Here is a 144,179-nt window from a genome sequence, read left to right on the forward strand (position 1 = left end):
AACTATTCATATAATGTATAATCTTGAAGGAGTGTTACATAAATAGAAAAAAAAAATCAGAGATATTCATTAAAGTTTTGTATGTTCCAATAGGTTCTTTTGTGAGGCCAACAGCATCAGATGATTATAGTGGCTTAAAAAACAAAACAAAACTAAACACCCTATTGCTATCATTTGAAGATAATAGTGCCAAGAGACTTAAATGGTTTTATGGATCAAGATTCTCATTTACAACCTACTAAACATACATCCCATAACCCTATGTAAACTTAGTCTGGAAGGATTTATAAAGCAATAATGATGTAAGGAGAGACAGTGTGACATAACCGAAAAAGCCTGTTTTCAATTCCTTGCTTTAACATTTACTAGGTATGATCCTGAGTAACCATCTGTGTATATTTCCTCATCAACAATATATAAATATTTGCACAAAAATTTCAGTGTTTCCAGGCATAAGTGAGGCACTGAAATGTTAGATTCCTTTTCTTTTCCTTAGGGTTATTTAGATATGTAGGTGTAAAAATGCCTGACACATAGTAAATGTAATAGTCACATACTATCTTTCCTCCCTGCAGTTTTTACAGGTCCACTAAGACGTATTAAATAACTGTCAGACTTGCTTTTAATTGCTAGTGATATAATCACCTAGAAATCTTTGCTATTAACATGGCTTGGTTGAGCTATCTTAAGATAAAAAGTGAATATTAATGATGCCTTTAAGAATGTTTTGCCCTTGGGTCACTGGTGAGGATGGAAACATAAGCATCTTAAACATTCTTCCCATTTCAACATAGCCTGAGTAATACATGCAACTTTATATAACTACTGCTCCATTTCTTATAGCTCTGTACTTTTGAGCCATGGAATTAGCTCCTACACATGAGGTAATGAGGGTCTGCTTCTATCTAGTTACTGATATGCCACTTTATGGTACCTTCTCTATGAACCTTGATCATTTTGTATTATAAGTGATCCTCTAAACTTGGCATTTTCACAACACTGGTTATAGATGAATCAAAAATTAGCATTTGGCTTACCTTGACCAGGAATCCTCCTAGCTTCAACACCTTTGGATTACAGTTTAGAAGAACCAATACCACAAACCACAGCACAAGGGCCAAATCTGGCCCGTATTCTCCAAATTTAACTGTATGTTGAGGATGGCCTGACCAGGTGTCAAATAAAAGAACAGTATGCATGTATCTTTTATCTTTGTACCATTTGTTGAGAGCAGAAACAGAAACTTCTGTTGTGACTGGGTTTTAGTTCAACAATCAAAATGAAACATCAAACCACTTCTAGGTAAAGGAGACCCAACCAGGGCTTTATATACTTCTTGAATATCTTAGGTGTCTATTTAACTCTGTGTTTGTGTGTGTGCGTGTGTGCACATGCACAAAATATTCAAGGAGGTATTTATAAAATTCAACTTATATTCCTACTTAAGTCTCTGTAGCTGCCTAGTGAGTGACTAAAGAGCCACTTTAAGGAATTAAGAAACAGCAGCCTTATTTGTTAATAGCCCCAAACTGGAAACCACCAAAATATCCTAAAATAGGTACATGGTTAAACAATCTGGTACATCAATGCCATGGAATACAACTTAGCAATAAAAAAAACACAAACTACTGATATATATGGTAACTTGGATAAAGAGATCTCAAGGGCATTATGAGTAGAAAAAGCTAATCTCAAAAAAGTCACATATTGTATAATTCCATTGCTGTAACATTCTCATGACAAAATTATAGAGACACAGAACAGACGAGTGGTTGCCAGAGGTTAGGGCTGGTTGGAGTAGGTGTGACTCCAAAGGGGTAGCATGAGGGAGATCTTCATGATGATGATAGCTCTGTATCTTGACTGCAGCGATGGTTACCAAAAAAGTGATAAAATGGTACAGAGCTATTCACACCATTGTACCAATGTCAATACCCTGGTTTTGATACTGTATTATAGTAACACATGAGGAAAAAATTGGGAGAAACTAGATTAAGGCTGCATAGGACCTCTCTGTACTATTTCTGCAACTTCCTGTGAATCTATAATTATTCCAAAATAAAAAGTTTAAAAAAAATCACACACTTACATACACAAGGAAATATAATGACATAAATGAAACATAGTCAATTTTATTCAAATTCTCCAAAACTTATGCTAAATATGTTAATTGTTTATAAAATGTTTCACCTTTGTATAATGGTTTTATTATTTCACCTTTCTTTTATAGTTTTTTCATTTTTTCTGTACAGTTCTTCAGTAGAAGCCAGAGTCCTGAGTTGCCCAGTTAGGAGCCTAAAATACACAAAGAGAAATCAACAGGGTGAAAAGAAATACTTTCTGAAAAGCCAGTTTCAAAAAAAAGTGATACTAGCAAAGTTTTTTAGCAATAGTCCTCCCAAACCATTCTCTAAGATTTTAACAACCTCTTCAATTACTAAATGCGAGGTGTCTCAGAACAACAACAAAACACACCAAAATACCATCTGATACAGTTTCTCACCAATTATAAAGTATGACAAGGACAATATCACCAATATTATAACCAAAATCAATACAAATTGATCCTTAAGCATACGGAAACAACCATTACATAAAAGTTATTTTTCAGGCTCAGTTATTCTGGACTTGGATGGAAAAGGCAAGGACAATAATTTCCTAATTCTTCCTTCTCTTTTACAACTGAAGGACTATGCTAAGGACAAAATCTGATGCTAAAACTTCAATCAAATGAGATCTTTGAATGTGCCTCAACAGTTTCCTAAAAATGTCCTACCCTCCAGTTATACATAATCATAATAACTAAAGAGCCTTAGAGGTAGTTTGGAATCCCAAAATTACAAGGCCATACAAATTCCTTTAGCATGTAATATGCAGGATTTCTACCAAAAAGGGGGATATATTTTTCTGACAATTAAATATGACTTTCAGATAAAATAAAATTTTATAAAATCAATACATATAAGATCAACATTTTTACAGAAGTAGTTCTTTAGATTTACTGAATAAAAGGAAAATGAATTTCAAACACTTGAGAGATAACACATGTAAGTTATCATCTGCCAGTATCAAAATGATGTGTTAAAAACACTGAGGAAATGAGATAATGAAGGCACAGGAAGGGTAAAAGAAAAATAACCCAATTATGGTTAAAACTAGGAACACTTAATTTTTTTTGCTGCCTTAACTAACACATAATACATCTAAGAGAAACCTTTTCCATTTAGTAATTTCTTAAATAAAATGTTTATAGCCCCAAAAATACAGAATCAGATACAACCAAAATTAATTTGTTCTCAAATGAAGTCCATATAACAATTATATTACATTATTGCTAAATCCCAGACAGAAGAGAAGATGTGTGGTTCTTACCTCTGATCTACTGTTCTGATTAAGTTTCTTCTCAATATTCATGGCCAACATCTGGCTTCTAAATGAAAGGCTTTTGGTCTTTTCAATCACTTGCTGATAGGGTGAGACTGCATTGTTACCCATAACCACATGACCCTACAATGAGACAGAGGGAAACTGATCCTGTAATGTTAACAACCAAGTTTCTCAGGTAAGTCATGAGGATGACATCACAACCTACATGTCTGTTGCAAATATTTTTATGCACAGAGATGACAATATTCATCCAACAACACAAAATAGGAGGTTGCTGTTGCCTTCAGAAAATTATTATACATTAAAACAAAAATTCTTAATAGAATAAACGTCCTAATAAAAACTTCTCCCCAAAGTATCAAATAATCAGCAACTGATATCTAGTATTTTGCACAGATAACATAATACTCACTAATTTAGAATCAATCTTGGCATCCAGTCTTGCATTTCTAATCAAATTTACAATCCACCTTTCAGCTTCTTCTGGAGTCATGTTCAGTTTATCTGCCAACATGCTAATGAAAAAAGAAAAAAATGACATTAACTGGGTCTAAAAACTTAGTTTCACATACATAGTCTTTGACCTATGCTCTGAATAGAAACTTTTAGGTACTTATGGGTCACCTTCTCTTAAATATTATGAGTCTTAAAAGTGCACTACTGATGTTTGTGCTATTATCTTGCACCATTCACAATCTATCTCATTTCACCAACCAGACTGTAAGATCCTTGAAGGTAGGGCCCCATATTCTGTATTACAGAAATCCTATTACAAGGAACATCAGTAGTAAGAATAATAAAATGTAACACGTAACTAAAACTCAGGGCCGCTACATATGTTTGTTATAAATTCTAAGGACACTCCCTAGAACTAGAACACTATATAACCTAAATGACCACTGAATTTAAGGGAAAAGAGACAGACACACATACACAGAAAACCCGAAAGGAGAGGGGGAGGGAAAAAGATGACAGACACCAAGACCCTGATCTAAAGCCTTTGATGTCATCAACCAATCTGCATTTTCTAATTTATGGTCAGGTTGAAAAAGAGGCCACTGCAGAGCTTAATTTATCAGGACTAACACAAACACAAGCCTTGCTAGTAGGTAAGCCAGTCAGTCACCTGATGAAAGAGTATCTACATATGCATGTACAGTATTTGGAAGGATGGTATACATATATGCATATACACAGGTGTTAGACACAAACATTAACTGTCCCCTTTTACTTGTCTTCACTGAAGATATTGCACACTTGCTAGGCCTTTTAATGTTATCACTGGTTTAATGAAAAAAAAAAAACCTAGAATATCAGTAACAAAATAATTCCTTAGAATATTATAAACTAAAATTCCTGATCTGATTGCATTCCCAATTTTATAACATAAATATTCAAGACATTGCCAATCATATAATTATGTAATTCCGGAGCTCCCAACCTAAAAGTAACCAATCAAGTTAATAAAAATACCTTTATGGGAATAATATAATCTGTGCTATCCCTATTTTATATGTTTATTGTCAAAGAGAAGAATTTCATTCAAAATGTAAAAATTAAGTTAGGCTATCAATAAAATCATTACACACTAAATTACAAACTAAAGCTATGAAGACAATCATTTAAAATTTATCCCTAAAATATGCTTGATGTTAAAAACATGATGAGTATGAGCCAACTCAACCATAAAACTCCCTGGATTTACATGCCAAATTCTGTTGTCTGTCTTTTTATGGTCAATTTTGCTGTAAGTACACATTCTCAGCAAACACAAAGAACAATTAGTCCATGACTACTACTTCAATTTCATGATCAGGTTTCATCTTAGTCTCTTTGTTACTGCTCTCTAACCAAACCTTATTTTATGTAAGCTACTAGAAGTAGGGAAGTGTGTCATTTTACTGAAAGAACCAGGCTTTTTTTTGACTAGGAAATATTCCTGCAGCTGGTGTTTCCTGTGGCTTCCCAATAAACTCCTTGTGTTTCCTGCAGGTACTTGACTTAGAGATGTGTAAATTTCATTCTCCTGGGCTTCCCTGGTGGCGCAGTGGTTAAGAATCTGCCTGCCAATGCAGGGGACAAGGGTTCAAGCCCTGGTCCGGTAAGTTCCCACATGCCGTGGAGCAATGAAGCCTGTGCGCCACAACTACTGAGCCTGCGAGCCACAACTACGGATGCCTGCGTGCCTAGAGCCCGTGCTCCGCAACAAGAGAAGCCAACGCGATGAGAAGCCCATGCACCACAACGAAGAGTAGCCCCTGCTCTCCGCAACCAGAGAAAGCACGCACACAGCAAGGAAGACCCAACGCAGCCAAAAATAAATAAATAAATAAATTTCATTCTCTTCTGTGCTGCTAAAGTAAGCAACTGCCTAATACTTTTATCTGAAGCTGCTACTCTAAAGGTAAAGAACATATTTTCCAAAAGATATTACTTTATCGACTCTTGTAACAATTTCTCTTTTGTATGTCTCCTGCATTCCCCCAAAATACAACTCTTTAAAGTGAGGTCAAGACCATTTTACTCTGAAAAGCACAAATGAAAATAATTTATACTGAATATATTAAAACTCCAATCTTCAAGATCTCTATATACTGCTTTTCAAAACAGACGTTATTCCTAGTAGCTACTAATTGTGTATAGCTGGTTTTATACAGATTTTTAAAAATTATAATATAGAACCTGTTTATGCAGGCTGTTTACATAATTAAAATTATAATGAAACATTCAGTCTCAAGTCTAAGTTACTGATCAGATTCCTCTTCTTGCTGCCTATAACAAACTGAGAAGTCCTATCAATTATCTCTTTAACCACTGCCTGTAATCTAAGTTCCCTACCAAACTACTCTCATCTTGAAAGACTCTCCTCTTCACCAACCAGACTAAACCTCTCTGTTCATTAAACATATCATGTTTTTAACCACTTCAGGACCTCTGCACATGCTGTGCCTTCTGCTTAAAAGGCTAATCCACCTTTTTCTTCACTAAGCTATGTGTTACATGGCTATCAGCTAAAACAGCACCCTCATCAGCCTTCCAAGACACCTCTGCCAATCATGACAGATCTGTTTGATGCTTTCATGGCCCCCTATTTTTTTCAGAGCATTCATAGAGCTGTAGTTGTTTTATTGAGTATCTGCTTTCATGATAGACTGTATATGTACCCCAAGAGCATGCATCATAGCTTCTTTGTTCACTGCTATATATCCAGCAATTAGCACAGTCTACAGGAGGCAATTAAATAAATACTTATTGTCTGATTCCTACCCTAGTCACTACCCTAGGGCTCCATTACTATTTCCTAATTTTCTAATTAATCTACCTCGAGTCTCTCCTTAATCTATTTTACATAGTTGTCAGCTTAGCCCTAAAACCCAACTACCAGTTTATTCCTAAATTCCTTTCAAATCTTTAATAGAGCCCTTCTACCAAAACAATAAAATTCAAACTTCCAAGTTTCTCTTTCATGGTTCTCTACAATTTAGCTACAATCTACCTTTCCAGCCTTCTCTTGTTCTTCCTCATGAATACCACACACCAACCAAATCATTCATTCAACGAAATATGAACTATGTTAGATGTTTGTGACAACATACAGTCTGCTCCCCACTTTCATAAAGTTTAAAGCTGGAGACTGGGAAATAGGGGACAATCACCTAATACCCCAAATATATAAACTATTTTTAGTGTAAGGATAAAAAAGTGAAAGGAGCTATGTGAGTGCAAAAGGGTTTAACCAGTTCCAGTCTGGAAGTTTGAGGACGGTTTAAGTAAAGCAATATTTAAGGTCAAATTTTAAGATAAAAGAAAGAAAATTCTATGCTGTATAACTCTACCTAGAATTTTCCATCCCTCTTTTTTCTTTACATACATATTCTAAGTCTCATATTCCATCATGGTTAGAGCAATCTGGCAACATGCAGCAAGACCCACAAATGTCTGCATACTCTGACCCATAATCCCACTTTGGGGATTTACTGTTTTGCAATGTGCTTGTTGATCCTTTACTTTTAAATCAAGTCAAAGAAAAACTTGAAATAAGGTCCGAGAAGTATCAGTAAATTATTGATGGTATCTCAGGTTATCTAGGCTACCAGTCACTCTGAGAATAAGTAAGAGAACGTGGCAATAATCCAGTTTCTTTCAAGTAACAGGAAAATATACACAGTAAAAGTAATTACATAATAGAAATCCTCAAAGTCCACAATTCTCTTACATTCTACTGATTTTATGAAAATATTAGTAAAGGTTTAAAAATAAAAATTTAATATCCTATTAAAGCTTAAAAAAACAAACTTGCCTTAAGCTATCCTACACCATGTTAATTTTGTGTTTTTAAAATAATTTAGTTTATCAATAAATTAAAAGACAAAATGTATCAAAAGGCAGAATTTCTGAGAAAAATACCTAATTCAATCTAGGTTTCAAACTCAAAAATAACTTCCAGATTATTTAGATTACACTAAAAATCTCAACCCTGTCAGTAGGCAGCTTAAAGAAGATATTTTAGGCTTAAAGACTTATATTTAAGACATGACACCATAAAACTCCCAGAAGATAACATAGGCAAAACATTCTCTGACATAAATCATACCACTGTTTTCTTACGTCAGTCTCCCAAGGCAATAGAAATAAAAGCAAAAAACAAACAAACAAAAAATAACCAAATGGAATCTAATCAAACGTAAGCTTTTGCACAGCAAAGGAAACCATAAACAAAACAGAAGGACAACCTACTGACTGGGAGAAAGTATTTGCAAATGATGCGACCAACAAGGGATTAATTTCCAAAATATACAAACAGCTCATACAACTCAACAACAACAACAAAACAACCTAGTCCGAAAAAATGGGCAGAAGACCTAAACAGACATTTCTCCAAAGAAGACATACAGAGATGGCCAATAGGCCTATGAAAAGATGCTCAACATTGCTAATTATTAGAGAAATGCAAATCAAAACTGGAATGAGGTACCCACCTCACATCAGTCAGAATGGCCATCACTAAAAAGTCTACAAATAACAAATGCTGGAGAGGGTGTGGAGAAAAGGGAACCCTCCTACATTGTTGGTGGGAATGTAAATTGGTGCAGCCACTAGAGAAAACAGTATGGAGGTTCCTCAAAAAACGAAAAAGAGTTGCCATATGATCCAGCAATCCCACTCCTGGGTATATATCCAGACAAAACCATAATTCAAAAAGATACATGCACCCCTATGTTCACAGCAGCAATACTATTCACAATAGCCAAAACATGGAAACAACCCAAATGTCCAATGACAGATGAATGGATAAAGAAGATGTGGTATATATACACAAAGGAATACTACTCAGCCATAAAAAAGAATGAAATAATGCCATTTGCAGCAACATGGATGGACCTGGAGATATCATACTAAGTGAAGTCAGACAGAGAAAGACAAATACCACATGATACCACTTATATGTGAAATCTAAAATATGACACAAATGAACTTATCTACAAAACAGAAACAGACTCAAGGACAGGGAACAGACTTGTGGTTGCTGAGGTAGAGGAGGGCTGGGGGAGGGATGGACTGGGAGTTTGGGATTAGCAGATGCAAACTACTATATATAGAATGGATAAACAACAAGGTCCTACTGTATAGCACAGGGAACTATATCCAATATCCTGTAATAAACCATAATGGAAAGAAATAAAAAAAGAATATATATACATATAACTGAATCACTTTGCTATACAGCAGAAATTAACACAACACTGTAAATCAACTATACTTCAATAAGATAAATTAAAAAGACATTTAAAATATTTTGTGTAAATTCCTTATTCCCATCTTTTAGTTGAAGAGCTCTCCTCCTCAAGTGACACAACAACATGATATTGAATATGTTAAGTCAGTAATACATAAGACCCCAAGTAGCCCAAGCAATCTTGAGAAAGAAGAACAAAGCCGGAGGCATCACACGCCTTGACTTCAAACTATATCACAAAGATACAGTAATCAAAACAGTATGCTACTGGCATAAAAACAGACACAAAGATCCATGGAACACAATAGAGAGCTCAAACCCAAGCATTAATTTATTTATGACAAAGGAGGCAAGAATACACGATGGGAAAAGAACAGTCTCTTCAACAAACGGTGTTGGGAAAACTGGACAGCTATATGCAAACAAATGAAACTGGACCACTATCTCACACCATGTACAAAAATTAACTCAAAATGAATTAAAGACTTGAACATTAAGACCTGAAACCAGGGCTTCCCTGGTGGCACAGTGGTTGAGAGTTCGCCTGCCGATGCAGGGGACACGGGTTCGTGTCCCGGTCTGGGAAGATCCCACATGCTGCGGAGTGGCTGGGCCTGTGAGCCATGGCTGCTGAGCCTGCGTGTCTGGAGCCTGTGCTCCGCAACGGGAGAGGCCACAACAGTGAGAGGCCCGCATACCAAAAAAAAAAAAAAAAAAAAGACCTGAAACCATAAAAAAAAAAAAAAAACACAGGTAGTAAGTTCCTTGACATAAGTCTTGGTGATGATTTTTTGGACCTGATACCAAAAACAAACCCCAAAACAAAGGCAACAAAAGCAAAAATTAACATCAAACTAAAAAACCCCTGCACAGTAAAGGAAACCATCAATGAGAAGAAAAGGCAACCTACCAAATGGGAGAAATATTGCAAAATATTGCAAACCATGTAGTTAAGGGGTTAATACTCAAAATACAGAAGGAACACATATAACTCAATATCAAAACAACAAGTAATTTAATTTAAAAATGGGCAGAGGATCTGAATATTTTTCCAAGGAACGTGAAAAGGTGCTCAGCATCACTAATCATCAGAGAAATGCAAATCAAAACTATAATGAGATCTCTCACACCTGTTCGAATGGCTATTACCAAAAAGATAAGAAATAAGTGTTAGCATGAATGTGGAGAAAGGGGAACACTTGTGCACTGCTGGTGGTAAAGTAAATTGGTATAGCCGCTATGGAAGACAGTATGTTAGTTCCTCAAACAATTAAAAATAGAACTATCATATGATCCAGCAATTCCACTTATGTTTATCCGAAGGAAATGAAAACACTAACTTGAGAAGATATACCTAAACTCATGTTCACTGCAGTATTATTTACAACAGCCAAGACACAAAAGCAACCTAAGTGACCATCAATGGATGAATGAAGAAAATGTGATACATACACACACACACACACACACACAGAGGAATATTATTCAACCATTAAAAGAATGAAACCTTGCCATTTGTGACAACATGAAAGAACTTGAGGGCATTATGCCAAGTGAATTAAGTCAGATAGAAAAAGACAAATACCATATGATCTCATTTATACGTGGAATCTAAAACAAACAAAAAATGCTCGTAGATACAGAGAAGAGATTGCGGAGGGCGGCGGGGACTGGGTGAAGGGTCAAAAGGTACAAACTTACAGTTACAAAATAAGTCATGGGATATAATGTACAGCATGGTGACTATAGTTTAGAGTAAATCTCATCACAAGAAAAAAAAAATTGCAACTATGTGTGGCGATGAATGCTGACTACAGTTATTATGGTGATCATTTCACAATATATACAATATCAAATCATTATGTTGTACACCTGAAACTAATGTAATGTTTTGTTATATGTTAATTATATCTCAATTTATAAAAAGAAAACTACAACAAAAACTATCATTAATATCCTTAGCAAAATTAAAAACCACTGTACTATTGCATTCATAAAATAAGAACAGAATGCTATAAAGGAAAAATATTCAGAGAAAAGAGTGACAGAGGGCTCTTGGAAATTAAAGAATAACATTAGAGATTTGTTGTTTTTAATCTACAGAAGATTTGAAAGATGTTGAGAAAATATCCCAGAGTGTAGAACACAAAGACAAAGTGATGGAAAATAGAGAAATGATAAGAAAATTGGAAGCCTGGTCCAGCAGGTCTAATACCTGAACAATAGAAGTTCCAGAAAGAATAAACAGTGAACATAAAGAAGAAAGAAATAATTCAAGAAAATTTCCCAGAACTGGAGAGCATGAGCTTCCAAATTAAAAAGGTCCTACATAAAGAATTAAAACAGACCTAAACTAAGGCATATCATTGTAAAATTTCAGAGCAATGGGGACCAAAATAAAAAAGCTTCTTCCCCCCACATTTCTAGACAGGAAAACAAAACACCTGTATAGAAGATGTGGAATAAAAATGACTTCTACAACAAAAGCTAGAAAGCAAGAGAATCACATCTTCAAAATTCTGGAGTAGTTTTCAAATGAGAATACCATGCCTTGAGCAATACCACTACTCAAGTATGAGAGTCAAATACACAATTTTAGATGTGAAAAAATTTACCTCCAAAGTACCCTTCCCTATAAAGCCGCTGAAGAATATGATAATTACCAAATATGATAATAAACCAAGAAAAAGGAAGGCATAATGTCCACGAAACTGGAGCACTATCATAGTAGACAAGCTAAGGAAATCCCCAGAACAAATGACAAAGAGAGATAAATATGCACCTGGCAGAAAGAGCAACGAGTTCACATTTTTTTGAAGAAGATAAAATTAATAAAATAATCAATTTTCAGAAGAGATTTATAAACTGGCAAAGAACCTGAAGTAGAATTAATGAAAAAGACATTAGGAAGAACAATGAAGCAAATGAGGGAAAAGTGGCAATTATCAATTACATGGAAAATAAATACTGAATACTAAAACATACTACAGATCTACCTTATTTGAAAAAAGGTACTAAGTTAACTTAGCACGTATTTGGTGCTAAGTTCAGAAATCAACACACAATTTATAAAAGATTAAAAAGTTCAGAAAAAGTCCCATATATAAAAGAGAATTTAAAATGTGATATGGGTGGCATTTCAAATAGGTCGGGGGAAGGATAGTTTTTCAATAACTCATGTTGGCTAGCTATTGGGGGTGGGGGGAAACTATTCTCTATTCCCAAATAATCATTGATGGATTCAAGTAGAAGAAATAAAGCCATTAAGGTCCTAGAAAAAAACATATAAATAGCATATAAACCTATTATGAGAAAGAACTTTTTAATAAAATACAAAATCCAGTACCATAAAGTAAAAGCTTAGTAACTTTGACTAAATAAAAATATAAATCATTCCTTTGGGGGGAAAAAAATAGAATCCTAAGTGCTATTTCAAGGCATAGAAAAAATAAGTATTTCATTCTCTATTCAATTTCATTAATAAAACATATTCAAGACTCTTAGCACAAAACCAGATACTTTTCTTCTTTCTGGGAAGTAATTAAGACCAGTGGTCCCACTTAAGCACATAAAATATATAAATCTAAATCTAGAGAACCAATTAGGCTTTCACCAACTCTAGGCTGATTGTCTATCAGGTTTTCAATGACTAATCTTTTAGACAGTCTCCCTTTTCTGAACCCTCCCATAGCCCCTGCCCTAATATTAGTATCTTAACAAATAAGGATTTGGGGTCCAGCATTTCACAGGCATATGAATTACCTGTTTAAATAACCTGGCTTTCCAAATTTTATTTGATAAGCACAATTTATTTCAAATAGTATTGACTTTAGCATTAAACTATGGAAACTCTGGCCTGCTTTTCACTGAAGACTGTGGCTATTTAGCATATCCAAAGAGCAGCAGTCTTTTATAACTGTATGCTATGACAACTAATTAAAGAGTAAGTGTTAAGTGTAAACTGTGTTTAACTGTAAGATTAGGAGGAAATAGAAAGAAACCAGGAGAAAACTGAGAAAATGCTAAATTCTGTGTGTGACAAATGAAAATTCTCACTGAATTTTGCAACATCGCATTAGTCAAAAATGAGAGTATAGAGCTTCCCTGGTGGTGCAGTGGTTAAGAATACGCCTGCCAATGCAGGAGACACGGGTTTGAGCCCTGGTCCGGGAAGATCCCACATGCTGCGGAGCAACTAAGACCGTGCACCACAACTACTGAAGCCCACGAGCCTAGAGCCCGTGCTCCCAACAAGAGAAGCCACCACAATGAGAAGCCTGCGCACCACAACGAAGAGTAGCCCCTGCTCACCGCAACCAGAAAAAAGCCCATGTTCAGCAATGAAGACCCAACGCAGCCCAAAATAAAAATAAATAAATTTTTTAAAAAAGAAACTTCTGATAAAAAAAAGACAGTATATTACTTTATAGTTAACACAGAAATACAGTGATAATGGCTGTTAAAATGATTTAATCTCCATCTGGAAACACACCTTTTTATTTCTAACATCAGGAAGTATAATTAAGAATACAAATTGCTACATGGTAATAAAAACTTTAAGAAAAATATTAAGATCTAAAGTGTTACTTAATAAAATAAGCAAAGTAGAATGACTTCATAACTTAAATGCAAGAGCAGTTGGCAAATACATACTTTTGTGAAAAGCCAAAACTAACCCCCATAGGGAAATTATATTAATGTATGCTCCAAAATGTTTATCATACACATTCAAAATATTACTTCCATACTTTGCTTTTATCTACAATTGAAAACTGGTCCAAGACTTATTCTAGAACAGCTTTTAAATTTCAGACACACACCATATCTGATAAACTATTCAGCTATACTAAATTAAATCCCACCACAGTAATCTTTTTTGACAGATGTTGTATACTTTATGGTAAACAGATTCGAAACTTATCCCAAATCTATAGGGTTGTATATAAACCGATAAAAACATTCTTAATATGCATTTTTACAAAGATAAGACTATCACATGTGCTTACAGCCACTTAGTGAAGAATCCTATCAACAGAGAATGTTCCAAATCACAAATGGAAAGAGTTATTTAATAAACAACCATGCGTTTTATAATACTGAATAGCATTTGATATGCGTCTGCTGGGGGACAGAAAGGAAGACAGAGACAAATCTTCCCCGCCCAACCCTAGAAAAGATCGAATATCAAATAACTTTAAATTAATTAGCAGCAGAGATAGGCCAGCATAAACTAGTGAATGGAGTAATTTGTCATAATTAATATATGGTGGAAGAGTCTACTTAAATATATCCCATTTGGAGAATTATCAGAGTTCACTGAACCTTCAATCCAAATTATTCTCTGATTTTTCAATATACAAATAATGTCCATGTCATTCTAATTACTATGTATTTTTCTTCAAAATGCCTATCATAATTTGTAATCTTACCTTTATTTAATATCTGTTTCTTCCTCTGCATTTTAAGCTCTAAGGCTATGCTCCAAGAGGCACTCATTCACATCTGTAATATTTTCTTCTTCAACAACTGTACTAGTTACACTGCTCTTAACTAATTATATCTTAATGTATATCATATGTATTTATCCTCTTTAGAAAGCTGAACACTGGGCTTCCCTGGTGGCACAGTGGTTAAAAATCTGTCTGCCAATGCAGGGGACACGGGTTCGAGCCCTGATCTGGGAAGATCCCACATGCCGCGGAGCAACAAAGCCCATGCACCACAACTACTGAGCCTGCGCTCTAGAGCCCTACGGGCCACAACTACTGAGCCCACGTGCCACAACTACTGAAGCCTGTGCACCTAGAGCCTGTGCTCTGCAACAAGACAAGCCCCACCGCAATGAGAAGCCTGCGCACCGCAATGAAGAGTAGCCCTTGCTCGCCACAATTAGAGAAAGCCCCCGCATACAGCAACGCAGCCAAAAATAAATAAATAATATTTATTATTTAAATAAATAAATAAATTTATTTAAATTTAAATAAAAATTTAAATTAAATCTTTAAATAAATATTTAAATTTAAATAAAGACTCAACGCAGCCAAAAATAAATAAAAATAAATAAAAGCAAATCATATTAAAAAAAAGAAAACTGAACACTATCTTTTAAAAATTTTGCACATTCTTGAAATGACAAAATTACAGAAATGGAGAACAGATGAGTGGTTGCCAGGGGTTAAAGAGAGGTGGGAGGGAAGTGGGTATGGCTATAAAAGAGCAATTTGAGGAATCCTTGTGGTGACAGAAATGTTCTGTATCTGAATGTATCAACAACAATAATGATGGCTGTGATATTTTACTATGGCTTACAAAATGTTACCATTGAAGGAAACTGTGTAAAGGGCATAGGGGATCTCTTCATTATTTCTTACAACTCAAGGTGAATCTATTATCATCTCAAAATAAGAAGCGTAATTTAAAAAAAGAAGTTTTGCATCAGAGTTACTTAGAGGAGCTTTGAAAAATACAGATGCTGAGATCTCCCCCTCCCCACTCTGAGAATGCTTCATTTTTGGGGGGTTGGACCTGGGAAGTTTTAAACCAAATTCTCAAGCCTTGATCCCAGAGATTCTGATTCAGAAGGTCTGGGGTAAAGCCAGAAAATCTATTCTTCTTAAGTTTAAGTTGTTGGTGGTTTTTTAAGTTCTCCAGATGATTCTGATGTACAGCTAGGTTTAAAAACCTCTGGACTAGAGAACAATAATTTTTTCTATGGATTGTTTGAAGGTAAACATTAGCTATTTTGGTCATTATTATGGATTCCAAGTCCTTGGGGTCTGAATTAAGACATTTGTTGTACTTATAAAAGCCGAACTTAGATGCTTAACATAATTTTCAGCCATATTCCTAACCCATTAAAGCAGCTCTAAAAACATGAAGGGGGCTTCCCTGGAGGGGCAGTGGTTGAGAACCTGCCTGCCAATGCAGGGGACACGGGTTCGAGCCCTGGTCTGGGAAGATCCCACATGCCGCGGATCAACTAGCCCCGTGAGCCACAACTACTGAGCCTGCGCGTCTGGAGCTTGTGCTCCGCAACAAGAGAGGCCACTACAGTGAGAGGCCCGCGCACCGCGATGAAGAGGGGCCCCCGCTCGCCGCAACTAGAGAAAGCCCTTGCACAGAAACGAAGATCCAACACAGCCATAAATAAATAAATAAATAAATAATTTTAAAAAAACATGAAGAAGCGTAGCCCCCTGGACTGAGCCTATTGGCCACATACTCTCCACTATCACCCCGTAAACCTTACAACCTGAGATCTCACTGTTACTCTAAAAAGAATTATTTCTTTGTTCACATGAAGCTATACTTTATGCTCTGCCTCTACCTTCTTAATTCATTATATACTAAAAATATTAAATCACTGGTTTTTCACTTCATTACCCTAGCAGGCTGTAATTATGTGCCTAAGAAAAACTGGTGACCTGATGCAATGGTTCTCAATCCTGATGTGCTTTGGAATTATCACCCTAAATGGAACAGCATAGTAGCCCTATTTATTACACAGCATAGCATAGCATACACAGAAAATCTGATTCAGAAAGTTCGCAGTTGCTTCAGGGAATCTCTTTGTAAAATAAAAATCAAAATTCTACAGATTTTGCACAAAAAAATTAAACACTGTCTTATGGTTTCCATCTTTATCCTCTGGCTCAAGTGATAAACTAATGACAAATTAGTCTAAATCTGCTGTTTCTAAAAATATCAATTGCTCACAATGAAAAAGAAAGAATTTATAATGAGGGTGAAGACAATGAATGTCAGAGAGCTATTAGCTCAGCCTCTTTCATTAAATAAGCCCTAAGCTGCTTAATGTCTCTGAGCCTTCAGTTTCTCAGCTATAAACAGGGAGTTACAAAACAAAGGAGTTGTACTGAATCAGTGTTTTGTAAAATTGGGTTTCCAGAGTCAGAGTCGTATGGTTCCATAGAGTCAGGAGGAAAGCTGAATAGAGGTACAGGCTAAACAAGGTGAAGGGGCTCTTATTTTATCTGCATATATGTATACATAAATATGTATACTCATATACATAATATTGCATTTCACAACGAATGACATTTTAGGAATTGCCATGTATTCTTTAAGAGAATCAGATTTGTAAAATTATATGTCTGCTAGCTAAAGTACTACTAAAACAGGTCAAGGCTTCAACTACTATAGAAAAAGCCTCACACTCACACTGTAATTCTAACTCTGAGTAACCACTTCAATGACAATCCACTAAAATTAGGCAAGCAAGTATGGATGCCTTAGCAAAAACAAATGGCACTAAAGAAAAACTTTGGTCTACATACAATTCCTAAGAGGCAAACATTAAAGTAGCTTAGTTTTTAAACATTAAGGAGCATTTACCGTTCGACTTCATCTGTGGCCAAAGGGCACTGTTATTTTTCAAATTCTAATATGTAAAATTAGTTTCTAATAGGTTATGTAAGTTTCACAATTTTTTCCTAATAATTTCCTCACACAAGAGAAAATTCCAACTGAAATTCACCATAATTTTTCCATGTTTCAACATTTTAGAATGTCACAAGAGTTTACTATATGAGAATTCAAATATATAATTAAATAAAACAAATTCAATTAACTGAAATGATTACCAAATGTGGTCTTTTCAACAGCATTCCCAATTTACTAAGGACTAACTTCTTATTTGAACCCCTGTTAAAAACCATTCTAAAACTGGTCACTGCTCTTTTCTCCCTACGTAATGGTATAATAGTATTATTTTAAAAGGTAACTCTTTAAAAAGGTAACTGACAATCATAATACTGCCTTGAAGTTATCATTTTCAAAATTCATGCTTTCCCACACACATGGAAACTAAAGAAGATAAAGAAGGACTGTAGCACCCCGGAATTCAAACAAAAGCTAGGATTTTTAATAAATTACTAGGACAATGTTTCCTTTTTCTTCTAAATCAAAGAGAAATAAAATAAAAATCCAATTAACTGGAATCCTATTAAGTATAACTTTACAATAAATGAAAATTTACAGGAATTTAGAAGTAGAAAATACAAATCAAATCAGAGTGCTCTTACTTAATGCTGATACATTGATGGATGCGACAAAAAGTCTCAAATATGAAGAGACGGGCATTTTCAATGAAATCCTCAAGACAAGCCACCAAGAAGAAATCATTCACTAGCACCTATGCATGTAAGAAAAAGAAAAAACGGTGCTGACAAGCAATTTTGAAAAATTTGTCACAAATACTTTCTTTGTGCTTTACTCATTATTCCATTCACTATAATTCTCTCATCTATCACAAGTTGTACACCACAGCACTTTCTAGAACACTATATTCAAGTCTCTAACAATTTAACCAAGAAGTAAACGAATGCTACAGCAAAAAGAGCTAAGAACTGCACTGTTTCCTTGTTCCATTGATGACTTGAGCAATCTTGTGACAAGGCAGCTTTGTCCTGTCTCTATCCTACATAAATGTTCTGTAGATAACATATTTCCAGCTATTTAAGATAGTTACAAATGGACTAAAGATATGCATATTTTTGTGATAGTAAGTAGACTTGAAAATCTACAAAAGAAAAAAATTCAAAGGGTGGCACCTATTCCACAGATGGTATTATACTTAGAAGGGAATATTCTAACTTCAAGAATAGCAACCAAGTGCCCCACTGCCTTGGCAAGGCCTAGATACTTAGTATTACAATATACACCAATATTAAATAACAATGTCACATTTCACTGCAAGTACACAAGTTATTAAACTGGATTCTAATTTTGTCCAATGTTTGAAAATCACCTCTAAAGGTATACTTACATAATTTCCTTTTCCTTAGACAAATAAGATCTTAAGTCCTTCAACAAACTCTTCCAATTTTTGTGCTAATATCTGGGTTCAAAAATGAAACTGACAGCTAGTAACTTGTAGATTTGGTAAATGCCTTAAACAGGTAAATTCTTAGTTTCTCAAAACTTGCAAACTAAGTTATTCAAAAAAACCCCGTAAATCTAACTCTTTCAGTTGCTCTCACAGAACTTTAGTTTCTACCAACTAACAGAAGACATTGTAGTTAAAAAATTCACACTCTTAGCTTGACTGATTTATAGCAAATGATAAATACAATCATGAGAAAAATTCTGAAGATAGGCCTGCTTACGTAACACACTGGAATTACAGCTGTGATGGAAAATTCCATATAATCTTGCCCATACATATAAAATATTTCATATATTTACTAATTCAGGATAAGACATGTGTGAATTTATAAAGCCCCCATGTTTTAACAAACTGTCCTAACAAAAGGGATAGACTCAGGCAATAAGATTGAAAATGTCTGCAACCCAGCACATTTCTAAATAATCTGCATATTAAGATTAATAAACATTTCTGATATAATCACTTTAATAAAACCCTGCAAGGTTAACTTTTATAATATTCAAAATTTTAAGAATATTATTAATTTGTAAGTAAAAATTTGTACTTACTGATTCACATTCCCTTAGCTTTTTCTGAGCCCCATCAAAGTCAAAGTTAACATATAAGCATTCAACAAACTCTGTAATTGGGTCTTTATATGTGTAGGACTCCTGTAAAATTAAGTCAAAGGTTAAGTTGGATCTGATTCAACACTGTTTAGTAGACCGTCCCCAGAATAGCCCAATCTTCCTATTTTCTCCTCCCTTACCATTAATTTCTAACAAATTACCTAGTATTATCTTCTCAAAGCAATTGCTCATATCCTGATTGCAGGCCACACCTTAACCTTATAATGCCTTCCAGACCAAGTTCTCTAAATTCTCATCCTAGAACCATTCCAAAAGCTTTCAAATTCCTCTACTGCCAAAAGTCTCCCTTAGTTAATAAACAGTGATGAACTTCTCCAAGTAAAAGGGTATTCATATCTTTCAGGATAAAACTGTCTTTTTGTACTTAAATTATTCTTAGATCAAATAAATGTTTAAGTTCTTTTTTAACCCATAGTTACTGCTAAGAAATTCACTAAAAATCAATCAGTAGGGCTATAGCTTTTGTACAACTTGGGGACTATTAAAATTATATTCTATTTAAAGATCACTACTCTGGAACTATGTAGGTAATGACCTTCCAACAAAAAGTTCCAAGCTCCAGATCTCCTTCACCCTTTGCAATAAGAGCAACACTAATACACAATGCATATTAAGTATCTAACTAGCAGAGAGTAGTATTCATTCATACCACATCTACCATAAGTATATCATGAACTTAAAAGTAGTACATGCCCATTTGGGGTTCTTGGGCTCTTTTCTCTTCATGTATACTTCCCTCCTATTTTTAAACATTTTTACCTTAAGAACTAAGAGTCCTACTTTTTCAGAAAAAGAGGTTAGACTTAAAGTTTAGGCACATTTTAAAAATCAATAGATTTTAGTTTTTACCTGTTGAATAACTTTGACCAGATCTTTTAGCACTTGCCGGCGTTTTCGGACATCTTTGTTTGTTATGACTGCTGTGGTCAAATAGCGGAGAATATGTGGACACATTGTCTGAATTGCATTAAGATACCTAAGGTAAAAATGTAAAAGTTACTTAATATTAATCACTTACCCAGTTTTTTTAGATCTATAATCACCTGTGATTTAAAAAAAAACACGTGGGGCTTCCCTGGTGCTCCAGTGGTTAAGAATCCGCCTGCCAATGCAGGGGACACAGGTTCGAGCCCTGGCTGGGAAGATCCCACATGCTGTGGAGCAACTAAGCCCATGTGCCACAACTACTGAGCCTGCGAGCCACAACTAGTGAGCCCATGTGCCACAACTACTGAAGTCTGCGCGCCCAGAGCCCGTGTTCCACAACTAGAGAAGCCACCACAATGAGAAGCCCGCGCACTGCAACGAAGAGTAGCCCCCACTCGCCGCAACTAGAGAAAGCCCGTGCGCAACAAAGAAGACTCAATGCAGCCAAATATTAAAAAAATTAAGTTATAAAAGAATAAAAATAAAACACTTGAGCAGCCCATTAGATTGCACTGTTTCAGAAAACTAGGATTGCAAAAACTTAAGAATGAATACTATAAAGCAGCGGTTCACAACCTTTTTGGCACCAGGGACCAGTTCTGTGGAAGACAATTTTTCCATGGGAGGGCGGCGGGGGGGAGTTGGTGTGGTTCAGGTAGTAATGTGCTCGATGGTGGGGAGGGTTCAGGTGGTAATGCGAGCGTGCAAGCGATCGGGAGTGATGGGGAGTGGCAGATGAAGCTTTGCTTGCTTGCCCACCGCTCACCGCCTGCTGTGCAGCCCGGTTCCTAACAGGCCGAGGACGGGTACCAGTCTGCAGACTGGGAGTTGGAGACCCCTGCTGTAAGGGCCATCTCCTCCAAGAAAAAGTCTAAATGATGAGAATGCCAGCTGGTATTTCCCAATTTGGAGTGAGATGACAGACTCACTTAAGAGGTAAATAATCCTATTACCATTGTTGAATAAGAGGATTTTGCAAGGCCCTTATACATGCTGTCATTCTGTTTCAAAAGATTTCATTTCCCTAGAAGAACAAATGTGTGAAAACCTATGTGCAAAAAAACACTACTCAATTAGAGAATCAGGCACTCAACACAAAGAATTAAAAAAATAATTTCAGGAGATGAAAGACTGGAAACTATTTTGATGATCCCCAGCTGGCTACCCTCTGTCATTCAGTGTTTATCCTGTATTTCTCCTGCTCAATTTCCTTATATAGCTCCCCAATTTTTATCCAGTAAGAACCTCTGAGTACCAGGTACTATGCCAAGCTTGGAAACATTTGTCAATAAAGTCCATTTCTCTTAGTTAAATCTTCAAGTCCCAAAGTACCCATCCAGATCCATCTCCCACCACACCACCGACTGCCTCTTGCTTCCCTCACTTCTTAAAACTCACTCCATATGGACTGCTCTTCCAAACACATCCCTCTAAAGGCCTAAATTCTAGCCATCCTTCAAGGTCCAGCTCAGATACCTTATCTTCCAAGTTCTCCCAGACTGTAATGTTAATAAATCTTTATACTTTGTCATATTGCAGATTCCCCATAAAATGCTGTCTGAACTCTTTAGAGGACCCTAGAATCTGATAGTAACCTAACACTTAAATAAAATCTAGTCCCACTTAGCTCTCCCTAAATTTCCTCTAAAAAAGGTAAGGTATAAAAATAATCAACACTCACTTAAGAATAAAACAATTTCTAAGAAAAGATAACTACACAAATCAGCTAAAAGTTTCATTATCTGAAAAATTAAGCCTGAGTTTTAGGCAGAAAATTTTTTTTTTTTTTTTTTTTCTGTACACGGGCCTCGCACTGTTGTGGCCTCTCCCGTTGCGGAGCACAGGCTCCGGACGCGCAGGCCCAGCGGCCATGGCTCACGGGCCCAGCCGCTCCGCAGCATGTGGGATCCTCCCGGACCGGGGCACGAACCCGTGTCCCCTGCATCGGCAGGCGGACTCTCAACCACTGCGCCACCAGGGAAGCCCAGGCAGAAAATTTTAAATGCAATGTTCACTCAGTACAAGTGATTGCCTCAATATTCTTATCAGAGACATCATGTACAGCAGAGCATGACTGGTGTTCTTCATCAGTTTTGAAGTAGGTTATTTTAGTAGACATTTATGAAACTCATTCATAGATTTTTCCATACAAAATAAAAAATTGTAAGTTTATTTTATATGATGTTAAACATTTATTTTTACTTATCCTTTCTCTGTATCATTGCACCACGTGTAACTTCACTGTTTTTATTGGAGAATGACTTCCTTAAAAAATCATCTCTCTTACGTGAGTATATGGTAGGGGTTAGCAAAATTTTTGTAAAGAGCAGATAATGAATATTTTAGGTTCGCAGGTCGAGAGGCAAGACTGAGAATATTAATCAGGTACCTAAATAACCTAAGTAACAAGAAAACAAATTTCCAAAATATTTTACTGACAAAATGCAAAATATAATAGTTGACTATAATTTTTTATAATTCAGGTCTACTAATGAGAAGAATAAAATTCCTTTAATAGGGTAACTTTGCTTAACTGTGTTCAAAGTTAGAGATCCCTATCACTAAAATTTAATGCAAATGTTTATCTGTTAATGCTGATCTGTAATGAGATTTTACATATTTGACCTCTGATATCAATTGATAAGATTTTAATTGAGCATATTTATCACTTGGAAGGCTTTTATGGAAGGCTTTTACAGAATTCTTTTAAGTTCTTTTGATACTGCCTTTTAGCATATCATTACACTACAGATAAATTGCTTCTGTTTCAATTGCACAGTTAAATGAATTTTCAAATACAGAAATTTCCTTTGTATTGGGTTGGCAAAAAGGTTCAGTTTTTCTGTAAGATATTACAAAAAAACTCGAATGAACTTCTTGGCCAACCCAATACTTACAATGAGGTCTAAAACTTTCTGGAATTGTAACTTGAGCCCAAAAAACGTGTCCACTACAAACGTGTGGGAATGAGAGTCTCATTTCTTCTTTTAACTTTTGAAAGAATGGAAAATGTATAAAGCAGCTGGACATAGGATTTATGCTATGTTAGGCATTATCAAAGTGACTACCAGAGTATAAGTTTTGCATATAAGTACTGTTCTGATTTGTAATTTTAGGTTGAATTCAGAAACATTATCAAGTCTATAGCTTAACGTCCAGAGCCATTCGTGGCTTGATAATAGTGGTTGAGGGCAATTTTTTGTTCAGGAAAATTTCAGTCTTGCTCCAACCTCAAAAAAGTCACAACAAAACTTTGCCACTGCAAAGCCATCCTATCACTGTGGTAGCAGGAAAAATCAAGATATTCTATTGATCTGACAAAAATTCATGGACTGAGAACAGTTAAGTCCACAATAGCAAATGAAGTTCACTGTTGACACGAATGGTTCAGTAATACACCATGGATTCAAGAATTTTCCCCACAAAGTACCTGGAAATGAACAATGCAATGGATAACTATAGGCTTTGAACACCTCACATTTTCACAAGCTTTGTAAATCTGTTCAACTAATAAGCATTTTTCTCCTCCACACATATTTGCCACCAAAAGTTTTAACACATCTTAGCAGATTCCACTTCAGGCTGTACTAAATTAGTGTTTCCTCAATTTTGAAAACATTTTCACCTGTAGTTGTTCCAGACTATTCATAGAGGCATGTTCTTCAGTCACTTCAAATCCATCACTGACTCCTCAAGCCAACAACTAGCCATATTGGTAAACATCTCTCAACTCATCAAGAGCCCAGGAAAACCACTAAAAATCATATACTTTATATTTTAATTGACTACTGATGCTGCTCCCAACATTTTCAATTCTGAGGAGCTGTTCTCACCAAAAGGCTAAAAGTTTTAAACAAGTTCATTTTTTCTGGACATATTTCTTTGGCCACTGCAACTGAACAGAATTTAACAAAATCACCACTGGTAAATGGCTTTCCTTACCTGGTTAACAAAAGAGCCGCTCAGAAACTTACTTTGGTTGAAGCCTCATTTTCATTAATTTTTGTGAGGAAATTCTGCTGTGATGAGATCTTCTGTTTTAAATTTCCTAATTTTTCTGACAGTTGCTTTGTAATCAGTTGGGAATATTGTAATGAGTGCTTACAGTCTGGTTATGTAGATGTATACTGTATTCTCTTAGCATATCTACATTGTCAGTTCAATGCTTTGCTTTCTAATTTGAAACAAAATAATTCCCACTGCACTGTGCCTTAAAATTTATGCACATTTGGTACTTCCCTGGTAGCACAGTGGTTAAGAATCCTCCTGCCAATGCAGGGGACACAAGTTTGAGCCCTGGTCAGGGAAGATTCCACACGCCACGGAGCAACTAAGCCAGTGACCACAACTACTGAGCCTGCGCTCTAGAGCCCATGAGCTACAACTACTGAAGCCCACGCACCTAGAGCCCGTACCATGCAACAAGAGAAGTCACCACAATGAGAAGCCCGTGCACTGCAAGGGTAGCCTCCACTTGCTGCAACTAGAGAAAGCCTGCGCACAGCAACAAAGACCCAACGCAGCCAAAAATAAATAAATTAATACATTTATTAAAAAAAAATTTAAGCACATTTGAGTCCACTTTTCTAAAAGAAGTAAAATGTTGCAGTATAGTGATACACATGGCACTTGAAACTTTGTCCAGGTACAAGGGCAGCGTCACTGGGATTCAAAGAGCACTGAGTAGCAGAGTGAGGCAGGGAGAGTGCAATAATATATGATCTCTGTCACAACAATTCAACTCTGCCATTACAATCCAAAAGCAGCCAAAGATGTGTGTGTGTGCGTGTGTGTAGATATATCCATATATAAATGTGTGTTCCAATAAAAATTTATGGACACTAAAACTGTAATGGCATATAATTATCACATTGCAAAATATTTTTCTTTTCATTATTTTCCCCAACCATTTAAAATGTAAAAGCCATTCTTAGATTGCAGGCCATAAGAAAAAAGGCAGTGGGCCACAAGACGTTTTAGCCCATGGTCCATAGTTTGCAGACTCCTTGTATACAGCATTACCATGGCTGACTTCGAAACATGCTAGGGCAGAAGTGATCCTTCCTATGTATGTATGTATGTATGTTATGTATATAGATCAATATATAAAGGAAGGGAGTGGGGATTAAGGGTGATTCTGGGGACATTACCTTACTTCACACTCTTGTAGGATCCGTAATTATATATTTAGTTCGAACAAAAGCAAAACCATAGATATAGTTATTTAACAGCCTGTACATAACCATTGTGCTCTTTTGTTCTACTTCTCTTTCTTATCATCCATCTCCTTTCATCTCTAACAATCAAAATTTAAAAGTCAAATCAATTTTCATCTTCACTGGACTCTAACTTCTCGAGGTCTCACTGATAAGTGTTATATATTTACAGTGTGTTTAGCATGCATAATACATCTGTATTTAGCTAAGTAGGTTCTTAAACTACTTGTTATGTTATTTGTTTGGATTATAAATTAGGCAAGAAAGGAGGCTATACCTCCCCTATTTTTGAAATCTAACTTAAAATTAATTTTTCCTTTCAACAAGAGCTTCAGTATTTACTGTGTCTGGAAGTGTAATTTCATGATGGTTAAGTAAAAATGTTTATTCTTCCTCTAGCACAGCCCTGCTCTAATTGTACAATTTTATGGAAGTTTTTTCTACAATATTTTCTAATTGTAAGTCAGAACATTTAGAAATCAAAGGATAAGACAAAATATGCCACCAAATAAAAAATATTTAAGTATTATATGGGGGATACTATAAGGACATAAAGAATAAAAATTCTGCTCTCAAATATGCTTATAATCTAGTTGGGGAGATAAGGCAATTATAAGTTTTTTAAAAAAGACAGTAAATAATTAAATTCCAAATTATCAATATAAGGTAGGCACAATATACAGGATCTCATGTAGAAGTAAACCTGAGCTGGAGCTTGAAAAACAGGCAGGCTTTGAATTGGTACAAAAAAGGGAAAGGTACTCCCAGAAAGGCTTAAAAAATCAAAAAGGCAAGACTTAGTAGAACTGCAGAGGATGGATTTTTAGAGATCATCCTGAGCTAAAGCAGGTAAAACACCTGCATGAAAAAGTTTTCTTATCAGGAACAATTAGAAAATTTAGGAAAAATAAAGGCAGAGGGTAAATCAGGACAAATTCTAGACACGATCTAGTTGACTGTTAACAGTAAAACTTGAAATTTCTTAGGATATTTATGATATCTTTATTTAGAAAACAAATTAAACATTCTTTTGCTAACTGAACTTTGAATCTTTCTTTTTACAACTGGAGAGTAACTAGGGCATTGTATTACAAATGCATTCTTCTCCCTAATAGCATCTACATTTGGTGGCAAAGCCTCATCTCTAATAGCCTACGAACACTGTTCTAGCTTACACTTGATACTTTATCTTACATATTATATTACATTTAAAAGTTCAACATTTTTCAAATGTGTAAATCATCTCCATTTTGGATTCAGAATAAATTATGGCAGAAATGATAATATATATGATGTAAGAGACTTAACCTGCACTGGCATCTAAACTTTCACTTCAAGGACAAAAGTATAAATTATCTCAACAGTACTTTCGTATTTTAAAAAAAGCCTGAAATCACAATCTATATAAACTATCAATTTAACATACACTCAATGAACCACATTAAATTGTATTCCTGTGCTACTGGAAATTAAAAACAGAAAAATATGATACTTTCTCCATTAATACCTACTACCTATCAGAGACAACTGAAAAATGCATACTGACTGTAGACATACAAATGCAAATTACACACTTACTAGAAGCTATTCTACTTAAAGAATATGCAACCTAGGAAAATGGCTGAAACAATGATCTGTCAAGCCAACTGGGTGTATTCTCACGCGAAAAAAGTTAGAATCAAGCAAAAACCAGAATAAATCATTAAGACATTACTAATGAGGAAGAAAATACGATGGCAACCTGACCCTATGGCAAGTGAAAATGGTAAGCACCGTATTTTGGTGAAATTTTAAAACTGTAATACTACTGAGTTTTCTTTTTCACATTTTGCGAACAGGCTACTTCTGTTTAAAAAAAAAAAATAGTCCAAACGGCATCAGGGCTCTTATTGTGAGGATGAAGATGTTCAAAAATTGACTTATGGTGATGGCTGCACCACTTGGTAAACTAACTAAAAATCACTGAACTGTAAACAAAAAATGAAATCATCTGGTACCTTAGCACAAATCACGGTAGTGACATCATACTATAATAGTCACTGTTATTAATAACCACACTCTTACAGTTAAAAAAAAAGCCAATTTCAACTATATCTTTGATTAGGCAGTACAAATTATTAATTTTCAAAAATTTCAACCCGTGCATACTTATCTTTTTAATATTCTGTATGACTAAAATGGGAAGTGTGTAAAAGATCTTCTGCTGTACACTACAGTGTCACGGTTGTCTTAAGGAAAAGTACATGTTCAATGATTGAGTTGCAAGGTGAACAAGCTGCTTTTCTCATGGAACACTATTTTTACTTGAAGGAGTGACAGTCAAACCAAAGCCATTCAGACTTGAGTATTTGGCAGACATTTTCCAGATAATAAAGTTGAGCCTATCCTTCAATAAAAACAAATGATAAAAATCAGAGTTTTCAAAAAAAGGGTAAAATTTTGGAAAATCTGTATCTGTCATCAAGAGTTTGACTATTATCCAATACTTTTTGAAAAGCCTTTTCTAATGTGTTTAGTAGTGAAATTAATGAATGTGATTTTTTTGGTGTTGTATAATGGTGCTGTATATGTTGGAATACCTGCATAACTCCCTGAACCAGTATTTCCCAAACAATCAATGCATACGGTCATAAAATCATGCATGGGTAAAAGATCCATTTAAATTGCAAAATCAACCAATATAGTTTAGAATTCTAGTATAGTTTAGAATCCAAAAAACTGAATGATATGGTTTCAAATCCCACATTTCAGTACCTTTTAAGAAATTACTACTTGTTGAGTTCTGGTGTATGATCAAAAAAGGATATTCACAATTATCTGAAAAGGCTAGTAAAACACCTCTCTTTCCCAACTACATGTATGTGTGAGGCTTGGTTTTCTTCTTATCCTTCAAACAAAATGACATATCACAACAGACTGAATGAAAATCAGATATGAAAAAAAACAAGAAAATCTAGCTGTCAATTAAGCCAGAAATGTAAAGGTCTGCAAAAATGTGAAACAATGCCACTCATCACTAAATTTGGTTTTTTAAAGTTATTTTTCATAAGAATATATATAACTATAATCAATTTACTATTTGTCAATTAATAAATATATTTTAGAATTTCTTAATTTCTAATACAGTATATATATCAATAAATTTAGCCAACACATACGAAACTACACTCAAAAACTCTTAATAGTGTAAGAGTTTCAAAACTAAAAAGTTTAAGAACCATTCACCAGTAACAATAATATTGCCAAAGATAATTCTGATGTCAGTACTATTTTCTTCTCAACATCCAATGTTTTTTCTCCTCATTGTGTATATCTGATTTGGGTCTTGGAGGGGGTAAGAGGATCTTACTGAATGTTCTAATAGAGCTAGTCCTATTTGCCTCACAAAATTGGATGCAGAATATCTCCCCATGTACACCTAGTTCTTTTAATGCTCCAAAATTAGTAATTTCAACATTTACTAATATATTACTAATTTTATTTTCAGTGCCTTTGTTCCATTTTTCTGTACTTTTTACTCAAGTTTTTAAAAGTTGAACAAGTACTCAAAGCTATGAATTAATTTCTGAGTGCTGCTTTGGCAGGTATTTCATAATTATCAACATTTAATCTCTTCTTTGATTCAGTTACTTAAAAAACTTTTAATAACTCCTAGTTTTACTGTTTTGTGTCCGGAAAGTACATGCTATAAAATTTCTAGCTTTAAAAATTTATTCAGAGATTTTTAATGGCATAAGGTATTGTCTTTTTTGCATATGAACCATGGAAATGCAAATGAAGGCATTAAGCCTACTTGTAGAATACAGCTTGATAATTAACTGTCTTAATTCTAAGTTGTTATTTTAATTATATTTCTATGACCATGAACCTTTATCTTACTTTAAAAGTTAAAAAACAAATCTACTTTTTTGCATTGTTTTCCTTTATAAAAGTTTGATTTTTTATCTTTAACAAAATTTTCTGCAATCTCAACTGAACTACCTTTCTATTTCTAATATCTATAATAAATGATTCTACTAACGAATTAAATATATTGTTTTGATTTCATATAAGCCATAAGGTTGTCAGGGATTAATCCATACTGCTTCCCCCTTATTTGTATTATAGAATTTTTACAGTGGGCTTGAATATTTTCACTTTCCTTGTTTGTATACTTCCTTTCATTACTTAAAAATATTTTTAAAAAATCAGTTGAATTTAATGTTCCTTTCTGGATACATACGTAACTGCAAAAACTACAGCAGAAGGCTTCCCTGGTGGCGCAGTGGTGAAGAACCTGCCTGCCAATGCAGGGGACACGGATTAGAGCCCTGGTGCGGGAAGATCCCACATGCCGTGGAGCAACTAAGCCTGTGAGCCACAACTGCTGAGCCTGTGCTCTAGAGTCCGCGAGCCACAACTACTGAGCCTGCGCGCCTATAGCCCATGCTCCGCAACAAGAGAAGCCACCGCAATGAGAAGCCCATGCACCACAATGAAGAATAGCCCCCGCTCGTCGCGACTAGAGAAAGCCTGTGCACAGCAACAAAGACCCAATGCAGCCATAAATAAATAAATAAATTTATCAAAAAAAAAAATTCAGCAGAGTGAGTCTACCTGTAAGCAGTAGCATGGAAAGCCAATGCCTAGGGATTCCTATGACTGAGTTCAAGAAGAGCTGTCCTTATCGATCCTTAACCCACCTACTAGGTATCAAGATTAGAGCCAACTATTACAGTATCCAATGTTTGAGTCAAATCTGCTCATTCAGGGAAGGCTCTTACTCCCAGCCATGATTCTAGGGATATCAATCAACTCATAAGACAATCGTACAGGCTGTATTATTCAGGAGGGAGGCAAAATACTACATAATAATGTTACTTTTAATCTCTTGAATGCATGTTCGATTAATCTCCATAAATACTGAGAAATATACCCTTAATTCTTGAGTTTGAAATTCTCATCAAACATCTCTTTTTATAAGATGCACGGATAGTTTAACATTAAAGATAGGTATGTAACTATTTTATATTCACCAACATCCCCAAATTTCTTGCAATGTTTTACCAATCATTTTTCTGGGTCCTCCAGATTCATCCATTATTGGTATGTCTCAACTACTGCATAAGATTGCAACTGTCAGTATCACAAATAAAAAAGCCTCTTCTAAAATATAACGGTTGCCCAAAGGGTGCATGAAAAAGGTACTTCTCAAGAATCAGAGTATAACAGAAATAAAATGGCCCTCAGAGGATTAAATAAACCATGCACCAGAGCAGAGAGAGATTAATCAATTTAGTAAGAGAAAACTACCAGATCAGGAAGACTTGAGAAGAACTTGATACAAAATATTAACATATTTAAATCAACATAGGGGGACAGGGAAGGAAGATAGGAACAAAGTGAGAGATACTGATATGAAATGGAATCATAAAAAGAGAAGTAAAAAGCAAATCTTGGAAATGCCCATCCAAATGTTTAGGGTGACATAACATGTCAAAAAATGTTCATGATCTGGTCCTTATGACAAGGATATTCCTATTGTGGAAATGGAAATGTTAACCCGAAGCTTAATCTGATGGTGCCATGAAACATTCCAGTCACATAAATTAATTTTCTATTCTGATTCCAAATATTCATAAAGGAATCTTCTGTATTCTACAGAAGATTCTATGTATTAAACCTATAGGGTCAGAACAATCTGGCCATGTTTCACGTACTTAGTCCTCTAAGCACTTCTCATTGCAAATAATGATGGCATTCTGGTTTTATACTCAGTCTTTCTGAGGTTGGTTCAGCTTTGTTCTTCACAAATCAGCCCCTAGGATACTGTAAAAATAAAGTTGCATGCTTCCTATACCAAAAGTCAGAACAAAATAATACCACCCTTGTAGGATCTTACTTTAGTACACAGTGGCTTTTCTTTTTTAACCTTTCCCAAGAGTTTTTTACTTAATGCAACATATGGACTACAACTTATATATAACTTTCCAGATTATAATCTATCATAGCATCCAGCAAACAGTAAAACATATAGCTTTAAAATTTTTAGATTTCCCACAAAATAGGGTTTCTTCAATAAAGGAGGAACAACAGCTCAGACAGAATGAAGCTTTTATGTTCACATTAGTGAATAATATGAATCTAGAAGGCATACTTGAACATCTCTAATAAAAGAAGAAATAACTATAATACCATGTAAATTACAAAATCTTCTCTCTTATAATTTACATTTAAAATTTAATGCTGGAATCACCATCTTCTACCTCACTTAATGCCATGTAGTTTTGTTTTTTCAAGGGAAGACCGAAATAATTTCCTATTACGAAAACTTCTTTGCCTGTGTTCAGTTTTAACAAATTGGACCTGCGTGTCATGCAAATACTAACTAAATACATTAATACTGAACTTAAGTTGTGATGTTAATACAAAAAATAAGCCAAGCATATTTCTGATAAAAGTGCTTCTATTTGACAGATTCAGGCGAACATTTAGCATTTAATGCAGAAAACACAATTTAAACCATTTAAAAATGGCTCCCTGGGACTTCCCTGGTGATCCAGTGGAATGCAGGGGTGTGGGTTCAATCCCTGGTTGGGGAGCTAAGATCCCACATGCCTCGTGGCCAAAAACACAAAAGCAGTATTGTAACAAATTCAAAAAGACTTTAAAAAATGGTCCACATCAAAAAAAAAAAAAAAAACCCCTCCATTTCTACATTTAAATATCACTGGCAATTCTTGGTTGGCAAATATTTTTCATCTGTATCGCCACCAACAACTTCATTTCTCTTAAATTTAAAGTTCAGATGATTATGTTAACAACTTAACTGAATAGGTCAAATATTTTATAGTCTCAAAAATCTTACTACATGGAGTATTTAAAGAACATGTTTATTCATGTGACTCAGTTTAGATGATTATATTTCATCAACTTATATAAAAATATCACTAACGTATTATTACCTTATTTTCAAGACTTAAAAAATTACAAAAAAATTTAAAAATACACTGTTCAATGTTCATTGATTTTCTATTAGATGGGTATTACACCATCTATTCCTAAACTATACTTCTGTAAATTAAATATGCATTTTAGAAAAAAATGTTAAAATCTTAATTTGACAGACAATAAGCAGATATCAACTGAAATGTATTAGGACCTCCATCTTAAATTGAGTTAAAAATAACAAAAATATGGCTCAAAGTGTTATGTGAGACTTAACCAACAATGCAGTCAATAAGTCATACCAAGAATACAATCTTGGGCTAAATTAAGTATATGTACTGGTCATAGGAGCTAATATTGCCACTGTAATCTATACAATCCTAGAATAAGCTTTCAATTTTAAAGATCCAGATTTTTAAAAAGCTGTGGATAAACTGGTGGTTACCTAAGAACAGCAGCCAAAATACTAAAGAATGTGACAAACTACATTACTTAATAAAACTAGAGATATTTAGCCTGAAGGAAAGAAAAATAAGGAAAATTATCTTCAAGTATCTGAAGTATTTTCATAAAGCAGTCTAGTTTTCTGTTGCTCCAACCAAATAAGAAATAATAGAATATTCAGAGGCATTGACCTCAAATGGAAGAATAAATTTTTAAAAATGATTTCTAGCTAATAGTAGAACAGTCTAGTTCATAAAGCAGCGAATTTCTTATCACCAAAAGCTGGATGATGGAACAAAGATATAAAAGGAGTTCTCTTGGAATGTGTATCTTCCTTCCAAATAATATGGCCTAGAGCCTTAATTCTAAAGCTTTAATGTATACATGAATTACCTGGGTTCTTCTTACGTTGAAGATTCTGATTTAGTTCTTCTAGAATAAGGCCTGAGACTCTGCATGATACTGATGCTGCTGGCCCAGGGACCAAACTTAAATAGCACTTTAAAGGGCTTAAGAGTATACTTTTTATCAAATAATTTACTTAAGAGTTACATGTAAGCTTTTTCAATTAACAAGCAAATCTACCACATGAAGAGGGGAAAAAATGTGACAACAAATTCAAATGTTAGAGAGAAGTACATTTTAAATTTTAAAAATCGTATTTGATTTCATATAATTAAAGTCAAAACTATACAGTGAAGTAACTTACTGTGGCTGGTAAAGGAAGAGATCAATAATGTTATCACGCCCTTTAGGGTGATTGAAGAAAACAAACAGAGACCAATGAATGAGCCATGTTCGCTGCTGAAGAGACTGAAGTGGAGAACTCACAGACTAAAGGATTAAAAAAGGTATACATAGGAAATATTAATATATGAAAAAGATGAAAGGGAATAAACATGCCTGATCTCAGAATTTTATTTTAAATGAGAACCTTCTAAAGCGTGCACAGTGATCATTATGATCAAAGTCCAATCCCCCAGACCACTCTACTCTCTGCATGACCCCTGACATTCAAAATTTCCCTGTTCTCAGAGACAGATTCAACAATGTCCACTAAGCCATTTTTACAGAGGCTCCAAGTTATTATACTTATTTCAGAAAACATTTCATAAGCAAGGACTAAATTAAACACTTCATAATAAGTTTTATTAGACATTAATAGTAGATGAAAACTGTCATCTTCTGCATTAGACTTTCAATAATGGGTGGCACTAAGAGTATTATGTCATTTCCACTGGAACAGATCAAAGAGGCACCACAGCTCTAAGAGCCAAAAGAAGTTTGACAGCTTCCTTCAAGGAGATTCAGTAAAACTAATCAAGCCACTAACCCACTGTGATTTTTATATCAGGTCAACATTTTAGTTTAGTCTCCCTCCCTTTCCTCCTTCCTTTTTAAAGTACACAGTGTTCTCCTTATCAGAAAGTATGAAGGATACATAGAAATTTCAGAAAATCACCCTGAAAAAGTGTAACTCACATTATTATCTATGGTCTCTTTTAGCCGTGTAAGGTCTTCCATGGCTGCATCCCAATTCTGCATTAAGATTTCAGAGGCCAGTTTTCCCCAGAGTGAACTCAAAGCATTTCTATCTGTTGCTGGAACCTGTTTAAGCAATCATAATTAATTATATTCTGAATACTCTGGAGGAAAAAAAGATAATGTATATTTTATACCCTACATATCCCTCGGGCCTACTAAAAGATCTATAGCACTCTTCCCCAAACTCCAGTTATATAAGCCCTTATTTGGATCACACTGGTTAAGCTGATTCAAATAGATTTCATTTAACTTGATTTACTAAAAATACTCAGGTCTTTGATAGTCAGTCTAGATCAGAAGATAAATAACTTAAAACTAGGATACAGCACCAGTGTTTTAGTGTAACCCATTTCAGACCATTTATACACAATTAATCAAATTTTAGGGACTCAAAACTTTGCAAACAAAGTTAGATTCAGAGGCAATTTGCTGCTAAAAATTCCTGGAGTGAAGATGTGAAAATCAAGAATTGAGTGTCTCATCTAAAATTTAGAAAAATTATTTCCAGAACAAAAAAACTTCCAAATTATGATATAAATGGAAGAGGTCATAGAGAGAAAAAAAAGCAGGTCTACTGGTTAATAACATTAATAATTATCAAAGGAATATGTACTGAGAAACAGAAGTTCATTTTCTTATATAACCCTAAAACCCTGGAAGGTAAATAATAATTTTTATCCCTATTTTAAAGAGGGGAACTGATGCACGGAGAGCATAATTTGTTGAAAATTATACTTCTAATCATAAAAGCTATAAAATTTCATACTGCAGTCTTAACCCTACAAAAAAGGAGGAATGAGGGTCACTCTATCTCTTCTTGCCATTGATGCAAGTGGGTCATAAACCCAAACACCTATAAGGACTAGGCTAATAACAAAAACAAGTAAAGCAGGACTCTCAAAACAAGGCAAAGAAAGTGGATATAATGACTCTGAACTGTGCTAAAGCAGCAGAAGCAAGTGAGGGTACTGGAGGGAGAAAACATTTCTATACCCCAAGTTGAAATTTTGAATTTTTCACTGAAGCACTTACATGGTACTATTAATTGTAAAGTACTATTGGTACATATTATAATTACAAGTTAAATAAAATCATATGGGCAGGACTGGAAATCCAACCACCAATAATTCTGGCTCTACCACTTACTATAAGCAGCTGAACCATCTGTGCTTTAGCTTCCTCATCTATAAAATGGGGCTAGTAACAGAAGCCACCTCAGTTGTTGTATGACTTAAATTACATAATACATGTAAAAAGATTACAACATCATCTGACACAGGATAAAAACTTGGGAAATGTGAGTCATTACCACAATGATAATGAGAATAGAAATGATTATATCAGAGTATTATAGGTTGCCTAAACTATGAGGATCAAAATCATACCTAAGTCAGACTCTGCCTATACTGAAATTCTTCCTTTGATGTCAGTAATTAATTCAAATGTACAGGAAAACACTTTAGCAAACTCTCAGAACAGGCAAATAGTAGAGACTAAATCTGCAAATTAAAATTTGTAACATAACCATGAAATCACTGGTTCTTATTATTATTACAATGTATGTCCACAAGAAACTTGTATATGAATATTCATGTCTTTATTTGAAATAGACAAAACCCAGAAGTAATCCAAGTGTTTATCAATAGATGAATAAACTGCAGTATATTCATAGAATGGAATACTAGTCAGCAATGGAAAGAATCAAACTTCTGATACATACAATAATATAAACGAATCTCAAAAAACTTGCTAGTCAAAATAAGCCAGGCACAAGCTTACATATATCATTCCACTTACATGAAATTCTAGAACAGACAAAACTAATCTACAGGGATGGAAAGCAGACCAATGGATGAACCAGAGATGAGGTATGACTGCAAAGGGGAACAAGGGGTCTTTCTGGGTAACAGAAATATTCTTTATCTTGATTTGGTGGTAGTTGTACAGGTATGTGCATTTGTCAAAACTCACCGAAATCAAAAAAACCTTATATAAAAATCTGTAAAATTATTGTTCAAATTACAAAGGATAAAACGTTTTATCCTTACAAAGAAATCTAAGTACTAATATTTCATTGAATCTAAGATGTCATCAATTTTATGGTATATTATTTTAGGTCAATTCAGGACACGTCCTAATTTTAGATGTTAAAGTGGGATAAAAATATATCTGAGAATCGATATGAAATAGATGTCTTTTACAGTGACATTATCAGAGTACATCAGATCCAAATCTTCAGTCAAGAGCCTAAAACTTCACCAAATCATCATTACTCAAGCTTTCTTGAGTCAAGGGAAAGTACCTTTAAATCGAATGGCAAGTACTTACAGTAGATAAACTTTAAATTCTGAGTGAAACACACACACACAAATATGATCACCAACAGTCCTAGCATCTTAAAATCACTTTTATTTCAAATAGCTGCTGGATGAGGAGAGGGGTTATATTTTGGAGCCAGACCGAAGGCCACAGTGAGGGCAAATTCTAACAAAATAATTACAATAGTTATAAATTAATAACTTTTAAAACAAAAATGTTCAAAAATTCCTAACAAATCTGCCCCACCATTTCAATTCAAATTAATGCATTTCTTAGAGCATGATTCAAAGAAGCTTCACAATCAAATAGGGTGCATTTAAGCACTTGGTGTATTCTAAAAGCCATGAAGTCTTTTAAAAATAAAAGTAGATTCTAGGGTCATACAGCTTTAATTTATACAACACTAACCTACAATAGGTCACTCAGAGAGTCAAATTCTAATCTCAGATCATAGTTACAATGGTTCTTTCATAGCTTATGTTTCCCTAACCATAGATTTAAAAGAATAATCAACCACCAGAAAAGAAATGAAAACAGGCCATTTGCAAAAAAGTAAAATTAAATAACTAATAAGCAAGAACATTGACATTATTTATCCCAAATCCAAAACAGGATTTTTATCTTTGCTATTAACAAGATTTCATTAGTGGTGTCTATCTTAATCAAAAGAAAAAGTAAATAATCCATTTTTAAACTTAGCTTAGTTAGCCTTTATCAATATGCCAACATGAAGTAACCAACTCCCACGTAACTCAATTGTTCTGTGGCACAAGATGGGACAAAAACTAAAATGAACTGCACCTAATTTTTGAACACTATCCAATCACTATATTTTGACTGCTCTTAACGTAAAACATTAATTTTGTATCCAGACCATGGTATTCAATCACTTAAACATCATTTGAGTTCCATCATAAGATCTGCTAGGCAATGTAAAAGCTTAAGATCAACCCAGAATTTTTTAAGACAGGAAATTTAATTAGATCTTTGTATTTTACAAAAGTAAATATAAAAACTCTGCAAACTTTTAAGTATATACCTATCACATGCAGAAATTTTCAGACTAATTATGAAACCATACTACATAAACATAATAATACTATTAAAACTAAAATATGTTACATGTGTTAGGATAAAAGCTTTTTGCAGCAGTGTAGCAAGTTTTTTAATCCCCAAAAGATTCATGCATACTACTCTGGCTCAAGTCCATGTCATTACAGTTGGCTCTTCATACCAATCTGCTTTCAAGGGTGGATATGCTAGAAGAGTTTCAATATCTGGATTTCCAGCAGTTACCTTAAGTTTCCATGTCTTAGCAAAATGGCACATTCACTCACTGACCAGCAACAATAAATTTACTGTGCTAGAACTCTAACATGACACTAAATCTTCATTCTCAAAATTCACTCCCAGCATTAACAAATGATATGAATAACCAACTCTTTTCATGTACCTGTAATCATATCAGGCTTCTGATTTTACAATCCTCGTCTAAGCTGTTTACATTTCCAAAGTAATCAACTTTTGCTCTCCTAAATCCTTCATAATATTCAAAGTAAAACTGATGGAATTTTCTGATAAGCTGCTACAAATTTAGCATCACCCATTACCTTCAATGCACTTGCAAGCTAACCACAGCTAAACTGTAAATTAAGAATTCGTTTACAAATGGGATAATTTTTTTTTCAAATCAAACTTGGAAATAAACTGAAATCTTTATTTCTTTGAAGGAAGGATGGTACTTTAAAAAATGAAGTTGTCTAAGCACTTTTTTTAAGTGTAGGATTTATTCGATTTAATAATACTGAACTCTTTCCTCACTTGCAAAAAAGGAAAATTTAATTTCCTAGAGAACAACCAAAGATAGCAGCCATTGAGTCTTTTCTTTGTGACTTGCAGGGCTAAAAGAAAAAAGGCACCAGAAAATAAGAGACAGAAAGAACGGACTCTTCCAAGGTTGGAAGACAAAAAAGTCCCTGTCTTAAAGAGGTCATTTCCCAACTTCTAGAGTTAACTAGAGATATCAGAGATGTAGGTACTTGCTTACTAATCCAAAGTAACAAATTATAATTTCTCAAATGAGACGCTAGTTAAAACAAGAGAATTTTGGTAACTTTAGAAGGCATTTATTAATATAATTACCTAAACAGAAGGCAGAATAAGAAAGAAATCTGTCAATGTGAAATCCTGATTTTTCCTTTGGCTTCATGCAACTCTCCTTCCCTAACAAACACAATGAATCTAGGAAACTTGTCAAGTAGACAAATGAAGAAAAAAAGGTTAGGGATTTTTTCTAGCAGTACTATTTAAACTCATCTACTCCCTACATAATGAAAAGAAATTGAGCTTTGTAGTCTAATACCTGAGGGCAGAAGTAAATAGAAAAACGTTACTATTAAAGCATAAAATCTTTTCAGATATCATTAGAATTCCACAGCTGTTTAGAACAAATTCAAGGAATACATGCAGCACAAAATATTGAATTAAAATTAGGAATAATAGATTTATTCAGTAAATATTAAGCACCCACAATGTGCCACTCACTGTGCTATATAGTAATACTATAACAAATCCACTACATGATAGAATTCTAATGCTAAAATCATACAATTATACATAAAATGAAAAATTAGTGGTTTCTACTTTTGGATTTCAAGGACAAGTTAAATCTCCCTCCAAATTTTGAGGCCCTGAAATAAGGTTTCCTATTTCTATTTGGTTTTGTTGAAAGTTTATTTTTTTCTCCTTTTGCCAATAACTGTTGAAAACTTAATGGACAGATCAAATCTACAGACATGTTTTAAGGCACCAAGGCAACCTACAAAAGAGAAGAAAAAGAAAAAAAAATTACTTACCAACACTCTAAAGAAGTAAAGATATTCTGCTGCTCCAGAGTAATTTCCACATTCATATTGGAATTTTGCATACCTGTAGAGTGTATCTAGATATTCCTGCCTAAACTAAAAAAAGGAAAAAAGCTTAAATTCTATTTTTTAATTTTGAGTTTTAAAATTCAAACCATTTACTCTTTCAAATATCCCCAGATATCAATTCTTTCAAAAGTTACTACCCTCTCCCTGCCCCCCAAAATCAGAAAAGCACATGACCGTTAAAATACATATTAGGAATTGTTGGATTTAACTTTCATAGTTCTGAACTGTAACAATACCTACTTTGTTGTGATACAAACTTGAATTACAGCTGAAGGTCTGATGTGTGAGTCCCTTAGCTGGTGACTGAGCTTAGACAACTACCAAGCATATGCATCCCTGTGAGGATTTTGTGATTCTGTACAAATAATGTGTATAGTAAACTTTAGTTCTCTGAAAAAACTGGCCCCCAAATTACACCAACTTTTACAGTTAACGATGCAAGCAAAGTGAAAGACAAAAAATCAAGAGAAGGGCTCTGAACCAGAACATTAACAAATACACCAAACATTCTATATGGAAACCAGAAAGAGTAATTTTGCAGTGGTCAGCATGTCTCTTGTTACAATAATTGTTAAATGAATGATAAAACCTGAATGCAAGTTAAAGAACTGATTATATACATAGCCTCACACTTTGAGTTAACGCAAGGGGAAGGAGACTGGGAGATGACTAGGAAAGCCTATAACAACATTCCTTTATATGGGGGTTTATGAAGGTCTTGGTAATGTCAAGGGCTACTGTATTCCACAAGGCAGCTTAATGCTATTGCTCAAGGTATTCTAATTCAAATTTAGTTCTGTTTTTACCCACTTGTTTATCCATCAGAAATATAAAATGCTAACTATTACATGATCATTCTGGAACAAACAATTTGAGAATTTCTGTTATCTAAAAAGGTAAGTATAAGGATATTATTTTCCAATCAGGACCAATTTTTAAAAACTAAAGTTTCAAAAACATACCAGGTATTATGTCTAATAACTTAATCTGGAAATTATACTCTTGTCAAGCCATGAATCTATCTATACAGCACTATTCTTTAATTAGCCTTACTACAATATGACAACTAAACAATTTTTTAAAAGACCACTTACACCATGCTTGTCTGCGAGGTAGTCAAACAGCATCCGACCATCCCTTAATAATAAAAAAACAAAAATTATTGTAATTTATAGACCACAGAAAACAAAACAAGCCTATTCAACTTCTATCTTATTACCCACATAAAGTCAATTTAATTATATTAATATTTAAACACTAAAAATAAAACTTCCGGAATAAAATAAACAGAACATTACATGTTTTGAACATAAGGAATAGGAACTCAAGGACAACTGCAAACTTAACATTTCACTTTCAGATTTCTTTAGCTCTAATTGAAAATCATGTGTTCTGCTTCACCACATGATCTAAGTTTTTTAGGTAATAAAACCAGAACATTCTGACTATTCTTATAGTGAGGTCAGTGAGGTCTACTTAGGTGTTAACCTACTGAGAATGGAATCTGTTCTCTTGAGGATACTTTTCTAATAGGTAATATATTCTTAAAATACGATAGAGATGGAAATAATGTACTATACAAACAAGCAGGAATTAATCCTGTACATAAATTTTGTCCCCCTCCACAATGTTAGTATTTCTCATACGGACAGTGATTTGGCAAATTTACAAGACTAATAAATCATGCCTAACTCACATGCTATCTATGCTACATACTCTATATGATCATTATTCATACCGAAGTGTCAAATAACACAATGTAACATTTTTAAAATTAGCTTTGCATAACTTGAGATGTTGGCAGCCTTGTAAAAGACAAATTGATGACAAAGACACCAAGGAACAAGTGACAGGTGGCAGAGTTGCCCGCCTTCTGGGCATCTGCAAAAATGAAACCATTTTCTTATGCTCATTGTAAGAATGAATACCGTGGCATGTCTTTTGGGAGCATAATTTTACTTGAAGGTTTAATGGGGAGGGGATATGTTACCACTAAAATTAACATGAACATATTATAATACTAAATAAAAACATGCATGAAATTTTAACATACAGAGATCTAAAAAAAAAACACTTAACACTTCCTGTAGGTCATAGTGAATAACTTTGTGTTATATGCCTTACACCTCAGGTATATAATCACTGTCCTCTGGCTGATACGGTATTTCTGGGAAAGTATGAGAAGTACAAAACTACATATTCAATGAAACTTTAAAATGGGGAATCGGCAGGGAGAGGTTATTACTTTGAAAATGAATAGGTTATAAATTAGATTACAAGTTTTTACCCCATTTCCATCCTTTCATTTATCTCCAATTTATTGCCTATTAAGCTAAAAGGAGTTATCTTTTCCTAATATTTAGTGAACAAATCTATATTCATCTTATTCATACCTTAATCCAATTATTTCCCAGTATTTAAGTGACTAGACTAAACTTAGAATTAAAATCCTAAATTTTCTGTTGTACCCTAACGTCTGGATTATTTCAGCTGTCCCTTTGTGGGCACTTACACGTGACTTGAAGGGCTACAATTACTCATGATATTCTAAGTGTATACTAGTATACACAGACACACAGAGATAGCTATATACAAGCTATATACATATATATGAAAATACACATATGTAATAGCTTTGTTAAGATATAGTTATCTCTGTATATATATACATACTATATAACATGGCACATTATAGTAAGGTATAGTAATTGTATAGTATTTGCTGCTTTTCTAAAACATACCTGGTAACACTTTCTCAAATCACAAATGAAAACTTAGAGCCAATCGCTCTAAAAATTTGGTTTGATGACATATCCTAAGAACTCAAGGTGCAACATGGTAAAATCCTAAACAATTCCTCAGGTGAATATATTGATAGAAAAGATTTACCACAATGGCAATATTCAATTTTAGTAGAAGACTATTTTTAAACATTTTTAATGACCCAAAGGGCTTCAATTAGTGAAGCCAGAGTAGGGTAACATGCTTTCTTTGTAAACTAAACAATAAGTCTACTTCTAGCTAAGAGGAAATCAGGAATAAAATATAACCATGTCAGCTCTATACTACCCTCATTGGGCTGAGCATGGAAGGATATGAGACAACGTAGCAAAGTGATAAAGTGAGCTCAGTTTTCCCATACATTGAGCAACCCATGTACTCTAGGTATTGCCCAGGCACAGTTTCTCAACCTCAGGACTAATGACATTTTGAGCTGGGTAATTCTTTTGGGGGAAGTGAGGGTACTGCCTGATGCACTGTAGGATGTATAGCAGCATCCCTGGCCTCTCCTCTTTAGATGCTGGTAGCACCTCTCCAGCTGTGACAACCAAAAATGTCTCCAGACATTCCAAATGTCCCCTGGGAAGGGGGGAGGAGGGGGGAGCGGCTCAGCATAATCAGATTTGGATTAACTGGTAAAGAAGTTCTAAAAAAAATTTAGTTATTAACATTTATAATTAAGGACTTCCTCGTCCCTACACAATAAAGATAAATGAAAAAAGCAGATAAAGTTATCTCTTAAACTGTGAACTTTTAGACTGGGTTACTAAAGTATGAATTAACATTTGTATTAATCCAGAAAACAGAATTTTTAGAATTCAAATTAAGGAGAGGTTACCTGAAGGCAACAGAAATAAAAGCAAAAATAAACAAATAGGACCTAGTCAAAATTACAAGCTTTTGTACAGCAAAAGAAACCATAAACAAAACGAAAAGACAACCTACTGACTGGGAAAAAACATTTGCAAATGATGCAACCAACAAGGGCTTAATTTCCAAAATACACAAACAGCTCATACAGGGAATTCCCTGGCAGTCCAGTGGTTAGGATTCTGCGCTTCCACTCCAAGGGCAAGGGCTCAATCCCTGGTCAGGGAACTAAAATCCCGCATGCTGTGGCAAAAACAAACAAACAAAAACACAACAAACAGCTCGTACAACTCAACAACAACAAAAAAACCCAATCGAAAAATGGGCAGAAGACCTAAATAAACATTTCTCCAAAGAAGGCATACAGATGGCCAACAGGCACATGAAAAGATGCTCAACATTGCTAATCATTAGAGAAATGCAAATCAAAACTACAGAGAGGTACCACCTCACACCAGTCAGAATGGCCATCATTAAATGTCTACAAACAAATGCTGGAGAGGGTGTGGAGAAAAGGAAACCCTCCTACACTGTTGGTGGGAATGTAAATTGATACAGCCACTGTAGAAAACAGTATGGAGGTTCCTTAAAAAACTAAAAATAGAGTTACCATATGATCCAGCAATCCCACTCCTGGGCATATACCTGGATAAAACCATAATTCAAAAAGACACATGAAACCCTATGTTCATAGCAGCACTATTCACGATAGCCGAGACATGGAAACAACCTAAATGTCCAATGACAGATGAATGGATAAAGAAGATGTGGTACATATAAACAATGGAATACTGCTGAGCCATAAAAAAGAGAGAAATAATGCCATTTGCAGCAACATAGACAGACCCAAAGATTATCATACTAAGTGAAGTAATTCAGAAAGAGAAAGACAAATACCATATGATATCACTTATATGTGGAATCTAAAATATGACACAAATGAACTACAAAACAGAAACAGACTCACAGACACAGAGAACAACAGACTTGAGGCTGCCAAGGGGGAGGGGGTGGTGGAGGGATGGATTGGGAGTTTGGGATTAGCAGATGCAAACGATTATATACAGAATGGATAACCAACAAGGACCTAGTGTATAGCACAAGGAACTATTTTCAATATCCTGTGATAAACCATATGGAAAAGAATACGAAAAATAATATGTATATATATGTATAACTGAATCACTTTGCGGTACAGCAGAAATTAATACAACACTGTAAATCAACTATACTTCAATAAAATAATTTTAGAAAAAAGAGGTTACCTGGTTGACTGCATTTGCCTTGTAGTTTCTGGATCTTCAAACATCTTCACAATAGGTTCAGTTTCTGCCTGAAGCTGTTTCAGTTGTGCAACAACGGTGGTTCTTTTTTCTCTCAAAGCTAATTAAAAATGCAAAGGAGTACTATAATGTTAAACTATATTGCTCACTATGAGGATGTCTCTGGAAATTTTTCAGTCTATCTAAATTGTGCATTTATTTATCCCCAATATACGCATATGCCAGGAGCCACCAACTCAGTAACTTCCTCAGATCCAATTTCTTCTTTCTAGCACTGCAAAGGCACATAAAGGAACAGTGAATCCTCTTCTTACTCTTAGAAGAAACTGAGGAATATACAGATACAGCCTAGGAGAAGGAGCTGTTGAGGAAACAATTATCTAACTCTACATTTCAGACACTTCATCCTCAGTGTTTTTATTTGTTTTCATTGAATTCTTTCAGGAGATTATCCCACAGTTTCTGAAGAGGCTCAGAGGGGTTTACATATTATTACTACAGGTTTTCAACTAGGTTGAATGGAATTTAAATCCAGTCAATAATTTCTCTTTTCACTTTAAATCTAGTTCTGTAATCTCTCAAAACCAATTCTATAGTTTCTTTTTACCACATCATGAAGTCAGAGAAAACTTGCACATAATTTACCCTGTTAGCATGTTTTAAAGTTTCACTAAGAAATAGTTTACTTTTTTACCACAAACCAAAATTTAAAGAGCTACTGTTCTTGCAGGGAACTATAATAGAAGTCAAAATAGTGATTATGTTTTATGTAATAATTTCTACATTATATATTAGAAAGTACTAATACTAGGAGAGTGTTTCTCAAACACAGACGGGATCTGTGATCAAATTTTGAGAAATGTCAATTTAAACAAAGTAAACTGTATTTCTCTACTGAGTTCTTATAATCTTTTAAAATACTATGTGCATAGTGGGTTTTTCTGTTTGCTTGTTTTAAGAACATCTATTACTACAGAAAACAAGGATTTCGAAATATACCACAGTAGTTCCCTAATTTGAGTGCTGGTCTTCAGCCAACATTTTCTGGTTAAGTAGATCTGTGGTATGGCACAAGAATTTGCATTTCTAACAAGTTCTCCCAGGTGAGCTGAGGATGCTGGTTCTGGGGACCATGCTTTTGAGAACCCAGATGCTTCAAGACAAAAAAGAAATCTCTAAGGCACACAAGATGCCAACTGAAAAAGTCAAAAAACTGCAAAATTCCCAGATAATTCTAAGGAAGCAATCTGATTAATAAGTACAACTTTGATGCTGCATACTATGAACTGCAGACATTTGATGACCATGTTTTAAAGTAGTTTCACACCTTTTACAGGGTCCCCAACCCCCGGGCTGCAGACCAGTTGGTTAGGAATCCAGCTGCACAGCAGGAGGGAAGCAGCGGGCAAGGGAGCAAAGCTTCATCTGCAGCTCCCCATTGCTCGCACTGCCCCCTGAACCATCCCCTTGCCACCCCCAGACCATGGAAAAACTGTCCTCCACAAAACCGGTCCCTGGTGCCAAAAAGGGTGGGGACCACTGCTTTAGAAGACCTGTAACCTTCATACTACCTTTCATCCAAAGAACTTTTAAATCATTCAAATAATTATTAAGACTTCTGGCTAAAGCACTTTTATAAATCACAAAACTTTTAATACACATGGCCTCAGCTCACAAGTCAAGCTTCAGATGTAATGACAAAACTTACCATGAGGAATATCATCAGAATAAAGGTTTTTGTATACATCCATAGCAAAGTCTACCATGTTGGTATCACTAAGAAGATCCAATTTCCCTTGTAACAATTCTTTTTCATTATATATCTGCAAGAGAAAATTACTTTCTAATGAATAAATTGAAGTTCCCTCAAGTAAAGTGGTTAATATTAAGATAGTGTACCTGGAAACATATGTCCTGAACTATTTTTTTAATAAAATATATACTATTAATTCACCCTCCTACAACAAAGGCAAGCAATCAGCCTACAGAGACATAAAATACTTTGTTTACCTAGCAACTTTAAAATAAAGGCAATTACATACCACAAAGCCATTCCCACCAACTTCATTTTTTAATGTGTCCCTACAAGTCATCAGTCTTTCTAGAACAAGGCTGTGAGTAAATAAACCACACCAACTCCACTGATAAGCACATAGTATTGTTGACTCCTCTCCACATTCAGGTAACTAAGAATCAACCCTTAAATGTTTTACCTTCTTAGCCTCTCTCACATCCACATGATGCCTACCCATTTCTCGTTGAGGTGGCCTCTCCTTTTTCCCCCACATACTTTTCCACTAAATAGTTAAAATCCTTTATAATGCTTCCCATCCACAGCCCTGAAACAAATTGGCACCCATTCTTTCAGTCAACCTTGTCATATCAGGTTTTAGCTTTTGCAAAGAGTTTAAGAAACATAATTTAACCCACAGTTCAGGAACCAAATAGATACATAAGCAAACTCACATAAACATGAAGTGTACTGAGCAATATGTTAAGGATTCTACACAATAGCATTCAAGGAGAGAGACAGTAACATAATTCAAAACAATTTTTAATCAAATAGTCAAGATAAGGTTTCAGCAAAAGAAAAGATTTTTGTACTAAATCTAATTTTGTCAAGCAAAGAAAAATGAAGGAAGATTATACATTTTACTACCCATGAAAAGAAAAGATAAAGGTGGTCAAACGGTACAGCCATGAGATCAAACCTGAACCTTCCAAACTACATAAAGAACTCCTACAAAACAGTAAGAAAAAAAAGACAATCCAATTGAACATGGCTAAAAGATTTTAATAGGCACTCAACAAGAGCACAACCAAATGGCCAACAAACACCAGAAAAAGCCCTCAACCGCATCAGTCATAAAGGAAATGTAAATTAAAATCACACTAAAAAAACTGGACAATACCAGTGTTGGTATAGTTGCAGAGTAACTGAACACCTTCTCTGCTGGCAGAACTACAACCACTTTGAAAAACTGTTCTTATCTTCTAAAGCTAAAAGATTCTTTAACCCAGCAATTCTACTCCTAAGTACCCAAGAGAAATGGGTACGTTTACTCAAAGGACATTACCAAGAATGTTCCCAGCAGAACTATTTGTAACAGCCAAGTCCTATCAACGTTAGACTGGATAAATAAATTGCAGTTATTTAGGATGTTTGCAACGTTTTATTTATTGATCTGGATGGTGGTCACACATAAGTGTGTTTCCTTTGGGGAAAAAAAGCATTTATATTTGCTCACTTTTCTTTTTTTTTCTTTTTTTTTTTTTGCGGTACGCGGGCCTCTCACTGTTGTGGCCTCTCCCGTTGCGGAGCACAGGCTCCGGACGCGCAGGCTCAGCAGCCATGGCTCACGGGCCCAGCCGCTCCTCGGCATGTGGGATCCTTCTGGACCTGGGCATGAACCCGTGTCCCCTGCATCGGCAGGCGGACTCTCAACCACTGCGCCACCAGGGAAGCCCAGCTCACTTTTCTGTTCACATATTATACTTGATAAAAAGTTAACTTTAAAAAAAAAAAAAGAAATTTTCTTTCAGTTTGCCCCACAGAAACCCTAATCTTAGGTGAAAACATCCTCTTCCTGGCATGCCACCTCTCCTCACCACTTCATCAATAGCTTTTAATTTGTAATGTTTCTCCCAACTGCAGATCCAAAGCATTTCTCCTCTGCCATCAGACCTCACTGGCCTCTTCTTAAATCTATATCTGCTTATATCATCCTCTCTAAATTTTATCTCATAGGCACATTTATTCTGTAAAGAAGAGACAGTAAGATTTTGTGAGCCAAAAAGCAAAAATCAAGGATACTATATATATAAGTACCATAAGAGAGAAAAGCTTCAATTTTCTTTTTGAAATAAAAAATATAATGTTATAAAATTTTCTGTAATACAGTTCTACTAATGAGAAGAATGGAATTCTTTTTGGGCAGGAAACGTTTCACTTAACCTGTGTACAGTTATTGTTCTATAATTGAGAAAGGTTGCAAATCTTCACCTGTTAAAAATTTTTTTTAGCTGAGACTATACAAAACAGGCAGAGAGGGTTGTATCTGGCTCACAGGTTATAGTCTGACAACACAGTCTATCAACCTCTTGAAAACAACTCCTACTTTTTAATAGATTAAAAATCTTCTTTTGACATCTCCTGCTATCATCCTCCACAAATCCAACATCCATACTGATGATTCTTTAAAACCCCAAGCCTTAAAATTCCTTTATCCCACAAATCATAACAACTTTCATCAGCTCATCTCTAAGACTTTTAACTTACATTCATCACCTCTTCCACTATTACCTCTAAAATGGTTCATCGCCCTCAACATACCCTCTGTTCTTTCTAATTTTTACATCACCCTATTTGGTTGTCACTTTCTACATTAGTTTGGATATTGTTTTTGGCTATTTCAAAGCCCTTCTCTTTAGCGGTTAACATTTATTCCATTCATTTTCTCCAACCAAATACAATCAATGTCTATCTCTAGCACTGGAAAAAAGTTCCCTCTTTTCTATGTTATGGCTAAGGTCACCTATAAAATGTTTCAGAACTAGGCAATAATGTTATTCAATCACATCTGTGCTTTTCTTTAATCAGCAAACCTTTTCATCAATCTCTAGATGGCATTTATTTATCACCAGCCTACCTCCACATGTTTCTATACTACTCAAATAAACTACCATTTCTCTCACTCCAAGAATGACCACTTATAAATGTGTGATTTCCAATCTCAGTTAGGCCCTCCAAACTTACCAATCCTTGCATTTGTCTTTGGTCAGTTTCCCCAGTCACGATTTCCAGTCTTTATTTCCCTCCTCAAAACCCCAATTGAGGAATTCCCTGGTGGCACAGTGGTTGAGAATCCGCCTGCCAATGCAGGGGACATGGGTTCGATCCCTGGTCCGGGATGATCGCACATGCTGTGGAGCAACTGGGCTTGTGCACCACAACTACTGAGCCTGCGCTCCAGAGCCCACGGGCCGCAACTACTGAGCCCGCGTGCTGCAAACTACTGAAGCCTGCGCACTTAGAGCCTGTGCTCCGCAACAAGAGAAATCACCACAATGAGAAGCCAACGCACGGCAAAGAAGAGTAGCCCCTGCTCACGGCAACTAGAGAAAAAGCCTGCACACAGCATCAAAGACCCAATGCAGCCCAAAACAAACAAAACAAAACTTAAAAAAACAAACAAAGCCAATTGAATGCCTCACTTCCCTCTCATATAGGATGGCCTAGCCTCCTAATAGAAAACACTTAGGAGTACCTACTCTGTCCCAGAAGGCTAAATACTTTATATGTACTATTTCATGTAATTTTTCTAACAACCCTATGAGGCTGGTGGTAGTACCAACATTTTATGCATGAGAAAAGGCTTAGTTAAGATGGGAAGGAGGGGCTTCCCTGGTGGCGCAGTGGTTGAGAGTCCGCCTGCCTATGCAGGGGACACAGGTTCGTGCCACGGAGTGGCTGGGTCCATGAGCCATGGCCGCTGAGCCTGCGCGTCCGGAACCTGGGCTCCGCAACGGGAGAGGCCACAACAGTGAGAGGCCCGCGTACCGCGCAAAAAAAAAAAAAAAAAGATGGGAAAGAAACTGTTCTCAAGTGCACAAAGGTATTAAGTGACAGAGCCAGGATCCTAATCCAGGTCCCAATTCAGTACCCAGGCTGCTAAACACTATCTGGCCTTCCACTTCACTTGAGAATAAAGAACACTAAGGTTCAAATATATATTCACTCATTTATTAAATTTAAATTAAATTATTTATTATTTATTTATTTATAAAATTATTTATTATTATAAATTTAAATTAAATTATTAAATTAAATTATTATTAAATTAAATTATTAAATTTATTAAATTTATTAAATAGTCATAAGAAGTCCTTATGCCAGACTCTATCTGCTGAGAACTCTATCTGCTGAGAACACAGCAAGGAAATAAAACAAAGCTCCTGCTCCAATGGAGTTTATATTTTCCAACATATTGATACTATAAATATATTCAATTGATACCCTCATGTGTCATGATCATTGACTATCCTAACCATCTAGCCTTCAAAACTCAACTTCAAGCCTCTCTTCCTCAGAATCCTTTCTGTACCTCTTCAATTTTGATAGCACTCTGCCACTACTTCTGACATTTATTACTCTTAGCCTTATAATTACAGACCTCTATCTCCACGAAAGGATGAGTTTTTTAGTGATGAGATGTCTGGATTTTATCTTGGATTTCTCACAATTCCACGGTAGTCCTATACTTAGTAATTGATAAATAAATACTCCAGCATCTGTCTTCCCCTTGGTGTATCACAGCCATCTTACCAACATTCTCTCCAAGGAAACAGGTTTTGAGCAGTTATTTTCCACTGATTCTCAGCTGCCGTTCACAGTTTTGGTCTTGCCCTATGAAAAACTAATTTACACTTACGTATTCCTCCCTTTCATCTGTCTGCATTGAAAAACAAAAGTGTAAAGACACATTACAAAAATATGAAGTTTGGCTAGTTCAGAAGCATAGAGGATATTTTTCTATTCCTTGATCTTTGGTAAATTATCCTAAATTATCCAAAAAAGAAACAGAAGGCAGACTGGGCTGTTTTATGCAAGTTCTACAATACAGGTTAAGTACATCCTATAAACGAAAAATCAAGACAAAAGCATTTCAAGATAAAGCTTTATATGGCAAGGCATTCTTGAATATTTATTGAAAATAAACTTTGCTGTTCCCTAGTATCATTAACTTTAGAGTTGTGTGTAGGTGTTTAGAAAAGGTTCATATGAATTTGAGGGTTATACCTATCCAATGAACCAAGGGAAAATTTGAAAACTTATCAGAAAAATTTAATGTTTATTTGTAGGGCTTTTTTGTTTTATTGCTGTTGGAACACACAAAATCTACTCCCCAAATCTAGAGTGCCCTAAGTAGACTTGCGGTTTAATCTGCTTCTAGAAATAGAACTCATTTTTCTGACCAATATTCTAATTTCTTCATCACAGTAATAATACTTTATTGTAACTATTAAAATATATCAATTTCCCAATAAACTACGGTATAACTAAGCCTAATATCTCCAAACTTTTAGGACTGAGATATTTTTAAATGAGGTACTAGGACCAAATACTTTTTCAAGATATCCGGAATGGCTCAATGAACATTAACAACCAATTCAAACCACTCGAAGTCTGTACATCTATACACTGAAAAACAACTCTTAAGATAAAATTACCGTCGGATTATTTTTTGGGTTCCCCTCCCCACTAGACAAAATATGCTACGCTTGGGCTTCCCTGGTGGCGCAGTGGTTGAGAGTCTGCCTGCCGATGCAGGGTACACGGGTTCGTGCCCTGGTCCGGGAGAATCCCACATGCCACGGAGCGGCTGGGCCCGTGAGCCATGGCTGCTGAGCCTGCGCGTCCGGGGCCTGTGCTCCGCAACGGGAGAGGCCACAGCAGTGAGAGGCCCGCGTACCGCAAAAAAAAAAAAAAAAAAAAAAAGCTACGCTTCTAGGAAGTGGCTATTTACCGAAACACCAGTTAAACTCCTCGCAAAGAACTCACAACTTTACGGAAACCAAAGGGCTAGATATTTAAGTGTAAGAAAATCATTCCAAACGATCCGGCAAGCAAAAACACAAAGCCAAGGTCACCCCTCCTACTGTGCCCAAAAGAAAAATTTAAATCTCTAACAGTCCAATTTGCTTCTCGAAGCCAGCTTTATGTTAAGCTCAAGCATTAATACAGGGAAGCCAGCCAATCGTCAACTTCCAAGAGGAACGATGCGGAAGTCCCAGCGGCACTGGCACCTCAAGAAGTGAAGCAGAGACCCCTCCCTTTCTCCCCTGAGTTTCATATTGTCACCTCACCCCTACTCACGGCCGAATTCCGCGGTGCTAATCAACAGGGACGACGCTTAACCACCAGCAGATCCTTATTGCCCGACTCGGGACCAAACTCAGGGCCGCCTCACACGTGGGTAAGGCCTAAGGCTACCGCCACCGCCTTTCGGCCTTGCCCCGCATCTCACGCGCTCCCACGCCTTCCTCGCGCTCAAAAACCCACTCACCTCCTTTACGGAGAGAAACTCAAGCAACGGAAAGACTAGATGCCGATCCAAAAAGTGCGCGATGCGAGTAGTCAAGTCGTACTCCGCCATCTTGCCAAGGAAAAGAGAAGTGTGCAGTCGCTAAAACTTTATTGATAGCGCCGACAAACGAACGGACAAGACCCTTACTGCGCATGTGCAGTGGTTAAACCGGCCAAAGGAAAGGGGCGGGGTTCAGCCTCGAGCGCTCAGGGAACAATAGCGCATGCGCGAGGTCCTCCCTCCCTTCCTCCTTTCCGGCAACTCTGGGACGGGGTGGATGGGCGGGCAAAATTCCTTTTGTTTGCAAGTTTGTTGGTGTCCCGCAATCCGTTCCGTTAACAAATACTGAAAACTCAGAATTGATTGCTGAGGCAATGTCATTTGTATTGGAGATGCGGCAAAGGACAAGATAATGAGGCCCCTGCTCTCCAGAAAATTAAGTACAAGGAGGAATAGCTGAGCTTTTATTTGGTGTATAGTAATCGTTTTGTAAGCATTTGTTAAATTAAGATGGGATGGTCTTCTAGACAAAAAACAAGTGAAATAATTTCAGATTATAGTAAAAGCCATAACTTGGTGTCAGGGGGGCAGGGAGGTGAGGGACGCGGTGCCAGTTTGGGGCTTTTCAATTAGGGTGTTTAGATAAAACTCAGGGTTACAATTTAGTCGAGGTTGTGGTAAGAGAAGCAGGTGACCAAAATTAGAGCCTGGGTTGAAACATGCCTGGTGGAAGCACAGCAAAGACAAAGTCCATGAGACAGGAAAGGGCTTGGTGTCCTTCAAAAACTGAGTATCCTACCAGACTGGAGAGTGAGGTTACAGACATGGAGAAGGGCCAGGTCTCCATTAAGGTAGGGAATGTGAGTATTTTATTCTAAGTACTCTTGTCTCCTTGTCGTCTTTCAGACCTCTGCATTTTGGAGTGCCTTTGGAGTGTCTTGGATCTTTTCACTCTCTAGGCCAATGCCCTAAGTGATGTCATTCAACCTAAGGGCTTTAAATGCAATCCACACATTGACAACTCCCAAATTAGAGCCCCAGCACAAACTATTAGTTAACAGCTAATAGTCCACATATTAGTTAACAGCTAATACTCCATATATCCAACATCTCAACATTAACGTGTCCAAAAGCAAATTCCCCATGTAGCTCGTCAAAACCTGCTCCTTTTACACTCTTCTCCACCTCAGTGAATGCCCACTCCATCTGTCCAGTTGTTCAGACCCAAAACCTTGGAGTCGTCCTTGACTTTTCTCTTTCTCTTATACTCTACATTGACTTCACCAACAAATCCTCTGGTTCTACCTTTAAAGCATGTCCTGATCAATCAGTTCACACCACCTACAAAGTTAATCCCTACTCCAAAACACCATTATCACTTGCTTTGGTTTTTGAAATAGTCTCTTCACGAATCACCTTGCTTCCCCTCTTTTCCTCCAGTGGTTTATTCTCCATATATAAGCCAGAGTGACTTTTAAAAGTCAGATTATGCTCAAAACCCTGCAGGCCTTGTAATCTCACTCAGAGAAAAACATATGTCTCAAAGTAGCCTAAAAAGCCCTGCACCATCTGGACCCGTTACCTCTCTTACCTCATCTTCTCTATCTCCTCCTCTTGCTCATTCTACCACAGCCCTAAGGAACCACTCTGTAGATTTTCCCATTCAGGACTTTCAAATGAATGGAATAACATGATATATGGCCTTTGGGGTCTGACTTTTTTCACTTTACTTAATGTTTTCAAGGTTCATCCAAGTTGTAGCATGTATCAGTACTTCATTCCTTTTTAGGTCTGATTAATATTCCATTATATGGACATACCACATATTATTTACCCATCCATCCACTGATGGACATTTGGTTTTTTTCTACTTTCTGGCTACTATGAATAATGCTGCTATAAACATTCGTGTACACATGTTTATGTGGACATATGTTTTCAGTTCTCTTACATATATATTCAGAGGTGGAATTGCTATGTTATACGGTAACTCTACGTTTAATTATTTGAGGAACCATCAGAGTATACTATAAGTTTGTACGATGTTACCACTGGAAGAAACTGAGTAAAGGGTACACGGGATCTTCATGTATTATTTCTTACAACTGCATGTGAATCCACAATCCAAATAAAAGTCTAATTAAAAAAAACAGTGACTCCTAGACTTTGGGCTTAAAAAACTGGATACCTACTGGTGACAGTAAAAGGTGGGTGGGGGAATGGCAAAGGAATATGTATGAGTGCTAAAATCAGGAATTCTGTTTCAGACAGAATAACATTCCTATTAGCTACCCAAGTGATGCTGTCTAGTATGCAAATGGTGATACTGGGCTTCCCTGGTGGCACAGTGGTTGAGAGTCCGCCTGCTGATGCAGGGGACACGGGTTCGTGCCCCGGTCCGGGAAGATCCCACATGCCACGGAGCGGCTAGGCCCATGAGCCATGGCCGCTGAGCCTGCGCGTCCGGAGCCTGTGCTCCGCAACGGGAGAGGCCACAACAGTGAGAGGCCCGCGTACCGCAAAAAAAAAAAAAAAAATGGAGATACTATTCTGGATCAGTTGATATAGTTGTTAATCACTTACCATCCGTGTAACCTTGTACTAGCTGTTTTCAAGGATTTGGGAGTATGATATGATCTCTGCCATAGTGTCATTACAGTATTGTTGGGAAAGCAAGGCTGAATTTCCATGAAGCAAAGAATAAGTGGTGGTATAGGCTGCTGTATTGTAGGGGATAGTCTTTGTAGCCTCTAAGAGGTGATAGCTGTAATATGAAGTTTCCTGTAAGCCCAGAGACCAAAGCTGTAATAGAATATAGACAGGAAAAGAGGAAGTTAAAGAGAGAAAAAGCAGGAACTGAGGCTTCCAGCAGAAGTGAGCCGCAGCAGAGGAAGGAAGGAAGCAGGTAGAAGTACGGAAACTTGCCAAAAAGGAACAGAGAGCATCTTTGAGAAGCAGTGAGTGATAAGATGCAATTCCATTTGATTAACATTTGGAACTTTTAATATGCCAGGTACTAATCTAGGTGTTAATGGGACTATATAATCCGTAAGAGCTAGTCTCTGGCCCAGGAGCTTTCAATCTAATAGGTAGCAATTATTTGTTCATTCATTCAGTATAAATTGAACACCTGCAATATGCTAAGCACTGGTCTAGGTCCTGGGAATATAGCAGTAAAGAAAACAAATTGCCTTCTCTAAAGAAGCTTATATTCAAGTTGGGGGAGACAGATAAAAACGTATTAACAAATACATAATTTGTCCAGTGGTGATAAGTGCTATGAAGAACATTAGGCAGGGTGAGAATGATGGGGGAAAGTTGCTAATTTATATAAAGTGGTCAGAGAAGGCGTCTCTAATAAAGTAGAATTTGAAAAGAGATATGGAGGAAGTGAGGGTGCCTGTGGCTGCCTAAAGGAGAAAAAGCCAGGTGAAGGAACATTAAGTATCAATGTATGGAACTGATTGAGCAAGGGGAAGTGTGGAAGAAGATGAGTTCAGAGAGGGAGTGGTGGGACAGATGACATAATGCTTTGTAGGCCACAGTAAAGACTTTGGGTTGCATTCTGAAGGAGGTGGGAAGGTACTGGAGGGTTTTGAGCAGAGAAGGCATATAATCAGTGTTTATGCTTTTAAAAAAGGCCACTTTGAGGGTTTGGAAGGGGGTGGGGGAAGAAGCTCATTCACAGAGAGACCAGTTAAGGGACTATTGAAATAACTCAAGCAAGAGATGATGGTGGCTTAGATCAGCATTGGTGGCTTAGGTAGCATTGAAAGAGTTATGGACAGTAGTGAAATTCTGAATATATTCCAAATGCATAGCTAGCAAAATTTGTGCATTAGATGCATTAGATGAGAAGGAGAAGGGTCCAAGATGCATTAGATGAGAAGGAGAAGGGTCCAAGATGACTCTAAGGTCTAGAAGAAATGAGAGGCCCTTTGCTAAGATGAGGAAGGTGTGATAGATGCATGTTTAGAGGAGAGAAATCAAGAGTTAAGTTTTGGACATATTATGTTTGGGATGCCTATTAGACACCTAAGTTGAAATACTGATTAAGCAGTGGTACATATGAATCTGGAATTCAGGAGAAAGGTAAGAGCTGGAGACAGAAGACTAGATCTTGTCAACCTCCTGATGAAATTTAGAACCATGGCACTGGATGAGATCAGACTGTGAGTATGTTGGGAAAAGAGATGAGGAGGGCTAAATCTTAGGCACTTCAACTTGTAGAGGTTGGGATAATTCAGATCAAGTAAAGACACCAGAGAAAGACTGGTCAGGAAGTGGAGGAGGAATGTGGAGGAACAAGAGAAAGTGGTGTTCCAGGCACCAAAGAAGGAGATTGGTCCAAGCACCAAGGAGCAATTAACTGTGTTAAATGGTATGGTTTGTTCAAGATGACAACTGAATACAGTAAGTCCCCTCCATAGGGACGAGTTCCATTCCGAAAGCACGTTCATAAGTCCAATTTGTTTGTAAGTCCAACGAAGTTAGCCTAGGTACCCACCTAACACAATCAGCTATATAGCACTGTACTCTAACAGCTTTCACACAAATAATACATAAAAAGCAAACAGACACAAAAAATAAAGAAAACATTTTTAATCTTATAGTACGGTACCTTGAAAAGTACAGTAGTACAGTACAACAGCTGGCATACAGGGGCTGGCATCGAGTGAACAGGCAAGAAGAGTTACCGACTGGAGGAGGGAGAGGAGGTGGGAGATGGTAGAGCTGAAGGATCCTCAGCAATAGGAGACGGAGGGCAAGCTGCAATTTCATTCATGCCTGACGTTGATGGCATAGGTTCTGGTTTCTTGCTGGATTCAATTCTATCTACCCTCTTAAAAAAAGCGATCCAGTGACGTCTGAGTAATAGCTCTTTTTTTCTCATCATAGATGACACGGTAGCACTGGATTGCACTCTGAACAGCTGCTGCAACCTTCCTTCATGTACCATTCTACACGGTCCTGTGCCTCAAAAACTAATAGTGCCTCCTCAAATAAAGAAAATCCCCTCGCCACTTCCTGCGTCATGAATTTCTTCAGTTCTTCAGTTACTTCTTCTTCCTCTTGTCTCTCTTTGTCCTTTCTCTGGGCCTCCAATTCCTGGCGCTTCTTAGCAGTACCAGCTACATCACCACCGCTTTTACGCTTGCTTCCAGACATCCTGGGCTTGAAATAAAGATACTGTACTACTGTACTCTATATAGTACTGTACAGTAAAGTACACAAAAGCACAAACACGTGTAGAGGATGCATGTGACAATGTACACCAGACATGTGAACTAACTTATGTGATTGGACATTTGAATGCACATTCACATCTTTGAAAGCTCGCAACTTGAAGGTTTATACGTAGGGGACTTACTGTGTTGCTCTTTGACTTTCTAAGATATGCAGGTTATTGATGACTTTGATAAAAGCAATTTCAGTGAGTGGTGGATGAAAGTCTGTTTGGTGTGAGCTCAAAAGATGGGAGGAGAGAAAGTGAAACACCATATATAAACAGATCTTTTGAGGAATTTTACTAGAAAGGGAGGTAGTAAAATGGAACGATAGATGTGGGGTCTAGGGAGCGTGTTTTAAAAGATGTGTGTATGCGGATAGACATGCTACAGTACTTACATAAATAACTATCATGGAAGGATAGAGTATTATGACAAGCTGTAGGGAATATGAGAAGAGCATGTGGTCCTAGGCAACTGGCTCCAAACGGAGATTGATTCTCCATGAGGGTAGAGAAAATGGAGAAAGCTTGGTGGATTGGATGTCTTTTGTATTGGAACTGCTGACTTTTAAAACAGATGTGGGAGAGAGCATTACAGGTGGTTCAGGAACGATTTGAACAGTAGAGAGACACAAAAACAGAAGAATATAAGAAATATCTGGGAAAGACAACTTGGGAAGTTGACTGAAGATTGAAGACTATAGAAGAGGATATGCCAGAAAACACAAGACCAGGGCCAAACAGCAGAAAGCTTATGTGAGGAATTTGAAATTCATCTGAAGTCATGAGGAGCCTTAAAATATTTTTGAATGTGAGAGTGTTTCAGGAAGGTAGTTCTGACTGTCGTGTGGACAGTGAATTGGTTAGGTGAAATGCAGCCAGGCTGTGGAAGATCTTCAAAACCAGACTGGGAAACTTGGATTTGACCAGATAGGCAATGGGAGCCACTCATTAAGTTCTTAAAGAGAAAAAGACATGAAGACAGTGGTGTTTTGTCCTTTACAATTAAACTGGAAGTGATTTACAAGAAGGATTAAAGTGGTGACAGATTGGAAACTCTGCTGATTTGCCTGGCTTTTCCCCTGGAATTTTCCTTGCTGGTTTGTGAAAATATCTTATTTCTTTTTATAAGAGAGATTTAGCCCCAAATATGGAAAATCTGACTTTCTTGCTTTAGTCTCTTCCTAGTGTTTCAGTTAAAAAGAGATATTACAGAAGAAAGACAGGCAAGGCCTCACCTGGTAGGATCTAGGTGGTATCAGGTGAAGACTTTCTCATACATTCATCAGATATTGATGCAACACTTTTCATTTGCTGATCACCATGTCAGGCTCTGGGGAAACAAAGAAAGGAAACCAATCCCAGCCTAAAAGGAATTTACAGTTTAGTGGAGGTGACAAGCATGTAAAATATAAAATAATCATAGCACCATGTGAGAGAGTCTATGCACAGAGTGTCCGGAGGAGGAAGTGATTTGCTGCCAGAGAAAGCTGGAGTTTCATGGGGAAGGTAACACTGGACTACCTCTACCTGAATAGATGTTTAACTGACTAAGAAAAGGGAAAAGGGGCTTCCCTGGTGGCGCAATGGTTGAGAGTCTGCCTGCCGCTGCAGAGGACACGGGGTCGTGCCCTGGTCTGGGAAGTTCCCACATGCCGCGGAGCGGCTGGGCCCATGAGCCATGGCCACTGAGCCTGCGCGTCTGGAGCCTGTGCAACAGGAGAGGCCACAACAGTGAGAGGCCCGCGTACCACAAAAAAAAAAAAAAAAAAAAAAAAGGGAAAAGAATGTTTTAGGCAGAGGGAAAAGCAGGCACACAGACTTGACCTTGAGTAAAAGCATAGTGTGATCAGAGACATTGAGAAGGTCTTTATGCCTAGAGGGTAGCATGTGTGATGGCAAGTGGCAGGACATGAGTCTGAGTTGAGGGGTCAGGGCTGAATTGTCAAGGGCTCTGTGAACTATGCTGAGGAGTTTAGATTCTATCCTGCAGGCCCTTTCTCCTGGTAACTCTTTTATCATCTGTCTTTGACACACCTTCCTCTGTCTTTCTAGTTCAGGCTCTGATCATCCCTCACACAGACGGACTATTGCAATAGTCATCCAAAGGGTCTCCCTGTCCCTAGCCCTGCACCCATCTAGCCTGTCCTCCGTCCTGCTGTCCTGGTGACCTAAATGTACATCTAACCTTGTTATGAACTGAATCGTGCCCCCCTCTCCTGAAATTCATATGTTGAAGCCCTAGCCTCCAGTACCTTAGAATGAAACTGTATTTGTCGATAGGGTCTTTAAAGAGGTAATTAAGTTAAAATGAGGTCATTGTGGTGAGCCCTAATCCAATAGACTGTGTCCTAATAAGAAGAAGAGATTAGGATAGAAACATGTACAGAGGAAAGACCTTGTGAAGACACAGGGAAAAGATAGCCATCTACAAGCCAAGGAGAGAAGCCTTAGAAGAAACAACCCTGCCAACATATTGATCTTGAACTTCTAGCCTCCAGAATTGAGACAAAAAAATTTCTGTTGTTTAAGCCACCTAATCTGTGGTACTTTATTTTGGCAGCCCTAGCAAACTAATACACTCTGCACTTCTAATTTCATATAGTATAACATAAAAACATCTTAGCACACTGTAGGATGTTCTTTAGAACTTTATCTCTCCAGAGCTGTACACCCCTTCCATGCTAACTTCTGCTCGAATAAGCCATCAAGTTTTTTGCTTCTCTACATTAAGAAGTGAGAAATAGCCCCAAAAAGCAACCTACTTCTACACCTTAAGGAACTAGAAACTGAGCTCAAAATTAGCAGAAGAAAGGAAATAATAAAGATTAGAGCAGAAATAAATAGAGAATAGAAAAACAATAGAAAAGGTTAACCAAACTGAGAGTTGGTTCTCTGAAATTGACAAACACTTAGCTAGAATAACCAAGGGAAAAAGAGAAGTCCCATATCAACAAAATTATAATTGAAAAAAGAGACATTACAACTGATACCACAGAAATACAAAGGATCATAAGAGGCTACTATGAATGACTATATGCCAACAAATTGGACAACCTAGAACAGATGGAAAAATTCTCATAAATATACAACTTACCAAGGGAGAAATAGAAAATCTGATAGACCAATTACTAGTAAAGAGATTAAAACCATAATCAAAAAACTCACACAGGGGCTTCCCTGGTGGTGCAGGGGTTAAGAATCCGCCTGCCAATGCAGGGGACACAGGTTTGAGTCCTGGTGCAGGAAGATCCCACATGCCATGGAGCAACTAAGCCCGTGCACCACAACTACTGAGCCTGCGCTCTAGAGCCCGCAAGCTACAACTACTGAAGCCCACGTGCCTAGAGCCCGTGCTCCACAACAAGAGAAGCCACCGCAATGGGAAGCCTGTACACCGCAACGAAGAGTAGCCCCCACTCACCACAACTAGAGAAAGCCCGTGCACAGCAACAAAGACCCAACGCAGCCAAAAATAAATAAATTTATTTTAAAAACATCTCCAACAAAGAAAATCCCAGGACCAGATGGCTTCACTGGTGAATTTTAACAAAAATTTAATAAGAAATTAACATCAAACCATCTCAAACGCTAACAAAAAATGAAGGGGAGGGCACTCTCAAACTCATTTTATGAGATCAGCATTATCCTGATACCAAAACTGCAAGGCACACCGCTAGAAAAGAAAACCACAGGCCAATATCCCTGATGAATGTAGATGCAAAAATTCTCAATAAAATACTAGCAAACCAAACTTAGCCACACATTAAAAGAGCCATTCACCATGATCAAGTGGGATTAATCCATGGGATGCAAGGATGGTTCAGCATATGCAACTCAGTTAATGTGTTACATTACGTTAATAGAATTAAAGGAAAGAATGATATGATCATCTAAATAGATGCAGGAAAAGCATTTGGCAAATTCAACATCCATTCATGATAAACACTTTTTAACAAGTTAGGCATAGAAAGAACATATCTTAACATAATAAAGGCCATGTATGATAAGCCCATAGCTCAATGGCAAAAGGTTGAAAGCTTTTCCTCTAAGATCAGGAATAAGACAAGGGTGCCCACTTTTACCACGCCTATTCAACATAGTAGTGGAAGTCCTAGCTAGAGCAATTGGGCAAGAAAAAGAAATAAAAGGTATAAGAATTGGAAAGGAAGAAGTAAAATTGTCTCTATATGCAGATGACAGTGATTTTATAGACAGAAAATCCTAAAGACTCAATCAAAAGACTGTTAGATTTTATCAATGAGTCCAGTAAAGTTGCAGGATACAAAATTAACACACAAAAATTAGTAGTGTTTCTACACACTAATAATGTAATTTCTGAAAAAGAAATAAAGAAATTGATCCCATTTACAATAGCATAAAAGATAATAAAATACTTAGGAATAAATTTAGTGAAGATGTGAAAGATCTCTACTCCGAAAACTACAAGACATTGATGAAAGAAATTGAAGAAGACACAAATAAATGTAAAAGCATCCTGTGTTTATGGATTGAAAGAATTAATATTGTTAAGACAACAATACTACCAAAAGGCATCTATAGATTCAGTGCAATCCCTGTCAAGATTCCAATGCTATGTTTTACAGAAGTAGAAAAAGACACTTCTGAAATTTATACGGAGTCACAAGTTTATGATTTCTTCGCTTGCTCTCTAGCAGCTCCTTCAGCTAAAATGCCCTTTTGCCCTCTCCCACCCTGTTGACCACCTCTTCACTTTTTTTTTTAATAAATTTATTTTTATTTATTTATTTTTGGCTGCACTGGGTCTTCGTTGCTGTGTGCGGGCTTTCTCTAGTTATGACGAGCAGGGGTTGCTCAGCAGTTGTGGCGCAGGGGCTTAGCTGCTAAGCAGCATATGGGATCTTCCCGGGCCAGGGCTCGAACCCGTGTCCCCTGCATTGGCAGGCAAATTCGTAACCACTGCGCCACCAGGGAAGTCCCAACCTCTTCACTTTTTAAGACTTGGATTAAGCATCATCTTCTTTATTCTGTGTCTCCCATTAGCAGAGCATATCTGAAGTAATCCCTCCAGACTCTCACTACCAGTAACAAACTTTTATCACAGAGTCTATAACATTTTAGCCCACCTTTTTTTTTTTTTTTTTTTTTTTTTTTCGGTACGCAGGCCTCTCACCGTTGTGGTCTCTCCCGTTGCGGAGCACAGGTTCCGGATGTGCAGGCCCAGCGGCCATGGCTCACGGGCCCAGCCGCCCCGCAGCATGTGGGATCTTCCTGGACCAGGGCACGAACCCGCGTCCCCTGCATCGGCAGGCGGCCTCTCAACCACTGTGCCACCAGGGAAGCCCTCTTTTATTATTTTTTAATGTTTGTTTCCCCCTATTAGGCTGTAAACATCTTGAGTGTAAGGACTATGAATATCTGTCTTTGTAGTCCTAGTTCCTGTCTCAGTACCTGACATATACCAAGTACTCAACAAATGCTATGGAAATGAATAAATGTGCATAGAGCCTGGATATCCAGACCTACATGTTCTTGAAAGAAATTCTTTCATATTTTGTTTTTGTTTTTTGGCCGTACCGTGCAGTATGTGGGATATTAGTTCCCCGACCAGGGATCGAACCCATGACCCTTGCAGTGGAAGCATGGAGTCTTAACTACTGGACTGCTAGGGAAGTCCCTCATCCATATCTTGGAATAGCCTAATGAATACCTGTCACTACTGTAGTGGACACTTTCAGAATGCTCATGCCTTCTGATTCAATAGCTCTCTTAGATATTTCTAAATAACACTAAATAATATTATATTTAATCCAATTACCCTTTTTACGTACTGCATGCAGATGCCTATTGCAGTATGCCTTCTTTAACTATATTTCCCACTCATGTATTCAACACACATTTATTCAGTCCCTATTCTAGCCAGACACAGTGCTAGATTTTGAGAGTGAGAAAATAACTAAAATGCTGTTCCTACATGAAGGAACTCATGATTGCAGAAGGGACAGATACCTAAACTAACAATTTATATTTCAGTGTGGTAAGTGCAATGATAGAGGTGTGCATGGGATATTAATGTCGTGCTTTAATTAGATTGAAAGCATGGACACATCGTACAGCTAGGTGTTTTCAGTCTTTCTTTCCAAAATAATTATTGCTTCTGGGAGTGTGTATCTTCAGAAGCTGACTTTTTCCTGACCTTATTCCCTTGCTCTGGGGGACCTTATTGGAACTCTTTATGTACTGATTCCACCTAATTCCTGTGTGAGAATTTCCAGAAGCCTCAGTCCTGCTGTCATCCTCATTAAAGAATCACACAGAGAGAAGGTGCCTTTGGAGGACTTAAATCTCCTTCTTTCTTCACTTACCACCTCATATAAAGCTAGGATTGACAGCTAAATCTACGTCACTTGGAGACGTTGTAATATGTGAAGTGAAGGATATCGGGCAAAGGGAAACATCACTGCTCTTTCTCATCTGTCCCTGATGCTAGCACCTGGAATGCGGCTACCCCATTATTTGGGGGAAGGTAGCAATTCCCAGTAGTTGGAAGTATCTCAGAGGAATCTGAAAGAGTTGTGATGAATCTTAAGAGTTGACAAGCTAAATAAACCACTAGCCACTTCAGAACATAATTAAAATACCTATGTATCTGTTCAAATACTTCTAATTCTGTGTGTCTTTTATAGCATATTCTGTGCCTGTGTTATCTGTCTTTAAAAATTCCTGCAGTCCAAATAAATGTTCACTGCCTGGTTACCAGACTAACATGGTTACTGACAGGAAAACGGTGACACTGAAATGCAGTACAGGCTTCTAATCATGACAATTATTATTTGAATACATTCTCTTGTGTGATAACAGCCAGCTTCAGTTATCTGGCCAGACATCTTATTTAGCATTTATTTGAAAAATTTGACATGAACAATATGGGCTCTTTAAGAAAGTAATTTTTTAAAATATTTTCCCCAGTACTTTGTTATGTATCTCAAGCCAATGTTGGGATCTACCGGCTATGAGGGAATTAAGCTAGTAACGCATGCAAGTCGAGTTACTTCTGATATAGCCAAAAACTTAAAAGTAAATATTAAGATGATGTAGGGAGCCAGGAAGAATTTTCAGCCTAAAACCCAAACAGGTAAACAGGGTTTTCCAGGGACACCAGAGGCCCAAGACAGAAGAGTTAACGAGGAAGAACAGTAACCTTGTTCGTGCTTGTGGTATCCCCTTTGCCATGTTGTATTTTCTTATCTGTTTGCATGTCTGTTCCTTCTACTACACTGTAGGTTCTCAAGGTCAAGAATGAGGCATATTTATGTACCTCTATATCCATGTACCTTTTGGAGGAAATGAAGTCACGGGAAAGAAGGCCTGTAGGTCGTCCCAAAGGGGAATAACAACTGGGATTCATATGAAAGCACTTAAATATCTTAATATTATTCAACTAACCAGATGATTTAAGACTAGGATGTGGTTAGAGCGATCTTCCCTGACTTTCTTATTTAGAATAGCTTCCCCCAACATTACCTCACTTTGTTAATTTCCCTCCCATTGCTTATCACAACCTATAATGATCTTGTTTACATGTTGACTGGTTTACATCTTTCTCAGCTCATGGTAATTCCATGAAGGCAGGAACCTAATCTTTGGTCTTGTTCATTACTGCCCAATAACTATTTGTTACTTGACAACTATTTGCTGAATGAAGTTTTGAATGAATTAATATGTCTGATTTAGGCCAAATGAATATGTTTGTATACTGAAAATTTCTTACATGATAGGAAAAGCTTGCTTACATACCAGGATACAGTGGGCACAGGGGGAAGTAGAACTATTGTAAAAGGAAAGAACATGAAAAATGCCTTAAGTCCTGGTATTTGATCTCTGAAAGGGAGGTCTCCCCTTTTTTATTCTCCTAAGTGACAATAGGAAATTAACTCAGTGCCATGGAGGAAGGGAAGTGGGTTAGTGGTATTCCTATCCTTGAAGACTCCTCTGAGTCCTGGAGATTGGGAATAAGGGAGTTGTCACAGGAGTTAAGAACCACTTATTTAACAAAGGTATTCTATACTTGCCATGGAACAAGAGCTGAGGGGGCCCACGAGATACAAAGATGCCCAGGAGGAAGACTGTGAAGCAGCAACAGGTAAAAAGCAGAGCTCCCAGTCTGTAGATGCTGGAAAAGATGTGTGTACTAGATCCACTGTTTTTATCTCTTCATTTCTTTTATATTTTTAAAATAATTTCTCTCTTATTTTTTTCTTTTTTGGCTACATGTGGCTTTCAGGATCTTAGTTCCTGGACCAGGGATTGAACCTGGGCCACTGCAGTGGAAGTGCCAAGTCCTAACCACTGGACCACCAGGGAATTCCCTAATGTCTCTTTTAAAATGAAAAACTTTCCCTTGGCACTTTCTATTTCTTTTAAGGCATTCATTAATCTAATTCTTTTTAATTAATAAATTAATTAGTCTAATTCTTCACTGAGGTCTGTCACCTCAATGCTGAGCTTTTCTAATCCTGATTCATGATGTTCTTTCACATCTTGAATCATTTTCTTAATGTGTTTTATGTTTGTTTTGAAATGGTAGGTTACAGTTTTGAGCTCTTTTGTGGGCACATCTTCCTGGCTTGCTTTCCTTGTCTGTAAGGATTTTAGTTTGCTCCTTATTTTTTCTTATAATAAATTTTGTATGGGATTTCCCCTGGATATTTTCCTCATGCTCATTTCTATGGGAAATTGGGGGGGGGGGTTGTGGGGTTTTTTTTGTTTTTCGGTGTCTATTTTTTTTCCCCCTTGAACTTTTACAGTGAGGCTGGTGGAGAAAATGTTTTCTGACTCTAGCATGCTCCCTCTTCTGTTGCTTTTGTGTAGCAGTCAAAACCTTGGTGGCTTTCTCTCTGGAGTTCCCTGGCCCTGTTTCCTGCCCCCTGAAACTTCCTTTACTTTGTCCTGGTTGTTCAGGTGCTGCTGAGATTTATTCTACTCTCAGCGGCTTCTCCTTCTTCAGTGTTGGGCCGTGTCTCACATCGGAGCATCGACGAGTCACAGGGTGGCCCAGCTGCTCCGACCCCTGCAGTCCTGCGGACTCGAGCGCCGCCGGGGCGGGAGCCGACAAAGCGCTCGCTCCCTCGCCGGCTGCGCATTGCCCGCTGCTGAGCCGGGAGCCAAGCGCTCCTGGCGGCCAAGGGCACCTGCCCGCACCTGCTTCGCAGCCGTCGCCCGCTAGCTTCCTTCCTCCCGTACAGGCCCTGAGAATCTGACTGTTGGGGGTTTGGCCGCACCCACGTGTATTTTGGGGTCCCCTAGCTTTGTGGTATATGTTGCCCAGGCGTTTGGGCTTCGCCATGTATTTGCTCTGTTTATGTAGTGGTTGTGGTTTGCTTGTTTTTCCTTTCTGTTTTGTAGAAATTCAGAGATTTAAAACCTGGGCTTCTGACATCTCTCCCAAGTACCCGTCAACTGCATTTAAAGCTGGGAGAAACCTGGGACTAAGCAGATAAGACTTCACACAGGCCCTTTGAATTAAAGGGTAATCTTAAATATTTATCAAATGTGATGTCCCTCTTTACCCCTATCACCACTTCCCATACATGTAGCAGCTTCTTTTTTTCCTAGGCAGCTTTGCTGTGTTCAGCTTTGCCTTCACCCTCCATGCTTGGTCTACGTAATCTCCCTAACGTAGAAATACACACTCCTCTTTCCTACCCAATAAATCCTAAACTCCTGAGAAGGGCAAGCGAGACAGTCCATAACCGGGGCCTTTCTCTCTCTTTAGTCTGACCTCCTGTTGCACAACCTTCAAACCCTGCGTGTTAATGCTACTGGACTGCTTGTGATTACTCACGTCCACACTGTTTCAAGACTCAGTGCTTTTGTGCATCTTATTGCTTCTGCCTGGAATGCCTTTTCCACCTTTCGCCTTATGACTGATTCTTATTCAAGTTTCCAGCATTAACTGCACCCCTCTGGGATCTCAAAGCACCTTTTAGTTCTTGTCATTTACCAGGTAAGATCTATATAATCTAAGTGTTTCCTCCACTTCGCAGTAAACTAGGGACCATATCTTACTTACCTTTGTGACCTGCATCATGTATAGTGCCTTGGACATAGACAATATTAACATTTTCACTGTGTTTTGCTTCTATCTGTCCTTCCTGAGTCATTTTATCTGCCCTTAGTACTTCAGGTATGCTCTGTATCATTTACTGCCATGGTACATTAAAAGAAAAAACTATCAAATTTCTCTCGCTAGATCAGTACGTCTTCTGAGCTCCGGATCATTTATTCAACTGCTTGGGTAACATCTGCACTTGCGGGTTTTAAATAGTACATTTAAAACAGTGAATCTAGTACACACATCTTTTCCAGGAGTCCAAATCAAGATCCAGTTCCCCACTAGTGTTCCCTTTCTTGATTAATGGCACCTTGTTGATCATGCCAGAAAATAGGAATCATGATGACTCATTCTGTTTTCTAAACTCCCTAAGCAACACATCTTATTGATTCCATCTTCCAAGCCCATCTCAGATCCATCCTTTTCGTAACCACGCTCACTGTACCACTTGAAGCCATTTAAAATAGATTACTAACTATACTCCTGTATCCACTCTTGACTTTCCCTAATCTGTTTTATATATAACAAAATTACTCTTTGAAAATGAAAATCTAATCATATTGCTTACAACCAATCAGTGGCTTTTCATTGCTCTTAGCACGAAGTCTGAAAATCCTTACATTGGCCTCTAAGTTCCTGTTCTTCCTTTTGCTCACTGGCTTCCTTTAAACTCCTCAAATTCCGTCATCTCCTTCCTATTGCCCAGTTATTCTTTTTCCTCTGCCTGGATGCTCCTCTCCATCCTCCTTCCCCCTTACCAGGCCAAACACATACTTTGGCTTTAATATAGTAAACACTTCTCTGCTGTTCTTTATAGTTCAATTACTTATGTATGCATCCCTAAACAACATAGTTTACTTTTGCTTGTTTTTGAACTTCACATAAATAAAATCAAATTCTATGAATCATTTTATGACTTGTTTTATTTTTTGGTCACGCTGAGCAGCTTGTGGGATCTTAGTTCCCTGATCAGGGATTGAACGCTGGGCCCTCGGCAGTGAGAGAGTGGAGTCCTAACAACTGGACTGCCAGGGAATTCCCAGGACTTGTATTTTATATTCAACATTATGTTTGAAGGATTCATCTATAATGCTGAGTGTATAGTTTGTTTATTTTCATTGTTCTATATTTTCCATATATTCTATTCTACAATATAATGTTCTAGAGTCAATGAACTTTAGGTTGTTTTCAGATTGAGGCTGTAATGAATGATGAGGCTATGAACCTCATTGAACATATATCCTGGACTACCTGTGCACCCATTTCATGGGGGTATATACCTATGACCTTTGGCAATTAATGACAAATTGTTTTGTAAAATAAGCATCAAGATTACACCTACACCAGGAGTATATGAGAGTTGTTGCTACACATTCTTGCTGACACTTTTTAACTCATGCCAATCTGACGGAAGTACATTTTGCATATAACCTTTATAATAAATCTATGCTTTATAAAATAATAATATGGCAGTATGTGGTCATTTGTTTCCAGATAGGGCCTTAGCAATACCTCCAACCCCACATACCCTTCTGCAACATGATTTTGGAGCTCTTCCAGTAAAAGGTGGAGTCTTTTTCTCTTCCCCCCAAATCTGGGCTGATGCCATGACTTGCTTTGGCTTCTAGCTCTAGGTCTTAAGAAGCCTGACATTTCCACTTTTATTCTCATGGGATACAGCTGTGATATAAACAAGCTCAGGTCAGACTACTGAATAACGAGAGACTATGTAGAAAGAGGTCAAGCCAGCTCCCACCTATTCCAACTACCCCCAGCTAAGGTCCCAGACACATGAGTGAAGCCATCTTAGACATTCCAGCCTCAGTCAAGCTTTCAGCTGAATGCAGCTGCATGCGTGAACCCAGTCAATACTATGTATTGAAAAATGATTGTTAATAAATGGTTGTTATATTAAGCCACTAAGTTGTAGAGATTTTGTTATACAGCAATAGGTAACTGAATCACAATATATATCAAAAGCCTTAAAAATGCTTATACCCTCCATATCAATTTCTTTAACAATCTATCTTAAAGAAATATTTTAAAATGAAGTTTTAAAATGTGTACAAAAATGTTCATCATAGTGTTCTTTACATTTTTTTAAAGTGGAAACAACTGCTATGTTTAAAATTTTAAATACAGAGTAGTAAAATAAATTTTGATGCTTTCATAAGACAGAACATTCTACAGACAAAACTACATTGAAAGGGTTTTTAAGGACATTGGAAAATGCTGAAGAAAAATCGGGTGGTAATGGCAGGAACAATATATATTAATACATATATATATATATTTTTGTTAAAAAAACTGTACATAGAAAAACACTGGAATAAATAAATCAATATATTAACAATGGTTTGGTTGTCTTGATTTAAGTTTTCCCATTCTTTGAAAGTTTTCTACAGAAAGGATATATTACTAGGATATATTCACTAGGGACTTAAAATTTTTCATTTTGCCATGGACTAGTAGAAACTTCATATGGGAGATGCTGCCTCAAAAAAAGAAAAAAATCACACTAAAACTTAAAATTACACAAGGACACCAAATGTCCTACATATGTTGGTAGAAAACCACCTAGATTTCCTAATAAAATTATCTTTAAAGCTGAGAGTAATGGAACTTTTAGAGTCATAAGTCAAGTTAGGCCTCCTTTGAGGGCAAAGTTTCTCCAAGTGGAGGTGTTTATTTAATATTCAGTCTCAGGGACCCTATCCCAGACGTATTATTATTGAATCTCTGGGAATGTAGCCTAGGAATCTACATTTTAAACTACATCCTAAGGGAAAGATTTATACACCTAAAATTGAAGGAAACGTGATCTTTTAAGTGTTCTCTATCTTGATCTGGCTGGTGGATCATGGCTGTAACATGTAACAATTCATCAAGGTATACACTTAACTTTTCTACTTCATATTAAGTTATATCTTAGTAAAAAGTAAAAAGGAACAAAAAATACTAGGAATTCCATATTGCTTTAGCATAATAAGTAAATCTAATATTTAGTAAATTTTAGTTAACACCAGTAGTCATAATTTATATATTTCCATTGTTCTGAGGCAGATTATTTTGCATTTTTGTTAGAAAACTAAGCACTGGTCATTTTAGAAACAATCTTTTACATATTTCTGGTTAAAATAGTTTTATTTTTCAATGGAAAAATAATTCTAGTTTATAGCCAAATCTATTTGTTTGAAAAACAAGACATCATTTTGTTTTCTTTGAGATAGATAAGTCATTATTTTAGATTTTAAAAATTTTGTATTTCTTTAGAAAGTTGATGTTTCAAGTAAATGGTACATTTAAACCCCTGTAGTTTTTGTTTTTTGAATATGAAAGAGTGAAAACATCTGTATGAAAGAGGGAGGAAGAAAAGAAGGAATAGAGGGAGGGAGGAAAAGAAAGAAAAGGGAAGGGAAGGGAAGGGAGAGAGAGAGACGGAAAATGGAAGAAACCAGTGCTCTTAAAACAAAATATTCCTGCCGATCTTCTCAATGTAAATCGCCTCAAAGAGCTTAAGACATTTCTCACGTTTTCACTGTTAGTTACACTTCTATTTATTGATTCCCAACTAGACCAGCCTTCTTAACTGCATAATAGGTTATTGTAACACTTTATAGTTGAACATATTTTATAGTTGTTTCCACTGATGTGTATTTGCAAGCTTTATTATCATTATTTAGAATATATGACTATTTCTGTGTTGGAAAGAGAGGAGCAGGGACTCACTGTAAGAGGCAGAGTATATTTAAGAATTTGTGGCCTCTCATTTTGATGCCTGATTTATCACACACCTTCACAATTTTACTAGTGTCAGAAGGAGGCCTGTTTTCTCTTGGAATGCTACATTCTTTGCGGATGAAGTGTTCAGAGTCTTTAACACTGTACTGGAGTGTCTCTTGAGTATTTAGCATCTGGATAGGGCCGTCATCACAGTAATGAGAGACAGAGCAGGCCAGAACTGACTCTGTCCAGAGGAAAAGCAGGATCAACACCAAATCTACCATGGCTTTTCCCAGCGTTGCAAAAATACTGGGTCAGGAAGACATCCATATGGAATACCTCTGCAGTCTCGCATTTAAATTGTGTTATTGTCACCCAGCCTACAAACAGGAAATTAGTCTAATAGTTAATAATATAACTATAAAAATTTAAAGGATTATAGACCATAATTTTCATAACAACAGTTACAGGCTGTTATTGTAGACTCTGTTATTTTCATTCGCATATAACAGTATATTTCTTTTTGTCAATGACAGTGCTAAAAATATTAGAAAGGTTTTTGAAATATAATAAATAATCCATGTTTGCCCAGAAATTATTACCTTAGTGTTACCAAGAGACAAACTTGTAAACTAGATGGACCATCTGACTTATTTTGTATTCATAAAAAAACCTTCTATGCTTTTATTATGAAAATCATACATATATGTAATAAAAAGATTTAAAAACTCAGATAAGGGACTTCCCTGGTGGTGCAGTGCTTAAAAATCCACCTGCCAATGCAGGGGACACAGGTTCGATCCTGGTGAGGGAAGATCCCACGTGCTGCGGAGCAACTAAGCCCGTGCACCACAACTACTGAAGCCCGCGTGCCTAGAGCCCGTGCTCCACAACAAGAGAAGCCACCTCAATGAGAAGCCTGAGCACCACAATGAAGAGCAGCCCCCACTCGTTGCAGCTAGAGAAGGCCCGCGTGCAGCAAGGAAGACCCAACATGGTCAAAAATAATAAATAAATAAATAAATAAATTTATATTAAAAAAAAACCTCAGATAAGCTGAGAAGAAAATGATTAAAATCTCTGGTAGGACATCTACTTAGAAATAATCTGTAAATATTTCTATGTAGAGAATCTCATCTCACAATCTCAATCTCACTCTTCTATCAAGAGTGAGATTTATTTATTTATTTAGCACAATGTACTAGACCTTGTTTTATGAATATTAGCTCATCTAATTCAAAAAACAGTTCTATAAGGCAGTATACTATTATAAACTCTCTTTTACAAAGAAAGCTGAGGAACAGCTTTATTAAATGACTTGCCCAAGATCACATCACTAGTAGGTGGCAGAGCTGGGATTTGAGGCCAGGTAGTCTGACTTTGGAGTCTTATTTTCTTAGTTATTTTCTTAGCTAAAATAGTTCACCAATATATTCTTTAAACAGCTTTATTTATTTATATATACAATAAACTGCAAATTTTTAAAAAACACAGTTTGATTTTTTTTTAACCAACTTGACTATTTCTAAGTGTACAGTTCAGCAGTGTTCAGTATATTTACATTGTTGTGTGACAGATCTCCAGAACTTTTCACCTTGCAAAACCAAAACTCTATAACCATCAGAGAACAGCTCTCCATTTCCCCTCCCTCCCAACCTTTGGTGATCACTGTTCTACTTTCTGTTTCTACAGATTTGACCACTTTAGGTAACTTATATGTATGGAGCCATACAGTATTTGTCTTTTTGTGACTAGCTTATTCCACTTAGCATAATGTCCTCAAGATTCATCTATGTTACAGCATATGACAAGTACTCCTTCCTTCTCTTCCTTTTTAAGGCTAAATACTATTCCATTGTATGTATGCACCAAATTTTGTTTATCCACTTATCTGTCAATGACATATGCCCTGCTTTCACCTCTTGACTGTTGTCAATAATGCTGCTATGAACATGCCTGTGCAACTATCTCTGAGATCCTGTTTTCAGTTCTTTTAGATATAAACCCAGAAGTGAGATTGCTGGATCATATGGTAATTCTACTTTTAATTTCTTCAGGCAGCTGAACCATTTTATATTCCCACCAATAGTGCACAAAGATTCCAATTTCTCCATGTCCTTGCTAACACTTGCTATTTTATGTTTGTTTCTTTTTTGATAGCAGACATTCTAACAGGTATGAGGTGATATCTTGTGATTTTGATTTGCATTTCTCTAATGATTAGTGATGTTGAGAATCTTTTGGTATTTTTTTTGTCATTTGTATATCATCTTTGGAGAAACGTCAAGTCTTTCGTCTCTTTTTTTTGGCTGAGCCACGCGCCTTGTAGGATCTTAGTTCGCTCACCAGTGGTTGAACCCCGGCCCTTGGCAGTGAGAGTGCAGAGTCCTAACCACGGGACCATCAGGGAATTCCCTCCTTTGTCCATTTTAAAATCAGGTTTTTTGGTTTTTCTGTTGTTGAGTTGAAGGAGTTCTTTATATATTCTGGGTATTAATACCCAATATATGTTTTTAAATAAACATGGAATAACAGGCTGTTTTTCAATGTGCCTTTTCATTTCATTTTATGTACTTTGAATATATTATTTAACATTATTTTGCTATAAGATTTATATTATGTCATATGTTTATAGTATAATTTTTTAAATTAATTAATTTATTTATTTTTGGCAGCATTGGGTCTTCATTTTTGTGCGTGGGCTTTCTCCAGTTGCGGCAAGCGGGGTCTACTCTTCGTTGTGCTGTGAGGGCTTCTCATTGGGGTGGTTTCTCTTGTTGCGAAGCACGGGCTCTAGTCACGTGGGCTTCAGTAGTTGTGGTAGGTGGGCTCTAGAGCTCAGGCTCAGCAGCTGTGGTGCCCGGGTTCGTTGCTCCGCAGCATGTGGGATCTTCCCGGACCAGGGCTCGAATCTGTGTCCCCTGCATTGGCAGGCGGACTCCCAACCACTGCACCACCAGGGAAGCTCTATAGTATAATTTTTTTTTTTTTTTTTTTTTTGCGGTACGCGGGCCTCTCACTGTTGTGGCCTCTCCTGTTGCGGAGCACAGGCTCCGGACGCACAGGCTCAGCGGCCATGGCTCACAGGCCTATCCGCTCCGCGGCATGTGAGATCTTCCCGGACCGGGGCACGAACCCGTGTCCCCTGCGTCGGCAGGCGGACTCTCAACCACTGCGCCACCAGGGAAGCCCCCTATAGTATAATTTTTAATGATCCCTCTATTATAGATATGCTATTTCATAAGATGCCATTTTCATCTTGCTATTATATATTAAACTACACTTATCATATTTATTGATTTTATGGTAGTTTTTGTATTAGTTTCCAGAGTTCAGTTAACAAATTACCACAAACTTGGTGGGTATAAACAACATAAATTATTCTCTTATAGTTCTTGGGGCTAAAAATCAGAAATCTGGCAGAGCCACACTGATCCTAGGCTTCTAAGGGAGATAATGTTCCTTGCATTTTCTGGCTTCTGGTGGTTCTTGGCATTGCTTAACTTGTGGCTGCATCATTTCATTATCTGCCTCTGCGTTCACATTGTCTCCTCCTCAGCTGTCTTTGTAATCTCCTTTTGCCTTAATCTTACAAGGACACTTGTCATTGGATTTAAGGCCCACCAAGAATGATTTTATCATCACTAGATCATTAACTAAATTACAACTGCAAAGACTCTTTTTCCTTGTAATGTTAAAAAGTTCTGGGCATTAGGACATGAATTATACCTTTTGGAGGGGGGGCACCATTCAACCCACTACAGTTTTATTAAGATAAATTTCTAAAACTAGAATTATTAGTTCAGGTTAGGTAAAATTTAAATGTTTTTAGATTGATATTTCCAAATCGTGCTTTAGAGTGACTTTGAATTGTGTTTTTAATGTTCTTAAACATATGTGTGTGCTTGTATACACACCATGCAAAAACGTATGTGTACTCCATAAAAATTTAAAAAGGAAAGAAAAGAGAAGAGAAAATTGGAAGTGGAGAGAAAACAGAAAAAGAATTGGGAGGGGGCATTCAACTCTACTCCTTTATAATTTGTCTGTCCATAGTTGTATCAATAAAACCTACCTTATTGGTCTAGGCCTAGAAATACAGCCAAATTTGTGTGTTTTCGATTTATTTATTTGATTATCCCTGTTTTGTTTCTGTCTAGAAATATGTTTTATTTTTAAATATTTGCATTTTATGTAGAATCATCTTCAATTATGACATGTTACATTTTCCCTTTGAAAGAAACACTTTTTCTGTTTTCTTCCATTGTCACATAATCTTTACACTGTAGAGTATAAGTACTGGTACTTTTAAAATCATTAGATGAATGAGCTAAGAAAAGCTTTATATGTATATATGTATGTGTGTGTTGATGGGAGGTAAAAAACCATCAGGATTTGGCATTTCTTTTCTTAAACATAGTTGAAAATTTCACCAAAAAGGAACTATGACTCAGGATAAAAGAGCATTTGGGTAATAAATCATGTGGAATTATATTTTCAATACTTTATCATGAATAGCAATGAATCACTAGCTTCTTGATAGAGGGTGACTTTGTGTAACCAACTGGCAGAACCTACACACCCTGTTGAGTGTGAGCCCCTTGAAGTAGGAGGCAATGCACTTATTCCAGGGAGGCAACTGTTGCTCGAAAATAGGTTTTAGAGGTCTCTCCTAACTTCTTTAAACTTGTGGCTTAAGATTCCCCAAAATAGAGGGCAGAGAGAAGAAGCAAGAAGAACTACAATCCTGCAGCCTGTGGAACAAAAACCACATTCACAAAAAGACAGAGAAGATGAAAAGGCAGAGGGCTATGTACCAGATGAAGGAACAAGATACAACCCCAGAAAAACAACTAAATGAAGTGGAGATAGGCAACCTTCCAAAAAAGAATTCAGAATAATGATAGTGAAGATGATCCAGAACCTCGAAAAAAGAATGGAGGCAAAAATGGAGAATGTGCAAGAAATGTTTAACAAAGACCTAGAAGAATTAAAGAACAAACAAACAGAGATGAAAAATACAATAACTGAAATGAAAACTACACTAGAAGGAATCAATAGCAGAAAAACTGAGGCAGAAGGACGGATAAGTGACCTGGAAGACAGAATGGTTGAATTCACTGCTGCGGAACAGAATAAAGAATGAAAAGAAATGAAGACAGCCTAAGACACCTATGGGACAACATTAAATGCAACAACATTCGCATTATACGGGTCCCAGAAGGAGAAGGGAGAAAGGACCCGAGAAAATACTTGAAGAGATTATAGTCAAAAACTTCCCTAACATGGGAAAGGAAATAGTCACCCAACTCCAGGAAGCACAGGGAGTCCCATACAGGATAAACCCAAGGAGAATCACGCCGAGACACATAGTAATCAAATTGGCAAAAATTAAAGACAAATTATTGAAAGCAGCAAGGGAAAAATGACAAATAACATACAAGGCAACTCCATAAGGTTAACAGCAGATTTCTCAGCAGAAACTCTACAAGCCAGAAGGGAGTGGCATGATATACTTAAAGTGATGAAAGGAGAGAACCTACAAACAAGATTACTCTACCCGGAAAGGATCTCATTCAGATTTGATGGAGAAATCAAAAGCTTTACAGAGGGCTTCCCTGGTGGCGCAGTGGTTGGGAGTCCGCCTACCGATGCAGGCGACACAGGTTCATGCCCCGGTCCGGGAAGATCCCACATGGCGCAGAGCGGCTGGGCCTGTGAGCCATGGCCGCTGAGCCTGTGCGTCCGGAGCCTGTGCTCTGCAATGGGAGAGGCCACAACAGTGAGAGGCCTGCGTACCGCAAAAAAAAAAAAAAAAAAAAAAAAGTTTTACAGAAAAGCAAAAGCTAAGATTATTCAGTACCAACAAACCAGCTCTACAACAAATGCTAAAGGAACTTCGATAAGTGGGAAACACAAGAGAAGAAAAGGACCTACAAAAACAAACCCAAAACTATTAAGAAAATGGTCATAGGAACATACATATCAATAATTATCTTAAAGGTGAATGCATTAAGTGCTCCAACCAAAAAACACAGGCTTGCTGAATGGATACAAAAACAAGATCCATATATATGCCATCTACAAGAGACCCATTTCAGACCTAGGGACACATACAGACCGAAAGTGAGGGGATAGAAAAAGATATTCCATGCAAATGGAAATCAAAAGAAAGCTGGAGTAGCATTACTCATATCAGATAAAATAGACATTAAAATAAAGAATGTTACAAGAGACAAGGAAGGACACTACATAATGATCAAGGGATCAATCCAAGAAGAAGACATAACAATTATATATGCACCCAGCATAGGAGCACCTCAATACATAAGGCAACTGCTAACAGCTATAAAAGAGGAAATCGATAGTAACACAGTAAGAGTGGGGGACTTTAACACCTCACATACACCAATCGACAGATCATCCAAACAGAAAATTAATAAGGAAACACAAGTTTTAAATGACACAATAGACCAGACAGATTTAATTGATATTTATAAGACATTCCATCCTAAAACAGCAGATTACACTTTCTTCTCAAGTGCACACAGAACATTCTCCAGGATAGATCATGTCTTGTGTCACAAATCAAGTCTCAGAAAATTTAAGAAAATTGAAATCATATCCAGCATCTTTTCTGACCACAACGCTATGAGATTAGAAATGAATTGCAGGACAAAAACATAAAAAATGCAAACACATGGAGGCTAAACAATACAGTACTAGATAACCAAGAGATCACTGAAGAAATCAAAGAGGAAATCAAAAAATACCTAGAGACAAATGACGATGAAAACACGACGATCCAAAACCTATGGGATGCAGCAAAAGCAGTTCTAAGAGGGAAGTTTATAGCTATACAAGCCTACCTCAAGAAACAAGAAAAATCTCAAATAAACAATTTAACCTTACACCTAAAGGAACTAGAGAAAGAAGAACAAACAAAACCCAAAGTTAGCAGAAGGAAAGAAATCATAAAGATCAGAGCAGAAATAAATGAAATAGAAACAAAGAAAACAATAGCAAAGATCAATAAAACTAAAAGCTGGTTCTTTGAGAAGATAAACAAAATTGATAAACCATTAGCTAGACTCATCACGAAAAAGAGGGAGAGGACTCAAATCAATAAAATTAGAATTGAAAAAGGAGAAGTTACAACAGACACCGCAGAAATACAAAGTATCCTAACAGACTACTACAAGCAACTGTATGCCAATAAAATGGACAACCTGGAAGAAATGGACAAATTCTTAGAAAGCTATAACCTTCCAAGACAGAACCAGGAAGAAACAGAAAATATGAATAGACCAATCACAAGTAATGAAATTGAAACTGTGATTAAAAATCTTCCAACAAACAAAAGTCCAGGACCAGATGGCTTCACAGGTGAATTCTATCAAACGTTTAGGGAAGAGATAACATCTATCCTTCTCAAACTCTTACAAAAAATTGCAGAGGAAGGAACACGCCCAAACTCATTCTATGAGGCCACCATCACCCTGATACCAAGAACAGACAAAGACAGTACAAAAAAAGAAAACTACAGACCAATATGACTGATGAATATAGATGCAAAAATCCTCAACAAAATACTAGCAAACAGAATCCAACAACATATTAAAAGGATCATACACCATGATCAAGTGGGATTTATCCCAGGGATACAAGGATTCTTCAATATACACAAATCAATCAATGTGATACACCATATAACAAATTGAAAAATAAAAACCATATGATCAACGCAATAGATGCAGAAAAAGCCTTTGACAAAATTCGACTCCGATGTATGATAAAAACTCCCCAGAAAGTGGGGATAGAGGGAAACTACCTCAACATAATAAAGGCCATATATAACAAACCCACAGCAAACATCATTCTCAATGGTGAAAAACTGAAAGCATTTCCTCTAAGACCAGGAATAAGACAAGGATGTCCACTCTCACCACTGTCATTCAATATAGTTTTGGAAGTCCTAGTCACGGCAATCAGAGAAGAAAAAGAAATAAAAGGAATACAAACTGGAAAAGAAGAGGTGAAACTGTCAGTGTTTGCAGATGACATGGTACTATACATAGAGAATCCTAAAAATGCCATCAGAAAACTACTAGAGCTAATCAATGAATTTGATAAAGTTGCAGGATACAAAATTATTGCACAGAAATCCCTTGCATTCCTATACACTAATGATGAAAAATCTGAAAGAGAAATTAAGGAAACACTCCCATTTACCACTGCAATAAAAAGAATAAAATACCTAGGAATAAACCTACCTAGGGAGACAAAAGACCTGTATGCAGATAACTATAAGACACTGATGAAAGAAATTAAAGATGATACTAACAGATGGAGGGATATATCATGTTCTTGGATTGGAAGAATCAATATTGTGAAAATGACCATCTTACGCAAAGCAATCTGCAGATACAATGCAATCTCTATCAAATTACCAATGGCAATTTTTATGGAACTAGAACAAAAAATCTTAAAATTCGTATGGAGACACAAATTCCCCGAGTAGCAAAAGCAGTCTTGAGGGAAAAAGACGGAGCAGGAGGAATCAGACTCCCTGACTTCAGACTATACTACAAAGCTACAGTTATCAAGACAGTATGGTACTGGCACAAAAACAGAAACATAGATCAATAGAACAAGATAGAAAGCCCACAGATCAACCCACACACCTATGGTCAATTAATGTATGACAAAGGAGGCAAGGATATCCAATGGAGAAAAGACAGTCTCTTCAATAAGTGGTGCTGGGAAAACTTGACAGCTACATGTAAAAGAATGAAATTAGACCACTCCCTAACACCATACACAAAAATAAAATCAAAATGGATTTGAGAACTAAGTGTAAGGCCGGACACTATAAAACTCTTAGAGGAAAACATAGAAAGAACTCTCTTTGACATAAATCACAGCAAGATCTTTTTTGATCCACCTCCTAGAGTAATGGAAATAAAAACAAAAATAAATGGGACCTAGTGAAACTTCAATGCTTTTGCACAGCAAAGGAAACCATAAACAAGGCGAAAAGACAACCCTCAGAATGGGAGAAAATATTTGCAAATGAATCAATGAACAAAGGATTAATCTCCAAAATATATAAACAGCTCATGCAGCTCAATATTAAAGAAACAAACAACCCAATCCAAAAATGGGCAGAAGACCTAAATAGACTTTTCTCCAAAGAAGACATACAGATGGCCAAGAAGCACATGAAAAGCTGCTCAACATCACTAATTATTAGAGAAATGCAAATCAAAACTACAATGAGCTATCACCTCACACCTGTTAGAATGGGCATCATCAGAAAATCTACAAACAACAAATGCTGGAGAGGATGTGGAGAAAAGGGAACCCTCTTGCACTGTTGGTGGGAATGTAAATTGATACAGCCACTATGGAGAACAGTATGGAGGTTCCTTAAAAAACGAAAACTAGAATTACCATATGACCCAGCAATCCACTAGGCATATACCCAGAGAAAACCGTAAGTCAAAAAGATGCATGCACCCCAATGTTCACTGCAGCAGTATTTACAATAGTCAAGTCATGGAAGCAACCTAATTGCCCATCGACAGGTGAATGGATAAAGAAGATGTGGTACATATATACAATGGAATATTACTCAGCTATAAAGAGGGACGAAATTGGGTCATTTGTAGAGAGGTGGATGGATCTAGAGACTGTCATACAGAGTGAGGTAAGTCAGAAAGAGAAAAACAAATATCGTATATTAACACAAGTATGTGTAACCTAGAAAAATGGTACAGATGAACCGGTTTTCAGGGCAGAAATAGAGACACAGATGTAGAGAACAAACGTATGGACACCAAGGGGGGAAAGCCACGTGAGGGTGGGGATGGTGATGTGATGAATTGGGTGATTGGGATTGACATGTATACACTGATGTGTATAAAACTGATGACTAATAAGAACCTGCTGTATAAAAATGTAAATAAAATAAGATTCAAAAATTAAAACAGAAACAAAATAAATAATAAAATAAAATAAAAAAGATTCCCCAAAATAAATCAGTTTCATTTATTTGATAAACCCATCTCGTATTTTGTTTAAAATTTCTATATATTTTTCAGTTGTACCATCCATTGGATTTGGGTCTGAATAACTTTTGGTCTAGTTCCAAAAATCAAATCCACTTTCATGGAAAAATAATTTGCCACCAGAAAGGATATTCAATATGTTGCTATGCTCTCCAAAAATGATTTAAGCAACAGCACTATCATCAAAATAAGTATATGGCCTCCTGAGGAGTACACTTTGGGAGAGAGAGAAAACATGTTATTTGTGAGAGAAGTGTCATTTGTGATATATTTTCATTAATATCCTGACACCCTGCTACAGAAGAAACACAGTAGAGTTATAGGACACTAGATTTTAAGAGAAAGAAGGCACTCAAGATTTTCTAGTCAAACCTCTTAATTTTACAAATAAGGAAAGGTGAGATTCAGGCAACTTAAATTGCAGAAGGCTAGCTACATCCTTAGTTGGTGATGGAGTTTAGGTAGATACAAGATTTAAAATTCGATTTTACGGCTTTATTTTTTTTTAACTGTAATATGGTGCAGCTTAAGTTGTGAATTGGCAAGTGGCTAACAAATTTCAACCTGCAGATGTGTTTGTATTGGCTAGAAATTTTTAAATAACTTTAGGTGAGGAAGTAATTCGCCACTTGAAATTAGCAACAGGTTTTAGTCATGTATGAAACCTATGGATTTGGGGTAAGGTTGCCAGATTTAACAAATAAAAATTAAAATTTCAGATTAAAATAATGGTTAATTTTTTTTTTTTTTTGGCCATACCGCATGGCAGCAGTGAGAGTACAGAGTCCTGAGCACTGGACCGCCAGGGAATTCCCTGCTGTTCTTGTTTTTTAATCTTTATGGAGTTGCCATCAACTTTGTAGATTTGTTTGGAAGACTGAGTGAGAATTACAGGTGAAAAGCTTTAGTGCTCTGCTGTATGGTAGGGTGCAACAAATGAGAATGATATTTAATAATATCATGCCCATTATGATTATTGTTTTAATTCTTGTAACAATCTTATAAAATTGGTGTTATTATAATTTCCATTTTATAAATAAGGGAAATGAGGTGGTTAAGCAATTTTCCCAAGGTTATTTCAACAAACCTCTAATTAAATATAGAGCTAGGCCTCCATTACAAGCCAGTCTGGCTCCAAAATCTGTATCTTCAAATCTATACTGCATAAACATTTGCCTGTGACATAGAGAAAAATCTCTATTCCATTCATTCTTTTAAAAAACATTTATTGGGCTTCCCTAGTGGCGCAGTGGTTGAGAGTCCGCCAGCCGATGCAGGGGACACGGATTTGTGCCCCGGTCCGGGAAAACCCCACATGCTGCGGAGCAGCTGGGCCCGTGAGCCATGGCCGCTGAGCCTGCGTGTCCGGAGCCTGTGCTCCGCAACGGGAGAGGCCACAGCTGTGAGAGGCCCGCGTACTGCAAAAAAACAAACAAAAAAAACCAAAAACATTTATTGATTGCTTATTGTGTCAGATGCCCTGTATTAGCATTAAAGTACAAAGATGAAAGACCAGGCAAATCTTGCCCTTAAGAAAGTCTCAGTCTTGCACAGGCAAGTAAATATATAATTACAGATTGGTACAGTAAGATATGTGATAGAGGGAAGCACAGGCTTCTGAAGGAACACATGTTGGGAATGGAGGTGAACACATGTTGAGAGGAGGCTTCAAGGAGGTAGTGAAACTGAGTCTTGAGCTGAGTCTTAGAAGATGAATGTGAGTTGGCCTGACAAAAACAGCCTGGGTACTCGAGGCAGGGAAAACACATACTAAGCATGTACAGACCCTTTTGGTATGTTCAGGAATTATAGTTAGTTATACGCCTGGTTACAGCCACATAGTGAGTTCAGGATATTGGAGACAATATCCTGTTGTCTCCACTTGGGTTTCCTCAGAAGCAGACCTTGAGATGGAGATTAGTGTATGAGAAGTTTATTGAGGAATGCTTTCAGGATCAACACTCGTGGAAGAGAAGAGAATGAAGTCGGATCAGGCAGAGGTAGAAACTGAGGTGCAATGCAGTCAAAGTGAATCCTCAGCTGACCCCATGTGTAGGTGTGCAACTGGGACAGCCCTTCAGAGCTGTCTCAGGTTGGAACACTGGGATCAGACCTTTATACTCCCATGCTGATAAGTCATTGGATACCAGCTATCCTGGAAAGGAGTCGTGACCTTGGGCAAGGCAGTTTTCTTCAGCTGAGGGAATCCCTATAGAAGGCTGACAGCTGAGGATCACCTTCCAGCAGCCTTCCCAGAAGCTGGGGAAATGTCACAATGGCTACCACAATCTACCCCATGTGTCCCTCAATCTTTGCATACTTTCCAGAAGCAGCTCCCCAGGCGCCTCTCTTCCTGAGGGAAATTTGGAAAAGGAAGGTTAGTGGGACAAGCTGGAGTGCTCACTGCTGCAGCTGGTCATGGGGCCACAACTAACACTGGCTATCTCCCTCCTCTACTATACGTTCTAGATCCCCTCACCCTCAGCTATCAACTCTTCTGGTCTCAGTGGTTTACCTGGCATGACCCAGACCCTTTCTTCTGAGGTCTGAGCACTGCTTACCATGCCCTTCTCTGGCCAGAGTTACTACAGTTGGTGAATTCAATTTACCATCAGAATTGGTCAAGGAGTACCAAGGGTCACCCAAGTGGATCACCTGGGCTTCACACATATTCTAACCAGCCCTACCTCCTCTTGATGATCAGGGTCAATTTCCCCTGCAAAAATGGTGACTCCTTATCTTGCTGACTGGTCCCTGGACACTAGGAGCTAGAAGTGCCCAAAAAGCAGCCATACTTTGTAGTTCAACTGGACTCTTGCTATGTCCCCTGGTTGAAATGTTCTCCCTCTGGGAAGCAGGATCTCTATCCACAGAGCCCTCAGCTCGATGCAAACAGTAACAAAGAAACCTTACAATTTCAGTGAAGATAACTTTGGGGCTCTTAAAAATTTAGAGGCCAAAAAAAAAAAAAAAAATTAGAGGCCAGGAAGAGTAAGAAAAAACAGAAAAAAGGTCAGTTTTGTAGAAGGGAAAACAGGTGTATGATGTCTCTGAAATCAAAAGAAGAATGTTTTTCAAAAAGTAGGCTTGATCAATTATTGTCAAATCCTGCTCTAGGAAAGGTATAATAAGATGAAGATTGAGGATAAACCACTGGATTCAGCAAGAATAATGACCCTGAAGAGCGTATTTTCAGTGGAGTGGAGGAATGAAAGCCTGACTAGAGGGGTTTAAAAATAGGAATAGGAGGAGAGCAAGTGAAGATGGTGAGTATAGATGCTTTTAAGGGATAAATTGGAAGATTGGGATTGACATATACACACTACTACATGTAAAATAGATAAGTACTATGGAGCTACTGTACAGCACAGGGAACTCTACTCAGTACTCTGTAAGGCCTATCTGGGAAAAGAATCTCAAAAAGAGTGCATATATTTATATGTATAACTGATTCACTTTGCTGTACACCTGAAACTAACACAACATTGTAAATCAACTATACTCCAATAAAAATAATTTTTTTAAAAAAAGATGTTTTTAGGAAAGTAGAGGAAAAGAAAGTAACTTGAGGGAAAAGGCACAAAGCATGTTTTTTAAAGGAGGCAGACATTCCAGCATGTTGATGAAAATGACCCAAGAGAAAGGGAATGATTGAGACCTAATTATTATTTGTCACAGATGCCTAAAAAGAAGTGTTTAGTAAGCGCTAGCTACTTTGTTTTGTATTACTTTTTTTTTTTTTTTTTTTTGCGGTACTCAGGCCTCTCACTGTTGTGGCCTCTCCCGTTGCAGAGCACAGGCTCTGGATGCGCAGGCTCAGCGGCCATGGCTCACGGGCCCAGCCGCTCCACCGCATGTGGGATCTTCCCGGACCGGGGCACGAACCCCTGTCCCCTGCATCGGCAGGCGGACTCTCAACAACTGCGCCACCAGGGAAGCTCTGTTTCGTACTACTTTTAAAATCAGCCCTTGATAATTATAAAATCATCTGCCTACTTTCTTGAATTTGTAATTGAAATTTTGATTTCTAGGAAGTTTCTAGGTAATGTAACCAATATACCAAAAATGTAAGCTCCATGAATGTTGCTGTGAAAAATAATAAACAAGAAGTTTACTGTTTCTTATGACCACATGAAAATAAAATTACGTACATTTTTGGGGAGGGAGAGGTTTATGTAGGCTAGACTATGCATCTGAACATAAGCCTGTTATTTCCACAAAATAGTTCACAATTATGATAAGGTTTATTATTTGAGAAGATTTTTGTCTATAGTCAATAACAGAGTGCTCTGTGGATGTGTAGGGTCACAAAAACAGAGAAATATAAATAACAAACAACATCACACAGAACAAAGGATAATGTCAATGGAACTGTTGCAAACCATGAAACACACTCTGAGTACTCAGATCAAAACTCTCCCTTTTTAAAAGTAGCTATGGGGAATTCCCTGGTGGTCCAGTGGTTAGGACTCGGCACTTTCACTGCCAGGGCCTGGGTTCGGTCCCTGATTGGGGAACTAATATCCTGCAAGCTGCGGGGCATGGCCAAAAATTTTTTTAAAAATTAAAAAAGTAACTATGGAGACTGGGTAACTAATCAGGGTGTCTGGGATTAGACCTAATACTTTGGTGACTCTAGGACAGAGGAAAAGGGAGAGTATGATGTAGAGTTTTTGTTATTTTGAATGAAAGGGAAAAAAAGTGAAGCCTCTTTACTTGTGAAATTGTTCAATTTGTGTGTGAGGAAAAGCCATGACTATAACCAATCAGAGCTTTTGTCCAAGTAAAAGATTACAGAGAATTATTGTCAGATGCTGGGATTTTCCTTCCAGAGGAAAAACAACCCTATACCTTGAAAATTTCAAGAGCAGTCTTCCAAAACCTCTATAAAATATTAAACTAATATACTTGCAATTTTAGTACCAATCAGGAAATGCAGAAATTACAGTACTCATAGTTATATTAAATAAGTTCACAGGGCACACATGTAGGACTTTTTATTCCAAAGCAGCCCAGTTTGAGGAGTTAATATTTCTTCAGGGAGAGAATACTTGTATTTTCCATCTTCGCTGAATTAAGATTAGAAAACAAAAATAAGTATTTGCATACTTCATTTAAAGTATAATTTCTTAAGCATTGCCAAGATGTTTGGCTGACCTCTGATTCTGTATCAATATTTAAGGGAAGGTATTAAATGGGAAATCATTTTGAGGCAAATTCAAAGATCATGTCATATACTAGGGCTTTTACACTTTTTCTATTTATACTGCAGTAATTTTATTTTGTTACTAGTTTCCATTATTTAAAAAGAGAAAAATAATATGTTTCCAAGGGCAAATATCCAGTATTTCACTTTCCTTTTTTTTTGGCCATGCCAGGCAGCTTGCAGGATCTTCCGACCAGGGATCGAACCCAGACCCTGGGCAGTGAAAGTGCAGAGTCTTCACCACTGGACCACCAGGAAATTCCCAATTTTTCACTTTTTATGCTAAAACATTGAACAGAGAGAATCATGCAATTTAACATTTGATTTACTCACATTTCTCATTAAAATTTTTCTCATGCTGTATTTACTTTTTTAATAGTCCAAATATTTTGATTTGTTTAAATATTCTGGAAAATATGCATATTGATTTGGGAGCTGATAAAATACTTCTTAAAGTCATGATGGCATATCTACTTGCCAATGTAAAAATGGGCATAACTAAAATATTTCTAAATCTCACATTTTTCAATTGAGGGGAAAAAAATTCCGTTTAAGAAACATAGCAAATCAACCAATGTGATCTTATCATATGGGAACAGTCTGAGGAGCTGTGTGGAACATGCCTTAGAGTTCTCCACCCAAGGGGTGGAAGAGGGGATTATTTCTCTAATGACTCTTGTCCTACATTTTGTTAATTCCCTCACAGTTCCCAGTTCCAGGTTTGTGTATGAGTCAAAATTTAGCTGAACAGATTCCCACAGGCGCTACAGCAAAAAATTTCCTGATGCAGAAAGCAAGGAATTGCAGTGGAGGTAAGTGCTGTCACATTATGCTTGTGTATGCCTGGTTGTTATAATAACACCCAGGCTAGAAGTATGTTAAGAGAATGTGAGGTGGGGCACAAGAGGTTTGAACAACCTCTCAAGATGAATTTTGGAAAAATAACATGGTGTAACTATCAATAGATGTGCTTACTTGCAAATGCATAGTTAAGGTAATACGGGAATACCCAAGATTTATCAAGGTGACTACAAGTAAGAATGCCTGAGTCCAAACATTTACATTGTGTTTAAGTAAAGAAAAGATAGGCTATAGTTAACAAATATATCCCATGTTTTCAAGTCTGCACGGGACCTATTAAGAGGAAGGCAAAAAGTACTATAGAAGTTTTGCATGCCTTCAATATAGTTATTGTCTATATTGTCTCCTGTGAACTGGTCAAATATCTAGTCTGTTTAGCAGCATTTCTTTAGTGAAGGGGAGCATCAGGCAGTCATAGCTTAAAGGCATTAACTTGGAATATCATCTAACATTATCTACTCTGCTTCCATGTTCACTAAACAGCCTCTGATTCTGCCAAGGCTGGTCTCCAGGGATAGGATGGACTCATTTTCAACATGAGTAGTTGCATTCTCTTCACAGTCATATTTATCACTATATGTTTAAAAATTGAACCATGGTTTACATAGCAGTCCTTTGTGAACTTGGATGGTGTGAGATGGAAAAGACTGAGCATGGGTGGGATATTGTTCAAAAATACATCAAGCATGAATGTGACAAGGAAACCAAGATGATATGACAGGGTTGAGTATATTAAGTTCTAGTAAGAAAAAGATTCTGATTCTTCTTCCCTGCTCTGCGGGCAAAGTGAAGGGAGTTTGGGAGACAATATAGTTTTCAATTATTTGAGAAAAAGTTCAACACTATTGTTTGGCTATTTTGACAGTAGAAGGGGCTCTACAAAATACTGTAGACCAAATTATCCTAAATTTTCAGTTGGCGTGTGGTGTAATGGTGCCTTCTATCTCAACAAAATCATTTCTCCAAGGTGGTGGTTTGATTTGATCCATTATCAGAAGTCTTTGGAGGTGGGAAATAAAGGTGACTGCAAAGCATTTGGTAAACATAAGTTAATATAAAACTCAACATTAGCAACTTTCTAGCAAATGTCTCTGAAATAAGTGGTGTATTTTGTGTAAAACTTCATAGAGTGGTTTTTTGATACATTAAAATGTTTTTCTCTTATTAGTGATGCTTTCATAGTTGGCTTGATTCACTTGATATCGATGATCTCCATTATAATAAAATTTAAGCAGAGAAACTTAATACAGTCTGAACTAGGAACCACAGCTTCATTGGGACTTAATGTATCATGTTGCAGCATAACATTCTAATATACATAATTTCCTAAATCGTGCATTGACTTCAGGGAGTACTTAAATATTCAGTTAATTCACTCTTAAGTCTCTGGAATACAGTTAACAATATAATGTCCTGCATGAAGAAGGTAGAAAAGCTTCCCTCCACACCAGATTCGCCAGCCAGGCCAGAAAATGAGGCAACAGCTATGAAAAAGCTTCCTGGTAGAGTTATTTCCAGCACATTTTAATGGGACACAAAAGGAAGAAGAATCAGCACTTCCTGAATGCCTACTATGTGTCAACCCTTTTACCAGTATTTTGACACATTTTGTCATCAAAACAAATCTGCAAGTATATTTATTCATTATTCCCATTTCACTTTTAAGGAAACTAAGCTCAGAGATACTGCTGAGGTTAATACAGCTGTGGTGGAACTGAGACTGGAATACAATCCTGTCTACATTCTGTTCATGCACTTGACCGAGGACCAAATCTATGAATGCAAATGACTTCTGCTCAAGCATCCATCAGGGGTATTTTAGTATTATTCCTTCTTAGGACAATCCTTTCACTGCTGTCGAAGTAGGCATGCATTTAAGAAAGGAAAATCTTTACTGCTGCCTTAAAAGCAAGAAGGGAGTTATCAGACCAGTCTTTGCTTTCTTAGTGACAATAGGGATGGTTTCAGGAACCAAAGCTCTAACGTATTCACCAGCTGTAAATTCCTGAATGACAGAGGCCATGACCTTGACTTCCAATTTCCAATTTATACCTGGCTTAAAAGAATCTTGCCCCGAGTCAAATCATGGCAACAGTAGGTTATGTTTGAGTTGCTGAATTCTTGCTTCCTCTAAACACTGAAGACTCAAGCCCTGAATTATCTCAATTATTTATGAAATGAACAAATGCTCACATTAATAGAGTTCTTTATTTATTCGATGTAAGTAAACCAAAAAAAACATTTGGCAAATGCTAGCTTTTACAGTGAATTGGGTTTGGCCTGCTGACTGAATGGCGAAGGACTTGGATATGAATATTTTCAGTTGGCAGCAAGGAGGAGAAGGAATTCTCTGTTTGCTTTTTGACATTGTGAGTTTAAAGAATGTTTTGTGCTGTTATCCTGACAGACTTACAAATCAAAATAAGCAAGAAGAGGTAACCTACAGCTTTCAGAGGAAGACAATATTGGGTGGAAACACAAGTATGTTTTCATTCTCAAAAAGGTAAAATTTGTCAGTAGGAGGAAGGGGAACTCTTATTTTGAGGCTACCAGATAAAATATTGACTTCACATAGTTTCACAGGCAAACAGATTAGAATTCACTTTAATTCCATGAGGAAGCTAATAAATATATGAGAAAACTAAGGTAACTACTTCAAATGAAGAATGGAGAAGTCACCTTATAAAGGGGTGACTTTATAAAACAACCCCTTAGAACCCTCTTGCACTGTTGGTGGGAATGTAAATTGATACAGCCACTATGGAGAACAGTGTGGAGGTTCCTTAAAAAACTAAAAATAGAACTACCATACGACCCAGAAATCCCACTACTGGGCAGATATCCTGAGAAAATCATAATTCAAAGAGTCATGTACCAAAATGTTCATTGCTGCTCTACTTACAATAGCCAGGACATGGAAGCAACCTAAGTGTCCATTGACAGATGAATGGATAAAGAAGATGTGGCACATATATACAATGGAATATTACTCAGCCATAAAAAGAAACAAAATTGAGTTATTTGTAGTGAGGTGGACGGACCTAGAGTCTGTCATACAGAGTGAAGTAAGTCAGAAAGAGAAAAACAAATACCGTATGCTAACACATATATATGGAATCTAAGAAAACAAAAAAGGTCATGAAGAACCTAGGGGCAAGATGGGAATGAAGACGCAGACCTACTAGAGAATGGACTTGAGGATATGGGGAGAGGGAAGGGTAAGCAGTGACAAAGTGAGAGAGTGGCATGGACATATATACACTACCAAACGTAAAATAGATAGCTAGTGGGAAGCAGCTGCATAGCACAGGGAGATCGGCTCGGTGCTTTGTGACCATCTAGAGGGGTGGGATAGGGAGAGTGGGAGGGAGGGAGATGCAAGAGAGAAGAGAGGTGGGAACATATGTATATGATTCACTTTGTTATAAAGCAGAAACTAACACACCATTGTAAAGCAATTATACTCCAATAAAGATGTTAAATAAATAAATAAATAAAATAAAAGTACAAAAGAAAGTAATAAAACAACCCCTTATAGGACTTCCCTGGTGGTCCAGTGGTTCAAACTCCACGCTGCCACTGCTGGGGGCACGGGTTCGATACCTGGTCGGGGAACTAAGATCCCACATGCCGTGTGGAACAGCCAAAAGAAAAACAAAAAAAACCCCCAACCCCTTATGCCTCTTGGTATTCACATCCTTGTGTAATCCCCTCCCATTGAATATTGGCCAGACTTAGGAACTTGCTCTTAATGAACAGAAAAAGGTGGAATTAATAGTGCATGTCCTAAGAAGCAGTGTTTCTCTCTCTCTCTTCCTCTCTCTCTCTCTCTCTCTCTCTCTCTCATCATTCACTCTGGAGGAAGCCAGCTGCAGTACCATGAACAACCCTATAATGAGGCCCTTGTGTGAGGACCTGAGGCCTCTTGCCAACAGTCATGTGAGTGAGCTGGGAAGTGAATCCTGCAGCCCCATTCCAGTCTTTAGATAACTGCAGCCCCAGCTGACAGTGTGACTGCAGCCTCATGAGAGACTGAATCAGAACCACTCAGCTAAGCTGCTCCCAGATTCCTGATCCTGAGAAACTGTATAAGATAATAAATGTTCATTGTTTTAAGCCACTAAATGTTGGGGTAATTTGTTGTACAGCAACAGATAACTTGCACAGAGGGGCAGGAGTGATAACACACAGTCTAGCCTGGAAAGGACAGGCAGGAATTCATTTCAGCAAGAGGACTAAACAGGACTATATCATGTTTAAGTAGGTCAGTTAAGAGAAGCAAATATATGCCGTAGGTCTCGTCCATCACCATGTCGAGGCTGGAGGATTGGAGAGCCAGCAAAACTGGCACACTTTGGGAAAGTTGGCACCTAAGACTTTAACTCCAAAGGTCAGTAGAGGACACAGGTGAAATGACCTAAAGGAGGCAGTTACAGACAAGCTAGAATTACTTTATAGATTAGGAGACTCTGTAAGACATTTGATGTGTAAGTTGTCCTAGCTATCAGAGTTTAGTCAACCAAATAGACATGGTTGCTACCCTCTAGGAACTTATATTTTTAAATGAACAAATTGACATAGACAAGCATATAAAAGGGTGTGACACTAAATTCAAAATGCACATTCTTCTTCCTTCTCCTCATTCTCTCTGCTTCTTTCATATCTCAGCCTCTCAGCACCTCACGCCTAGAACTTAATTGCTACCAGGTTGTTTCTTGTTCTTGAGCCTTGTCTCCTCAGCTAGACTGTAGGCTGCTGAAGTAAAGGATCATGTCTCATTCAGTAATCCTCTTCTAACCACAAGTTCTTCTCATTTGAAATGTGAGTGTATGTGGACTTATTTCTATATACCTTCTCTGAAACCACAAGAATTTTGGATCACTATGCATTTCAAGTTGCCACCATTTTATCTCCAGTAAAATTCAAATTCCTTGGTTTATTTGTTTCTACCCTCTTCTGCTTCCCTATACTATTGGTTACATCCTCTCCAATTTTGCAAAGGTGTATTATCATTTTCTTTATATTATGGGCATTATGATGTGGTGTAAGAAATGGTACTAGGTGTTGGGAGGACATCCTGCCAAGATAGACATGGACCCTGCCTTCCTGTTATTTGCTACCCAAGTAGTCTGTACAATATTGGGGGAAAAAAGTAATTGATCAATAATACACATAAACTGCAGCAGCCCCCAGGAATGTTTGAAGGCAATACTTGTGATATGTCATGATATTCTCCAATTTAGGATCCATTTTTAAAAAAAAATATTTTGGCCAGTCATTTTTAGTTTCATTTTTAAACTTGTATGTTTATGTTGTTAAATTTTTAAAAATTAATTAATTAATTAATTTACTTTTGGCTGTGTTGGGTCTTCGTTTCTGTGCGAGGGCTTTCTCTAGTTGTGGCAAGCGGGGGCCACTCTTCATCGCGGTGCGTGGGCCTCTCACTATCGCGGCCTCTCTTGTTGCGGAGCACAGGCTCCAGACACGCAGGCTCAGTAGCTGTGGCTCAAGGGCCTAGTTGCTCCGCGGCATGTGGGATCTTCCCAGACCAGGGCTCAAACCCGTGTCCCCTGCATTAGCAGGCAGATTCTCAACCACCGCGCCACCAGGGAAGCCTGGATCCATTTTTTGATCTGACATTATGCCATAGTGATATTTCTTACCAAAGAAAACCTTATAAGATCTTGCAACACAGAATGCTTTTCAGGACAGAAAGATATACTCACATAATAAGATACAAAGAACACAAATGTTGGAGAGACAGAAAAGTGAAGTATTTTAAAAGCAGGTAGCTAGCAATTGTCAAGAGCATATTGAAGGAGGTAAGTCCTTAGAAAATAAATTCTTAAACCTTGGTATCTAAAACTTTTTATTTGAGCAAGTAGATATAAAGCTATTTTAAAAAGACCTTAACACATATATTAAATGATTCGCTACAATTCTATAAAATGACTAACTCTTTCTAATCCCTTAGGTGTCCATTTAAAGTTGTTCCTTCCAAGAATCCTTCCTATGTAGTCCAATAGTCCCTTGTTCTGTACTTAGCATAATTTAGAGCAATCTGATATTTAATTTTCCCTTTCCATTCAGTATATTGTGGGCTTTCAGTGAGAGCAGGGACCTGTCTTTCTTAATTAATTTCGTGCCACCAGTCCCTAGCACAGTGCCTTACATATGGAAAGTGCTCTCAAAACATTTGTGTAGTGAAAAAAGGAATAAATAAATGGAGGTAAAAGAGGGTTAAAAAAAAAAAAAAGACCAGTTATCATATTCATGCTTTCTTCAAAAAAAAAAGAAAAATATCAGAAAGACATGAAATCAACACGTAGGGCTATTCAAGCATGTCTGATGATAAATCTGCTAGGAACACAAGCATTCATTAATTATTTTTCATTTAATTCTTCATGTACTTATTACCTTCCTCCTTGATACTCAACAATGCCAGATTTTGCTTCTCCTGTTTGTCCTCTGGAGCCTTCCTGGGGGCCTCTTCCTAGATGTGGTCCTGGCAGAGACCTGACACTCCCAGAATGCCCTCTCTTTCCTATCTTTTGCTTCTAAGGGTCTGATATTGAACAGCCCAGTTTGTTCATTCCTAACAGGCTGAAATATTTGAAATTAATTCCGGCCAGCAATAGCAACATTAAAGGTGTACCAGCAAAGAAGCAGCATTACAAAGTAGGATTCAGGAAGATTTTTCTGTTGATATCAATTAGAATCGTTTTTCCTCTGGAGAGTCTGATGTTGAAAAGCCACAGTTTTTAAGGAGAGGAGGTCCATGCAATGTTAAGGGATGAGGGAGCAATGCAATGTTTTGTACTTAGTTCCAAATGCGCACACTGGTATGAGTTCAGTGAAGGAGGAAATGATGTGCAATGGCAGGGTCAGGGGGCCCTCAGTGATGAAGGGGAATGTAAGTTAGCTTTGCAGGATAGAAAGGATTCAGATAAGTAATAATGCGTATGACTCGTTTACAGGAAAACAGACAATGTTCCTGTTCTTGCCTGTGCTGATGCTTGACTGCAGGTTGGTTGTCACGGCCACTGTGGAGCCTTGTCTGATGTTGGTGTTCTGTGACATGGCTCATGTTCAACAAGAAAACACAGTGCCCAGCTGTGAGGGCCAGACCAGATCCTGGATGTCAGTGACTGCTTTTCAGTTTTTCAAATGAGCGTGAGAAACTGATTCACTGGTAACAAGAAATCTGTATTCCTGAAAAAATGCCTATGTGGTTCTGATTGAGGGAATCTGAGTACCAAACTTTCTGAAACACTCTTTTGGTAGGAAATAAAGCTGAACAAGAGGAGCAGGTTGAAAAAAAAAAAAAAAAAAAAGAGGAGCAGGTTGTAGAGATCCTTGAAAATTAGCTTAATGTGTTTGAACATAATTCTGCCAGCAATAGCAGGCATTAAAGGCATATGGGCAAAGAAGCAACACTGCAAAGCAGGGTTCAGGAAGAGTCTGCTGTTGGTAGTGAATAGAATGGTTAGATGGAGCACAAGGAATGGGGGCTCAGACTAGGGATGAGCAGAGAGAATAGAAGCCACAGACCACCAGTTAGGAAATGCTTGCAAAAGTCTGATCCTGACAAGATTATGAATTGGATTAAAATACTGGTAGTGGAGATGGAAAGAAAGTATTGGATGTGAAAAACATTAAATAAGACTCTGAAATCCATTCACTGTGAGCCTAGAGGGAAGAGACTTATCTTGATATTCTTAGCTCCCAGGCCTGTGCTTGGGGGCACAATGTATACCCAGGACCTATGTAAAGACTGAATCAATTAACCAATTAACAAGATTATGTGACTGATAGGATGTAAGGAAAGAGGAAGAAGGAAAAATCAAAAACAAGAGTGATTTGGGGACAGTTTGGAAGGGAAAGTTATTTCAGGAAAAGAAGCATTCAGTTTGGTCAAATTGAGTCTCTGTAATGGTAGAACATCCAAGAGGAGACACCCAGCCAAAGGTCAGCAATGTGGGTTTGGAATTTGAATTCAAGACAGAGGTTGAGGTAGGAAGTGCATGTTGAATACATGGGCAAATTAAGGTCATTGGAACACATGGAATTTCTAAGGGTGGGTAGGTGAAAGAATGGAAAACAGAGTCAGCCTCCTCCTGATTTGGCCTGGCAATTCTTGTTTTCTACCCTGGAAGATGAGTTGCCATTAGGGGAAAAAATATTTATTAACTATTTCAGGAATATGGTGTTGCTCTTATGAGCATGGTTCTGGAGTCATTAGTTGGGGTTTCCATTTCACCTTTGTCCCAATCAAGCTGTGAATTTTTATGTATATAACTTCTCTAAGTTAAATTTCCTTGATCTGTTAAAAGGAGATAATAAAAGTAGAGCCAAGTTCTTAAAAAGGTGTCTAGAAAGAAAACTATAATACATATCTCATGGGAATCAATGAGTAATGACATCCAGTAAGTATGGTGAAACTTTAGTTTGCTGCTAAGGCTATTTCTGCTTTACTAAACATGGCCTCCTAAGTAGAAGTCATCATCTTCAGTGACTATGCCCTTCCATATCATAGGACAAAGACTGAGAATTTAAACTTACCTAGTTGATGCCAAAATAGTGGCATTTTTCAGAGCATTCTCCAGGAACTAAGTAGAAATAAGAGGGAAAATCCTTTTGAGTTGATCAGATCATACTGCTACCTAAAACTGGATTCACCCCTTGGTGAGTGTCCAGCCAAAAGAACACCACCAAACCAAAGATTGGGAGAAGGAAGGAGTTATTATTTGCAGCAAGTAAGGAGAATACAGGGGGCTTTTCCAAAGCAGTGTCTCCCTGAATAGCAAAATTGGGGAAATTTTAAGGTAAGCGTATATGCATATTCATGAAGGGGCTTGGGTGGTAGACTGAGTCCAAGCTTTAGTTGATTGAAGTCATGAGGGTCAGAAAAGGTCAACATCATCATACCTTAGGTTCCACTGTTCTGGTGGTTAAGTCCTTCAGGTTAATCTTTCCATTGAAACAGAAATGGGAGTCTTCACAACTGATATATTATCTTTGCTATTGTTACTTCTCTTGCCTGATAACAGTCTTCGTTCTTTGTTCAAGATCATTAATTACTGAGACCTGTTCAAAGGCAAGCATGTGGCCAGTTTTAGATCACAAAATGGCTTAGGCCAAAAATGGCTTCCATTTTGTCAAGAAAGCCATGCCTGGTTCTCTTTCTCCCGGGACCCCTACCCTATCTGCTTACACAACCACTAATGGAGTTGTTAAATAAAAGTAAATATATTTGAGATAGCTCTTGCATAGCCTTTTCTGAGTTTTGTAAAGATGTATTTCCAGACAGCTCGCTTAAAACATATGCTTTTTCATTAAAATCTAACCAAAGGTGGCAATGTTCTATACAAATGCTCACCAATCCCTTAACTATTACCTGTACAATTTGTAAAATAAAATATCTCTATGCATACATTATAAGAATCAAATTATTAAGAATCAGAAAACAAAAATACCAGGCTTCATTGAGAAAATTTGAGATTTACAAGAAAACACCTTTAAAATAAAGGCAGAACACAACACAATGTGTTAGGGTACTTGTGTTTCCACAAAGATTCCTATGATGCACTAGATATTGGAGATACAGAAACCTGAAGCATCACTTCCATACTTGATTCATACACAGTCTTCTTGCTTACTATACTGTCTATCTGAACACTTTAAACTTGATGAAGGTTTCTGTTTTCTTTTCTTTTTTTAACATCTTAATTGGAGTATAATTGCTTTACAATGGTGTGTTAGTTTCTGCTTTATAACAAAGTGAATCAGCTACACATATACATCTATCCCCATAACTCCTCCCCCTTGTGTCTCCCTCCCACTCTCCCTATCCCACCCCTCTAGGTGGTCACAAAGCACCGAGCTGATCTCCCTGTGCTATGAGGCTGCTTCCCACTAGCTATCTATTTTACATTTGGTGGTTTCTGTTTTCTTTAGACAAATATTTACTCTCCAGCCTTCTTCTCAGGGTGGCCCTCCAGCTGACTGCAACAGTTTGTGTAATCTACAGGAAAAGAGCACTGGCCTGCATTTAAAGAAATCCAGGTTTTAATTCAAGCTCTATCCTAATCATAAAAATGTAAGAAATAAGCATTAATTGAGCATCTACCATGCTCTAAGCCAAGATATATGCAATCTTGCTTAAGTGGTAAAGGAGACCCAATAAGATAAATATCATTAGTTCCACTGTATATATAAAGAAAATGGAGGCTTAGAGAAGTTAAGCAACCTATCCAAGGTCATTGACTAGCAACTAGTGTAAACATTTAAACTAACTTTGAAGGCCCCAGTTTTTACCATTATGTCAACTCCTATGACTAGATTCTATTTATGTTTCTTGGTTGTTATTTGATACTAAAGTTAGGGGAAAGCTACTGCAAGTTAAGAACTTTTGGGGGGATATCAGCAGAAACTTTTATAGAAATAATTTTAATAGTTCACAGCATGAATTAGATGTGAAGTACAGCGATCTGGAATTGTGTGTTTTTAGTGAGTGCATTTTAATAATATTATAATAGATTAATTAGCTATGCTGTGACAGTGTTCGATTTTATTCTTAAAGCTTAATGTGAAAAAAAGAGACTGAATTACAACATATGATCAGTATCTATACCTTATTTTTATACATTAGCCTCCATTATTTTTCCTAGGGGCTGCACTTTCCAGTGCTGTTTAAAAATTTTAGATTCTCTAGTGTTGTGTTTTTCCAGCCCAAGTCTTTGACAGTCTCAGTCAAAATTCAATTGATGTCGTGGGCTGACTTTTTTCCCCTAATTTTTTGTTGAAGTAGTCTATTTCTCTGGAATATTTTATGGCTGTTCTTACCATTTCCTGCTGGGTGGAACTTTTTTGGGGGGCTATGCTGTTTGCTTAAACTATGAAGCCATTTCAAGTAGATGTGTTTTATCATCCTTTTTTCCCCTTCAGGGGAACCTCCCTATAATTTAAGGTTGTTAATAACCTCACCGAAGTGACATTTCTAATAGTTATTTATTTTCTCATTGGAAACACAGAATGAAGGAGAGTGGTTTTTTTAGCAGTAGTTCTAAACCTACTGAAAAACAGTGAATTGTTGATAATGTATCCTTTTAATAAAATTGTGTGTCATAAAAGGGAGTTTTTAAAAAACATAATAGAAATAAACCTAATAATTTTTAAAATACATGAGACAAATATCTAATATTAAGTAAAGTTAATAACATCTTAAAATATAGCTTATCCACTGGGGGTTGAATTTCCTAAAGTTGCTTTTGGAGAGCAAAAGGCATTGGGTTTAAATCACTTAAATGAGTATTTAGGGCATGTGTGTTATTATCTTCCCCATTATCATTATTATCAAGGCACTTTATTCACAGCAAGAATGTGGCATGTGTACCCATTTATGCTTATCATATAATTAAAGCAAGTAACATGCTTTTTGGGAACTTAGTAATGAAATGGAATAAAAATGACAGGAACTATATTATTAAGCCAACAAATACATTGGATCATTTAAGGTAGAGAAAATAATCGATATCCTTTCTCTTTCACAGATGAAAACTAATACTGTTTTATAAATTCATTCCAATGTATATATTTTTTCTTCACTGGGGGTAGTTTCCCATTTTGAAATTCCCAGGCAAGGGTATCCTGACTTATTCTTAGTAAAGTTACCATTAGCTGCATCTTAGCATGATGCTAATGAAAGCAGATTAAACTTTCCATACCTCTTTCTCTATCTGGCCAGCTGTCCTTCTAATGTGTTTCAACATTCTAGACCCACTGGATCAAAGAGTGGGAGGGTTAGGCACCCTCAAGAAACAACTCACAGTGCATGTTATACTGATGTAAGCAAGTATTATGTCCTCTCACACCATGTAACATATAATCATCTCCTATTTCCAAAAATTGTAGGGGAAGTACGCTGATAGTCATTAAACTGAGGTTCTAGTTCTTCCTCTATTTCGTACTTATGAGGAGATACTTGGAAGTCACCTAGCCTCCCCTGGTCTCTGTTTTCCAACTGGTAAAATGAAGGACTTTTAGGGTATATTGTCTCTAAGATGTCCTCCAGGTTTAAGACTTTAACAAAGCCCACAAAAATCTGTACTTAGTACAGAATCCAATTGGAATAACTATAAATTTACTAAGTAAAACACTGGGCACTATGAGGGGTCTGCACTCATTTGCTGAGTGATGTTTTGAAACTCTCTAAACTGAGTGACCCTTTCTAAAAATCAGAGCATTACACAATTCCCTTTATACTATTAGCATAGAAGCCACAAGAAGGAGTGAAATTCCTAGTTACAAAAATGCTTACAATTCTTTGGAAATTGACCTTACAAGAAATGTTAAAGGATCTTCTTTAAGCTGAATAGAAAAGGTGCTAATTAGTAACAAGAACACATATGACAGGTTAAATTGCATTGGAAAGTAAATATATAGTAAAGGCAATGGATTAATCACTTATACAGCTAGTATGAAGGTTAAAAGGCAAGAGCAGTGAAAATAACTATGATTATAATAATTAGTTAAGGGATGCTCAAGCTAAAAAGATGTAAAATGTGACACCAAAATCATAAACCATGATGGGGGTAGAGTAATAATGTTGAGCTTTACAATGTGATCAAACTTAAGATGTTATCAACTTAAAATAGACTGTTATAGATATAAGCTGTTATATGTAAGCCTCATGGTAACCACAAAGGAAAAATCTATAGTTACCACTGAAGAAAGTCATCAAACCACAAAGGAAGAGAGCAAAAGAAGAAACAAGGAACAGAGAGAAACTACAAAAACAGCCAGAAAACAATGAACAAAATGGCAATAAGCACATAAATAGTTACTTTAAATGTAAATGGACTAAATTTTCCAGTCAAAAGACATAAAGTGCCTAAATGGATTAAAAAAAAATTAGATCCATCTATATGCTGCCTAAAAGAGGCTCTTTAGATATAACGACACACACAGACTAAAAGTGAAGGTATGGAAAAGGATATTCCATGCAAATGAACACCAAAAGAAAGCTGGAATAACTATAATTATATCAGACAAAATAGATTTTAAAACAAAGACTGTAATAAGAGACAAAGAAAGGTATTACATAATGATAAAGGGGTCAAACCTGCGAGATATAACATTTGTAAGTAGTTATGCACCCAACATAGGAGCACCTAAATATACAAAGCAAATATTAACAGACCTAAAAGGAGAAATAGACAGCAATACAATAATAGTAGGGGACTTTTAATACCCCACTTACATCAATGGATAGGTAATTCAGAAATAAAATCAATAAGGAAACATTGGCCTTGAACGTAAGACCTGAAACCATAACACTCCTAGAAGAAAACATAGGTGGTAATCTTCTTGACATAGGTTTTGGCAATGATTTTTTAAATCTGATACCAAACAAAAGCAACAAAAGCAAAAATAAACAAGTGGGACTATATCAACTAAAAAGCTTCTGCACATCAACAGAATGAAAAAACAACCTACCGAATGGGAGAAAATGTGTGCAAATCATATATCTGTCGAGGGGTTAATATCCAAAATATATAAAAAACTCATGCAACTCAATAGCAAAAACCAAACAATTCAATTTAAAAAATAGGCAGAAAATCTGAATAGACATTTTTCCAAAGAAGACATAGAGATGGCTAATAGGTACTTGAAAAGGTGCTCAACATCACTAATCATCAGATAAATGCAAATCAAAACTACAGTGAGATATCACCTCATACCTGTTAGAATGGCTATTATCAAAAATGCAAGAAATAACAAGTATTAGATAGGATGTGGAGAAAAGGGAACACTTGTGCATTGTTGGTGGGAATGTAAATTGGTGCAGTCACTATGGAAAAAAGTATGGAGGTTCCTTTAAAAATTAAAAGTAGGACTATGATATGATCCAGGAATTCCACTTTGGGGTATTTATCCAAAGAAAACAAAAACTAACCCCAAAAGAAAGATATATGAGTACCCATGTTCATTACAGCATTATTTGTAATACCCAGGATATGGAAACAACCTAAGTGCTTATTGATGGATGAATGGATAGGAAGGAGGGGAGGAGGGAAGGAAGGAGGGAAGAGAGGAAAGAAGGAAAGGAAAAAACAAAAGAAGGAAGGAAGGAGGAAGGAAAGAAAGAGAAAGAAAGAAAGAAGAGAAAGAAAGAAAGAAAGAAAAGAAAGAAAGAAAGAAAGGAAGGAAGAAAGAAAGAAAGAAAGGTATAGCAATCAATGAATCCAAGCTCATAGAGAGAATGGACTGGTGGTTGCCAGAGGCTGGGGGGCGGTAGGGGCGGGATGGGAGCAGTGGGGAAGTGGGAGTAATGGGTGAACTGTTTTTGTTTAAATAAACTGAATTATTCTTTGAAAAAAAATTCTTTGGAAATCATCTTCAGTAAACATCCAATACCTCTTAGAATGCCTAAATATGTATTCTAAACAAAGAGGCTAAGATAGTTACTACTTTGAAGGAAGAAAACAAATCAAGTGAAAAGCCATTTTATTTTCCTTTAGAGAAGCCCCAAATGTTTCTTTTATCTATTTTTAAAATTATGAACACGGAATATTGCCATATACTCAATAAATATCACATCCATGAAGGAGAGGCAGAGATTAGAGGCAACAGAAGGTGGAAATGGAGAAAAAAAAATGAGAAAAAGAAAAAAAAAGATAAAGATACTCACAGACATAAATAGGTGGACAAATCAAGAATAAAGAGACAAGGAAATGTATCAGAAAGACTCTCATAGGAGTTAAGTGGAAAGGCAAAGAGACAGACACTCAACAAATGGAACATGGGTCATTCTAAGAGAAAGGTTTTCATGGAGAAATAGCTTAATCAATAGCATTTACTGAAACATTTAATAAACATTAGTGTTAAGCAATGATGGGTATATGGCGGATGATAACCTCTTGGTATTTACCTCTGGGCCAACTGAAGGGAAATTGAAGACAGAGATACCTAAACATTATTTCAGTTAATTAAAATTAAATTCTTCAATGGGTAGTCCCTACACTATTGTAGGATAGGAAATAACTTCATGATCATACCTCCTCTAGAAAAGAAAAACAAAATTTAGGGACAAAATAAAAAGTGATTTTTAAAACGTATTTTGTTCTCCATGGGAAAAATAAATAATTTACATTTTTTTATGAAAGTGATTCATTTGTTAACATCAATCTCTTTTCACATTATTAATTTAAAATAGAATATTTCTGATATTAAATAATTGCTCATTTTAAGTGTCATAGATAACAGCACAATTGTTACATTTAGAGAATCCTTACCAATTAGAGATGTAGTAGATATATGACTGAAAGGACATGATTTACTTTAATATAATTTGTCAAAAGAAGTTTCTGTGGGTTTATAGATAAAACACATGTAAAAGTATTGATAATAACTGAATCTGGGAGGTGAGTACATAAAAGTTCATTGTACAGTATTTTCCAGTTTTGTTTATATTTGAAATTTTCTGTAACAAAAAAAATGAAAGCATCTTTCCTTTAATTGAGTCAACTATGTATAAAACATTCACTTGCTCAGAAGAAGTAGCTCAAATGAATGCACAATCTCAGTTTCAGGGCATCATGAAAGACTTTTAAGGAATTTTTGTTACAGAGATTTCTTTGGTTCCTACTTTTTTTTGTGTGTGTGCAGTGACTTCTATTACTTTATTTTCATCATCATCTAAGTTTTATTTTCAGAACATCTGAACTGTGTTTTTATAAATTTCCACTTCAGAAACACAGGAAGTCTTAAGAAATGGATGAGAACCAGGTACTTAGTGAACATTTTTCCATTGTGTTTTATTTAGCCTAAGTCCCAAATTCGAAAAGCAGCAGTGGAAGTATCTTTATGCCTTGTGCAAAGATGTCTCAATCGTTCCATGAAAACCTGGAGAAAGGGTTGCATTTGGAAGACTTTCTTTGGCTATGGCCTCAGCCTGGTATCCTGCAAGTATAATGTACTCAGTCTCCTGGAGGAGAGGAACGCTTGCCTCTTACTCACACACTGCTTTATTTGCAAGTTAAAGTCTCAGAGGAGACTGTCTGTCTACCCAGCTGCAGAATGTGTATGCAATGACTGCATCTGTTGCCATAGAAATTGAAATATAACCGATAAACTACACATCGCAAACAGATTAAAATTGATTTAGAAAAACTACGGAGGGCTATTACAAAATGTATGTAAAACATTTTGTATACATTTCTTTACTGTACTTCCCTATTTAAAATGCTAGCTTATGAGGTTGAATTTTCATAGAATTATTCTCCCTAACACAGTTTGTGGTGGTAGCAAGATTATTGCTGAATAATCCTTAAAGTGGTTAAGAAAAAAGGAAACATGACAGCAGATGGCTGAATGGTTAAATTATGTATGTGCTATGCATATATGTATAAGGGTAATAATATAGTTATGAAAAAACAAGTCCTAAAAATTCAGGCCCAAACGTGTTTGAACATAAGAATACAACTGATTTCTATTTTAACATTCAATGATGTGTATCCACTGTCTTGTTGAACTTATAGCAACCGGAACTTAATAATAACTACCACTTAGCATTTATTCAAAATGATAAAAATCATAGATGTGGAGAAGTAATAATCAACACTCTTGCAGAGCATTAGTTGGTTGAAATGGAGGTATACTGTTTTTTTCCTGAAGTGTGAATATCATACCTAGGGAGCTAAAATTAGTCATTTGGGGAAACAAAAATTATGGAATGATAATTATTTAGGTGGTATACATTTAGCAAAACCTTATTTTGGGGAGTCAAGGGTCAAAGTCATTTGATAGCAACAATAATTTATAAAAAAGTTTCCTAGCAAAAATAATCAATGGTAGTGTATACTAAGGGAAAGTAACAAAGATTGGAATTGCATGTAAACGCTTTTGTATTTTCACTGTATAATGAATTAGTTCTGCATTAGAGATTTTTAAAAACAACTTTCCCAGTTACCCAAAGCAAGAGGACAACTTATGGAGGACATATCCCACGGAAATTTTGAACAGTTAATTTTGCCATCTTTTAAATCAAAGTGGGACTGAAAGTTCTATTTTCCTATTTGTTGCTCTGATGATTTATAGGAAGAGGAAGGTTCTTTGGGAGATGGCTAAAGCAAAGTTCCAACATTCTAAATTCTGTCTTTGGAAATGATGCATAGCTTCTAAAGTAGGACCTTCTAAATGTCCACGTGCAGATGTATGTAACACTTGATGGCTTAGGAATGGTAATAGCTGGATCTTAATCTAGTCTCTGTTCTGCCATTACCTGGCCATGGATCTCAGACATTTCTGGCCCAAGGTTATCTTGGCTGTCAGATCTCGGTAGGGGGTGCCAAATAATCTGTAATACTCATTTCAAGTCTAATTAGAATAAAACCTTATGGTACAATGTTTCTGGCTGGCTCAACCCCTAAGCATAATTCTTTTTTCCCTAATCATCTTTCAGTATTGGTCCCGGGGTAACCATGTGTCCAATTCTAACCAATAAGCAGTTGTTGGCTAAGATTCCAGGAAAGATTTTCAAAAGGAATGATTGGGTTGGAATGTTCCTTTGGACATTTTGAACATGTCCCCTTCTTGCCTGCAAAAAAATGCAATGCCTAGAGGTATACCAGCCATCTTATGACCATGAGGTGACATGCTAAATAGTAACGACAACAGAATCAGAGAGATGGAAAGAATGTATTGCTTCCTTGAGAAACTGTGCCAACCTTGGTCTGCCTGTATCTGGATTTCTTTTTTTTTTTTAATTTAATTTTATTTTTTTGTACAGCAGGGTCTAATTAGTTATCCATTTTATACATATTAGTGTATATATGTCAATCCCAATCTCCCAATTCATCTCACCACCAGCACTACCCCCGCCACTTTCCTTCCTTGGTGTCCATAAGTTTGTTCTCTACATCTGTGTCTTTATTTCTGCCCTGCAAACTGTTTCATCTGTACCATTTTTCTAGGTTCCACATATGTGCGTTAATATATGATATTTGTTTTTCTCTTTCTGACTTACTTCATTATGTATGACAGCATCTAGATCCATCCACGTCTCTACAAATGACCCAATTTCGTTCCTTTTTTTTTTTTTTTTTGCGTTACACGGGCCTCTAACTGTTGTTGCCTCTCCCGTTGCGGAGCACAGGCTCCAGACGCGCAGGCGCAGCGGCCATGGCTCACGGGCCTATCTGCTCTGCGGCATGTGGGATCTTCCCGGATCGGGGCATGAACCCGTGTCCACTGCATCGGCAGGCGGACTCTCAACCGCTGCGCCACCAGGGAAGCCCCGTTCCTTTTTATGGTTGAATAATATTCCATTGTACATATGTACCACATCTTCTTTATCCATTCTTCTGTTGATGGGCATTTAGGTTGCTTCCATGACTTGACTATTGTAAATAGTGCTGCAATGAACATTGGGGTGCATGCATCTTTTTGAATTATGGTTTTCTCTGGGTATATGCCCAGTCGTGGGATTGCTGGGTAATATGGTAATTCTAGTTTCAGTTTTTTAAGGAACCTCCATACTGTTCTCCATAGTGGTTGTATCAATTTACATTCCCACCAACAGTGCAAGAGAGTTCCCTTTTCTCCACACCCTCTCCAGCATTTATTGTTTCTAGATTTTCTGATGATGCCCATTCTAATGGGTGTGAGGTGATACCTCATTGTAGGTTTGATTTGCATTTCTCTAATAATTAGTGATGTTGAGCAGGTTTTCATGTGCTTCTTGGCCATCTGTATGTCTTCTTTGGAGAAATGTTTATTTAGGTCTTCTGACCACTTTTGGATTGGGTTGTTTGTTTTTTTAATATTAAGCTGCATGAGCTGTTTATATATTTTGGAGATTAATCCTTTGTTGGTTGATTCGTTTACAAATATTTTCTACCATTCTGAGGGTTGTCTTTTTGTTGTTTGTAGTTTCCTTTGCTTTGCAAAAGTTTTTAAGTTTCATTAGGTCCCATTTGTTTATTTTTGTTTTTATTTCCATTACTCTAGGAGGTGGATCAAAAGAGATCTTGCCGTGATTTATGTCAAAGAGTGTTCTTCCTATGTTTTCCTCTAAGAGTTTTATAGTGTCCGGTCTTACATTTAGGTCTCTAATCCATTTTGAGTTTATTTTTGTGTATGGTGTTAGGGAGTGTTCTAATTTTATTCTTTTACATGTAGCTGTCCAGTTTTCCCAGCACCGCTTATTGAAGAGATTGTCTTTCCTCCATTGTATATCTTTGCCTCCTTTGTCATAGATTAGTTGACCATAGGGGCGTGGGTCTGGATTTCTTGCTACAGGAGAAAAATAAACCCATGGTTTAAGCCATTGTGGTATGGTTTACCTTATTTTCAGTAGAATTTATTTCTAAATGATACAGCCTAACCCAACAAATAAAACTAACATGCTCTAATTGAAGAAGGTTCTGTGAGAAGCTTCTCTCAAGGCACTTCTAATTAAGTAGAAGGCAAAGACAAGCGCTGAAATAGCCGCAGTACCAGATAGAATGCATTAAGAAGAAGTACAGTACCAACAATTTCTTAAGCAGAATGAAGTCATACTTGAGTTCAGGGAACAGTGTGGGGAAATCAGGAATAGAGCTTTAAAAATACATATTTTAATATGTGGAATCTAAAAAATGGTACAAATTCTGTTTTATTTACAAAACAGAAATAGAGTGACAGATGTGGAAAACAATCTTATGGTTAGCAGTGGGGAAAGGAGGGGAGGGATAAAATAAAAAACTTCCAAGTATTCTTGGAAGTTTATGCTGCCTCCTAAAATATTAGCTAAAATTTTAGCAAAATATTGTTTTCTAAGATATCCTTTCAAAAGAATTCCATATTTTTGGAATGAAAATGACTATCATAACCCATTTCCTTCTGTTTGATCAGGTACTGGTTTATGCAACCACTCCTAGTGCCCTAATAATTTGCTGTTTGAAAAAATATGAACTAAACTCAATGCCTGTCCTCTATTTTTTTTAAAATTAGATATTTCCCCTCCCTCTGCCCACAAAAGAATTTAAGCTCCATTTTTAAAAAATTTAATTTAATTTATCTTTTAAATCAGCAGGTTCTTACTAGCTTATTGAAGAGACTGCCTTTTCTCCATTGTATATCCTTGCCTCCTTTGTCATAGATTAGTTGACCATAGGTGCGTGGGTTTATCTCTGGGCTTTCTACCTTGTTCCATTGATCTATATTTCTCTTTTTGTGCCCGTACCATATTGTCTTGATTACTGTAGCTTTGTAGTATAGTCTGAAGTCAGGGTGTCTGATTCCTCCATCTCTGTTTTTTTCCCTCATGACTGCTTTGGCTGTTCGGGGTCTTTTGTGGATCCATACAAATTTTAAGATTTTTTGTTCTAGTTCTATAAAAAAATGCCACTGGCAATTTGATAGGGATTGCATTGAACCTGTAGATTGCTTTGGATAGTATAGTCATTTTCACAATATTGATTCTTCCAATCCAAGAACATGGTATATCTCTCCATCTGTTGGTATCATCTTTAATTTCTTTCATCAGTGTCTTATAGTTTTCTGAATACAGTTCTTTTGTCTCCCTAGGTAGGTTTATTCCTAGGTTTTGGTTTTTTTTTTTTTTGGCGGTATGCGGGCCTCTCACTGTTGTTGCCTTTCCCGTTGCAGAGCACAGGCTCTGGATGCACAGGCTCAGTGGCTATGGCTCATGGGGCTAGCCGCTCCACGGCATGTGGGATCTTCCCGGACTGGGGCACAAACCCGTATCCCCTGCATCGGCAGGCGGACTCTCAACCACTGCGCCACCAGGGAAGCCCCTATTCCTAGGTATTTTATTCTTTTTGTTGCAATGGTAAATAGGAGTGTTTCCTTAATTTCTCTGTCAGATTTTTCATCATTAGTGTATAGGAATGCAAGAGATTTCTGTGCATTTTGTATCCAGCAACTTACCAAAATCATTGATTAGCTCTAGTAGTTTTCTGGTGGCATCTTTAGGATTCTCTATGTATAGTATCATGTCATCTGCAGTGACAGTTTTACTTCTTCGTTTCTAATTTGTATTCCTTTTATTTCTTTCTCTTCTCTGACTGCCATGTCTAGGACTTCCGAAACTATGTTGAATAATAGTGGTGAAAGTGGACATCCTTGTCTTGTTACAGATCTTAGAGGAAATGCTTTCAGTTTTTCACCATTGGGAATGATGTTTGCTGTGGGTCTGTCATATATGGCCTTTATTATGTTGAGGTAGTTTCCGTCTATGCCCACTTTCTGGAGAGTTTTTACCATACATGGGTGTTGAATTTTGTCAAAAGCTTTTTCTGCATCTATTGAGATAATCATATGGTTTTTATTCTTCAGTTTGTTAATATGGTGTATCACATTGATTGATTTGCATATATTGAAGAATCCTTGCATCCCTGGGATAAATCCCACTTGATCCTGGTGTATGACCCTTTTAATGTGTTGTTGGATTCTGTTTGCTACTATTTTGTTGAGGATTTTTGCATCTATATTCATCAGTCATATTGCTCTGTAATATTCTTTGTTTGAAGTATCCTTGTCTGGTTTTGGTATCAGGGTGATGGTGGCCTCATAGAATGAGTTTGGGCGTGTTCCTTCCTCTGCAATTTTTTGGAAGAGTTTGAGAAGGGTGGGTGTTAGCTCTTCTCTAAATGTTTGATAGAATTCACCTGTGAAGCCATCTGGTCCTGGACTTTTGTTTGTTGGAAGATTTTTAATCACAGTTTCAATTTCATTACTTGTGATTGGTCTGTTCATATTTTCTATTTCTTCCTGGTTCAGTCTTGGAAGGTTATACCTTTCTAAGAATTTATCCATTTCTTCCACGTTGTCCATTCTATTGGCATACAGTTGCTTGCAGTAGTCTCTTAGGATGCTTTGTATTTCTGTGGTGTCTGTTGTAACTTCTTTTTCATTTCTAATTTTATTGATTTGAGTCCTCTCCCTCTTTTTCTTGATAAGTCTGGTTAACAGTTTATCAATTTTGTTTATCTTCTCAAAGAACCAGCTTTTAGTTTTATTGATTTTTGCTATTGTCTTCTTTGTTTCTATTTCATTTATTTCTGCTCTGATCTTTATGATTTCTTTCCTTCTGCTAACTTTGGGTTTTGTTTGTTCTTCTTTCTCTAGTTCCTTTATGTGTTATGTTAGGTTGTTTATTTGAGATGTTTGTTGTTTCTTGAGGTAGGATTGTATTGCTATAAACTTCTCTCTTAGAATTTCTTTTGCTGCATCCCAGAAGTTTTGGATCATCATGTTTTCATTGTCATTTGTCTCTAGGTATTTTTTGTTTTCCTCTTTGATTTCTTCAGTGATCTCTTGACTATTTAGTAACGTATTGTTTAGCCTCCATGTGTTTGTGTTTTTATGTTTTTTTCCCTGTAATTGATTTCTAATCTCATAGTGTTGTGGTCAGAAAAGATGCTTGATATGATTTCAATTTTCTTAAATTTACTGAGGCTTGATTTGTGACCCAAGATATGATCTATCCTGAAGAATGTTCCATGTGCACTTGAGAAGAAAGTCTAATCTGCTGTTGTTTGAGGGCATGTCTTATAAATATCAATTAAATCTATCTGGTCTATTGTGTCATTTAAAGCTTGTGTTCCCTTACTAATATTCTGTTTGGATGATCTGTCCATTGGTGTAAGTGAGGTGTTAAAGTCCCCCACTATTATTGTGTTAATGGTCAATTTCCTCTTTTATATCTGTCAGCAGTTGCCTTATGTATTGAGGTGCTCCTATATTGGGTGCATATATATTTATAATTGTTATATCTTCTTCTGGGTTGAACCCTTGATCATTATGTAGTTTCCTTCCTTTTCTCTCTCTTGATCATTATGTAGTTTCCTTCCTTTTCTCTTGTAACATTCTTTATTTTAAAGCCTATTTTATCTTATATGAGTATTGCTACTCCAACTTTCTTTTGCTTTCCATTTTCATGGAATATCTTTTTCCATCCCCTCACTTTCAGTCTGTATGTGTCCCTAGGTCTGAAGTGGGTCTCTTGTAGACAATATATATATGGGTTTTGTTTTTATTTATTTGTTTGTTTTTATTTTTGGTCATGTTGGGTCTTCATTGCTGTGCACAGGCTTTCTCTAGTTGTGGCAAGAGGGGGCTACTCTTCGTTGTGGCTTGCGGGCTTCTCATTGTGGTGGCTTCTCTTGTTGCGGAGCACGGGCTCTAGGCACGCAGGCTTCAGTAGTTGTGGCACGTGGGCTCAGTAGTTGTGGCTTGTGGGCTCTTGAGCACAGGCTCAGTAGTTGCGGCACATGGGCTTAGTTCCTCCGCGGCATGTGTGATCTTTCCGGGCTAGGGCTCGAACCCGTGTCCCTTGCATTGGCAGGCAGATTCTTAACCACTGCGCCACCAAGGAATCCCTGGGTCTTTTTTTGTATCCATTCAGAGAGCTTGTGTCTTTTGGTTGGAGCATTTACTCCATTCACGTTTAAGGTAATTATTGATACGTATGTTCCTATGACCATTTTCTTAATTGTTTTGGGTTTGCTTTTGTAGGTCCTTTTCTTCTCTTGTGTTTCCCCCTTTAGAGAAATTCCTTTAGCATTTGTTGTAGAGCTGGTTTGGTGGTGCTGAATTCTCTTAACTTTTGATTGTCTGTAAAGCTTTTGATTTCTCCATTGAATCTGAATGAGATCCTTGCCAGTTAGAGTAATCTTGGTTGTAGGTTCTTCCTTTTCATCACTTTAAGTATGTCATGCCACTTCCTTCTGGCTTGTAGAGTTTCCTCTGAGAAATCAGCTGTTAACCTTATGGGAATTCCCTTATATGTTATTTGTCGTTTTCCCTTGCTGCTTTCAATAATTTTTCTTTGTTTTTAATTTTTGTCAATTTGATTACTATGTGTCTCGGCCTATTTCTACTTGTGTTTATCCTGTATGGGACTCTCTGTGCTTCCTGAACTTGGGTGGCTATTTCCTTTCCCATGTTAGGGAAGTTTTCGACTATAATCATTTCAAATATTTTTTGGATCCTTTCTCTGTCTCTTCTCCTTCTGGGACCCCTATAATGCAAATGTTGTTGTGTTCAATGTTGTCCCAGAGGTCTCATTGGCTGTCTTCATTTCTTTTCATTCTTTTTTCTTTATTCTGTTCTGCAGCAGTGAATTCCACCATTCTGTCTTCCAGGTCACTTATCCATTCTCCTGCCTCAGTTATTCTGCTATTGGTTCCTTCTAGTGTAGTTTTCATTTCAGTTATTGTATAGTTCATCTCTGTTTGTTTGTTCTTTAATTCTTCTAGGTCTTTGTTAAACATTTTTTGCATCTTCTCGATTTTTGCCTCCATTCTTTTTCTGAGGTCCTGGATCATCTTCACTATCATTATTTTGGATTCTTTTTCTGAAAGGTTGCCTATCTCCAGTTCATTTAGTTGTTTTTCTGGGTGTTTATCTTGTTCCTTCATCTGGTGCACAGCCCTCTGCCTTTTCATCTTGTCTATCTTTCTGTGAATCCTCTCTGTCTTTTTATACATTTTTCTTTACTGCTTCTGATGCTACCCTGACCCTACCATACTGTTGAAAACTTTCCCCAAACTGTATAATCTATTAAATGATTCAACATAGATGAGTTAACAAATAAAAATGGCTTAATGTTCTAGCAGTTCTTCCTCAGTGTTTGTATTTTCATAACATCTAACCCAGTTATAATTCCTGACTACATTTTAGAATCATCAGAGAAGCTTTAAAAGAATGTCAAATGCATGAGCCCTCCCATCCAAGCCAGTTTGAATTTAACTGGTCTGCAGTGGGATGCGTGCATTGGTAGGTTTAAAAGCATCTTGGGTGTTTCTGATGTACAGCCAACATTAAGGACAAGGAGTCCAACCCACATTCAAAATATATATAGCAGGTTCCTGACATTGCAAGTTACTCTGAAAAACTACTCTCAGCCTTGTGGGATTACATGACTAAAGCACAACTCATTTTGCCTTGAGTGAAAAAGGAGTTTTGGGGAAGAATACTGGATTTTCTCAGGCATATGCAATGGTATCTCTATAGGGACTATACCCAGTTTCTGGAAAGCTGACAGGAACCAGGCAGTGGCTTTGTCTTTCTCTCTCTCTCTTTCTTTCTCTCTTTCGTTTTTGGTTCATTTTGCTCTTTCTGAAACCCAAATTTTTCTGCCTCCCCAGCTATGAAGAAAAATGCTATGGCTGCCCAAGGTCACTACATATATTTGTGCCCTGCATCTGAAGCTGCATCTACCTAGAGGGCTGCCCTTTTCTTATGGGAACAAAATGGTCCCCATGGAGGGACACAGCCTTACGAGTACACCGGTAATGCTTCACAATACTCTAGTTCCCAGCTCCTCCATTTAGGAGACAGATCCAGGCTAAGAGGTTTTTTTGTTACAAGTGCATAGTCTCTGAGAGGAGAATCTAGCTGGCCCAGCATGGTTAGGTCTCCTCCCTAATCTACTCACCCATGTTCTGAGAAACCGACTAATGTGGCAGATGCACAGCTGTGGAGGATTCACCCTCATATGGGGAAGGGGGCACTTATTTGAAAAGGGAATTTTCTATGAGGTGGGCAGTTAACTGAAAAGGTCTACTTGATCCCTCAAAGAGCTAACTTTTTTTTTTTTTTTTTGCTGTACGCAGGCCTCTCACTGTTATGGCCCCGGTTGCAGAGCACAGGCTCCGGACACACAGGCTCAGCGGCCATGGCTCACGGGTCCAGCCACTCCGCGGCATGTGGGATCTTCCTGGACTGGGGCACGAACCCGTGTCCCCTGCATTGGCAGGTGGACTCTCAACCACTGCACCACCAGGGAAGCCCAAAGAGCTAACTTTTGAATATAGGAGAAAAATCTAAAATTCAAATATCTCTTATAAGTCTTCTATCAGAGGAATAAGCATATAGGAAAAATAAGAGGTCAATTCTGACTGGTGTGTTCTAGGAAAGCATCTAGACGGTACAGGGAAACAGGCCAGCCCAGACAGGCAGAGGGATTACAATCAACAAAGACATGGAAGTGAGAATGGCAACTATTTCAGCTTGATTGGACCAGAGCATTTAAAATGTAGTAGGAAATAGTTGAGACCAAATTGTGGAGATTCTTGAAAGTCAGGCTAGGGAGAAAGGATTCCTTTTAAAAAACTGTAAGATTTTTGAGCAGGGAAATATATAATCAGATTAGTATTTTAGGAAAATTGATCTCTTCCATGGTGTCTAGTAATAATTAAAGAGGAGAAGATCTGAAAGTAGATCAAATAAAAGGCAAGACATGGTCTAATTTTGGTTGATGGCAATAAGAATAAAAAATAAAGACAGGGCATTCTTGTGAATCCTGGGGACTTCAGGCATCATGCCAGGAGCAAGAAGGGAGATATTTGGATTAGGAAGCATATTCCCAGTGCTCTGGCCATGTAAAATATGGTAAAGCCAGTTCTCTCTAACAAGTTAGTCTTTAAAGCACCCTATTGTTTATTTATTTCACTTTATTCATTCCATCATTCACTCACTTAACAAACATTTATTGAGCACCTGATTTGATCAGATACTATAGGAGGAGGTGGTTCAGATAAGATGAATAATACCAATCTCTTCTAATGAGGATATGGACGTGAAAACAATGAATGAGAAGACAGTGCGAAAAGTGCCACATTACCTCATAGGGCTGCTGGGAATATTAAATGAGATCACGTCTGTAAAATGCTTAGTTAGGCACAGTGCCTGGTACCTAGTAAGTGCTCAATAAATAGTAACTATTCTTCCATGTAAAATCCTGTGAGAGCAAAAAGAAGGAGTGATGGGCTGTCTCAAGATACTGAGGACAGCTTCAGAGAGGAAGTGAGATCATTAACCGGCAAAGACCAAGATGGGCACTCTAGGTTAAAGGAGCCATCTGAGAAAAAGCGTGGTGTGTTCTGGGAAAATGAAGTGGCCCATCTGGACTGTGGGATGTGTATTTAGGATTGGCAGGTATTGGGCCTATATTTTTGATAGCTTTTTATGGCCAGCAAAATTTAGACTTTATATTTTAGGCAATCAAAAGCAATGATTCAATTTCAAATAGAGAGTAGGTGAGCAGATTCCTCATTAGAAAGATCACTCTGGGGACAGTATGGAAGATGGACTATGGGTGGGAGGTGAGAAACAGGTCAGAGCAAAGAAATCACTACAGATCTTCCTTGACTTTCCAATAAACCCATTGTAAGTTGAAAATATTGTAAATTGAAAATGCATTTAATACACCTAACCTACTGAACATTATAGTTTAGTCTAGCCTACCTTAAATGTGCTCGAAATACTTCCATTAGCCTGCATTTGGGCAAAATCATCTATCACAAAGCCTATTGTATAATGAAGTGCTGAATAGCTTACGTAATTTGTTCAGTACGGTACTAAAAGTGAAAAACAGAATGGTTGTATGGGTACAGAATGGTTGTAAGTGTATCTGTGGTTTACCCTTGTGATTGCCTAGCTGACTGGGAGATGTGGCTCCCTGCTGCTGCCCAGGATCATGAGCGTGCATTGTACTGCATATCGCTAGCCTGGGAAAAGATCAAAATTCAAAGTATGGTTTCTACTGAGTGTGTATCACTTTCACATCACCGTAAAGTCAAAAAATTGTTAAGTCCAACCATTGTAAGTTGGGGACACCTGTAGTCTACCTGAATTGTTTAGACAAGTCACGTAAGGCAAGAGCTTGAATCAGATGATTCCAGTGGGATGAAGGGGCAGAAAAAAACAATGATGTATTGGGAAAATGCAGTTCTTTCTTTCTAATGTAGGGAAAAACCCAGTTCTTCTCTACTGTGCACTTTTTCTCTGTGTATCTCTTTTAATACTCACAGAGAACACTTCATTTCTCCTGGTCACCAAGTGTGTGAAGGTTTTTCTCCACACCAACCAATTCTCTGTGACACCAGCTGGGTGTCCTATAATTTAACTCTATTCTAACCCTATCTACCTGGACATAGTGTCAGATCCCACAGGTTAAGGGCTCAGTCCCATAAGACTGTTCCCATCCCACTTCAAACGCCAATACCAAATAATAGGAGTCCAGTTTACTCACAACCTCTATCTGATTTGGCTACAACTTGGAGTTTCCCAGTACCCCCATCCTCGGGTTAGATTAATTTGTTAGAGCAGCTCACACACCTCAGGGAAACACTTACTTACATTTACCCGTTTATTAAAGGAGGTGATGAAGAACACAGAAGAACAGCCAGATGAAGAGATACCTAGGGCTAGGTCTGGGAGAGTCCCCAAGCATGGGGACTTCTGTCCCTGTGGAGTTGGAGCATGTCATTATCCCAGTGTGAATGTGTTTGCCAACCTGGAAGCACTCCGAACCCTATACTACCGAGGTTTTAGGGAGGCTTCCTTATGTAGGCGTGATCAATTATTAACCTCACTTTCAGCCCCTCTCCCCTCTCTGGAGGAGGGGGTGTGGGGCTGAAAATTCCAAGCTTCTAATCATGGCTTGGTCTTTCTGGTGACCAGCCCCCATCCAGAAGCCATCCCAGAGCCCACCCAGAGTCACCTCAATAGAACAAAAGATACCCCTAGTACTCTAATGACTTAGGAATTCACAAGAGTTTTAGGAGCCCTATGTCAGAGATGGGGTCAAAGACAAATATTAGAACAAGAGATGATCCTAATGCTCTTATCACTAAGAAATTAGAAGGGTTTCAGGAGATCTGGGTGAGGAACCAGGGGCAGAGATTGATATATATTTTCTATTATCTCACAAATGATGATTTCTTTTTACTTTTCCAACTTTGTTTTGATAAAGCATTTTATGAAGCATTTCCAATAACCTATATACTTCTAAAACCCTAAAAGTTTATGAGATGATGTTTGAAAACTTTTTATCTAATTCAAAATGAATTGCATTTTACCATCTCACTGTTTAATGTTAGTCTCTTCTAAAACATAGAAAAGCTCATACTTCAGGGAAAAAACAAAACAAAACAAATATAACATCCATTATAACATCCCAGGTTAGATTACTTTTGAATATATTATGCAAAAATAATCTCATCAAATATTTTAATGTTGTGTTCCAATTTTGTATATTCTTGACAATCTTATACATTTCAAGATTGTGAAATAGATACTTAAAGGCAAAAATATGTCTTCTGGTGTGCTAATGAAGAACATCCTTTTCTTATTGCATTACATGAGAAATGGTCAGATGACCAAGACATAGGTAATTCACGGAGGCACCAGCAACTTTCTAGGTTGACAAATTGCTAAGTTTCACCTTTCTCACCCCGGAAAAGGTTACTGAGTAATTTCTAGAACTATCTGAGGTCTTTTTACTGCAACTCTTGTGTACAGTCAATGCTTATTCATTGAAAATTCACTTAACTAGACATTTCAAATAATGAGTTTTTTTAATAGTCCTTATGTGTGATAACTCATCTTTTTAATGAAAGCCACCAAGAAAAGTGAAATTTTGTATTTAATTTAAAAGCAAACCAGAAAAATTCTATTTCATTTGCTACCATTTTAGTAAATTTTTTAAATTGAAATTTTATTTTGAGATAACTGTAGATTCACATGCATGTCTAAGAATTAACACAGAGAAATCCCTTTTACACTTTCCCAGTTCCTCTCTGTGGTAACATCTTGCAAAACCACAGTTATATTTAACAACCAGGATATTGACATTGATAGAGTGTAGGTCCATTTCTGGGTCCTCTGTTCTGTTCCCTTCCTTGATCTATCCATCTTTTCCTCCATCAATACCATACTGTTTGACCACTGTAGTTATACAATGGGCCCTAATATGGGAAGAGTGATTCCTCACACTTTATTCTTCTATTTCAAGATTGCTTTAGGTATTCTAAGGCCTCATTTTAGTGTCTTCCATAATACTTTTTCTTTGAAAAATTAGAAACCCGGCATACTGTATATGGCATTCCTATTAACAAGAATATTAATTATTAATATCTCATTCATCAAAATTCCAAATAAGCAAGAATTTACTCTGCTTTTAATACTTACTTTAAGGTAAATTACAGTAAAATAGATTACAAAAGCAAGTTATGGAATCTTCTCTGTAGGTATTTAAAAACCATCTACTCCTATCTAGATATGTCATAAACATTTCAGGTCTAATAATTCTAAGATATTCATTATTTAAAATGATTTTAAATGCCAGAAGTTTTACCACATTAAACCAATGGGGTGTTCTGTAAAACTGTTCTGTTTTATCGACCTTTAGTCATATTTACCTACCTATATAACCTTTATAAAGCAATAAATAACTGCAAGCACAGAATATGAACAAATCCTAAAACCAGCTTCTTAAAATGCAATTTTGTCTTTAAAGAATCTGCTGTGCCATTTACCTTCGGAGAAAGGTGAAAAAGACAAACAGAATCTTCAGCAAACTGATGCTCAGATATTAAATGTACTTAAGTGTGTAGATATATTTTTAGCCCTGAGAATGTATACTCACCAGCAGTGCTCTCTCATAATTGCCTGTTTTAACAAATGGGTCAGAATACATAAGATAAATCTGCAAACTATTGAATAAACTTGCCAAATACTGAATTTCAAAACAATCAGCATTATAAACGTTTATGCAACCGTCTAATCCATTGTACTCCCAATTTCTTTTTGAGGGAGAAGGAGTTTTTGTTTTCTCCCAGAAAATTGATTAAAAATATTTGTGCTGTCTTTAAGCAATAAAACAGGCTTTTAACGAGGTATTCTTTTATCACTGAAAAATGAAAAGTCAAGCCATATTAGAAATCACTGCAGCATATAATCAAAATAAATAAATATAAAATAAAAATGTCCCCACCATATGCAGTGCTTTTCTATTTAGCTAACAAAGTCTTTAACCAAAAAGAGAAGACCTTTAACATTTTAAAAAATCTTCCACAGTTTCGTTGAGATATAATTGACTTAAAGCAAACTGCACATATTTGAAGTGTACTAAAAAATATGTAAGTTTTGACACATGCAACCCTGTGAAGCCACCACCAGAAGCAAGATAATAAACATACTTATCACCCTCAAACGTTTTTTTGTGCCTTTTTTATAACCCTTTCTACTTCTCCTACCCCAACCTAGGCAACCAGTGATTTACTTTCTGTCACTATATATTAGTTTGCATTTTCGAGAATTTTATATAAATGGAATCATACAGCATATATTCTATTTTGTTTGGCTTCTTTCTCAACATAATTATTCCCAGATTCATCCATGTTGCTGCATGTAGAATAGTTCATTAGTTTTTTTTTTTTTTTTTTTTTGTGGTACGCGGGCCTCTCACTGTTGTGGCCTCTCCTGTTGCGGAGCACAGGCTCCGGGCGCGCAAGCTCAGCGGCCATGGCTCACGGGCCCAGCTGCTCCGTGGCATGTGGGATCTTCCCAGACCGGGGCACGAACCCGTGTCCCCTGCATCGGCAGGCGGACTCTCAACCACTGCGCCACCAGGGAAGCCCTAGTTCATTAGTTTTTATTCCTGAAGTATGGATATACCACAATTTGTTTATCCATTCACCTGTCGAAGGGCATTTGTATTGTTTCCAGATTTTGGCTAGTACAAGTAAAACTGCTACAAATATTTGTATGCAAATATTTGTATGGACCTATGTTTTCATTTCTCTTGGATGAATATGTAGATGTTGAATGGTTGGATCACACAGTAGATTGTGTTTAACTCTTTAAGAAGCTGTCCAACCTTTTTCCAGAGTGGCTGAACCACTTCAGTTTCTACCAGCAGTGAATGAGAATTTCAGTTGTTTCACATCCTGACCAACACTTGGTATGGTCAGTTTTAATTTTAGCCATTGTGTTAGGTGTGTAGCGGTATCCTCTTGTGGTTTTAATTTGCACTTACCTAATGACTAATGATAATGAGCATGTTTTCATTTGCTCATTTGTTATTCATATAGCTCTTTGATGAAGTGTGTTCAAATACTTTGCTCCCTTTCTAAAAAATTGTGCTGTTTTCTTATTGTTGAGGGTTTTTTTTGTTTTTGTTTTTTTTTGCAGTACACGGGCCTCTCACTGTTGTAGCCTCTCCCGTTGCAGAGCACAGGCTCCAGACATGCAGGCTCAGCAGCCATGGCCCACGGGCCCAGCCGCTCCGCAGCACCTTGGGATCTTCCTGGACCTGTGCACGAACCCGTGTCCCCTGCATCGGCAGGCGGACTCTCAACCACTGCGCCACCAGGGAAGCCCAATTGTTGAGTTTTAAGAGTTCATTAATATTCTGGATATAAGTACCATGTTCTATATACGATTTGCAAATATTTTCTCCTGGTCTGTGGATTACCTTTTCACACTCTTAACAGTATCTTTTGAAGAACAGAAATTTAAAATTTTGATGAAGTCCAATTTATTGTTTTTTTCTTATGGATTCTACTTTTGGTGTTGTATTGAAGAAGTATTTGTCTAAACCCAAGGTCTCAAAGATTTTCTCCTATGTTGTTTTTTTTAGAAGTTCTATAGTTTTAGATTTTTACATTATATCTAAGATCCATTTTGAGTTAGTTTTTGTGTATTGTAAGGGGTATGGATAGAAGTTCTCTGTTTTTTGCATATGTATTTTCAAATGTTTCAGCATCATTTATTGAGAAGTTTATTTTTTTCTCCACTGAATTGCCTTTACACCTTTGTCAAAAATCAGTTGTCTATACATGTGTGGGTCTATTTCTGGGCTTGCTCTTCTTTTTTTTTTTAACATCTTTATTGGAGTATAATTGCTTTACAATGTTGTGTTAGTTTTTGCTGTATAACAAAGTGAATCAGCTATATGTATACCTATATCCCCATATCCCCACATCCTCATATCCCCTCCCTCTTGCGTCTCCCTACCACGCTCCCTATCCCACCCCTCTAGGTGGTCACAAAGGGGCTCTTTACTCTTTTCCATTGATCTATTTGCCTGCCTATGCCAATGTTGCACTGTCTTAATCACTGTAGTTTTATAATAAATTTTGAAGTCAGATAGCATTTGTCTTCTAACTTTGTTCCTCTTTTTCAGTTGGCTACTCAGACAACCAAGTAATGTTATGGCAGAGAACAGTCATGTTTAAAGATGCTTTTCACTAATTCTGGTCTGAGAAGATGGAGTAAAAACTCCAGTTCAGAACTGATGCATGAGGGATATGCTCACAGTTAATACGTTTGATGCTTTATCACTTCGCTTGTATCTTAGTTTTGTTGAACACAGACCGTGTTTCAATTATGTGGCTGAAAGCTACATTAGTTCAGTTCTTTACAAGTATTAACTATTGTATAGATAAGTGAAAATTAAGTGCGGAGTATAACTTCCAGAAGACATCTTTGTATTTTGAAATCTTGATGCATTTAGAAGGAAGCTGGAGTGAGTTTTCATGCAAATTCCTATTAAAAAGTTAGACAGGACTAACATCTACTGTCTAATGTGGAATGATGAGAAACACATCTAATCTTATTGTCCAATTTCCTGCAACAATTTTCAGTGGTCCTTTCAGCCTGACCATTTGCTTGAGACCATTGGGAGATGTGATAAAACAGTTGCTTCTATGATTTGATTTATTGGGTACTTACTAATACAATTCTGAAGAGATTTTTGTTTTGTTTTTCTTTTTTTTTTTTTTCAAAACTGAGATTGTCAATATGCTATACCTCACTTGCATTGGGAAATTTATGAATAGGAAACTTGCTTAGGGCTAGGTTGTGTTATAACTGAGTGCTTGGACCTTGAATTTAGGCTAACAGGGCTTAAATATTGATTCTGCTTTGTACTAGTTATCTGACCTTATGTTATCAAATATCTCTAAACCCTGTCTAGAAATTGGGGATAATATGGTGTCTGCCTCTTAGGATTATTATAAATATTAAGTTTCATAATGTTTATAAAACACTTAGGCCATATGAACTTTATGTAGATATTGTTATGCTCTAAGTCAGTGGTTTCCTAACTTATCTGTATATTAGCATCACCTAGAGACCTTTAAAAAATTTCAAAGTTCAGGCCACACCCATGACCAATTAAATCACAATCTCTTGGAATGGGACACAGGGACCAGGAGGACTTTTCAAAGCTCCCCACGAGAGTCCAATGTGCAGACAACTGCAGTAGATGACATATAAATTTTCGTATTTAATTTTACAATAACTCTCTGAGTTGTGCTTTCATTCCTTTTTATACATGAGAAAATTGAGGTTCACACTGAATATGTTGATGAGGGTCATGTAGCAAATCCAGCTTAAAGGATTCAGACCCCAGGTCTGTCTGACTTCAAAATCCTTGCTTTTAACTACTTCACTATATTTATTTAAGCAAGATCCTAGATAATCCTAAATTTAACTAAAAAAATTGCACACACATACAGCAGAAGATTTATTGCAAATATCTGACTCATAGTTATGAATAAAGCAATAGGGAAATTGGAAACAGTTTGGTGGCATTTGTGAAAAAGTCTACCATAACCTATTAATATAATCTTAAAAAATCAATAGGGATTCTTAATCAAGGTTTTGACATTATCTATCATGGAATTAATTTTGGTAAATAATACACTGGATCTTGACATGTGCTTTATTTTTTTCCAGTCTTTGCAGTAGTCAGATAAAGTCCAAGCTACTAGTAAGCAAGAGCTTCTACCCAATGTTTTCCCAAGAATAATTCCCAGATGTGCCACATGTACAATGGTCAAGATAACCTGATGACTAGTTTCTAAAACAATACTGTTTGCTATAAAACGCATTCCTATGGCATGTAATTTTTTCTCTACACACCTAATTTAGGACATCGATGAAGCAGCATCACAGCTCTAGTGGGAGCACTACAACAGGTTTTGGTATCTAAGTGACAGATGGCTCTGGACATCACCATTAGCTATTGCTCTTCCAGGCCTGTAAACAAGTTATAAGAACTGAGCAAAAATGACATTTCTGCATATAGGACGACATAATTATGGGTGTAGACTTAATCTTAGAGAAGAATTCCAAAAGAGCTTATGTCAGTACAAATTGTAAAGACACTGCCATAGCAGTATTTTTAGGATTTCGTTACTCCCTCAGTAATTGCAGAGAACTCAATGTCATTTGACAGTATTTCTATCAATATTATTGTGAGAACTTTCTGCTTGACTAGTAGGCAACTATTCTTCAGTCTACCTGGCACTTTGAGGCTAAGGACTCTCCAGACTTCATCAACTGAAACAACAGTGGTTTGCATTCAGTGTAATATCGTGATGCAAACCAAGAAGTTAATAACACTTTGACATTCTGAAAAGTGTTTTCCCACGAGATAGTTACAACACTACCAGATGTTATTTTCCAGTAGGCAACAAAGTACCTCAACAAGGTTGATTTTTATTTGAGATTTTCTGTTTTTCAAAGGGAAAACAACTTTATTTTCTTTTTACAGTTATAAAAATATTGTTAGCCATACTGACTGGTGTAGTGAAGAAAGAAATCATCTGAAATCTCACTATGCAGTGATAACCTCTAGGTATGTTGGTTTCCCTCCCTCCCTCCCTCCTTTTCTATTATCTTTCTATTTATCTCTCTATCTAAAAATAATGCAATAAATACACATTATGGAAAAATCATATATTAGAGAATGGACACAACATGTAAAGCAAATTCCTTCCTCCCATCCTTAAATCAGTTTTTCAGAGGTTAATTTGTTTATGTTTCACTGCTATATTTTGATTTATCGACTTTGGATATTATCTGTTGATTCCCAGCTATAAAGGTAAGAATTTAGTCCACCCATGTTACTTGCTACTTGTCTTTTCTTCCTACCAGTTTTAATAATCCTATTATTACTTTCATTTCTAATGGTTACTTACTGACTTATTTTTTTGTTTTTTTATTTGTTATTTTTTTTCAGCTTTGAGGTATAATTGACAAATTTGTAATATATTTAAAGTGTACATTGTGATGATTTGATATATGTATATATTATGAAAAGATTTCCCCCATTTAGTTAATTATCACATCCATCACCTTAAAGCTGCTGACAAAGTACTTGGCTCCTAGTTGAATAAAAAAGGCATAAACATCACATTCATGATAAACACTAATTATTTCAAATTGGTGAAAAAAGTCATAAAGTACAAATTAACTGTGGTTTCCTCTGTGAAATGTATCTTAAAAGAACTATAATTTCTATGGTACTATTGCAGGAAGATGAGGCTATCATCCTTCTGTGGACAGTACAAGCAAAGAGAACCATCATTCCCAAGGTAGGGAAAAAGTATGTGCTATCTTTTTTTTTTTTAATTTTTATTGGCATATAGTTGATTTACAATTTTGTGTTAGTTTCAGGTGTACAGCAAAGTGAATCAGTTATATATATATACATGTATATATATGTATATATACGTATATATATATATATTCTTTTGTTAGATTCTGTTCCCATGTAGGCCATTACAGAGTACTGAGCAGAGTTCCCTGTGCTATATAGTAGGTTCTTATTAGTACTGAAATTTCTATTGTCTATTGCATCAACTGCCAACTCTCTTTTCACTTTTTGTGTTAATAAGATGACACTAACATTACTATTCACACTTCCAGCTCTCCTGCCCATTCTTTAAGCCTCAATTTCTGTATTTTTGCAGTGTCAAGCTTTATCATATTTATATTTTGTTCTGCAAGGATTCAAATTCAACAGACCTGGGTTAAAATCATATTTCTATTATATATAAGCTATATAATATAATTTCACTAGGCCTCAGTGGCGAGTATGTGACTTTTTCATTTTCCTTAAAGGTGCCTTTTGATGAACAGTTTTCTAATTTTGATAAAGTCCAGTATATCATTTTTTTCTTTTATGGTTATTGCTTTTTTAGACACCAAGAAATCTCTGCCTACTGCATGATTACAAAGATATTCTTTATGCTTCCTTCTATGGATTTTATAGTTTCGGCTTTTATTTTTAGATTTTCAGTCCAACTCAGGTTAATTTTTAAATATGTTGTGATGTACATGTCAGGATACATCTAGCACCATTTTTTGAAAATATTTTCTTTTCCCCATTGAATTTCTGGCATCCTTTTCAGTTAGCTAAAGTTATGGAGGTGGGCCTAATTCTCGATTCTCTCCTCTGTTCAATCTATTTGTCTTTTCTTACACCAATAATGCACTGTCCTAGTTGCTGTAGTTTTATATTATGTCTTAAAATCAGGTAATCTAAGTCTTCCAAGTTGTTTTCTTTTTTTTTTTAATAGCTGATTCACTTCATTGTACAGCAGAAACTAACACAACATTGTAAAGCAACTATACCCCAATTAAAAAAAAACAAAAACTTGTTTTCTTTTTCAAGATTATCTTGGCCATTCTAGTCCTTTGTATATCCATATAACATTTCATGTTACACTATCAATTTACATCAACAACAACAAAAAAGCATTAAGAATTGGAAGTACATTGATTTTATAGATCAATTTCGGCTGAAATGACATTTTTATAATATTGTCTTGCAGCAAAGTATGGTGTATCTTATTCATTTAGGTCTGTCTTTCTTTCTACAATTTTGTGACTTTCAAAGTAGAGATATTTTACACCTTTCCTTAAATTTATTCTTAGGTATTTAATGTTTTTTGACACTATTATTAAAGATATTTATTTTTAAATGTTACCTTCCAATTGTCTGTTGAAACAATATAGGAATACTGACTTTATATCCTACAACTTTGCTGAATTTACTTATTGACCCTAATAGATTTTTGAAGAACCGTGTAGAATCATGTTGTCTGTGAATAAAGACAGTTTCATTTTACCTTTTCCAATATTTATTCCCCATTACCCATTTCTTTATATGTTATATCCATCTTTTCTTGTAGACTTTTCAACATATTTATCACAGTTATTTTAAAGTCTTTCTCTGCCAAATCTAACACCTATGTCCTTTGTTGGTCTCTTTCTATTGACTATAAGTCACATTTTCCCATTTCTAGTAATTTTTTATTGTTATGCTGAGGGTAATACATTGCAGAATCTCTGAATCTTCCTCTGAAAAGTGTTGTTCTAGCAAGTAGTTAAATTACAGACAGGTTGCCTTCAACTTGGGGAGGCTTGGTTTTTATTTTGTTAGGGCAGCTCTATGTTTTAGTTTTGTGATGTAGTCTTTATTCCTAACTTTATGGAAAGCCCAAGGTGTTTATCAAGCCTTTCTAACTTAGTTGGATTTAATCTCCAAAGTGTGTCTTACCTGTGGTAGATAGCAGCTAAAATCTCTGCTTAGTTCTTGGAGCCTTCCCCAGATGTTACTTTCAGCTAGGTTCCTTAGATTCTCACTGGCACGTTCATAGTTGAGGCAGTAAGCCAACGTTTTGAGGGGAGCTTAGATACAGATTTTGTGTCTTCTCACCCAGAAGCTCCTTCCTTTTGGGGAATTCCCCCTAGATTTTTAGTTGTTCAGGCAGTCCCAAACTCAGTTCTCTAAATTCTTAGACCAGTAGGATTGTGGCTTTCTTTTAGAGTTCTGTCTTCCCATGCTGCACAGACTGAAGAGTGAGGAGCGCCATTTTTATAGATACTACTCTATTTATAATTAAATATATATATATAGGAAATCTGATGGGAATATATTTCCAATCTTTACAAAGTTTACCAAACTTTTCCCATTTCCTAAATGAATCTTTTTTTTTTTAACATCTTTATTGGAGTATAATTGCTTTACAATGGTATGTTAGTTTCAGCTTCACAACAAAATTAATCAGTTATATATATACATATATTCCCATATCTCTTCCCGCTTGCATCTCCCTCCCTCCCACCCACCCTATCCCACCCCTCCAGGCGGTCACAAAGCACCGAGCTGATCTCCCTGTGCTACGCGGCTGCTTCCCACTAGCTATCTACCTTACGTTTGGTAGTGTATATATGTCCATGCCTCTTTATCGCTTTGTCACCGTTTACCCTTCCCCCTCCCCATAGCCTCAAGTCCATTCTCTAGTAAGTCTGTGTCTTTATTCCTGTTTCACCCCTAGGTTTTTCATGTCATTTTTTTTTTTTAAATTCCATATATATGTGTTAGCATACGGTATTTGTCTCTCTCTTTCTGACTTACTTCACTCTGTATGACAGACTCTAGGTCTATCCACCTCATTACAAATAGCTCAATTTCGTCTCTTTTTATGGCTGAGTAATATTCCATTGTATATATGTGCCACATCTTCTTTATCCATTCATCCAATGATGGACACTTAGGTTGTTTCCATCTCTGGGCTACTGTAAATAGAGCTGCAATGAACATTTTGGTACAGGACTCTTTTTGAATTATGGTTTTCTCAGGGTATATGCCCAGTAGTGGGATTGCTGGGTCATATGGTAGTTCTATTTGTAGCTTTTTAAGGAACCTCCATACTGTTCTCCACAGTGGCTGTATCAATTCGCATTCCCACCAACAGTGTAAGAGGGTTCCCTTTTCTCCACACCCTCTCCAGCATTTATTGTTTCTAGATTTTTTGATGATGGCCATTCTGACTGGTGTGAGATGATATCTCATTGTAGTTTTGATTTGCATTTCTCTAATGATTAGTGATGTTGAGCATTCTTTCATGTGTTTGTTGGCACTCTGTATATCTTCTTTGGAGAAATGTCTATTTAGGTCTTCTGCCCATTTTTGGATTGGGTTGTTTGTTTTTTTGTTATTAAGCTGCATGAGCTGCTTATAAATTTTGGAGATTAATCCTTTGTCATTTGCTTCATTTGCAAATATTTTCTCCCATTCTGAGGGTTGTCTTTTGGTCTTCTTTATGGTTTCCTTTGCTGCGCAAAAGCTTTTAAGTTTCATTAGGTCCCATTTGGTTACTTTTGTTTTTATTTCCATTTCTCTAGGAGGTGGGTCAGAAAGGACCTTGCTGTGATTTATGTCATAGAGTGTTCTGCCTTTGTTTTCCTCTAAGAGTTTGATAGTTTCTGGCCTTACATTTAGGTCTTTAATCCATTTTGAGCTTATTTTTGTGTATGGTGTTAGGGAGTGATCTAATCTCACACTTTTACATGTAGCTGTCCAGTTTTCCCAGCACCACTTATTGAATAGGCTGTCCTTTCTCCACTGTACATTTCTGCCTCCTTTGTCAAAGATAAGGTGACCATATGTGCATGGGTTTATCTCTGGGCTTTCTATCCTGTTCCATTGATCTATCTTTCTGTTTTTGTGCCAGTACCATACCGTCTTGATAATTGTAGCTTTGTAGTATAGTCTGAAGTCAGGGAGCCTGATTCCTCCAGTTCCTTCTTTCGTTCTCAAGATTGCTTTGGCTATTCAGGGTCTTTTGTGTTTCCATACAAATTGCAAAATTTTTTGTTCTAGTTCTGTGAAAAATGCCAGTGGTAGTTTGATAGGGATTGCATTGAATCTATAGATTGCTTTGGGTAGTAGGGTCATTTTCACAATGTTGATTCTTCCAATCCAAGAACATGGTATATCTCTCCATCTATTTGTATCATCTTTAATTTCTTTCATCAGTGTCTTATAATTTTCTGCATACAGATCTTTTGTCTCCTTAGGTAGGTTTATTCCTAGATATTTTATTCTTTTTGTTGCAATGGTAAATGGGAGTGTTTTCTTGATTTCACTTTCAGATTTTTCATCATTAGTATATAGGAATGCCAGAGATTTCTGTGCATTAATTTTGTATCCTGCCACTTTACCAAATTCATTGATTAGCTCTAGTAGTTTTCTGGTAGCATCTTTAGGGTTCTCTATGTATAGGATCATGTCATCTGCAAACAGTGACAGCTTTACTTCTTCTTTTCCGGTTTGGATTCCTTTTATTTCCTTTTCTTCTCTGATTGCTGTGGCTAAAACTTCCAAAACTATGTTGACTAAGAGTGGTGAGAGTGGGCAACCTTGTCTTGTTCCTGATCTTAGTGGAAATGCTTTCAGTTTTTCACCATTGAGGATGATGTTGGCTGTGGGCTTGTCATATATGGCCTTTATTATGTTGAGGAAAGTTCCCTCTATGCCTACTTTCTGCAGGGTTTTTATCATAAATGGGTGTTGAATTTTGTCAAAAGCTTTCTCTGCATCTATTGAGATGATCATATGGTTTTTCTCCTTCAGTTTGTTAATATGGTTTATCACATTGATAGATTTGCGTATATTGAAGAATCCTTGCATTCCTGGAATAAACCCCACTTGATCATGGTGTATGATCCTTTTAATGTGCTGCTGGATTCTGTTTGCTAGTATTTTGTTGAGGATTTTTGCATCTATGTTCATCAGTGATATTGGCCTGTAGTTTTCTTTCTTTGTGACATCCTTGTCTGGTTTTGGTATCAAGGTGATGGTGGCCTCGTAGAAGGAGTTTGGGAGTGTTCCTCCCTCTGCTATATTTTGGAAGAGTTTGAGAAGGATAGGTGTTAGCTCTTCTCTAAATGTTTGATAGAATTCGCCTGTGAAGCCATCTGGTCCTGGGCTTTTCTTTGTTGGAAGATTTTTAATCACAGTTTCAGTTTCAGTGCTTGTGATTGGTCTGTTCATATTTTCTATTTCTTCCTGATTCAGTCTTGGCAGGTTGTGCATTTCTAAGAATTTGTCCATTTCTTCCAGATTGTCCATTTTATTGGCATAGAGTTGCTTGTAGTAATCTCTCATGATCTTTTGTATTTCTGCAGTGTCAGTTGTTACCTCTCCTTTTTCATTTCTAATTCTATTGATTTGAGTCTTCTCCCTTTTTTTCTTGATGAGTCTGGCTAGTGGTTTATCTATTTTGTTTATCTTCTCAAAGAACCAGCTTTTAGTTTTATTGATCTTTGCTATTGTTTCCTTCATTTCTTTTTCATTTATTTCTGATCTGATTTTTATGATTTCTTTCCTTCTGCTAGCTTTGGGGTTTTTTTGTTCTTCTTTCTCTAATTGCTTGAGGTGCAAGGTTAGGTTGTTTATTCGAGATGTTTCCTGCTTCTTAAGGTGGGCTTGTATTGCTATAAACTTCCCCCTTAGAACTGCTTTTGCTGCATCCCACAGGTTTTGGGTCGTTGTGTCTCCATTGTCATTTGTTTCTAGGTATTTTTTGATTTCCTCTTTGATTTCTTCAGTGATCACTTCATTATTAAGTAGTGTATTGTTTAGCCTCCATGTGTTTGTATTTTTTACAGATCTTTTCCTGTAATTGATATCTAGTCTCATGGCGTTGTGGTCAGAAAAGATACTTGATACAATTTCAATTTTCTTAAATTTATGAAGGCTTGATTTGTGACCCAAGATATGATCTATCCTGGAGAATGTTCCATGAGCACTTGAGAAAAATGTGTATTCTGTTGTTTTTGGATGGAATGTCCTATAAATATCAATTAAGTCCATCTTGTTTAATGTATCATTTAAAGCTTGTGTTTCCTTATTTATTTTCATTTTGGATGATCTGTCCATTGGTGAAAGTGGGGTGTTAAAGTCCCCTACTATGAATGTGTTACTGTCGATTTCCCCTTTTATGGTTGTCAGTATTTGCCTTATGTATTGAGGTGCACCTATGTTGGGTGCATAAATATTTACAATTGTTATATCTTCCTCTTGGATCGATCCCTTGATCATTATGTAGTGTCCTTCTTTGTCTCTTCTAATAGTCTTTGTTTTAAAGTCTATTTTGTCTGATATGAGAATTGCTACTGCAGCTTTCTTTTGGTTTCCATTTGCATGGAATATCTTTTTCCATCCCCTCACTTTCAGTCTGTATGTGTCTCTAGGTCTGAAGTGGGTCTCTTGTAGACAGCAAATATATGGGTCTTGTTTTTGTATCCATTCAGCCAATCTGTGTCTTTTGGTGGGAGCATTTAGTCCATTTATATTTAAGGTAATTATCGATATGTGTATTCCTATTCCCATTTTCTTAATTGTTTTGGGTTCGTTATTGTAGGTCCTTTCCTTCTTTTGTGTTTCTTACCTAGAGAAGTTCCTTTAGCAGTTGTTGTAGAGCTGGTTTGGTGGTGCTGAACTCTCTCAGCTTTTGCTTGTCTGTAAAGGTTTTAATTTCTCCATCAAATCTGAATGAGATCCTTGCTGGGTAGAGTAATCTTGGTTGCAGGTGTTTCTCCTTCAACACTTTCAATATGTCCTGCCACTCCCTTCTGGCTTGCAGAGTTTCTGCTGAAAGATCAGCTGTTAACCTTATGGGGATTCCCTTGTGTGTTATTTGTTGTTTGTCCCTTGCTGCTTTTAATATGTTTTCTTTGTATTTAATTTTTGACAGTTTGATTAATATGTGTCTTGGCATATTTCTCCTTGGATTTATCCTGTATGGGACTCTCTGTGCTTCCTGGACTTGATTAACTATTTCCTTTCCCATATTAGGGAAGTTTTCAACTATAATCTCTTCAAATATTTTCTCAGTCCCTTTCTTTTTCTCTTCTTCTTCTGGAACCCCTATAATTCGAATGTTGGTGCGTTTAATGTTGTCCCAGAGGTCTCTGAGACTGTCCTCAGTTCTTTTCATTCTTTTTTCTTTATTCTGCTCTGCAGTAGTTATTTCCACTATTTTATCTTCCAGGTCACTTATCCGTTCTTCTGCCTCAGTTATTCTGCTATTGATCCCATCTAGAGTACTTTTAATTTCATTTATTGTGTTGTTCATCGTTGCTTGTTTCATCTTTAGTTCTTCTAGGTCCTTGTTAACTGATTCTTGCAATTTGTCCATTCTATTGTCCATTCTATCTCCAAGATTTCGGATCAACCTTACTATCGTTATTCTGAATTCTTTTTCAGGTAGACTGCCTATTTCCTCTTCATTTGTTAGGTCTGCTGGGTTTTTATCTTGCTCCTTCATCTGCTGTGTGTTTTTCTGTCTTTTCATTTTGCTTATCTTACTGTGTTTGGGGTCTCCTTTTCTGCAGGCTGAAGGTTCGTAGTTCCTGTTGTTTTTTGTGTCTGTCCCCAGTGGCTAAGGTTGGTTCAGTGGGTTGTGTAGGCTTCCTGGTGGAGGGTACTAGTGCCTGTGTTCTGGTGGATGAGGCTGGATCTTGTCTTTCTGGTGGGCAGGTCCACGTCTGGTGGTGTGTTTTGGGGCGTCTGTAGACTTATTATGATTTTGGGCAGCCTCTCTGCTAATGGGTGGGGTTGTGTTCCTGTCTTACTAGTTGTTTGGCATAGGATGTCCAGCACTGTAGCTTGCTGGTCGTTGAGTGAAGCTGGGTGCTGGCGTTGAGATGGAGATCTCTCGGGGATTTTTGCCGTTTGATATTATGTGCAGCTGGGAGGCCTCTTGTGGACCAGTGTCCTGAAGTTGGCTCTCCCACCTCAGAGGCACAGCACTGACTCCTGGCTGCAGCACCAAGAGCCTTTCATCCACAGGGCTCCTTAATTTGGGATGATTCGTTGTCTATTGAGGTATTCCACAGATGCAGGGTACATCAAGTTGATTGTGGAGCTTTAATCCGCTGCTTCTGAGGCTGCTGGGAGAGATTTCCCTTTCTCTTCTTTGTTCTCACAGTTCCCAGGGGCTCAGCTTTGGATTTGGCCCCGCCTGTGCGTGTAGGTCGCCGGAGGGCGTCTGTTCTTTGCTCAGACAGGACGGGGTTAAAGGAGCCGCTGATTCGGAGGCTCTGGCTCACCCAGGCCGGGGGGTAGGGAGGGTCACGGAGTGTGGGGCGGGCCTGCAGCGGCAGAGGCCGGCGTGACGTTGCAGCCTGAGGCGCGCCGTGCGTTCTCCCGGGGGAGCCGTCCCTGGATCCCGGGACCCTGGCAGTGGCGGGCTGCACAGGCTCCCCGGAAGGGCGTGTGGCTAGTGACCTGTGTTCGCACACAGGCCTCCTGGCGGCGGCAGCAGCGGCCTTAGCGTACCATGTCCGTTTCTGGGCTCCGCACTCTTAGCCGCGGCTTGCGCCCGTCCCCGGAGCTCTCTCAAGCAGCGTTCTCAATCCCCTCTCCTCGCGCACCAGGAAACAAAGAGGGACGTAAAAGTCTCTTCCCTCTTCGGCAGGTCCAGACCCCTCCCCGGACTCTCTCCCGGCCAGCCGCGGCGCACCAACGCCCTGCAGGCTGTTTTCACGCCGCCAACCTCAGTCCTCTCCCGGCGCTCCGACAAAAGCTGGAGCCTCAGCTCCCAGTCCCGCCCGCCCCGGCGGGCGAGCAGACAAGCCTCTCGGCTGGTGAGTGCCGGTCGGCCAGATCCTCTGCGCTGGAATCTCTCCGCTTTGCCCTCCGCACCCCTGTTGCTGTGCTCTCCTCCGCGGCTCCCAAGCTCCCCCACTCCGCCTCCCGAAGTCTCCAGCCGCGAAGGGGCTTCCTAGTGTGTGGACACTTTTCCTCCTTCACAGCTCTCTCCCGCTGGTGCAGGACCCGTCCCTATCCTTTTGTCTCTGTTTAGTTTTTTCTTTTGCCCTAACCAGGTACGTGGGGGGTTCCTTGCCTTTTGGGAGGTCTGAGGTCTTCTGCCAGCGTTCAGTAGGTGCTCCGTAGGAGTTGTTCCACGTGTAGATGTATTTCTGGTGTATCTCTAAATGAATCTTTTCTCTCCCAAATTTGATCAAATAATTTGTAAGTCTTTTATTTTTCCTTTCTGTTCTCATCATCATAACTAGATCATGCTTCTTAAATTCTTCATTTGTATTCATAATTATCAAAAACTGGATCTCCTTTACTACTGGTGTCATAGAAGGAGAATGGGATTGAGGATCAGGAGACCACAGCTTTTTCACCAATCAGCTGTGTCATATGAGAATTAGGGCGCCATTAAACCATTCTGTTCTTCACTTTCCTATTTGAACAAAAGCTAAGAATGAACTAACTAACATCAAAAGACAATTCTAATCAGAGTCTATATACATACACACACACATATATAACATAGACAAATTATTTTGAACTTCTCTGAATTTCAAAAGAACTCTAAATTTTTTTTAAAAAAGATGTTTTAATATCTTATTAATCAATATATCACACCACCAATATAAGTAACACCTTACTTAAGTAAGAAAATTGCCAAAATACACGAACATTTTTTGTATTTTCCCCCTGGATCTTTTAAGGCTAGAGTAGGCAAAATAATCATTCTTTTTAAATGATAAATGTGAATGGTGTTTGATAACTTCTTAAAATGATTTTATATATATATAGTTCCTAAAAATGAAATATTTTCTTTTTTATTGTGAATTGAGGGTATCATATATAAATATTTTCTACTTTTTTATTGAGAATTGAGGATATATATATATATATATATTTCATTTTTAAGAACTATTTAATCATTAAAGTTTTGAAAAATATGCCAGAAAAGCCAAGTGCTGTCTTTAGTAGGAAGCTCTATTATAAACATCTATAAATCATTTTTTACAACTTGCTTGATTTTAAGGAAAATCATAATAATATCACAAAATTTGTAAACAAATTTGTACAGAAATACTGTCTTATCAATGTGTGACCAAACAAAATAATGGGACTCACATATTTGACATTTCACTGGATTCAACTCAATTCAAGCTAAATATCAAAGAAATATGTGGCAGTGTAGACTTAAAAATTAATATTGAACAATGTTTCTAGGAACCCTGCAAATTATTAAATATTACCTCACTTTGTGTCTATCTTTTTAATCTATTTCATCAGGAACTACTGATAGGAATATTACACTTTTAGTTAGACAGTCCATGTCCCTAGGGCTTTTGCCCTCCCTCTCCACACACAGATGCAGACAATTTCAATGCATCTATACGTTCATTCTTCACCTCGCTTTAGAGTACCATTTACATCATTTGTTCAAAATGGTAAGCTCTTTGTAAAAGCCAACTGCCTTCCTCTTGCTTTTCATCAGAGAAGAGGATAACATCAAAATTATTAGACAAGATTGGGCACATTCAGGGTGGTGTGGCCATAGACAATATCAAAATTATAATTATGAAGAATCTTAAGCTAGTTAGCTAGCTGTTTCTTTTTCCGTTCTTAATTTCTTTATATTTAAAATTTTTATATAAGATACGCATGCACATAGTAAACTTAAAGAGTTAAGTGATTCTTTGAAGCAACACTTCCCTCTCCCTTACTGCTCCTCTATTTTCTAATTCCCAGAAGCAATCATTTTATTTCTTTTCAGTATTTAAAATTTACCTGAATAGTTCTAAATAACTTGGTTTTATCGCTACATCGTGTAGATTTTATCTCGTGTCATCTCTGTCCGTATGAGTATTTAGCATATGTTTTTGTTTAAAACGGTTCACCCAGTGGGGAAGGATCGCCAGCGAGATCCCGCGGCGAGGCTCGCGCCTCACCCTGGCCCCCAGCTCCCACCCGGTCGGCCCTGCTCAGCCATGATCAAGGCGATCCTCATCTTTAACAAACAAGGGAAGCCGCGGCTCTCCAAGTTCTACCAGCCCTACAGTGAAGATACACAACAGCAAATCATCAGGGAGACATTCCATTTGGTATCTAAGAGAGATGAAAATGCTGTAATTTCCTAGAAGAAGGATTATTAATTGCAGGATCTGACAACAAACTGATTTATAGACATTATGCAACATTATATTTTGTCTTCTGTGTGGATTCTTCAGAAAGTGAACTTGGCATTTTAGATCTAATTCAAGTATTTGTGGAAACATTAGACAAGTGTTTTGAAAACGTCTGTGAACTGGATTTAATTTTCCATGTAGACAAGGTTCACAATATTCTTGCAGACATGGTGATGTGGGGGGAATGGTATTGGAGACCAACATGAATGAGACTGTTAAACAAATTGATGCACAAAATAAACTAGAGAAATCTGAGGCTGGCTTAGCGGGAGCTCCAGCCAGTGCTGTATCAGCTGTAAAGAATATGAATCTTCCTGAGATCCCAAGAAATATTAACATTTGTGACATCAGCATAAAAGTGCCAAACCTGCCCTCTTTTAAATAAAAAATTTAAAAGGCCACTCCCAGGTAAAATCTGGGGAAAAAGTGTCTAAGTTTACCATGCAGTTGTTTACCAAAAATAGAGGAGGAGAGTCAACTTTCGCTCTTGGATTTAAGTCAAGGTACTGTAAAGAAGTTATGTAAAGGCGGTATGGAAGTTCATTGTTGCTTTTCTTGCTCAGTGATTTTGAAGAAATTGAGTAGTTACAGTGTGATTTTTTTCTTTATTTTCTAAACTGCATTCCTATGACCACCTAAGGCATGCCTCTATGTATTGGCTACTACAGTATTTTGAAGTGTTTGGGACATTTCTTTAAATTATGTATAACCCAAAATGTTGGTGTTTTGCATGGATCACAAATACAGCATTCCTTAATTCTTTCTGTTATTTTTCACAATTGTTATTTAAAGAATGAAGTATGTATTGCATGAAAACATTATGACCTTTTTCTCTTAGTTTAAATAAACTCCAAGGTAACTGGAAAAAACAAATAAATAAATAAAACCATTCACCCTACTGCCTGTATCTCTATTCCCCTACCTATATATTTGCTCCCTGTGCTCTCTTCCTCCAATATAGTTACATCATGTTAAGTTAGATTAACATTCAAGGTTTGCATTGTTATACCTAGGTAAACAACATTTCCTGCTGAGCCACATAATATCTAGGATTAATTTTACTTTCCTTTCATTAGAGTTCATTGTCTTTTTTTTCTTTGATTAGTGATTTTATATACATAATCCTTTGGTTAATATATATGTATACTCAAATATATAATTCAATTTCAATCACTTTTAGTTGTTTATATCCCTCTAAATACATCCAGACATATTAAGTATTCTACCAATTTCATCTTTCTTAAAGAAATCTTTCCTAGATTAGTTTGACTTTTTCCAATATTCTATATTTTTTCTATAGCCTGTATCTTTTCTTTCCTAATATCCTATATCTTTTCTTTCTTGGTTTATGCTCTCATTTAGTGAAATGTAACCTCTAACAATTTACTGAAGGGTTCATAGAAGATCAATTTTGGAGAGTTTAGATGTCTGAAATATACTTAGTTTCCCTCACAGTTGATTAGTAGTTTGTCATACTACTAGTATGTCAAACTACTAGTTTGTCTAAATACTTAGATTAGCAATCTCAGTATTTTAAAGTCATTGCTTCAGTGTTTTCTAGATTCCAGGGCTGCTGTTGAGAAGTCCAAAGCCATTCTGATACCTGACTCTTCTAGGTACCTTCTCTTTGAAAATGAGTGGAATTTTCTCCTGCTCCCAGTGTTCAGAAAATGCATGATAATAGACATTAGTATGGATCTATTTTTTCCAGTGTGCTAAGGCATTGTACATCCAGCAGGCCCTCTGCATCTGTAAATTCATATCCTTCAGTTATGGGAAATTATTTTGGATTATCCTTTGTGATTTCTTCTACTGTATTTTCCATTTTCTCTCTTTGGAAAATTTTTTATTTGGGTATTGGACTTCTTAAATTACTTGTCTTTTCTCTCCTATTTTCTGTCTTTTTACTCTATTATCTGAAAAGTTTCTGTATTTTTATTTTCCAGCCTTTCTATTTTTTTTAAATTTCTGCTAGCATCTTTTTTAAATTCTAAAAGCTCTTTAAGAAAAATTATGAATGCTCCCCCCCCTTTTTTAATAGCATACTGACCTTGCCTCATGGTTATAATATTCATCATCTTATGATGATTTTTTAAAGAGAACTTTTCTTCTATGCTGTTTGTTTGTTTGTTTGTCTGGTAATCCTTAGTTGCTTTGGTTTTTTTTTTAAAAGGGGGCATTGAAAACCAGACCAAGTGTGAGTGTTTGGATGGTGCTTGTCAATTGTGGACCTCACTACTGGTGGTCTAGCCTTTTCACTAAATTTCTGATGTTCAGCGTCTTTAGTCTCTTCTTTTGGGCTGGTCACTTTGCCCAAAGAAAATTCCAATCCCTTGCCTGCAGGATAGAGACCTGTCTTTCAGAGTTCTGGAATCTGAATGAGGGAAGAAGGAAGGATAGCTCTACATTTGGTATGTAAACATTGATTTAATCTCCATATTTTTAGTGTGATATTAGGGATACTAGTATCTCTGGTATCACCTGCTCCAGAGACCTTCTGTTTTACTCTTTCCAGAGAAATACCTTCTAGTCCTCTAGTAAAGATGAAGACTGCAGTTGTCATGCAGTTTACAGTGGAGTGAGGGATGTGAGATCTGTTTTGTAAACAGATTTTCAAATAGTTTTCTGTATTTAGACTCATCTTCATTTGCACTTTTTCATTTGCCATGGCCAGAGACTTAACGGTGTTTTACTGTGGCCCTAATTGTGGTATTTTGGCTATCTAAACAGAGAATTTGGATAAAAACTTTTGTAGCTTTTCTTTACTGAGTGTCTGCTTTGTACCAGGTACATTACAGATATTATCTGCAACTTTCTAAACAACCCGAAACTATAAGTTATCATCCCCACTGCATATAGTTGAATAATTTAACTAGAGTCACTAGCAAGCAAGTCAGTGGTTTGGGGATTCAAAAGTAAGTCTGAATCATTGACCCAAAGTTGATGCTTTGTCCTACATGATTTGTTGGTCTTAAAAGAGTCAACCTCTTAAGTCAGAAACAGTAAGACCTATTGGCACAACTTAAAAGTGTTACATAAACGCCTCTGCTCTCTACCACATTTCATGTTCATCAGGTGTTTTAAAGCTTAAAATTCTCAAAAAAAAAAAAAGCTTAAAATTCTCACAGTGGCCTTGTATTTTGGGGTGTATCTGGAGCTGACATTGGGAGTGGAGGGTGAGAGATCACGCACTATTGGAATGATGACTTGAAAAGACTGATGATGCAGCAACTAGTAGGAAATGGAAATGACCTGTGAAGGGGGAAAATATATTCATATTCTTTGTATTTGGGTAACGGTAAAAACCCAGATGATGAAATAAAATATAGGCTTTTTTTTTGGTGTTATGAGTCTTTCTTGGTTGAGTTTGCTTCTTAAGGCTAGGAAATTAAATGAGCCTTCCTTAGAAACAGAAATCAAGATCAGATGATCTGAGAGGTAATGCCCAGCTTCACAACTCAAAAATGTTTATTAATTAGGCAAGTTTCCCCACTCACAGACCTAGACTTCCTCTTCTGTTATAATCAAATATTGATTGCTATCATTTGTACCCCACACTTCCACTCTGTCTCCTGGACCAAGGCACACCTTATAAATTCTGAACCAATATCTACCAATCACCTATTATGTGCCAGGCACTATTAGACATAAGTGGCCCAAAAACATATAAGACAGACCAAGGTCTGCCTTACAGAACTTAGAGTTCAATGGGAAGGACTTATCTTTAATAAGCAACTGAAATAAACTAATAAGTAAACAATAAGGGGGCAGATCATACCATCCTTTCCAAACTTTTCCTCTTATATGTACTAAAGAATATGTTTTATTAAAGAATATACATTTATATTCCTTTCCATTTTATATTCAACATTTACCTATATGACTTTCTAAGTCTCCCAGATTTTATTGTCCTTAACGTAGCCTGGCATTGCTCCTCTTCCAAGGGGGCATGCATTTGGTTTTCTTTCTCTGAGTACAGCCTTCTCCCTTGTTATCTGCCTCCTTTACCCAACAATTCTGACCCTTAGTAGTTCTTCTCTTTCATTTCATCTATTCAGCCCTCTTTTGGCATTACCCTAAAAATGTTCCTTACTCCCCAGATAAATTATTCCCACTCTCCAGCATCATTCCTGGACTGCCTCATTGGCATATTCTCATCAGTATTTGCATGGGCACAGATTTCTTACTATTGGTAATTTTTCAACTGACATAGACAACTCATGGAGTCACTCTTCTCCTTTCAATCATTATCTATTATTCATATTCATTTTCCCTCACAACATACTTCTTCTTTGGCCTCTATTATACATTTTCCTTCAAACCATTCCATCAAAACTCTTTCAAGGGTGACAACTGACCTCTTACTAAATCCAATTACCTTTTCTAATCCTCATTTTTTGGCTTTGGCCTTCTTAACATTTCTGCAGCACATGACCACCTTGTTCTTCTGAAACCCACTTAAAGGTTGGCTCCTGTGATCTTCTCTGGCACTGAACTTCCACGATCATCTTCTATTTGTCAGACAGTCCCTTCTCCAGCCTCTCCTCTGTCATAGTTCAGTTCTTAACCCCCTTACCATCGCTCTCAATCTTCTTTTCCATTTTTGACTGACTCTGTGTTCTGACTTTAGCTAATAGGTTTATTCTTGATGAGTCTCCTCTTGCATTTTCCAAGTATGTCATGATATAAAGTATGTCAAAGGTTGACCACAGTTTGGAATGCTTTGCTTTAGCAAAATTATATAGGTTTCCTTACAGAAGGATCACTTTGAGTGTTCATTACCGTAATGTGCACTATGGATATCCAAGAAGGAGCAAACATTTTCCCAATTTATTTGGTCTCAAACTCTTTGAATGGGGAATTTGAGAAACACATTTTGGGAAATACTGATTAATATTGTGATTGATAATGTCACACCTTAATTCAGTTTTGTGCCAGAAACTGGGCATGGAGTATTTCTACTTGGATATTCTACTAACTCAGTAGGTCTAGAACCACATTTTCATCATCTTTCAACCCAATATCTCTTTTCAATTTTTTTCTATCAGTGTCACCACAGTTTTCTCATTCATCCCAACTCAAAATCTCAGCATCATCTCTGGATTTTCCTTCTTCATTTCTTTTACCCTTTCAGTTATCTCTTAATTATTTATTAGATTGTTTCTTGAATTTGTATGTACTTAATATCTCCGTAGTCTAAATTCTCATAACCTTATATCTGGAAATCATCCTAACTGGCCCTGCTGTGTCGAGTTTTTTCTTAAACCAATCCATTCTAAAACAACTATTCAATAATTTTGTTAATATACTGATTAAATCATGTCACTGTCCTGCTCAGAATCTTCAGCCAACTTCCTGTTGCCTCTTGAATAACGTCTGCACTATTAACTGAGACATTTAAGGTTAATGCCTCTATTGACCTTCCCCCATCTAGTTCCTTGCTACTTTTCTGATTTTGTTATTTATTCCAGCTAAGTAGACCTCACTTCTAAAAATGTAAAGATATTTCCAGCTCTGAACCACTTACTGACCATCTGCCTTGCATTACTTCAGGCAGTATTTTTTTTAATTTCATGGATCATGAAATCAATTTTTTTGGTGTTTAAATTAAATTCACCTTTATTTTTATTCATTTCCTTAAAGATCACATCCATATTATAGTTCTTTATTTTCTTCTCATAAGCAAGTAATGACCTCTGCAAGATGTTCTTATATTTTTAAACCAGTTATTCATCACTATGTAACACAGTACCTCAAACTTAATTGCTTAAAACAAAAATGGTTTATTTATTCATGATGCTATGCATCAGGAATTCGAGCAGTGACTGGCTAAATAGGTTCTCTTCTTTGTCAGGGGTCTTGTTGTCAGTGCGGGTGCTGAAATGACTAAAGGTCTAATATGGTCTCACTCACATGTCTAGCAAGTTATTTCTGGCTCCTGACTGGGGACTCAGCTGAGGTTGTAGTCAGGGACCTTGGTATTTCTCCACATAGGTCTCTCCATGTGGCTGCTTGGGCTTCCTCACAGCATAATGGCTGAATTCCCAGAAGATGCATTATAAGAAGCAAAGATAGAAGATGTATAACTTTTGAGGCCCAGGCTCAGAAGTCAAAGCATTACATCTCCCATTGGTCATAATAGGTACCAAGGCTAGTCCAAATTCAATGGCAGAGGAAATAGACTCTACCTCCTGATAGGAAAGTAGCAAGGCCACGTTACTAAAGAACATGTGAAATGGGTGATATTGTTGTAGCTCTCTTTGGAAAAAAAAAAACCTGTTTACACTATCATGTTCTAGTTCTTTTTTTTTTTAAATTAATTAATTAATTTTTTTTGGCTGCACTGCATGGCATGTGGGATCTTAGTTCCCCGACTAGGGATCAAACCCATTCCCCCTGCAGTGGAAGTGCGGAGTCTTAACCACTGGACCGCTGGGGAAGTCCCCTTTCTAGTTTTTTTTTTTTTTTTAAGTCAAATTTTTTAAGAAAAATTTTAAACATATATAATTATAGAGAAAGCAATGTAATGTACCCCCTGTATGTATTTTCTTAGATTCTGTATTTGTCTATTGGCATCTGTTCACCATGGGGCCAATTACTTTAATTATATTTTCTTTTCTGTATTGATATGCTGGCATTTGGGGGTCTTACAGACCTAGGGACAGACTGCCCCTTCCAGAGCTAGCTAATTCCTAAAGATAGTAAATAATTTACTTGGGAGCCCCTTCTCATACACAAGCCAACCACCTCCTTATCTAACTCTCACATATGAAGCCAGTATTTCTCCTGCCCCAAATCATCCCAGGGCCAGCTATCAAGTAACTAGAGACCATCCCTATAGTACAAAGCCTGCCAGAATTATTCAAACTGGCCAATCCCAAGCTGTTTACCCTACCCTCCCTCGCCTTCCTCATGTAAACCCCGCTACAGGCTCTTCCCCTTGTTCCTGTCTTCTGTCTTCTGACCACCTGATGCTTCTCTTGTGTAGCACAGTGGGCCCCTCCTCTTAGAAAATGTAAGTAATAAAAATCTTCCTTCAATGGCATTAGCTCTGTGTTGGCAATGATTTGCCTTCATAAATTAAAATCCTGTGAGTATAAATGGGAGAGCATGCATCACCCAGTTCAACAATTCAGCAGTTATCAACTCACAGCCAGTACTGCTTCCTCTCTATACCCATACTCTTTACCACCCCACCTCTAAAATACTTAGGCAAATTCTGGACACCGTATAATTTAATCTGTGAATATTTCTGAGTGTATGTATTTGTATATGTACGTATACTTTTTTTTCAACTATAACCACAATATCATTACCTCAGCAAATGACTTTTTTAATATCATAAATATCCAGACAATGTTGAAATATTTCCAGTTATCTCTTGGAGTGTTTTTTTTTAATGGTTTATTATTTGAATTAAGATCCAGATGATGTCTATACATTGTAACTAGTTGTTATATATTTTTATTTTCTTTTTATATATAGGTTTCTTTTCCATCTCTTTTATTACTTGCAATTTTTCTTTTTCCCTGTCTCTCTCCCTCCCTCTTTCCTTCTCTCTCTCTTCTCTCTCCCTCGCTCTTTTTCTTCAGTATGGTTATTGAAGAAAGCCAGTAGTTGGTTTTTTCTGTGGGGTCGCTACTCCCCGCATTCTGCTTGTATTCTCATGGTGTCATTTAATGTGTTCATCCATCCCCATTATTTCCTATAAATTGGTAGTTAGATTTAGAGGTCTTGACAGATTTGGGCTTGATTTTTTAGCAAGAATTCTTCTTGGGTGATGTTCTGTACTTCCCCAGGAATTACATAATGTCTGTTTGTCTCACTTTCAGTGATGTTAGCAGTCACTGTGATTATTGCCTAGATCTATTAAATTATTAGGGACTGTAAATAGTGATATTATAATTCCACCATTCCTTTTTTGTTTATTAGCTGGTATACTTCCGTAAAGTAAAACTTCTTGACATCAATTATTTGCTTTCCCTGATGTATAGTCCATTTAAAAGATATTGACAATCAATAAAGTTTTTTAAAAGTATCATTTTGAACTTATAAATTTAAATATATTGGATTTGTATCAATCCATTGCACTTATCTTTTTGACAAGACCCCAGTAGTTTTTGATAATTTTCTTGCTTTCTGGTTAATAAAATGTTCAAAGATCCTCAGTACATTTCCTGTTACGACACTGGAATCAGCCATCTGTCTAAGAATCACTAATTTTTTTTAGTGGGAAATGGTATTTAGAGAACACAATCTGTGTTTTAAGAGTGCTCATTGATACTAGGTTCATTATTTCTAGAACTTTTTAGTAGACACAATTAGAAAGTGTGCATTTTTAAAAAGATAAGATGAGTCTATATTAATACTTCCAATTTAGGTACTAGGCTAGAGAGATTTGCCTTAACTTCATGTAGTTTATACTTGTGTCTTCTCCTATGCCAAAAAAATCTCAGTTCTCAGTGAATTCAACTTACTCATTTGCTTTTCTGTACTACACGTAGTCTCAGAATATTAACATAAACACTACCACAAGTATAATGATTACTAAAAACAAAGCAAGATTCTTTTATTTGCAGTTTCTTTATCCTTAGGTTATCCTACACTAGGGATATAAAG

The 144,179-nt window shown here is 36.9% G+C and overlaps 1 protein-coding gene and 1 pseudogene across 2 annotated transcripts; one reads left to right on the forward strand and one right to left on the reverse strand.

Annotated features, from left to right (window-relative positions):
- Nucleotides 1–2,102: 2,102 nt before the first annotated feature.
- Nucleotides 2,103–53,070, reverse strand: EIF3E (eukaryotic translation initiation factor 3 subunit E). The gene is made up of 13 exons (XM_082858660.1): nucleotides 52,969–53,070; nucleotides 46,611–46,725; nucleotides 44,885–45,002; nucleotides 41,063–41,105; nucleotides 39,891–39,995; nucleotides 34,654–34,779; nucleotides 33,881–34,005; nucleotides 20,507–20,633; nucleotides 19,577–19,678; nucleotides 18,166–18,275; nucleotides 3,800–3,902; nucleotides 3,373–3,507; nucleotides 2,103–2,295 (listed from the first exon to the last, which is right to left on the reverse strand). Exons 1-13 carry the CDS (start codon nucleotides 53,056–53,058, stop codon nucleotides 2,257–2,259), a joined length of 1,338 nt encoding a protein of 445 aa, XP_082714786.1. The 5' UTR covers nucleotides 53,059–53,070; the 3' UTR covers nucleotides 2,103–2,256.
- An 82,292-nt stretch (nucleotides 53,071–135,362) lies between these two features.
- Nucleotides 135,363–135,941, forward strand: LOC309974445 (AP-3 complex subunit sigma-1-like; annotated as a pseudogene). Its single transcript has one exon. The product of its transcript is annotated as an AP-3 complex subunit sigma-1-like (transcript).
- Nucleotides 135,942–144,179: the final 8,238 nt, after the last annotated feature.

The sequence above is a fragment of the Leucopleurus acutus genome (assembly GCF_964270905.1).
Source record: "Leucopleurus acutus genome assembly, chromosome: 17".
Taxonomy (NCBI): Eukaryota; Metazoa; Chordata; class Mammalia; order Artiodactyla; family Delphinidae; genus Leucopleurus; species Leucopleurus acutus.

What these genes read in the sequence shown, in the direction of transcription:
- EIF3E (XM_082858660.1), bottom strand. Translation starts at nt 53,058, where the DNA reads ATGGCGGAGTACGACTTGACTACTCGCATCGCGCACTTTTTGGATCGG. An exon ending in AGGCAAATGCAGTCAACCAG is followed by an intron (nt 41,106 to 44,884) that starts GTAACCTCTTTT and finishes TTTATTATTAAG; the next exon opens with GGATGGTCGGATGCTGTTTG. An exon ending in AGCTAAGGGAATGTGAATCA is followed by an intron (nt 18,276 to 19,576) that starts GTAAGTACAAAT and finishes TTACATGCATAG; the next exon opens with GTGCTAGTGAATGATTTCTT.